General features: G+C 39.3%; 2 protein-coding genes across 7 annotated transcripts; one reads left to right on the top strand and one right to left on the bottom strand.

The window, feature by feature from the left end:
• Window positions 1–38,190: 38,190 nt before the first annotated feature.
• On the bottom strand, window positions 38,191–97,627 carry LOC146441565 (uncharacterized). 3 transcript variants are annotated; one of them, XM_085051992.1, is made up of 5 exons: window positions 96,337–97,627; window positions 94,692–95,874; window positions 87,940–88,062; window positions 73,389–73,460; window positions 38,191–40,158 (listed from the first exon to the last, which is right to left on the bottom strand). In XM_085051992.1, the coding sequence occupies exons 1-2, from the start codon at window positions 97,236–97,238 to the stop codon at window positions 95,763–95,765; spliced, it is 1,014 nt and encodes a 337-aa protein (XP_084908118.1). In that variant the 5' UTR covers window positions 97,239–97,627; the 3' UTR covers window positions 38,191–40,158; window positions 73,389–73,460; window positions 87,940–88,062; window positions 94,692–95,762. The 3 variants fall into 3 exon arrangements, with proteins under 3 accessions (XP_084908118.1, XP_084908119.1, XP_084908120.1); XM_085051993.1 differs by lacking the exons at window positions 38,191–40,158; window positions 73,389–73,460 and adding an exon at window positions 83,848–86,590; XM_085051994.1 differs by lacking the exons at window positions 38,191–40,158; window positions 73,389–73,460; window positions 87,940–88,062 and adding an exon at window positions 91,047–91,399.
• Window positions 96,589–121,917, top strand: PRP4K (pre-mRNA processing factor kinase PRP4K). Of its 4 annotated transcripts, XR_014849966.1 has the most exons (19): window positions 96,589–96,704; window positions 100,498–101,691; window positions 104,589–104,762; window positions 105,023–105,178; window positions 105,912–105,993; window positions 107,552–107,762; window positions 110,185–110,258; window positions 111,665–111,755; window positions 112,153–112,300; window positions 113,537–113,674; window positions 114,868–115,021; window positions 115,901–116,015; window positions 116,500–116,651; window positions 117,116–117,202; window positions 117,890–118,661; window positions 119,175–119,220; window positions 119,741–119,827; window positions 120,646–120,691; window positions 121,734–121,917. XR_014849966.1 is itself a non-coding variant. In XM_085051989.1 (15 exons), exons 1-15 carry the CDS (start codon window positions 96,667–96,669, stop codon window positions 118,091–118,093), a joined length of 3,018 nt encoding a protein of 1,005 aa, XP_084908115.1. In that variant the 5' UTR covers window positions 96,589–96,666; the 3' UTR covers window positions 118,094–121,917. The 4 variants fall into 4 exon arrangements, 1 of the variants encoding a protein (XP_084908115.1); XR_014849965.1 differs by having other exon boundaries at window positions 117,890–119,220; XR_014849964.1 differs by having other exon boundaries at window positions 117,890–119,827.
• Window positions 121,918–127,914: the final 5,997 nt, after the last annotated feature.

Genomic DNA, 127,914 nt, shown 5'->3' with positions numbered 1-127,914 from the left:
GAAAAGTAGAACTGTGCACAGCTTTAAATCCTGCCAATGAGCACTTCTGGCACTCATTGCCTGTGGCCAAGTTGGTAGCCCACCACAATCTAATCTCATTCCCAGCTCAGGTAGCTGGGCATGCATATACACATCTTCTCTCCCCCAGTCATGAGTGCCCCTATTACAGCAGTGTGATGTTGACCAGACATTAAATCTGAGCACAATGGCTGTTTATGAAAGTTGGGTTAGGAGTAAACATCTGTTACTGTGGGACTCCAGGAAAGTTTTCCTGGAAAATGCCCACGCACAGAAAAGAAAAGTTTGCATTAGACTAGCAGTGTGCTGAGGAGGATGGTGGAATTCACAAGTGTATCTGCTTCATGGAATGTAAAATAGATGTGCAGGAAGGCCAGATGGTCCCAAAGGACATAGACACCTTCCAGATGAAAGCATCTCTTATTATTAGCTCTTTTTATTGTCAGACTACAAATTGTATCTCTTGTGCACTTTTAAAAATACTTGGAGGATGAGCCTTTACATCTGACAAGATTTTTATGACCGGCAGCAGCATGGGCAGAGGCACTGTGCCACAGCTGTTCTTCAGCAGAAAATGGGAACATGTATTTTACTTTATTTAAAATAGAAAGATGGGCTTTATTAGAACACATTTTATTCCTTCTTGTGTGACATGTAGTTTTACAATTTTCCATATTTAAGTTTTGAGGCAAAAGTAATTACTGGTAATTGCACTTTAGAGAATAAAGATGCCAACTGACTGTGTTTTATCCACCTGCATTTTTGTGATCTTACTGTCTCACTGGAATCTTAAAATGTCTTAGGAATGCATGTATTTGCGTGGCCATTTATTAGATTGATTTTAACCTATCAATTTTACGGTCTTGCATTTTACTTTCACAAACTTGTAAACTATTTCATTCATTTAAAATACATGCAGGGTACCTACCATATATAGGTACTGTTAATAAGCTTGCTGAAAGGACTCAGGCCCTGTAGAGGTTGCTCTGGATAAAGAAAATCCTCAGGTCTTCAACCGATGCTAAGACAATTGAAATGATGCAGCAAAATTGTCTGAATTTGAAAAGAGGCCAGGGCCAAATCACAGCACTTAAGAAGGTCAAGGGCAGGTAACTCTTGGCTCTTACATTTGCAGTGTGAACCGTGGCTAGAAACACAAATGAAGTCAAATGAGCTTGTAGTTCTAACCTTGTGCTGTGACATGTCAGCCCTACTTTTTCAGGTTTCTTCATCAGTGTAGTGGAAATTATAGGGATACTGACCTTCTGTCATATAAAAGTAGGCTATAAAGACTTTTAAAGGCTATTTCCATACTATCTACATTTTTCTACACATGTCCTACAGCCTACAGTCCACTGCAGCACTTTCTTCTGCCCTCACCAGTTACAGTCCCTAACAATTACTGTCTCCCAAACTGCATCTGAATTTAGGAGGAACTTCATCTAAATATCTAAGAAGACCTCTCCCTGTCATTGTTTGAAAGTCATTTTAGGGCTCCTTTTTACCATTGTGCCTTCAACATCCTTAGCACAGCGGCATGATGATTCAGCCTCTTTCTGTCCACATCCATGAACTATATACTTCGCAGGGGAGGAAGAGGCTTTTCTACTATTTTCACAATTAAAGTCCTCATTTTGGGCAGTAGGCGTTATATTAAGTAATAAGGAGTATCCACCACTGCAAACAAGGGATAAAGAAAGTTTTCACTGTAAGGAAAAAATGAGCCTTTTGTGAGCATGACCAGTGAAGCTGGAAGGTTTCACTGCTTCAGTTTAGATCGTGAACCTCTTTAAAGGAAACAGATTATTGAAACAGCAGCAGCTACTAACCAGCCAACAGTAGCAGCCACTAACCAGCACTAACCAGGTGCATCTGCCCCTGAAACTGAGGTCAGTGTCTATGGGGCAGGGACACCTAAAGGTGTGGATTCTCATAGAAGAGCCATGTTAGAACACAAGGAAGGAGACAGGCTGTGATCTGCAGGCAGCCTGGCTTTGGCAGCCCTGTCAGAGTTATGTTTTCTGTACCACAGTGATTACCCCTGACAGGTGATCAGGCTTAAACCTGAGGTACTGAGGTACAGAGCAGGAATAACCAGACAGGAGCAGACATGGGAGTATTACCCTTAGCTGATACTGCCACCAAAACTCAAGGGTTGGAAAATGCTGATCTGAAAAATTATTCTGAATAGCTTTGGTGCATCAACCTGGAAAGAATCCAGGAGGGGCAGGAGGGTGACAATGCCTGCAGTGGGCTAAGAGGCTCTCTGGTTGTGCAAGGCTTCCTTTTCTCAAGGAAGCAAAAATTGCATCCAAGGTGCCTGGCTCCATTAATAATTGCTCCTTACTATTCAATATCCAAAGTCACTGAAGTCAAAAGGCCACTACAACTCCCAAATCTGGAGTCATCAATCAGCTCTTGTCTGGCGCCTTTTTAAAATCTTCCTGCCATGAGAACATGGATGGCCTGGACACTCCAGTGAAGAATAGGGCAATGTTTCCATCCTCAGATATCAGATTTGTAAACATAGAAGACCAGAATTTTTGCAAAGAAACTCAGCTAGCTCATTTGGCTCTTGTTGCCAGTGCAGTGTTGGAGTAACTAAAATCTTCATCTATTGCTCAACATAGCAATTTGTAAAGCAAGAGGGATTGAAACTTTACACATTTAGTCAAGAAAAGGAAGGAAAAAATGGGCTTTAAAAAGCAGCTGTCTCCTCTGTAACACCTGCAAACAACATGGGGTGGGCATGTTTTTTTTTCTGTTTCCCCCCGATGTGCACTATGCTGCTAAAAGGGCTTTTTCAATGAACAATCCAAAGTCAAAGCAGCCTCTCCTGTTTTAGCCTTTAGTTCACATGACAAGATCCATTCCTTCTGAACACCTCTGGTGAGGGGGAGTCCTTGATTAAATGAGCTACAGACTGAAACATCCTCTCATGCTCCTGTGGGGCGTTTTGACTGCAAAAGGTTTGCATGCATTGCCAGAGCACTGCTGGGACTGTGTATTCTCACTTTGTTCTCTTTCTCTCTCCCTCAGGCTGATTCTGTGAAGTACTGAGCCCTCCTGGAGCCAATGGGAGTTTAAAAAGTGCTCAATATCTTTCCAATTTTGGCTACCTCATAATATAGCCATTAATGTATGCACAGCCTATTTTTAGAATCTGAATCATGCTTTCTGGGTAAAAGATTGCTTGAAAGACCCCTTCTTCTCCCTCAGAGTTGACACTGAATTGGATTTAATAGAAGAGCCTGAAATTCCTTCCATTAAGAAGTGTATTATAAATGCTCAAGGAGCTGTAACTGCAGTTGAAAACTAGGTATATTTCTGCCAAAGGGTAAACTAACTTCATCTAATAGGAGAATATTTCTAGTGGAACAATTTACCTTTTATGAGCCTTTTTACCAGAGACAACATAGAAAGTATATCTTCACTATGTTTCCAGCAGAGCAAAATTAATCAAAAATACCTGCGGGTTTCTAAGAAAACCATTGGCATAAAAACATGCAAGACAAAATTTATCTGTGTTTTCAGACTCTTAGCCTAGTGCAATCAGCTACCTTGGCAATAAAAATGTCCACAATGCTGACCTTCACTATGGTTTGTAGTGATCCTTTGAATGGCCTAATACTACAAATTTGTGTTGCATTTTGTTGTATTGCAAGTGTTAAAACAGATGAGTATTATTATTCTGTGTATGCAGAACGGGAGACTGAGACACAGAGCAGACAAAGCAGCTTGCTTAGGACTGCAGAAACAAGTCACCCTAAAGTTTGAAGCATTTGTAGCACTTGGCACATGAACTTGTATACAACCCTTAGAGAACATACTGTTTTGCAGGGCAAAGAAACCAATCACATTGCATATAACCACTAAAGGTGTAAATGCCCAACAGAGCCATTTGCATACTTTAATAAATATTTTATCTTTCCTTTTTTTTTAAGGATGAAGCTGCTCTTATGTTCTTCCATTTTTTCCCCCTCATTTCTGTGAAGAAAAATCACTCAGTTTAAAAATGGTAGGCAGTGAATAACAACTTCAAGTGGGGTATATTTTTGTTGCTGTTGTTAGTAATTGAAATGAGTTTTTCCTTTGCTCTTGCTATGCTACCCCAGAAGAAATTGTCCTTGTTTTAGCTGTTTAAAACTCTGACTGTATCCTAACCAGTGGTAAGTCTCCCATGAAACATTTGAGCAGTCCTGCTGACCTGCAATAGACTATTCATGCTCTTAAAATTAAGGGCACACAAAGTGCTCAGCTATGTGAATAGGGAGCCCTTCAACATCTGCTTAAGGCAAGGAGAAGTTTTCAGTGAAAGAAATACATAAGGGAGTCACAGCAACTCAGGAATTCTGAGTATGACAGACATGCAGGATTGGACCCTGAGCCTGATGAACAAGCATTACTGAACTGCATTCATTCACATAGCAGCATCCATAAGATACAACTCATCGGTGTTTGCTGCTTCAAATACTTCAAGTCAAAACAAGCGTGAGTGATTTGATGTGTCTACACGGCATAATTAGAGATGTAAACAATGACTGCCACTGCAGAAACTAGAGCAATATGCTAAGTAATTACCTGAGTTATTTTGGCCTGGCTATGTTCTGCATCATTAGTATAATTACGGGAATTGAATTCAAGCCCATCATACCTTTGATAGTTCAGTTTGTGCACAACAACCTCATCCTCAATTTTTATGATGTTTCCTTGATCGTGAAGGGTGGCCCATGCTCTCCCCCATTTTTTGTTATCCGAGCCACAAAGGAAAGACCCATTAATGAAAACAAGGTTAATTATGCTTTCATCAGAATGGCTTCAGAAGAGATTCCTTCTGAGAAAAAGCAGAGTGGGGAGTCCATTCGTTCTATTCCCTTCCTCCTTAAAAAGTAAAGTAAAACCACACAATGAATGTCTCTATTTACATTTCAGAGTTCTTTTCATGCTTAATATGCCTGTGTGAATGTACCAAACACAAGTGAGGCATGAATAATATGTGACTATTTTTCCTTTTTCCCCTATATTGCTTAGCACTCTATTTTTCAAACTCTTCCCAAGAGCAAGAAGGTAACCATTTCCCTGCCCCCCTTCCTCTTTGTTCCTTTTTCTTGTTGTTCAGGATGGGGCTTGTAGTGAATCTGTTAGGACCATTGTGCTATATTCATCAGTTCTACTTGGCGCAGCTCATGTGTGAATTGAGGCTTTTTTCTCTATGAGAAAAGATATTTCCCTTTATAGCATTCTAAGTCAATTACTGTGTTGGCCTAATGTGTTTTTTTTCTTCCCTTCCAACCAGACATATGATAAGTATTTTCCCTAAAGTTCTTTTTATTATTTGTTCAGATTATAGAGGCCAGAGACCTTAAATGTTCATGTGGTTTTGTTCATGTACACTTAACACTCACTGAAAAAGGTCATGAAAGGTAGCATAGCACCTTCTTATGAAGACAAGATCTGATGGACAAACTTGTCACTTTCAATATAATGAGGTTAATAAAAAACCTACAAAATTTTTGTGTTTGCATAGGACAGTGATGGTTTTTCTGCAACATCAACCAAGGACTCGCAACTGAACACACTGTGAAGCCTCAGATAAGCATGAAGAATGAAACAAAAGACATACAGTGGTTGTAGTGCAAATTGCTGGAAAAACAACCTCTATCCATGTAAAAAAGCCTCTGGACTTGATTGCATACATGCTTCAAGTGAAAAATAAAACTTATCAGGTTCAGCATTAATGATATGTTGTTTGTTTTATTTGGAAGAAGATGGGATGCAAAGCCACAGTCTCTTCTTGTTTCCATACCATGCAGGTAAAAGCTCATTGTATTCCAGTGTTAATTCCCTTGGACACCATCTTAATTTTCAAGTGCAGTGAGGTCCAAATTAGACCACCTAAAAAAGTCTACAGAAGCCTCCTGTTTTCAGCACACAATGCTGTCATATCCCATGGGTCAGAGCCACCAAACACTGCAACATGGTGCACCAACCCAACTCATCTTGAGAGAGGAAGGGTCTTTACTGTCAATGTTAAAAGTAAAAATCCTCAATTTCTGCTGCAAGCAGAGGCTATGCAGCAGGAATTGCTGCAATATCCTACTGCAAAATTGCTGCAAAAGCAATGCATGTTTTCTTTAGGCCTTCCCAGCAAAGACTTATACTTAGCTGTCACTATATAATCTAAACACAGTCCTTAGTCCATGACCATCTCTTCTGCTGCTTCAGTGAAACTACTACAGATAGAAATTGATTGTATTAGAAGTTGGCAGCTCTACATACAATCAGTGACCCTAGAAAACAAGCGGACATTAAGAAAGTTCAAGGGCCCCTCCCATAGAAGAACTAGATTTTAATGGGAGTAATTGAAACCAAATTGACTTAAACAAATTAAAGATTCAATACAAGGAGTAAGCAACAAATGATGAAATACAGAGTTCAAATGGAAAATGCATATTGTCAGACTGGAATAAAAAATTACCAAAGAAGAAATCTTAAGAATCTAAACATAAAAGAAAAGGTTTCTGAAGAACTCTAGTAGGGAATTTATCAATGAGGTAAAAATCTTACTTTACTTCAATTCAGGGCCTAATTATCAAAGAGATTTTCACAAACTCTGTAGATGTGAACCTCTGCATGAACAAGGGGTTCATTGTGGTGGGAACACCATCTTGGTGCCAAACTCTTCTTTTATGCCAGACCTAACAGTGCCATCACTAACATCAAATGATTTAGTTATACAAAGCAAAGAGATAGGATGATACAATCTTATCTTAAACACATGGTAAAAAATGCATCTATGGGATAGCTCGTTGATCAAGCTGCACCTCTTCTGCATTTGTTGCCTGCCAAATACTAAGGCTTGTTTTTCCACTCCTACCACTTAGGTTTCTCAGTCGTCTTATTTCCTGTTACCCTAACTCAAGCTAAGGTGACAAAAACTGCCTAGAATGGTTACTTTTAGCTGCTAAACTACAACCTTTTTCCCCTCTCCAATCTTTAGTGAATTTCCCATGTTTTGGGGATCCTGTGTTTCCTATCAAAAAGGTCCAAAGCTAAATCCCAGTTCTATGTTATCTCATGGTAACTACTGCAGCTAGGGCTACTAAAAATAAGTTCAGATTAAATGAGAGTTATGTACAATTAGCTAAATACCACTATTATGTGCAATTTTCTTTGAATTGTATTTACTTTTGGAAATTCATTTGCCAGTGTATATTGCCAGGGCATGTTCTGTTTATTAAAAAATAAAACAGATAATGGTTTTGTGAGGATCTGTTTTGGTTGGGTTTTTTTTTTTCATTTTCTTTTCAGTTGCTTTCTCTTAACATTTGTGATAGAAACCTCATAATGTTGCTTGTGCAATGAACAGAAAGATCTGGAATTAAAAGTCCTATTAAAATTATAAGGATACTGGCTGTTAATGGGGTCCCAAATGCAAAGCAAGATTTGTTAGTTTCTACAAGAAATTTCTAATAATTCAGCTTATGGGACTGATGGGAATAGAGGGGTAACAGTCTACTGTGAGGACTAAAGACAATGAGGGACACTTTCTCACTCATCCCTGAAGATATTCCCCATGAACTTGAAAATATTTCTGAAGATTTTGGGGTGATGTAGTTCCACAAGCACAGATTCATTGGTGCAAATCACTGGGGAGCTCTGATCGCTCCCATGTACAGCTATGTGTCAGCACAATTAAACACAGATGCCAATTAAGCCCATGCTGAATTAAGCACAGAATTGGAGCTTTATAGTAGTGTTTCAATGGGACCAGAATTTTAGCGTTCTATTCCTTCCTAAAAGGAGTCAAAAGTAAGGGTCTAGAGAAGACAGAGGCATCTGCAGAGATTAAAAGAGATGAGAGACCTTGGGAAGTCCTACAGGGAATAAGAAAACTGACAGTCTAAGCTTTCAAAAGCACAGCAGCTTTAATGTCTTTTTAGCTGCTCAGAAAAATCAATACGAGGGCCTTGTATGCTCCAATCCTGAAAGGAAGCAAAGAGCACAAAGGCAAAACAGCATAAGTATCAACCATCTGCTTGTGGGGAGCTGCCAGTCCTGTGGTTTCCAATAGGGGACAGAATGCAAGCCTGTCCTGGCAGGTGGGTCAGCAGCAACCTTTTCTTCCTGCCTTGCCACAGCTCACAAATGTCACCTTCTTTTGAGTGAGAAGTTGAGCAACTTCTCCCTTTAGAGTGGCCTGATACCACCACATGCCAGAAAAGAACTCTGTCTACAAAGTAGTTCAGAACATAACTATGTTATATATAGCTAGCCCCTTGCACAGCAGCTGAGTAAAACAAGGGAAAACCTGTTGACTTCCTTTTCTCCACAGTTTTCAATTTTAAAAAGTTTATGGGGGGGGGGGGGGGAAGAGATTCAATGCCTCTTAATTGTTCCCCAGCTTCCTGTCATAAAGGTCTGGGCCTAAAATCCCAGGAAACTCCTCACTCCCTATCTGAGGCAGGATTCAGGAGAACAATAGCTGGCTACAATCAATGGTGCTGCAGCAGAGATTTGTTAAAATACGTGTTTGCATTGCTGTCTTCTACTGAGAAGTGCCAGTATGTCACAGCCACACATAACGGTTACAGCAGAGAAGTATTAGTAAAGCTAAGTGCTGAAAATCACACACTAATTTATCTTTTAGCTTCTCTGACAATTGCTAGAAAGATTTATCTTTCTTTAAAAAGAAAACCAGATGGATGGAAGGTCTGCAAAGAAATTTACCACAGTACAACCCAAGAACAGTGTGTTTTAAAACAGAAGAGCTCATTTTTCTCCAACACCATATTTTTTTATCCTCATTTTAGTTCCAAGGACTGGTGATGCCATAACACCCAAGAGGGCAAAACTGGCTGACCCTAGAGCCTTTATTCTTAACATCCCTCTCAATGCTACATCACAACCTTCAAAACTGATAAGCAGTTTCCTCTGTAGTACTTCAATAGACACTTCCATAGTGTTTATCCCATAGCAGTTTTCCAAAGCCATATTTGGTACTCAAATGAGTTGGCTTAATTTTCCCAGAAAAAGCAACCACTCTCTGTCTACTGGAGCCATGACAAAGTTGTCCAGCATGAAAGACAGAGCCTGAGTAGCTACCCCTGCACACAGTTGCCACAACCAGACAAGAGACCCCAGCATATGACTGAAGGAAATAAATATTAGAATACATAAAACATATAAAGTTGCCATTGGCTTCAGCTTACTTCCCACCATTGTCAGTATAAAACTATTAAAAATACATAATTCTTTCCAGATTGCTCCAATTCGTGTGATAAGACCTTCCCTATAAAATTCTTCCTCTTCAAATCATGCTTGGATTTCCCCTGATGCCAGAGGACATTAAAAAAATTAGTAGATTTGAGGCTAAAAAGTTAGTAGATTTGAGGCTGACCTCTTTGAGAATATGAAGTGTCATTTTTTATTTTTCTCTCAGATTGGTGAGTCTCCCCCTCAGGACTTGGATAATCCAAGATATCAACTGTGTCCACTGATTCAGAAACTGGAAAAAACCAGTTTGGAAAACAGCAGACAGGATTGGAGGCCCAAATTTCTGTTTGCCTGGATTTAAGGCAGAACCATACATTGAATCAGTCATCCTTTCCTGCAAGAAAGCATGAAGCACAGATGTGGTTGTATAAGCATCAGCTGCTTACTTGGGGACATCCAGTCAGACTGCAGCATATCAGATGAATTGGGAGGCCAAGCAGAGCACATCCTCTATCCTGTTGAGAACTGGAAGGTTTGATGATCAAACTCTCTCCAAATCAGGCTGTGTACTGGAAGCATCCCTGCATATGCATGTATGGTGCCTACCCATAGGCACTCAAGCCTGACCAAGCTGCACAGCCTAAAAATGTCAAGATCACCAAGGAAATTCTGTGAAGAAACAGAAATAAAACCCTTATTGTCCTATCACCACAAGGCTCGCTTTCTTCCTTTGTTACAGTAATTCATTTTGTACAGATTTAACAAGCTAAATCTTAAAGTCCTTCCTAAAACAGATTTGGATCCAAGCTGCCCTGCATACTAGCTGGCATAACTGAGCTCAGAATTCAGACTTTCATTCTTCTTTATTCCTTTTCAGGCAGCCTTCCTGCATCTTCAAAATAAAGTACAGACAGCAGTTACAAAATTAAGAGTTCATCTCTGCATAACTAATTAAATGGAATTTTTTGCTGCACTTTTTGCCTTATTAATAGCACCATGGTATTTCTGAAAAGTAACAGTGGCTTTAACAACTAATGATGATTTTAGAAATAGAAGCAATGCTTTGCTTTGCTTTCCCTAATAGGATTTGAGAAACACAGTGTGGAGTAGAAACCCCTGTTGTGCATATCAATCTCCCACAGAGAACATTACCGGGGTGCACATGTTTAACAGAAGCACCACCACCAACTTTCTGTTACCAAGGAGAGGAAAGGCCACTGGAAGGAATTCATCACCATTATTAGGCACAAGTTTCTTGTGCTCAAAAAAGGTCCCTGAGCTTCTGACTTGTTAAGAGATGGTCTTCAGGGCTTGCTTCTGCACCAGGGAGGAACAGTCTGAGTAAAAATCCCTGGTTTCAGTGCTGGCTGGGGAGCAGTGGTGGTGAGAAGGACCTCAGTGTGGTGGTGAGCAGTGACCTAGGCACCAGCCACAGCCTGCCTGGTAGCCAAGGTGGCCAGCAGCATCATGGGCAACAGATCAGCAATTAATTCCTTTTATTGGAGAGCATTTGTGAGACTGCACCTAGAATATGGCATCCAGCTCTGGCCCCAGGGTGAGAACACATAGGAGGACAAGTCCAGGTGGGTCAAGAGCTGTCACACAGGTCTGTGAGGAGATCCTGGTAGACCACGGTTTGTTCAGGCTCGAGAAGGGGTGACTTTGGGTACCTGAGAGTAGACATCCTGCACCTGTGAGGAGAGAGAAGAAGGGAGGTACACAGCAGAGAGACAATGACCAAAATTGAAACAGGGATAGAAGTGGGAAACCCCACAATGGGACAGTCAGGCAGTGGTTCAGGTTGCCAAGAGGTTGTGCATTCTCAGTCCTTGGAGGATTTCAGGATCTGGCTGCATAAAGCCCTGAACAACTTGGTCTGTTCTCATTGCTAATCCTGCTTTGGGCAGGAGAGTGAACTACAGACCTCCTGAGGTCCCTTCTAACCTAAATGGTTTTGCAACAAATTAATGAGCAATAAAATTTGCATGACATGTACCCAAAAAGTTTAAAAAAACCCAGCTCACTCCTTTTCTCAGAAGATCTGAAAAGTTTTAGGAAGCAGGATTTTTCACATGCAAGGTATAAAAACAAAACCAACCCTCCCCCATCTTCCTCAACAACAAGTAATATTGAGCAATTACACTAAAATCTACTTCAGATATCATCATCTGACACTTCAACTTTGTCCTAACCAGCCACTTCAGAGATTAATGTACTTGGGATTCAGAAGAAAGAAACCCATTCCTTTCTTCTGGCAGGTATTCACAGCAAAGCCAAGAAGGGAGTGTATTATCAAAGCTTAACTGCTGTTGAAGATTTTGAAATAGAACTTCTGCCTGCTTCTTGAAGAAAAACCTCTGCTCTACAAACATAAAATCAGACTAAATCCACTAATGTCATCCAGGGAGATTCTTACCCTGTTTACACTGGCCCAAGTTTGAACAACTCCCCAAGAAAGAAAGAAATTCCTTTGAATCTACACTATAGGGACTGAGAAAGGCATGTCCAGCTGAATCTCAGCATAAACAACTGTACAAGGAAAACAAACAATCAACTTAGGTATTGCTTAAGAAGAATGAAAAGGCATCAAAAGGAAGCAGTGTGTATCACTCTTCATTGGCATAGATAGGAAGCTGCTTAACACTTTCAGCTCCTAAATTTATGTGTCCCATAAGGTGGCCAAAGGGGGCTGTGAAACTGGAGCAGGGAAGGCTGCTTTCCACCATCTGCACAAGGACTTGTGAAGTCCTGTCAGCTGTATGGGGATGTGCATTAGATGTCCAGAGGGCTTTTTTCATGTCCCTTCAAACAGCCAGACATGGTGCTGCCTTCTCACGTAAACAAATGGAGCTGGAAACCACTTGCAGCTCATGCTGTTCCATTAGCTCTTTCAGCATCCAAACCCATGCGCCTGGCTGTATTCTTCAGAATGGCCTGGACTGCCGATGACCAGCTTGAGAAAGATGTGCAGGATCAGCTTCCACATAAAGAAGAGTTTTTAACTAGATCCTGGGTATATTTTGGATCTGGAAAGACCATCTATATGGCAACTTACAGGGTTGATGAGTAAGCTCAGCGCTGAAAAACTTACCTCATTCCATGCTTTGAAATGCTACACTCTGTTTTCAAATTAACTCCCATTCCTGCTTGGGTCATGCAAGTTTAAATACTCCTTCACACACATCTGTATTTTAAAAAGCATTCCAGAATGAACCCCCTCCACCCTGCAAGAAAAATGCTTTAGGGAATTTGTAGGAGGATTAGAGCTTTACCTACAATATTCAGAATAAAATATTAAAGTATTATAATGCCTTTTCAGAAACCAGCCTTTCAAAAAGTGGCATTTTCTTCAGCAGTTCTGTGGTAGAAAGCCCTGCCCATGAGTCTTCTCTGCTTTGAAGTCTTAGCACTTTTGCAAAATAGAAAAAATTGAATGTGGAGCACAGGGACTGTAATTATGCTCCATCATTCAAAATAAGGGGGAATAAAAAGCTCAAGCTCCTCTGAGTTTTAAAGTTGAAATGGTCATGATCATGAAGGAAATGGTGCAGCTTTAGGATAAAATTCCAGCTTTGCTGAATTTATCAAGGGCTCTACCATAAGGTTGCACACTTAGAATTCTACTCCATGGGCTTGAACCTGGCTTTATACTAGTGTAGGTCTCGTTTCAATGTTGGTGTGCAATTATATACAATTCCCACATTTCAAAGGAAAATCTCTGGGTGTAAAAGTCTTCTTTTCTTTTGCTTCACTCATACTTGAAGAAGCATTCAAGCCTTTAGTTAAGTAAATAATTCAGGAATTTTCTATAAAGAGAAAATAATTTTTTGTATGTCCAAGCAGAATAAATTTCAATGCTAGATAGTACTTTGCAGCCTGTAATTACATGAGGTTTACAAAGCTTTTCCTTGTAAAACAGAAAGATAATTAAACTTTTTACTTCAGAGCAAATGTGATATTATTCACTATAACCAAAGTTATAAATGTGGCTAATGAAGAATTTATTACATGTGTGGACTGTATGATTTTCAGGAGAATGCTGTGTGTCTCCAACAAATCCTTCTAGACATGAAAGATGTACTGAAAACAAATCTAGTGTTTATAATGGGAAAGAAGGCAAATGATCACAAACTGTCTAAGACAAAAATTAAAACCAGTATTTTTACATTGTATAAACATCCTCACAAATGTAAGAAGGAACTATTAGCACTTCAAGGATTTAATTTTTCCTTTTCTTGTAATGTTTCAGGTGTGAATTTCTGGTGTTATTACTAACAACCAGCAACAGGAAAAAAAAACCCAAACAAAAAAACCATTTTAAAAGTGAAATCTTTTTTCTCTGAATAAGCCCCAATATTGCATGTAACCGAAGACAAAGGAAATCAAAAAAGAAGGAGATAATTTTCTTGTCGTGGTGGGAAGCAGAAAACCCACAGTGTATTTGCTGGCAACCCCTTGCACACAGTTCAAAGAGTGATGTAATAGCAGCTCACAACTGCATTTAGGAGCAATTTCACTTTCATTACACTTGAAGTGAGCACTTTCCCGAGCAATGCCTCCTGACAACGTATTGTCATGCCTACGCAGCATCATGTGTCAGGCTGTGTGGGCATGCTCTGTCATACACTGGAGATCAGTGATACAGCTCAGATGTGATAAATATTTACCACTTGGTTCAAAAGGAAGCATACTTTAATGCTACTGCTTTAATGCTACTGCTATCAAGTCTTATCACATATATTTTGTTAAGCATTCAAACCTTGCTTGCAAATTGTGTTTTTATCATGCCTGTAACCCTGTAATTCTGGTTGGATCAGATCATCTGCCATGGACTGTTACCAAGACCTGCCCAAAAGTAATACAGTTTTAGAAAAGCTTTTTTGGGAGTCTCTCAGGTTGTTCCTTCTTATCTCTCATCACTTCTGGTACAGGACTCTAGCTACAACTCAAGAACACCAGTATATCAATACAATGCATTCTACTTGCCAAGTAATTTACATACTCATTTGCAATAGGCAATATTATGTTCTTGTTATGTTGACTGTGCCCTAAACAAGACATTGCAAACATTTCCATTTCAGATTTATTCTCAGCTGTTCTCCTTGTGTAGTTCTCATGCCCTGCAAGTTACCTTCATTTTCTACTTTCTACAAACCTACTTTCATGGATTAAACCTAAAATGTTCTTGTAGCAGCCAAAGAGAATTGAACATAGCAAAATGCAAAATACTGCAACATCATCATTGTCTCTTCTGCCATGTTTATGGTCATTTCCTGTCCTGTAATACATGATGTCATTCTCTTGAAAGTCAGCATGAGAGAGTATGAGCAGGAAACAGGATCTGTTAAAACTATTGCCATGCTTTAAGAGATGTGTAATTCCTATGGTCATTCACTGTGAGTAACAAAGCAGTCATTTAAATGTCTGGTTTTGGATTAGGTTAACTCTTCCAGAATCATTTGGCCTCGTAAATGAAGTAAGATCTTTTCTTGACATCTATTTCACTCCTCCTACGTCCCCCCCCACCCCAAAAAAGAAAAAAAGAGATCAAATAATTTCAGACAAGCATAATAGGATATTGTTACAGGATGTTGCACTGCATCACCTAACATTTCCAGATGCATGCTCTCCCTTTGCTGCTCCAGTTCCCTCCAAAGTAAAGGGACCAAAAACCTTAGGTGCAAGATATTCCACCATGTAGAATACAACCACACAGTCTTAAAGCTGATGTCTGAGAATGCATCAGAACTCAAGAACTTCAATAATCTGCTGCTGCTCAAAATTAAATAATTATTACACCATGTAGCAGCAGAGAAAATGTGGTCTGATAGAAATTTGATAACATTATCTATTGCATGCTTCTTGTTGTCATTTTAATTAAGATTGTGAGTATTTATTATTTGTAGTAGTAAACATTCAGATGTTCTAGTAAAAAAACCCAAAAGAACAACAAAACCATCAGAGCCTAGTGAAAGAAAGAAAAGAAAGTTCCTATTTGCTGTGCTTATTTAAATATAAACAATCCCCCTGCTCTTTCCTAATCTTTTATGTTCTCCTGGCAAAAAAACTCCAGTATTTAAGTAACTTTTCTTAGTTTGTGACTCTGGAGTCAATTTCAGTGCCATGGGCGTCTTTAGTGGATTAGCAGAGAGAAAGGCTGAGTGCTTTGATACAGATCAAGAACTCAGGGTACTTTGTAGGGTGAAAATGACCAGTTTGGCTACAGGACTTTGCCTTTGATAATTCTGTTCTGTAATCAAAATTCTCATCCCAATAACAGATTTCCACTTCTAACATTTCAGAAGCACAGATAGTCTGAAATCACTCTTCAGTTCAATTCCTGCAGAAGCAGGTGACATCTTGGTTTCTTTACAACCCATAATACCATCAAGTAAGCATTTAACTTTGCTAAGGCAAAATGCCCCAGAAAATGACATATTCAGGACCCCACAAATACAGCTCCCTTCACCTGCCTGCAGAGCTCAGCCCAGTTTAATCCATTACTTGTCCCCACAAAGTTAATAAACCTCTAGGTCATCCTAATGAAAATTCTTGTGAGACCAATCCAGACTCCAACTGGACCATGTAAAAGAAGAAGGCCTTGGCTTTGTTTGGAAACCCAACCCAATGAAAAAGGTGGTTTCACCTTTCTGGTTGCATAGCATGGCCCCACCAGCAATTGCTCTGGCTCCTGTTTGGAAGAGGAGGGCAGCAGAAACAAATACACTCTAATTTATCTGGCCCTGTCTTCCAGTTTCATTTAGGTCAGCAGCAAATCTCACATTTACTTAATGAGATCTTCAGTTTTTACATGTTTGCTTCTATTTGTCACTTCAAAAGCTCAGTTTGTCATAACTGGTTCCTACTCTGAGTTTCCCCTTGAGCACTTCAATGCTCTCTGTCTAGACATTACTTCTTTGTATCAGGTCAGAATTATTTTCTCAGTTGTGCTCAGCTCTGGGCAATAAATTCCTCCTGTGTGGTAAATGCTACAAAGACCTTCCCCTTCAAAAACTGAAAGGAGGATAAAAGCAGCATTTTCCTCACAGAGAAGCAGCCTTGCCTTTCTTTGTAGGTCCAAAGAAAAATGTTTAAAAAAAAATTTTTGTTTAAACTCTTCTCACTTACATTTGCCTACACTTTAATTTTGAGATGCATTATAAAAAAGAGCAGAAAAACAAGTTTCTCTGTTTGGTTGATTGTTCTGAAACCAGTCAAAAGTTCTTTCTCCTCAATTTCATATACAAAATATTTTCCAGTAAAAAAAGCATAAAAAGTAATAGATATTAAAAAAATAACAAAGAGGAAATAATATACATACATATATATACTGACTTTTTTATCTTCTCCATTAAAAATCTGGAACATTCAAGAGCATTTTACTATCCTATTCACCTCCCTTCATGATTTTATTCATGTTTGCAAAAAAATTTGGTCTGTTTTCAGACAGCACTCTTTAAGAGCAAAAGTATTTTAAGAACTTGCTTGGCAGAACACCTTATCAGAAGTTGCACCTGTTCAAAGGAGTCAGACACGGCATTTGCAGTAATGGTGTAGCCCTCTTTTGTAAGAAGATCCATAAGACAAGAAAGATTCAACTTTGCCCATTATCTCTTTATTCAATAAAATTAACTGAAGGGCTCACATTTCATGGGTTGGTATGTGTTCAGTCAAGATTAGTGGGTGACTTCTGCCTTCATCAACAAGCAGGTAATTTCACTCTTGCCAAGTGTCATGGTTGCCATCAGAAATGAATCTGCAAAATCTTCAAAGTCAGGCTCAGCCTTTACTTCATGAATGCAAAATGCCATGTACCCCTGTAATTGCCTTAACATCCTATGTAGGGTGATGGGATTTGGCCCACGTACATCAGTAAAAACATTCTCAAATTGAATCTTGGTTACTGGGGACAACAGAGGCATTTGGGCACAAGAGGAGCCCAGCACAGAACCAAGCAGGGCTGAAATATAGTGAACACCTCTGCAAGGAGGAAAGGAAAAGAAAATTCTTCAAATGTATACAAACCACATTTTTGTATTTTGAAAAGGGTTCTTTTAAGGACACTCTGCAAGGACAGGTTTGGGAGCTTTTTTGATAGCTGCTATGTCACTTCCTTCTTGTCTAGCAAAAGATGAATTGATGCGTTTTGACAAACTCATACTCACAGCTCAGATAACTCCTAGCCAGCCATCACATAACATACCATTTAAACTGGCATAATAATAGAATAATGCAGAAAGTTTGGAATTTTTAAGAACAACTTTTTAGTATTTCAAGTTGAGCTTGCTGCCACCAAAGACAGTTGGTGCTCTGGGGCTTGCAGCAGTGGCAGACAGCTTTCAGCTCTGGACCCTTCATCCAAAAAGAGCTTATTTACAGGTCAGCTCTTCTGAAAGTCTAAGTCTAATGGTAGGAGACATTACCACTATACCATCACGTAAGGAGACACCATGACTATACCATCATGTAAAGACCATTTGCAGTTATAAGCTTAAGCTGTTTTTTACTAGGAAATACCAGATAATGTGTACTGGGCTTGCTGGTGTGTACATTTGGGAATTAGAAAAAGGAACAAAGATAAGAAAGATATCTTTGTACTGCTGTATATGGGCCTACTGCTTTTGAGGAGTTCTGCAAGCTGCAGAATTGCAAAACTGTCCTTGGTGAATTTAGTAATGCAAGCAAGCATCAGAGCTTACAATGTAGGAAAAAGATGACTCAGAGAAACAAGATATGGAAGGTTAACAAAGGGACCTGAACATTCCACACTTTTGTTGTAAACATAAATAGGACAGTTTAGTTGTAGGATACAAGTTAGAAGACCACAGGAATGCCTTCTCTGAAAACTTTGGTAACAGAAAGCATCTATTCTTATACATCCAGCATGTCCTTTTGAGACCTATCATCCGTATCCATTAAGTACTTACTGCTGCTTTAAAACCAAAAGGGTCTCTGGCAAGGCCCTGGATACCTTAAGTAATGGAGACTGACTGGGAGCTACTGATGCAGAAGGGCTCAGAGAAACAATTTTCCCATGATCAAGCCCATGTTTTTGGGCACTCTGTGATTTCCATCACTGCTGAGAGTGTTGAGTTCAAACAGAGTAAGAAAAGCCAGAGACATCGACTCATTTGAGCTGGAATGGGTTTGAGGCCCCCTCCCAACAAGACAGTGAGATATAGAATGGCTAGTACCTTTCTGGCAGCCTGGGCCACCTCTGCAGTTGTGCAGATCACACAATTGCAGGCATTAATACTCCAGACTGCCACGTCTCTCCTCCCCTACCTACCTGAGCTCTGCTTGTCTCCTGGCATGCCTTAAAAGCACCCTGAAATGCCAGATGGAATAGGGGGGAAGCAGAGAGTTTGGGGCACATCAGACCCCCTGGCAGAACGGAACAGGGAAGAGAGGAAAGGAGCAGTGAGACACAGGCTCCCTTCAAGTGAGAGCAGAGAGAAGACTGCTGCAAGGGCAGAGGGCAGCACCTGCCAGGCAGCTGTGGGACAGGCACTGGGGAAAGGAGGCTGGTAAGACACACAGAAAGCTTGTAGCTGCAACAAGTACTTTATTGCAAAATTCCTCCCAAATCCCAGGAAATACAGCCTATGGCAGCAACAAAGTGTGTAACCTTGTAGGTCAAATGCAAAACCAAATTATGCCAGTTCTTAGTAGATGACCTCTTAAATGTACATATGCATGCATAACAAGATGAGACAGTTGTGTGCAAAGGAAGAGCCAGCACCAGTGATTGGATATAAAATGACAAGCCTTTTCGAAATAATGCATTTGTTTCAGATGAGGTTTAGATTAACACGCTTTTAGGGTGAGCCTTTGCAGTTCATCCCAGCTCACAAAGGCCACAGAGCTGTAGAGCTGGAAACCGAGGAGTAAATCTGAACGTGGTTCTAGATCATCTTTTACAAAAACTGCCAGGAAGCTCTTCCAAAATGGCAACAGCCACTGTACAAAGACTCCCAAAGCTGTCTCAAGGCTTCTTCTGGGTCAGACCCCAACTCCAAGAAGAGGTGGACCGCCTTCTTAGAGTTTCAGATCCTACCTAGAACTACCATGTGCATCTGGTGATTGACATCTGGAAAATACATGCATATTTGTAACAGGGGGAAAGAACAATGTGCAGCTGTAATTTCTCTCTGGAGAAAAGGAATTAACAGGGGGAATTAAGGAAGAATAAGTAAGAAATAGGAAGGAGGTGGTTGCAATAAATATATTGACCCACGAAGAGCACTTTTCAGTTTGGAGGCAATAGATGTGCAGTCATGAGCAAGATTCAAGGTGTGACAGAAGTCAGAGAGGTTAATTGCCAAGAATAAAATAGCAGATGGGAATCACAAGCACAAAATCATGTGAGTTTTGCCGCTAATTTCAGTGCAGCCAAGCCTTTACTGCAAGTTTCTTTAGGGCAAGCTATGGTAATTTCCTTGAGCAGCAAAGGAAAGCGTGGAATTTCCTCTCTTTCCTCTCCCTTGAGATATTTTAAGTCTATTGAATAAGGCACAATGAGGACTTTGCATATGGCAGGGTAAATCACAGCTTTGTGTAACTTCCCCTGCATCTGCTGGAGCAGCATTCATACCAGGGTAAACTTTGGCTTGATAACCTCAGTGGTTGTCTTGCTTGTGTTGGCAGTCCCTCATAGAGCTTGTTTCTGCTGAAATATATTACCTGGAATTCTCAGGTCTCTGTTAAAAATTGATTTCCTAGCATTTCTTATGTATAATTCATTATACTGCAGGAAGGAATCTTGCAGAAAAGGAAGCAGCATCCACTGGTATAGTCCCACTGCCCTTCTGAAACTCTCTTTGCTGCTGTGCCATCTTGCCCACAGCAGGTAACCCATTTCTCTCCTGACCTGCTTGCTTACTCTCTTTTGAGAAAGACAGCCACTATTTCGTCTTCATACCTCCAACCCAAAAGGGCTGTCTTTCAAGACAACCTGCAAAGTCCACAAGAAGCCTTCCCTCTGTCTCTGGAGTCAATTTCACTTTGGTCCTCCATGGTCAAAAATATCTTTATTTTATGGGTCTGTAATCTCACCCCAGGCAATGTAATCTCTTGAATAAACCTCCATCAGAAAAACATTTCTTGCATAGATTCCCTGGAGCTTTCCTGCACTGAGGCAGAAAAGGAAACATAAACTTCCACATTTGTTTGAAATCTTAGCTTGAAGCCTCTGAAACAGCATTTGTTGTCTATGTTGTAGTGGTTTTCCTCTGTTCTTATATACTGAGCATGATGCTATATGGTGTGGAATATCTCTTTGGCCAGTGTGAGTCATCTGAGAAGCTGAAGAGTCTTTGACTTAGTGCAAATTCTGCTTATGGACAACTGGAAAATCAGTGTGTTAATATCATTCTCATCCTAAATCCAAACCATGGCACTGTACCAGCTAGTAGAGAGAAAATTAACTCTATCCCAGCCAAAACCAGGACAAGGTTTTACATCACCACAGGATATTTTCTCTTCCCCTCCTCCTCTGGTTTGCAGCCAGTTCACATGGATAATTTTGCAATTATCAACTCTTGAATCAAGAGCTACAACATGTCTCTTCATCAAGTTCCACAGAGAAAGCCAAAAACATTAATCCGAAAATCTTGCAACCAACAGCCTTTGGCATACACCCTCTGTCATGAGCCTCTGATCAGGCAGTCAAGATTATAACCTTCTCAGATTGTTTGCTCTGGGCCTGCTGAGGTGGCTCCTTTCTTGTGGACTCCTCCATGAGAGCCAGACACCAGCCTGCTGACATCTTCATGATTTATTTATAAACACATTCAAATCAATACAGTTAACATTCAGGTAATACAAACTTGTGTAAAGGAGTTTACATGACATGCAGATTTTTGATGAAGAAGAATCAATAGGTATGTACTTGAGAATTAAACTTTGAAGAAACCTTGATTTTATTGCTTTTTCCTCCCTTGGATTCTTCTTGCCCGATTGGTGTTGTTTCAAAACTCTTACATCATGGAAATACTCTCACCCTGCCCCCCAACCTCATGGTTTTTTCTGTTTTGCAGAGCCAGCGTGGGCTGTGGGAGGCAGGTGCTTCCTCAGGCAGTCCAGAGGCCACTGTAATTTCAGTAGTGACTCAGCCTAAAGCGAAGCCCACAGGGCAGGGCTGGCAGTGACGTCTTACGTAGTCATAGCTCTGTACAGCCACGCTGGTTTTGAACTGTGCTCTCCATAGTGAGTGATCTGCACAGGGGAAAAGTGAGGTGTAACAGCCCCCAATTTTTATTGTTTCTCTACTTTTAATGTCTTTAAGTTCTGAGGACCCTTCTTGTGCAGCCCCAGATTTAAGCAAAAAATCCCAATCTTTCTTCATAGGAAAATTAACAACTTCTCCCTGCTCCTGAATAGTTTGCAAGAGCCTGAACATTGCTTTTCCAACACAGATTGATCAGTATTTCCACAGGGGAGAAAAATAATTATCTCTATTAGTACTTTGACTACTACTCAAGGGTACCAAGAACAAATAGCATCCAAAATTTTTCTCAAATGAAACGAAATCTAAAAGAAGCCTCTCATTCTGCCACCCACAGCTTCCTAAATCAAGCACACCAGCTTAAAAAGAGTTCTCACAGCCACTTTCATTACTTGAATGGTTCATTAATATGAATTGTTATCTCACATACAAAATACATGATTACCCATACCCTGCATCTTCTCAGAAGACCTGTGAATTGCATGTTTGCACTCTAGAAAAGGAGACAAAAGTCTATGTTTGGGACTGTTGCCTTGGTTAAATCTTTAAATAGGCTGATTTTTTCCCTCTTTAGTTAACTTGTTTGTTTGTTCAAAACCACTAACCTCTGAGGAAAGGCGTTTGTTGGCTACCATTATATTATTTAGTGCAATGTCTACGGAGCACCCTACGATGTTGGTAAATACAATGCTGGAGTAGCAACAGCAATCCTGTAATTGAAAGAGGCACCAGGGACAACTATAACAAAAACTGGCAGCACAGATCCCTGGATCAGCTAGTCTGAATTTCTTTACCTTATGAGGACTTCAAAATACACTCCAGGAAGGATTTTGAGGTGTACTTGGGTTTAACTTCTCTACACATTGCTCAGAAATACCTAAAGGGAGCTTGCAAGAGAGATGCAGAGGGACTTCTTACAAGGATGTGTCGTGATAGGACGAGGGGTGATGGTTTTACACTGAAAGAGGGAGGATTTAGATTACGTATTAGTAAGAAATTCTTTACTTTAAAGGTGATGGGGCACTGGCACGGGTTGCCCAGAGAAGTTGTGGATGTCCCATCCCTGGAAGTGTTCAAGGCCAGGTTTGGTGGGGTCCTGAGCAACCTGGTCTAATGAAATGTGTCTCTGCCCATGGCAGAGGGGATGGAACTGGATGATCTTTGAGGTCCCTTCCAACTGAAACCATTCTATGATTCTGTGAAGTCAACTACACTGCTAACAGCTGCTGGAAAACCCATGTGATGCAATTTTTTAACCTGATCACTTAAAATCTTCTCTGAGATTTTTTTGATGCTTGCTGTGTCTCTCATTGGTAGTTCATGTAAGTTTCAAAGAACCCCAAGTCTCACTTGAGGCTTTCAGGTGAGCAGAAAACTTAATGATGCTGCTGCTCTGCTTTGGGAAGCAGCTATCAAGTTAAGAAAAACATCTTCTGTTCTCTAAGGATATTTCTCTGCCCATTGTTTTCAATTGACTTTAGTAACTCAGTGTCAAGTAATTAGTCCAGAAGGTTCATCAGGATGCAGCACTCACACCATAATTCTTAGGAATAAAAAAATAGAAGTTAGAGAATACTGTCTCCAGTGTTACTGCTACACAGTCAAGAGCAGAGAGTCAAAGTGTCTGCTTCTCTCCTGGAGGCTGAGATAATTGTATCGTGCAATCTTTATGGCATCTGCCAGCTGGGTGAAATAATAACCCCGAGCTGCTCCTGTGCCCTTCTGTGATCTCATGGGTTTAGCCAACATGCAAGCTCATGTGGAAGAGGGTTGGTCCCAGTCTCCGTCCTCTGCACTGATCACAAAGCAAAGGGAAAACAACAATGTCTGAACACATCATTCATGGAAGACTGCCAGGGTTTCCTTTCACTTGAGATTGCAGTGCTCGGAGTTAAGAAGTTTTATTGCTATCACGTCAACATGGGAATCCTTTGGTCTGTGAATTCATTCATCATCCCAGCATTTCCCCTCCTGGATTTATGTCCTTCAGCCAAGCCAATTTTCTGGGTATTTCACAATGCTGCAATTATCACTGTCTCTCAGCATCAAAGCAAGCACACAGCGAGAGAGCCTGTACAGGTAACCACAGGAATTGCTCAGGAGAGGCGGGAAAGCCAAGTTTGGTGAGCAGTGCTGAGTGACAGTACCTCCTGGAGGGGTTCAGCTGCCTTCCCAGAGTGTTGTAAACACATCTTCCCCTCTGGCAGAAAAAGTCATCAGTAAATGTTACCTACTCCAGCTGCTATTTGCCAGCCTAATACAAACTCTGAGGTAGCTTCATAACTTACACAGAGAACTTAATTAATGTCTAGTGGATCCATTTACAGGAGGGAGGGCTGAGCACAAAGCAGAGAAAAGCACCACAGTTCAAATTTTTAAAGGTAATTACATGATATTTCCATGACATTGAGAGCAGTAAAAGTAATTTCCAAAAATAACTTGGGTCTGTGAAGCAAAGTCTCAATGATGTGTAAGGGGATTTGAGTCACAGCCTGAGGGGAATTTCAGACCTCCATAACACACAGGATATGCAAATAGTGAGAGAACACACAACAACCTGTAAAATCTGAGCCTAGGCCCCCGTACAATGCCAGCACTATTAAACTAAGCAATCTCCATTTTATTTGTTTTCTAAGGGATTCACCCCTTTACTCTTCCATAGTAGAGGGAGCAACGAGTTGATTAAGTACAGAAGTGTACAGATAGTACTTCAGATAAACTGTTGCTAATTTTAATCATCCAGTGACCCACCAAACCCAGTTTGTTTCAAAATACAAGGGCAGAGAGGTCTTTTCAAATAGTGAGCCAACTGGCAATGATACAAAGTATTTACCTTGCAGCTGCAACTATTTGGAAAGAAAATGTAATTTATTTCTGTATATCCTTTAAATATCTTCAAATATCCCTGTCATCTCCAAAGGCCCCTTGGAAAACATTACTTTACATGTCTGCATCAAAGAAAAAGTGGGGTGCATGAGAAATAACACAATCACTCAGGCAATAAGGTTATTCAATAGAACGTTAATTCCTCAGTAATATTTAGGACAGCTCTGCAACATAAAGCATGACTTTTAAAAAAGTGATTGTAGATTAAAAAAATGGTCATAGAAACATCAACATATGATAAAATGATGAGATTTGTAGTAAAAGAATCTTAAAACTGTTTTGAGGAAGAATTTCGTTGAAAACCTCAGACTGCAGAAAATTTGCTACATAGGTAGCAAGTGGAAGTATTTGGTCCTGACTTTCAGAGGCACTGCTTTCATGAGTGTTGAAGTTTCACAATTTTTCTACTGTGGTTCATGTATAAGGAACAAGAAGATGAAATGAATCCTCAAGATTCCCAACAATGCTATGCAATGCTGCAGAACTGCCCACAGTTTGCCAGTGGAAGGAAGGCCAGACTCCCTGAACCCGTTTGCATGAAGCCCCTGCTAGAACAGAAATCCTTTGCAAAAAGGTCAGTCCCTGAGAGATACAGGCTGTTCCTGAGGAGGAAACACCCCAATCAAGGGCATGCAACAGGGATGGAGCTGTAGCTGGGGACACCCACAGTGCAGGACTGCAGTGAAATACAAGAACCAGGCAACATGACTTGGCTTTGGTTTCAGGTATGAAGGCTTAGGTCCTTTTCAAAGCACCCTGCTTCTTTAAGCACACGCCTGAAGCCCTGAATAGAGGCCAACTGGGACAATGATGCAGACCCTGGTAATGGCAGTGGCATGAGAAAGGTACTGTATGTCTTGGAAAGGAGTAATTTTATCAGGAAATTGATAACAAAAACTGAACAATACCCATAAAATTTGATGCTGCCAGAACATATTTTATTTCCCTGGGAAAGGAACCTTTCATGAGTGCTTAGAAAGTTCCAGGTGTTTTCTCAGCCCCACAGCAGCTATATTCCATATGGCACATGGGCCAGACCAAAAAAAGGAGTCACATAACTTTGCTCCGGTCCTGAACAAATCCTGGCAAAATTAATCTGGGTGTCTACTCTCCCATTTGGCCTACCACATGCAGTTGGCTTCATTTGCAAACCCCATGCTTTTGGGGTCAGATAAAACTGGCTCACAACACAGATCCAACTCCAAACATGTCAGCAACTTGAATCAAATGCCTTTTCTCTTAACAAGAGACTTATGGCTACAGGCTGAAGGACACCAGTGTATGCAAGGGAAAGTCAGATCTGCAGTGGAAATTGTGAGCAACACACTGCTGGCTAAAGAAAGGATGGAGGTAATCAACCTAGGAAGCCTCTGCCCATGTGGAGGTTATTTCTGCAGCTGGCAAAAAGATTCTGGGGGAATCTTCAACATGGCAGAGATGACAGATTTCTTCTTTGCGGAGTATTTATCAAGCACCACCACCTGGTGAAGAAAAACTTCTTAAGCAGCTACCAAGCACTTGCTAAAAGGTCAGTACTGTTATAATAGTCAAGGTTGCATTGGAGACACCAGTTTTACAGGCTCAAAAGGCCTACAGTGGAGTTTTTATAGGATGCACCAAACATTTGGTGCCTGGAAGGCAAGTAAGTTGTATTGAGCCAAGGAAAGTATGTGGGAGCTTCACTGAAATTTGCAGCTCATTGCTTTTCAGATCCCTCTTTTGTAAACTGTGGATGAAATTTCTCTAATTGACTGAAGTGTTTTGAGAATAAGCTAGTGTTTATGAAAAACTTTGAAAGTAGAATGGTTGGAGTATTATTTTATTGCATGCATATTTTAAGTTCTTGAGAATTGCTGTCCTATAACAAAACTTCAAACACCTAACTGTTTCTCTATATTCATGTAGCTGTTCAAAATTAATGCATACAAGCTGGTCGAGAAAGACAAAAATTTGTGGACAGATCTCCATCTAGACCATTAAATGGCCACTGTTTCAGGCAAAGCTCTTGAGGCACCTGTATTACTCTATGATTTTAATTCATGGACCCAGCTGTGTATGCTGACAGCACTACAGCATGGTAATGGGTATGTACACAAGACAGTAAAATTGCACTCTGACTGTTCCTGAGAAGAGATTGCAGAAGCACCATGAACCAATGAAATGACAAAGAAAAATACATTTGAGTGAATACCCATACAATATTTCCCCAGGTTCTCATGTGGGCATTTTCATTAAAGAGAAGAATCTTGTGTCTGGGGTTTCTGAGCTGGTCATCCACCCTCTGGGTTCAACCACACGCTGCACATCATTCATTAGAAGCAAAAATGGGTTTTCTAGGAACATAGAGGATGTCTAAAGGATGGGGATGTGTTGGGATGAAAATGAACCTACCAATAGCTGACACTAACAAAAAATGAATAATGTCTGTACAAAGTAAAAACCCAGACCAGAGGAAATTCATTACAGCCACATACTGCTGTCTGAGGGAAAGGATCAAAACTACTCATCTGGCATAAAGACCATGTAGCTAATGCTTCTTGAATTTTTGCTGCCAGATATTGTACCTAAATAGAAGATTTTTTTATCTATCCCACATACATGGCCAATTAAAAATAGTTGTGGCACTATGAGACATCTCTAACTGGCCTTGTGTGAAAGCTCTGCATTCTACTGGCAATTACAATTATTCTCCCATTGCAACCAACTTCACCTTCACTAAATCAGCTATTTATTTTCTGAGCTATTAGGACCCTAGCTGAAAACACAGGAACTATTCAATTTCCATCCTTCTCTTTCACACTTGGTATTCAAGAAACTTCTACATATTCTTCAGTTTTCATAAGACATTTTATTCTTTTAACTCAGAGTAGATTTCTTCCAATAATGTATGCATTCAAGGCAAAATCCAGTTCCTCTTGGATGGCAGGATTCAAATGCAAAATAACTATTTACTTCCCTTTTTTCCCCAGTAGTTATGGCTCTCCCTACAAAGTGGTGTTAGACAAAACCCTTAAAGCTGGAACATATCACACCACTGAAAATGTCCAGAACTGATATCAACCCATGGTCTTAAATACAGGTTGGAGCTTCAATACATATAAGAACAAGGCATGCATATGAATTTCATAGTAACAATAATTGGCATAATTCTGCTTTTGAGGGGCTTCCTTTGAAAAGAATTTTGCAGACAGATCCAAATTTGGCATCAGGGCCAGCTCAGAGACTTCATTAAAAAAACCCTTATTTGCTATGCCTCACAGAGAAGAAAAAAGGCCTCGGACTGAGGATACTTGTAGGCAAGTAAACTTTTAAAACTAAGAAGTGAAATAGGTGTTCCTGAGAATTTCATTCAGAGTGGATTATTTTGGTAAAGACAAATTATGCATAAAGGCACATATAGCAATCTGAATTCCCTTTTGGGAAAGAGTGACTGAAGAAGGGGAATAACAATGCTTCTTGGTCCCACTGGATCTGGGTATGCTCCAGGGCTAAAATAACCAAAGAATATTTAGGTAAATAAATGTAATATACTATAAAACATCACTGAAAAATGAAATTTTCTGTAAGGGGGAAGTGACCTACAAATTTGGAACAAGATCATAGAACAGTTTAAGGTAAAACCACAGGAGAAAAATTAGGATAGCCAAAACAATTATGTTTACATCCTCAAATGTCCAGTTTTTTTTATATTTTGAAAACTGTCTAAATATAATTTTAAAAGGGAACTAAATGAGTTTTGAAGAAATGTAAATGCCTTAGCAAAACTTGGATGCTGCCAAAATATTTTATCCAGTCAAAACAGTTTTGTTTTGTCGGTTTATTTTACCAAGAAAAAGGGAAATTAATTGCTTCTATTTGTGCTTCCAGCATACGAAAATAAGCAATTTGCAGTGTGTTCCAGAGTCACCAGTCAATGTCACACTTTGTGACTTGACATGACTAACCCACATAAGGTCTAGTGGTTTCTGACTGGCTGCTGCTGCAATGACAGCACTCACTAGTTCCCACTGCTAACTCCCTGAACTCCCAAGGGAAAACACAACTTCCCTCCCATACATAAAGCCTTCCACTGTTGCAGCATTTCCCTCCTCAGCCTTATACTCACACTAACATCACTGTTGTAATTTGAACATGTGCCTACAGCGACAGAAGAAAAGGCTTTAATTAGGCTGGTTTTAAACACTTTAAACTCTCATTCCTGGGAGTTCCTCCCAGTGTTTCATGAGTTTATTTTCATTCCCTTGCCAGCCATGCCTGCTGCAGTGGCACTGGAGCTGCTAGCAGGAAAGGGATTCATGGGGATGGTCACCTCTCCTCCAAAAGAGATGACATTCATGACCCTCTTTGTGCCACCCTTTTTCTGAACTACATCTTGAAAATGAAAAAAGGAAATGCAGTGCCTGCTGCTGCTGGCTGGCATGGAGCAGAGAGGGTCCCTTGGCCATGCTTTGAATACACCACAGGGGCTGCTATCTGGCAAAAATCTCCTCCATGAACCAGTGCTGGCCTGTGAGGGAACTGTGGGAGGCAAAGGGGAAAAACAGTGACTTCCCCATTGGGGTTTCCTCCTGTGAGAGCACCTGCAGAAGGTGCTCAGCACCAAGCAGCTTCCTAAAGCACCTTTTGCAGGCAATGGCCAGAGCCCTGCTGCCCACCACAGCTTCCAGGGAAGCTCACATTAGCAACCCATGGCTATGGATGCCATCCACTGGCTGTCACAGCCTCACCCCAAAATGTGCATCTCCCAGCAGGCTGGGATGCTCTCACTTTCCTGCTGCTGAGCTGTTTTCACCTGTGCTATAATGATCACTGCCTGCTTCCACCCTCTCGCCTTCCTCCTGGCTCGGTCCCAGGGCTCTGCCAGTAACATTGTGCACTGACCTGCCTGGCTGTGCTGCTGCTTGGCTCTCAGCACTGCTTGTGCCTATTGCAAATAGGCACAGCTAGGGAGGAATCACATGCCAGAGGAGCAGTAACTGCCTGAACTTCCTTTTTCTGTAGCTTTTCCTACACCACATTCCCCCAGCACATAATAGAGAGGCTGGAAGAGGGAGAGGTATTGCAGCAGAAGTGGTAGCAGCAGCCCTGGGTGCACACACCTCCTGTGCCCAGCACTGGCACGATGTCTTTGCTTTGGCTTCCCTGTCTCTAGACTGGAGCTGAACACCTGGCTCATGCTGCAGAGGCTACAACTGGGCTTTTTGAGTCCTTTCAGCAAGAAGGCCATAATGCAGCAAACAGCATCAATGTGATTTTGTCCATTATTTTCTATATTTTGAGCCTATTGATATAGAAAACTATTTTTCACCATCTTGCCACAAGGTGTTACTTTTCAGATCAATATACTACATCAGTAAAATGTCATTACTAACACTAAGTATGTACATTCCTTAAAGGAGGATACAATGGACAGGGATAGCAGTACAAATCAAGTTTAAAAAACAATTTCGAGATCAGCACATACTTGATTTTTTCCTCACTGGTATACCTCCATCACTTTTTCATTGGGACATGCTTCTTGCCAGGCACTGCCACTGGTTTCTATTTTATTCTTGTATTGTAGTAGCTGATGAGACAACCATTGTCCTTGGCACTGTCCCCTGAGCTATAGCAATGTGCTGGATTTCAGAGACTCTTATCAGCTCTGTGCTGAGTGGTCCTTAAGCTAAAGCCCCAATTTGAAAGGGAAATATGTCAGTGCAAACATGCTGCTTTAGCATCTCAAGATTTTCCAGCTAATCTCTCACAAGGTACCAGAACCACAGTCTCAAGAACCCATGGATTAAGGATATGGGGTTGCAACGAGTGCCTGGCAGCTTCCTTTTCCTTATCCCAGGAAACAGATAAATTCTTTGCTAGCTTTGTGCTTGCAGAGTTCACAGGAATTATCACATAGGTATAATTCCTATTCTTAAGAAGGGAAAAAAGAAAATCCAGCCAAGCAAACCTGCACTGGTGATCAACTAAGAAACGTAAAGATGATTAGACATTCCTTTCAGTTTCTGTACTTTTTGCAGATGCATAATCACCCTTTTGGATGAAATTTTTCTCCACTACTATAAGCTGTTTTCTTGGCTGCAATTTACACACCCGTGTCTCCCACTTGACTTGTCATTACCCATAAATCTTAAGAGACTATGTCTAGTGTTATTTTGCATGCTGGCCAAGAAACCAAGCCACTCCTGCCTCTGAGCATCACTCCATAATGCTTCTCCCAGAGATGGCTGCCTTTTCCAAGGCCTGGGATGAGATGCCAAAGCACTCATGTCATTTGCCTGAACCTCTAGGCCCTTCTTTTCCTGTTTCTCTTTGCTTAACAAACTCCTGAATCATTCCAGCTCCACCATGTGACTCACAGCTTGTTCCACAAATAATTTGAAGTAGGAAGGATCCAAGAGCAATAAAAACAAAACCTGAAAGTGCTGGAACGAGATTGGTTACCTTGGTGTTGTTTTGTTGGGTTTTTAAAAAAATTTTCCGTAAGGGAATCTGCTCTTTTACAAAGGAAAAATAAAAGTCATCTGTTTTATTTAGAAGGAGTTAGCAATGCATGCTTTGCTTCCTGCAATGGGCCAGGCTTATATCACCAGCTTCATATATTCTTCAAAACCTTATACTGAAGTTGCAATGAGAGGATTCTAAGCTGGTTTGACAGAATGCAAGTCAGAGGAATAAAGTTCCTCTGCTTCATGTTGGGCTATTGTGGGTATTCATTCAAATACCTCACTTGGAACAGAAAAATCCCTATGCATCTTCCCATTAGTACTTAACAAATGTTAATTAATTAACCTTCAAACAATCCCCAATCCTGTGAAGTAGGAACTTTGTCTATTTTATCTCTATTTTAAAAGAAGACGAAAAGACAAGGGCAAGAATAGGTAATAATGCCAACATGGCCAAGAAGCCTGCACTAAAAACATGAGCAGAATGAAAGGGCTGCATTTTCTTATGTGTCATATGATATATATTCAGCTGAAAAGGTAAGTTGGATTGGATGAACCACACATAAACTGTGTTATCTAAGCACCAGGGGCAAGCAGAGGTATCAGGGAGCTTTGACATACTACAAAAAAGTGCGTGAATAATATTGCAAGGAAGGAAACAAGCAAGGAAAAAAGTGGAATTCAGGGCCAAATTTCTCATCAACCACTTAACAAGCTGCACTCCAAACCAAGAGTCATTCAGTCCTGTGAGAGAGATTTAGCATGCTTATTTCCCACTCTGTGTGACTCAATCTATCGACACAGTGGATAGAAGCACAGATGTGAAGTTATTACATATTTGGAGCAAACTGGGAGCTCTGAGTTTTTCCATGCCTCAAACAACCTCCAATTCATTTACAACATGAAGGTTTCATTGATGATGTTACATGCAGAGCCCAAATGAGCCAGTGCTGGTTTCTTGGGACACTGCGGATTCACCTGGTCACCGTATCTTCTGGACAGTTCACCTCTGGATGTCTCACACAACCTCTTCTGAATCTCTGTTCTCTTACCAGTGTCTGTGTTGCCAAATTGGATTAGCTGACCCACAACACATTTATGATATGTGCAACCAAGAAAACAGTTTCATGACTGGCAGGCCTGTATTTGTTCAGCAGAATTGGCACGGTGGGAGCATGCTGTATAAAGCAGTTCTGCTTGTGAAGGGCTATTCCTGAGGTGCAAATTTCCTTTTGAATACCTTCAAATCACCCTGGAGACTGTTAACTTGTCCATGATTGCAGCTCTGTTGCCTATTGCTACAGGGTCTGGAACAAAATGGGAATCGATGTCAGAGTGTCTCTAGTGAATGCCTGCTAGGAAAGAGCTCTCCTTGACGTGCTCACAAGAAAAAAAGGAAAGCATATAAAAATAATAATGGAGTAAGGAAAAAAAAGTAAAAATTCTCTACAGTTTGGATTCATTTGCTGCTGAGGGCGATTTTTCAGTGATTTAGCCACTGAGTGTTTTAAGGCATTTCTTTTCCTTCCAGTCCCCCATGGCTCAGGAGATCTGTCATACAGATCTCTAGTGCCTCAGCTGCTCGTGGCTTGGTCATTACTCGTGAGTTAGACCGGCTCCATTCTCTACAGAAAGGCACTACCCTTTTCATCTTCAAAGTTAGTTTTTGTGCCAAACTGTGGCACTGACACCCCCTGGGTGTGATTGAGCCAATTTTCTCATCCACTTCAATGAACCTTGACTCTGCACTAAGAGCATAATTTCTTCCCACAGCTTCTGGGAACATCAAATGAAATTGAACTGTCACTGACTGGATCCCATTCTTCTGTCTTTTAGGGCAGCCTAAGTCTCCAGTGTACCATATGTCTTATTTTCATTCCTTTCAGCCTCTGTCAACCTACTCTTTTAACTCTGTTTTACTTCCACAACACAAAATAATCTGCCTTGGTCTCATATGTGGTTGGAAATTCACCAGCATGGCTCAACCTGAGGGGAAAAAGCCATCCTAAACTTCCCTTGTGTAGAAGTCCTCAGGTATATAGAAAAGTTGCTTTCATGAGGATGCTACAGCCCTCTAGCAATTTTGCTTGCTGAAAAACTGTCAGGAAAACACCAGCATTAGAGCAGGTAGGAATATCTGTTCAAATATCTGTGAATTCTTCACATGCTGAAGAAAGCTGTTGTGGAATACACTGTTCTCCTTTACAATTGCACCTGCCACCTAGGAAGAACAAGTTCTCTGCTGCTGCAAAGCTATCCCAAGGAACATGAACTGAAAATATTTGTGGGTTTCTCTCTCCCAAAAATCTTTATGGGATGCAGGTCCTGGATCTGACTTCATTGGGATGACTGAGTTGGGCCAGCACCAAAAAAAAGTCCTTCCCAGCTTGTCCTTGCTGCTTTTCCTGCCCTGGAGCAGGTATGTGCTGTCCTCAAAACTTATCAGGTTCATATCTAGAAGTATTAAGACATTTTCCCTAAGGCAAACATTCAAACCAGGAAATGTTGCAACTCATATCAAAAGATAATTCAAAATTAGGAAGAGAAACTCCAGATGAAGAAGGAAGAAATCTGCTGGATATGTATCTCACTGTCATCACAGTATTATCTCCAAGACAACTTTTCAGCACAGTAATAGCAGGAAGACAGAACAAGCAGGCACCTAACCAGGACATTCGGTCTAGGCCACTGCTAATACACACGACCACACCACCCTTTCCCATTCACCATCGCAGCAAGATCCATCCTAAAAGCAGTCATGAATCCCACTTGTGGAGCTACTGTTCCAATGCCTAAAATCCATTTGCTAATTTCAAGCTTAAATTTATTCCTAGTCATTTGTATTCTAAGGCATCCATGGCTCCTTTTCTCCTCTCTGGTATTTACTTGCCTGATACATTTCCAGACAGCAAACATATCCAATTTCTGCTTTTGTTTTGCAAGGTTAAACAAATCCTTCCCTTTAATATCGTACTGTAAAGCAAGATTCCTATTCTGCTGATTTTTCTCACTGCCCTTTACTGCGTCTGACAGCTTCAATTCACCTTTCTGCAAAGACAATGGTCAGAATTATATGTGGTATTGGAATTAAAATTAATTACCTCAAAATAGAGAGAAAAAGGATCACTTTTGAGGACCAGCTTAAAACTTGTAAAGAAAACCCCAACAAGATTTATATAATACATTGTGACTAAACTCATTCTTTATGGAAAAAGACTTCCAGAACACCACTATGTGGCTTTTCTGTCTGAGTTATATCTTGTACAACTGTGTCATAATTAGATCCTAGTGTCAAAAAGAGGTTGATAGAAAATAAATAGTAAGGTTCATTGGATTTCATTGTGTCATTGCTGCTGTCTCTGAACCTGGGATTAAGGGCTTGAGGCAAAGATGGAGATCTCAAGTGAAAGCCTATGCACTGATTTCAGCAGGCAGAAAAACAGCTCCAGAGAAGTTATTTTCATATTTCCAAACCAATGGACCTTTGCAAGTCCACGGAATTTCCCTTCTTTAGGCAGGAGCAGAGTATTTTGCGTGGCCTGCTGAACATCAGGCTGTAAATCCTTGCAGCCACAATGTTTGCCACTGACTGTGATGCATCCTACATTAGCCCTGATGCAACCCCTGCAAGTAGCCAAAACTATTTTCTGTAGCCTTTTGACTGTAGAACGCTTCCCTGGAGAAAGGTTTGTGCAGTCCTTCCCTATGAGCATCCTCAGACAGAAGCTCTCAAAGGCAATTTATGAAAGACCATGAACACCTTTTCTCAGTCCAGATGTAGAAATAACCTCACAATGAAAAGCAAAATGGCTCTACTCAGCAATCATTTCTCTGGCTTTGTTTCCACAACCCCAGGAAGGATTCCTTCTGTTCTGAAGGAAGCACAATGCAACCGCAGCAGATACTATCAATTTGCCACATTAGGGGTCCTTCCAGGAAAAAAGCTTACCATTTCCTGATGACATTTTGTTTTGCAGGAATGCATTCTCCAAGCTGGAAGAGGGGAAAGCCAAGAGATTTCCACTGTCATCTGATTTTTGTCCTTTACACTTTGAAAATTTATTTTATTAACAGAGAAAAGGAATATATGCAGGCACTGAAGCTACAGTGTCAGAAACATCCTCTGAGTATTGGCCAGAACTTCTCTGTAGACTGTTTTTTGAAGTCATCAGAAATAGAGGGAATTCTTCCCTATTTATAACAGAAATAAAGTTCGGAACAGAAAAATGTCTCATGGCTAACTCAAGCAATTGCTTCACTTCAGCACTTCCTGTCCTGCAGTCCTCAAGAGTACTTACTGTCCTTGCTGGATCAGGTTAATTCCCATTGTACATGGTTTGCAGATTAGATTTATGTTACTGCCCTACTCATTGACTGCAAAGAGGAACAACATCCATGGGTTTTAACTTTTGTACTTTTCAGCCTTTTTAAAGTCTGTGGTTTATGCTTAGCTGGGTTCATACAACAATGGGAACAAGAAATGTTTATTCCTAAGTCTTTTCCTTCGGAGCTATCCGAAATACACAAATTGTTTGCAGCATAAAAGCTCATCTGCCTCTGAGTATAAAGTAAGTTCCAGCATGTCCACAATGTGTGTATGTGCTCCAACACTGTTACCTATGCTAATAAACTGTGAGAGAGTTCCTTGGCATGAATGTAGCCTGCTCCAACTTTCCCAAGCAACTTCTGGACTTGTTTTGGTAGCGGGAGTCTGCCAAGAACCACACCCAAGCTGCAATTTGCTTGCAGCCATCTAGCACAGGCCTACCCAGTCCACCAATGTAGATGCAGGCTGCTCCATGCCAGTTGGCCTCACTGGCTGGGACCATTCCCAGGCACGTTTAATAATGTGGTGCAAACCCAGCCTACGTCCTTTTAACAAAATTACAAAGTCAAATCAAATTGTCACTGAAAAGCTGTTATACATATGGTTTTAATAGTGTGCTATTTTGCAAGTGTCTGGCATTTTCTGGGCTCACTACACTTATCCTGTGCTCCAGTTAAAGACACTGATACAATTTCACAGTTAACAGGGGAGTTGCTGAACTCCAGCAAGGCTGTGATGAACTGGCTCCTTTGGAATAAAAAGGGTAGAAGAGCCTAAAAGAAGACTTTCTAAGGTCAAGTTTGGCCATGACCTAAGTTGCAATCACTGAATGTTTTCTACATGTGACAGTCTCATTATAATTTTCTGCTGTGTCACTGCAATTACCTCTCACAGCCAGGCACCATCTAAAACAATACCAAGAAAGCAACTCTTCTCCTGTTGTGCAAGCAAAGTTGGAAACACAGATGTGATCGATTGGAGCTTGGGCAAACTCCAAACTCTATTTTTAACTTCAATCACAAGATCTAGGGTGTCCCATTAAATTGCTTAAATAAACATACCTTCTTTCCTTCAAAATCAGCATGCAGTGATTCCAGTTGGAAAAGGATTTCTAGAGATCTCCAGTCCAACCTCCTGCTCAAAGCAGATGTAGTTAAAGCAAGTTGCCATGGGGCTTATGCAGCTGTGTTTTGAAGATCCCCAAGGGTAGAGAGTGTACAGCTTCTCTAAGAATGCATTCCTGTGTTTGACCACTTTCACAGCAGAAAAATTTCCTTATGTAAAGTCAGAATTTTCTATGTTGCAGCATGATAACAACACTGAACTCTGCTGGGGGCAAATGAAAACTCCTAAGAGCAACCAAGAACCCTTTTGGGGGTAACTGCAGGTAACTGGGAACTCCAGGAGAACTCTAGGAGTGCCTAGGGGCAACTGGAAGTAACTGTGAACCTGTGAGGGCAACCCAGAACCCCAAACATGTGTCTGGTCAGTCATGTGCACTGAAATCATAGTAGTCAACAAAGATTTTATTCTACTCTATATGACCTAATGAGCCAAATTTAGATTGAGCTGTGACCTTAATTCACAGCATTCTCAGATCCTGAGGGCAAAACTTTAGCAATTTTTTTTAATGCAAGATTTAATAAGTATTTGTAAAATATTGTAGAATGCAGCATTGACAGTGCAAAGCTTGACAGCTAAAAGCCTGCCCCTTACTCTGTTTCCCAATTTCAAGACAGATAAGCAAGACAAACAGGCATTCCCCTCCTTGTGTTTCTATGTATTTACATGATGCCAGCTATGTAGAGGAGCACCAATAAACACCAGTCAAAACGTGCACCATTCTTCACCAGAGGAGTTTTATGAGGCATCATTTGGCCTTTAAAGTAATTGGTCCGATCCCCTCAAAAGGCCAGTGGAGCTCAGTTGGGCTCATTATGATTGATGATAATTCTGATTGCTTCCATTAGGAGACTTGCTGCACTATGAACAGCCAGGGAAAAACCCACTGTGTTCATTAGCAGAGCTCCTACACCATTTAATAAAAGACAAACCCATCAGACCTATGTGTCACAAGAGCTATCCACCATGCTAAAGTGCCTTGCTGGGTCAGGGCAGGAGATGATGACACCATTCAGTGAGCATTTAGGGCAGTGTAGGCACATCCCATCGCATGATTAGGCCCTAAGAGAGGCACTGAGGATTAATTACACGATCTCTTTTTTTTGTGTTAACAAAGGTTCAAAACCTTGTGACAGAAGATAGACTGAGCCTTACTACTACTGAATTCAGTCTTGTACAGGCTGCCAACCAATGTTATTGTCCTGTCTCCATCTTTTGCTATGACTCATGTTGTGACACATTTGTCAGGGGAATGGTCACATATACAGAAATACATGCACAGGGCAAACAGGCACAGTCTTAAAAAGGGAGGTCAAATTATTGTTCCATTAACCTTGACAGCATCTCTTTAAAAGGAGATGAAAACTGAAACAACAAACAACCAAACCTAACCTCCAGCTAAAAATAGGAGCTCTTCAGCTGAGCGCTTTTGTACCAGAGCAAATATTTATAGATGGCTCAGAAATCCTGAATAATAGGGGGGTTTAATGGACACTGACAAGTTCTCAACTAATATAGTGCTAATGTGTACTATAATGAGGCTTCTCCACTGTTTACCACAGGGGCCACTGTGCCACTAGATGGTTTGCAGTCTCTACAACCATGGATAATTAATGTTACACAATGAACAACTTCTCAGAGGAAAGCAAATGATCATTCCTAGAGATTAATGGCAAAGTAGGAAGGTAAATAAATAAATAAAACCTACGGCTTTCAAATTTTATCACATCCATCAGGGAAATTTACAAAGAATAAAATACAGAGAGAAAGATCTATTAAAGACAAAATGTGAAAACAGCAATAGTGTGTTTTTGACTGTCATCCATCTGCAACTGTAAGCGATGAAGGATTTAGGGCAGGGGGACAGTGCACTCAAATTTTTAAAAGTCTGTTTTTATTTAAGAATTTCCAGTGTTCATTTTAGACTTTCCACCAGAAAATAAATGGCTCAATGTGTTATCAAAAACTGTAAAGAAATGAGCAAGAGAACTGCAAATTTCCTCATCCAATGCTTAGGAGAGCTCTCTGGTGACAGCAGACAACCCAGAGGGTGTTTAAATAACTCAGATGCTAAATCCTGTGGAGAAAGAGTGGGTTCTGTTTGCTATTTGTAGCATTAATGAGCAATCACTTTTCCATAGAGCTTCATCCTGATACTGTTTTAAGGCACAGGATTTTACAGGAGCCAGCAGGGTCTTTCAAGTCTCAGGGTCAATTCAGGGAACTGACATATTTGTATCTAGAGCTTGGAGAGACAGAGGAGAGCAACAAGGACCAGAGCCAAGGCTAAGCATGGACATCTCTGGACTCAGCATGCCTATGGTTCACATCTGGAGCATCTGTTCACCTCTAGAGCAGGACTGGAGAAGTCCTAACAGATACAAACATGCAAGATCTGGTACTAATCCCTGTGACTTTTATCCCTCTGTTACAGAATGTCTTTGTTTATGACTTAATCGCCAAGATATTTTTGGAAGCTTTTATTCTGGCGATCCCAAAGCATTCTTTTCCTCTTATGAAAACTTTAGTATTTCTTTGGGGTGTGGTATATAACTTGGATACAAATTTTGGCTTAGGGCTAAGGCTAACTAAGAAGAGTGGGAATGACATTTTGCAAGAGATGAACCTTGTTAATTTTTCTCAGACATTATTGTGAATACATAAGGCACGTATTTTTGAAACAATCTAAAATACACATTGTGAAGTACTGATCCTTACAGTACAGGATTTAGGAAAGTTCAGTGCAAGAAACTGGCTTTAAACCAGTAAATAAACAATGCTCCTTATTTTGTTTCAAATAGCTGGAGAGGGTAGCCAAAACACAGCTCAAAACCAGAAAAAATCCAGTCCAGTTTTTCTTATTTTGCTAACAAAATAAACATACGTTCATTCTTTTGAGTGAACACTTGAAAATTATGATTCCTTGAAGAATTTGTTACCTATAAATACAGTATCTCTTCAACTTTGTGTATTATTACAGTTTCTGTGAGTGCCAGTCATAGTAGCAGTACGTGCCAAATACCGTCCTTTTTCTCATAAATGGCAGCCTTCCAAAACCTTTGGCTATATATAACTACTGGAGTGTTTGAGGAATCTGGGGAATGAAAAATCTCCAGCAGATTAATTTGCTCAGGTCTGCAGTAGAAGCTTGAGACCTATCACCACATTTCCTAATTAATGGTAATTCAAGGATATCTTTCTTTGCTTGCCTCTGCATCGTATATTACATCTGCAATTCACCAGACCATGGCTCCTGCACGTCTCCTTTAGTGGCAGTGCTCATGTGAACCTCCATCAGCTCCTGTACCCTTCACAGCTACTCAATTCCACTACTTCACCCCTCCTTCAGTGGTGCCAGGAGACTCACTGATTAGAAACTCGTGTTTGAACAAACTTCAGGTGTATTACTTTGCTCCAGGTTTTAATATAGATTATTTTTAACACAAACAAGTTCCCTGATCTGATTTATCATTATAACTACTGAAGAACATAACAAAAGTGAGATTGATAGTGATGAAGGTGGCACTAATATCAAGAGTATCCATAGATATCTTAAACTTTCTTCCCAAGCCCCCAAACTTCTAACAAGCTGCTTGTTTTTTGTCCTAACAAAATTGATGGCTTTATGCCAAAATCGATTCTTTATCTCACCTGCTGATGGAGCATATTGACATCTGTGGAGGCCTTGAATTAATTCAAGAGCAGCTTCCCAAGCAGGAGCCAGTAAAAGCATTCAAGGAGTTTATCCTTTCCCAGTGATAGTGGGTTCAGATGAAAACTGATGATCCAGAGGAGGGGGTCTGCCTTCTCCTATGCTCGGCATGTGCTAGCTGGGGCCATGCCTCTAGCCAGAGGTGGCCAGGAACTGGGCAAACTTCTGTGTTTTCAAAAGTCATCAAAGCAGTATGTAACAAATTGTCCTGCAGAAAAAAAATAAATCTTCAGTTAGCTGTTGAAAATTAGATCTTTTTTAAACCATTCTGTCATTGCAATTTCTCATACAATCACTAGACATTTGAAATTCCATCTGGATACTCTTGTAGAAGTGTGTCCAGATAGACACAAGAATGATTTCTACCTTCTTTATTTTACCTCTGTATTTTGTGATATACAGACTTCTTCTCAATCCCAGTGTGAATTTTAGGCCTCACACTTCTCAGTCAAAACTGCAGACATAGCAGATGTTGCAGCAGGTGTTAAATTTCAAACCACCTAGCAGAATATTACTGTTCTGAAATTCTGCCTTTTTTCTCAGTCATATTGCCCACTCAATGAGCAGAGTAAGGATACAAATCTCTGGTCTTCACTCCCTGCAATATACTCTATTTTCTTTTTTCTTCAAAGATGCAGCAGGAAAATCAGTTTCTTGACAGCCAGGCAAAGCCAACAGTTTCAACAGCTATCACTATGAAATGCAAAGTCAGAGGCTTTTACCTGCAGGACAGTGAGTTCATCATCCCCACCAGAGCTTTATAAACTAGGTTAAAATTTTTCAGTGTTGTTTTGCCTTAACACTACCCAGCTAGGACAAGCACAGTGGAGCCAGCATGTAATTAAGAAGTACCATGTAAAAAGTTTCCATAGATTTGGGGTTTTCTTAAATGTCTAAATTTTTACAGAGTTCTCATGCATTTGTGTACTTGTGCAGCAGCCCAGCTATAAGGATTTTGCTGGCTGTTCCCCACACCCTCTCAGACAGTCATGCAGTAGCTTGGGCTGAACATAAAAAGGAATGTATAGCAAAAAGTTACAAGTTCATAAAATCTTAATGGTCACTTGCTTCTGTTTTTCAGTATATAATAACTAAATAGACTCATCTTGTTAATGCAATCTGAGGTTGTTCTGGTTTTGTGATATTATTCTACTAAATCTCCACTGCATTATACCGGTGTGCACATGTATACACACACAGACCTACAAAATTTTCTGCTGTGATTCTCCCGAGCTAAAAAGCATTATAGCCACTACTGGCACCAGCAGAGAAGGGAAGGAGGTACAGCATATTGTTTAACAATGATGCTAAGCAAGTTCATAATTAGAATTTGCTATGGTCATCTTCTTTTCCAAGCACTTTATTGAAGTTTGTCCTTTCTAAAAGATTCTCTCATTAAAGACTCCCATTCATGCAGAAAGCAGACGCACATCTGTGGTTTGCAGCCTTTCAATAAATAAGATGTTATTATAAGGAAAATTCAACAACCTGGAGAAAGGAATGGATGAACCCAGATTCTAAAGAAGCAAAAGAACTCTTCCTGCTATGAGTATGTCACACACATAACTACTTGAATAGAACATCTGTTGTCTATAATCTGACAGTAGTCGAGGTTTTAAACAGCGCAAAGAGATCCTAACACATGGGCAGATGTATGGTTAAAGGCACTGCACAGGATGATCCCCCTCCTTTGCTACCCATTTCCTTAGATGGAAGAATAAAACCTCACTCCTGCCAGAGTGTCGTCTCACTGTCAGCACACATTTGGACAGCCTAAGACCTCACTGCTTGTTTTATTGAGTACCAGCCTTGTATCAGTCAACCTGAGCCTTTGTCCTTGTGAACTCATGCCAGAAAGCTGCTCGGGCCAGGGACAGATGTCCTTTGTTCCAGAACAGATGCGGCCTTGCTTTGTGCCCTTTCTTCACGGCCTCCTGGCTGGGGCTGCAGTGGCACCCCATCCCCTAAATTGCCGTGTCTGACATCTGCCGTGGCAGCACAGGGGACATCCCTCCTTGGATGCAGAGCAGCTGCCTGAGCCATAAGGGCACTGTTGCTGTGAAACTGCCAGCATCCACTTGCTGCTGTGGCTGCCATGGCCCCATGTGTGTGCAGCACAGGGTACATGTGTGTGTCTGTGTGTCTGTCTGCGTGTTCATGTGTCTGTGCTCACCTCCCGTCTGCCTTTTGTGACTGCAGGAGGTGACACGCCCGTGATTGAAAGCTGTGACACCAGCGCTGAGGATGCAAAGCAGCAGGATGTGAGGAAGCACTGGAGCTGCTACAGCTGAGTCAGCAAGCCCCAGCTGCTCTCCTGCCTATTTGTCTTACAGCAAGCTGCTGTCTGTGCTGCGAGTTCCCCAGTATGCCCCGTTTGCTCAGGAAGTTAGAAAAGTGAGCAGAATGGTCTCAGCTCTCCCAGAGTAGACCAAAATATCAGAACATATTCTGGCTATTTCTGCTCTGAACTTTGCAAACAGAACATCACTCACAAAGACAGGACAGTGGAGACAGGCTGAGAGAGTTGGGGTTTTTCTGCCTGGAGAAGAAAAGGCTCTGAAAACAACACAGCAGCCTTTCAGTACCAAGGAGGTCCTGCAAGAGAGCTGGAGAGGGACTTTTTTGCCAGGGCATGGAGTGATAGGACAAGGGGTGATGGCTTTACATTGACAGAGGGTGGGTTCAGGCTAGATGTTAGGAAGAAAATCCTTAAAGAGTGGTGATACACTGGAACAGGTTTCTCAGAGAAGCTGTGGGTGACCCCATCCCTACAAGTGCTCATGGCCAGGTTGGATGGGGCTTTGAGCAACCTGGTCAAGTGGAAGGTGTCCCTTCTCTCCCACAGATGATCTTTAAGGTCTCTTTCAATAAACCATTCTATCATTTTATGATTCTATGCTTTCATCCTTCAGACCTCCTACAGATCTCATTTATGGAGGCAAGGATAAAGATATTTAATTCTGCTTCCCCATAGAGTTCTGCTTCTCTACCATCATTCAGAAAGAAACTCTCTGTCCACAATTCTTGAAAAATCCCTATCCAACAGCAAGCATGGAAGCACTCTGGCTATGTCTAACCTGACCTTAAGCATATTGCAGGCTGCTGAATCACCCAGGTTTTCTGTCTTTGTAGACGGTCTCCCCAGCTTTTAATTTGTGCCAGCAATAAGTAGTGTAGCAACTGAAAAATAAGCCACTTCAAGGAGATTAAAATTAATTTTTCACTTTTTGCTATATTAATTTTTACTCAGATCAATTCCTCGAACAACTCCACTGCCTGACAACAGAAGTAGCTGGGGTGGGAACAGGCATGGACTGACAGCCAGCTGGATTTGGATTGGCTTCAGCCATGATGAAACAGCATCCTCCTTCAAGAAGAGTGGCCTCAACCCAGGCATGACTCATGCAATGACCTGTAAGGTTTAAAAAAGATGTAATGAGTGATAACAGCAAGGCCTGAGGTAGAAAAAAAGTGATGCATGAAATAAATAGGGTGGTGTACTTCCTGCATGACTGGCATGTTGGTGGAGTTTGTAATGCCTCTTCTTTTCATACAAACTACTGTCTGTGGCTGAGGATTAAGCTATTTAATTTCTAATTGCTGCCTAGTGGGGCAAGCACTTGCTAGACACACCTTCTGGATGATGAAGCTATAAAGTTCATATCTATGAAGCTCAAATAGAGAAATATCTTAAGACACTCGGAGGAAGAAAACTCCCTATGAAACCTAAGACAGCTATAAGTGCTCATGGAACTGGAGGGGAGAAGATCTGAGTCTACTTTGAAAGGGTGGAGAGAAAATATCACTATCTTCATAGAGGAAGTATCTTAATGTATTTTCAGTCATTGCATGAATACTCCTGCGATTGTAAACTGTGGAGTGATTTAAAACTGTTGGGAAAAAAATAATCAAAGAGATGTCCCCTGATGTCTCATGTTCTCTTCCTGAGGCTGGAAGTCATATGGTAGTCATGGCTTTTGATGTTTGCTCTAACATCTTTAATTTGTAGGGAGGTTTTCTGTAAGCTCTGGCATGCAAGGACAAGGGAAGACCATGCTCTCTGGCCCCCAGGGCATCTGAAATAACTTTGTCTTGGAAAAAAAGAATCATCAGGCTGAAGTGCACAGGCTTACTCAGAGAGCTCACTTTACAGGGCAAATTCTTACCTGAAACAGTGAAAGCAGGAGTTTGAAAAACAGTATCCCACCAATTTAACAATTTTTCTCACTAAATTCAGAATTGGTTACAACCCCATCACAGTCATTTTGCAAAACTGTTTTTTTCTTCCAGCAGTTGAAGAGGAACGCATATTGTACCATCAGCCTGGAGACCAGGGCCAGCAGATGAATGTGAGGGTTAGTCTCCAGTGAAACACTAAGCATCTCTCTCTTCCTCATGCACTGACAGAGGCTTCATGTCCCTCCCTCAAGACCAGCCATCGCTCAAAGATTATCTTTAATATACAATGTCTTTCAAGCAGACTAATCTTCCCTATTGTCTAGACTGCACAATACAGCCTTCAAACAAGAAGTGCAAATGGGGACACTTCTGTGTTCTTTCCTCATCCCTCTTATGTGAACAGCTGAGAGACCAACGGGGAACAGTCTTAGATCTTGGATTTAGTTAGTATACTGCAATCAAATTGCAATCCAAACTGTAATAATAGGACAGTTTGAGAAAAGATTCCATGGGTGTATTCACAGACTCCACAGGCATTTCCTCAGAGATACTCTTTGACACTCAGGGCAAAGAGCTTCCTCTTCAGACAAAGGGTTTTCTGTCTTTTCCAGATGACTTGTTGTAGAGGCCTTTCCTTGGCTTGCCACTTGGACTCCAGTTTTCAGATACTATTTCTTTCTTTGAAAAACCCTCAGATGCTGCTGGTGTTTCCCACCGTGGGAAAACCTGTCAGTGCCAGGGAAGAGGAGGCAATGTTTATAATGTGCAACAATTGGGTGGCTCTCAGCCAACATGAAGTGAGGTCCAAGGGTCATGTATGCCCTGCTCTGCTGACTATCCTGACTGAATACTAAAGAACCCCAAAAGACTGACATTGCTACAGATTTGTGTGGTAGGTTCTTTGCTGGTGTTTCAAGGATTTTACTTTTAAAAATATTTTTCTGACCGCAGTTTCCATCTGTTTTTCCTAGAGTTGGTGGACGGTCAATTAACTAGAGTTTGGGGAAATCAGCAGTTTTTTGTTTGCAATCATTCATGCAGATCTTTCTCTGCCTTCAGTCTGAGCTGATTTGCAAAGACAAACAACTAAAACAAACATAGCTGTAATGTTGCCTGGTTCAGAGTCGACTGAATATTCTGTTCTGGAAGTACTGCATGATTTTTAGGTAAATGCATAAATCCATCCAAATTTATTTCATGTTTGAAAGAGATCCATCACCAGATGGGCCTGCCTTGGAGCAGGGGGCTGATGGAGTTAGACTGTGCTCACACTTCCTTCCCAGGAGCAGCAGCAGCAAATTCAGTGGAAATACTCACAGAGTAAATGCTGAACCCTAAGCCTCATAATTTAGTCTTTTGGCTTAACTCCATTTGCTTGGCTTCTGCATTGACTGGTTGGGAGAAAACACACTGCAAATAGTTCCCCTGTCTGCCCTGCTCCTCACCCCATGCTGTTTGTCTTCAGCTCTGCCAATATCTCCCTTTGCATGGACAAACTGCAAAACCAGTAAGGGGAAGAGTTCAGCTTAAAAAAACGTGCATGGAATTTTGGGGAGGAGGAGGGAAATATGGAGTTATAACCCATATTGGCTCCCCAAGCCCATTCAGGATGGGACTCCACCACTCACTGTGTTAGCCCAACTGACTGGGGAGCATGGCAAGGAGAAGGGGGAAGTGGGCAGATGTGGAACAAATCTGGCTTCTGAGCACAACAACTCATGAAACCCTGACCTGACCCAACAGGGACAGAATCTCCATAAGCCAGCTCTGATGCTACTGGAGCACCTGCCTGATCCTGCCATGTCACAGGACAGCCTGAGAAGCATTTAAATCCCTGTGGGCCTTGAGAAGAAGACAAAACTCTGTAGCTTTGCAGGGGTAAAAGCAGAGGGTATGACTCAGTGCTCTTTGGCTTTTATGATTAGATACTGATCTGAAGTCCACTGAGTTCATTTGAAGGACTGAGCGCACTGGTTTTGATCAAGACTACCGATCAAATATTTTAAAGACTTCATCAGTTCTTCTGCTGACTTCAAAGCACTAAGAAAGATGACTGGGAAAAGATAGAAACAGGGGAAAGAAACACAGAAACAGCTGTACATCATTGAAACAGAATGTTACTGCGAGATGTAGTTTATAATAATTAGTTGATCAACATGCTAGGCAAGGGATTTTTTTCTGTTTTGAACCAGTAGATGCACAGATGGGGTCTATAATAGAGCTGGCATGTGTGTGGATATTTTTTTTTAAGACTGCATAATTTTACAACCACTACTAACATTCGCGTGTGTTGATATAATGGGAAGAGTACTCAAACTTCTGAGAATTAACATTGTCAAACTGGCTTCTTGCCCATGAGGTGACATTGAAATTACAGTAGTCTTTGTCTGGAGCAGCAGTAGTGGCTACAGCCAGATTGTGCAGACCCACGAGCTGCTGTAATCATAGTAATAGCAGTAACATCAATATGATCAGAAGCCATTTAAGAAATGTAATTATCCCCATGTTTTCAGCCAGAGGTAAAATGACAGCTACTTTGATTAGGATCAAGAAATAGATCTGCTTTTGAGGCAGAGTTAGAAAGGAGCTTTTCCGACTTCTCTTGCCATATATGATGTGGTTGCCATGTGAAAGAGAGCATCAGCATACGCTAGCCAATTAGACCTCATTGACCAACCAGGTCCAAAAGTATTTCCCCATTCTCCAATATGCTTCTCTTCACCAGTGACCTACCTGAACATCCTTTTTGTCACAAATTTCACCTGCACTCTCCCTAAACCATCACCTGACAGCATCTTGCAGTTAGAACGGTCCAATGGACCCTTCCCAAGAGGGGAAGAGGGCTTGCCTGTGACAAGCCTGTTCTGGAGGTCAGCTGTCCTGCATAGGTGGCCAACTGCTTGGGTTGTATGTGCCCACAGCCACAGAGACCACTCCACAAATGCACCTTCTGATTGTCAGTTCATGGGTTTATTAAATGCTCAGATTTTCTAAGGCAACTTTGAGGAGGGGCCACTACTCCTTCCTCATTTACCTGTATCAGTGAGAAGTGAAGAAAATGAACAGAACTACACCATCAGTAATAAAGAAAAAGAAAGGTACATCAAGAAATGCATATTCTGCTTTTTTCTCCAGGGACAATGTAGGGAGTACATTTTGTTCTGAGATTTTCACAAGGATGCAATTAACTCTTGGGAAAAAATAATATGAGTCAAGATTTTAAAATCTGTATGCGTTAGAAAAGATCAACACTAGGGAAACTCAGACAAACATGATTTCAGAATTCCTATAATGCTGTCAGTTCAGCTGAATGCCACCAGTTCACATGAAGTGCAGGAGGTCCCCTAAGCTACTCAGCACCTTCAAAATGTTTATTTAGAATAACAGCTAGAGCAGGAAAAGCCTAGCTTTAAGCTATGTATCTGTCAGGGACTCATACATAAACCATTACATTAAAAGAAGCTGTTCCAGCATTTGGTCACTCCAAAGAACTGTCCAAACTATGCTGCATAAATACTGTAAGATGTGTCATGATCTCTGGGATACAATCAATTGTGATATATGCCACTGCAGTCATACCTGTCAGTGTTTTAAAAGAAAGGCCCATATAATGCTAATCTGATCAAACCCCTAACTCAGTGCTTAAGCAGTAAAACTGCAGTTTTATTGGTCCTTATTACTTCTCAAGTCTTAAAATCTCTGACATGTAATATGACATCTAAAAGACTCATCATATCTCCTTCTAAAAGCATAGCTATCATAGACAGGAAACTAATAGAGTAAAAACACAGTAATAATTGAAGCAACCATAATCCAACTAGCTACTAATCAAAAGCCTCTCTGAAGAGCTTCCTATTTTGGATGAGTTCTGCTGATCCCTTTTATTTGTTTGATTTTATCAGCAACACCAGTGAACCAACATCCCTAAAAGCTGAGGCCACCACAGGCAGGCACTGACTGGCACTGCACCAACGTGAACCTTACTACTCCAAAATTAATTGCAAATTCTGGCACATCAGGTGAACAAAGCCCACTGCCACCGAAAAATAAGACAACAATTCAATCTCTCAAGCATCCAGCACAAAGAAAGCAATGCTGTGCTAGTAGAGACACAGATTTTTTGAAGTATATTTGTCATTCAGATTATTGCCTCCTCAACTGCTGGTAGCTGAATTCCCATCTCATAAAAGCTTTTTGGAGGAAAATCCCTCAGAGGGAGCTGACTTTCCCATTTTTTTATTCATTTCTTCAGCTCTGTGGAAGGCCCACCCACAGTTTTGGCTCCCTATTGCAGCTCTCTATTCTGTTTAAGTTCTTTTCCTGCTCAGTTATTTGTGGCTGCCAATTAGAGCAAAATGTCTACAGGGCTTTTATCAATTAAAAAAAAAAAAGAAATGAAAGAAAAATCTTCATTTCAGTGCTAACCCCAAATTTGGAAAGCTACAAACATTTAAAAATACACCCTGTATTTTTTGTTTGGTTGTTTTTTTGTTCTTGGTCCCAACTACCTCCCTCCAAAACCATTACCTAGGATGGATAAACACAAGAAATACCCCTTCACCTTTGGCAACAATTGTCTCTTTTAGGTTTGTGAACAACCATATATCATGATGCTTTTCCTCAAGAGATGCCTGAGTGTTCTCAGAGGGAAAGGTTGCAGGCATGCTGAAGCTAATACAGCATAAGCCATAAGGGCTGCAAGACCACCTTTTTGGCATTATAAAATACTTTTGTACAGAGTGGGAGTTTTCACCTGAGTAACAAAGCACTGCTATAATGCATGAAACAGCCTCCACATCTCCATGAAAGGATATAAACAGGAATATCACCTGCCATCTAGGCCGTCTTCTTCAGGTTCTGCTTGAAAATTAAGACTGTAAGCCTTTAGCTGGCTTTTGTAAAACATGTTTTCTGCCTCCAATCCCCCCTCTGGTAGTGGCACATGCATTAATTGATGTCTCATTATAATACTGTTACTTTGGATCCTCTTACAGCACAGTTCTCTTTTAGCCCTGAAAAACACTGTTTTCAGTGCACTGCCATTTTGTCTCACTTTATGAAATTATAAAAGAGCATATACATCTGTTAAATATTATTATTAGTGAAGTAATAAATTCCCTGTAGCACAAGCTATAAAATTTTTATAGAGAACATATTTATCTTTTGACACATTATTATATTGACTCATGAAAAATAGAAGTAATGTTCTCATTATTTATCCAATCCAACTTGAAGGACACTCTTGTCAGTTCCTTCCAGGAAGAAAGGATGTTGAATATTTGATATATGTGATTTGTGAAGTCTGTAGTTACCTCTTCCAGTATTCTGTATTGTTAACAATCATTGAACCTTGCAGAGGAAGAAGAACAGGGGCTTTAAGAGTTGTCATGCATTTGATAGTTTCACAAATCCATTACGTTTCTTGCAAAGCAACAGGTAACTTAAACTAAAAAGGAAGTTTAACCAAAACATGGTTAAAAGTCAGCATCCAAAAGAAGAGGTCATGAGAAACCCCTTGTGGGGGTTGAATTCTGTGCCTGAGTGGGATTTCCTGGATACTATTTAATACTTGTTAGAAAGAGACAACAGGAACATCTCTGGATTTACCTCACATTCTCAGCACTAAAATTTCAAATTACTTCAATAATCTAGGTTCTTCTATAGCTCAGCTGTTCAGCAATTCTGCTGGTTGCTAAAACCAATGTAGAAATGGAGCCCAACCATAATGAGCTCTGGAGGTGTCACTTCCACAATGCCCATGACATAAGCTCTCTCTATCCAGACCCTAGCAGACTAAGCGTGGACTGTGCTTGTAAATGGGATTTTAGCTTGGATTCTCCTTCAGTCCAAAAGGGTCAGTCAAATAGAAATCAATGCTCACATGAACACAAGTGAAAAAGCTGGGATTCCAACTCAGCTCCTGCTGTGGCAGATGTTGAAATTCACCCTCAGAGGGCAATCTTGGGGATGCTACTGCACCCAGGACTTCCTTTGGCAGCAACTGTGTCAGCCTTAAAGAGCTTTGCCTTTTGGCTGTGAGGCACAGAGAGGGAAGCAGCAGTGTGCAGAAGGGAAAATTCCAGCTGTGGCTCTTTCCCCTTCCCTCCCTTCCTGCCCCACAATAGCTTCACTGTCAGAAACAACAAACTGCAGGATTGCATTCATGCTGATCCCCAAGTGCAATTCCTGCCAATTTCAATCCCTTGATGGAGGGATCATTTTCTTAGGCACATTTAACTAGCTCCAAGCCCTTTTGCCTGTCTAAAAAAGCAGTATCAATTATTAATAAGTGATAATACATAATTAATAGCAGTACTCAGAAGCAGTCCTGCCTTGCAGGGGTCTGGCTACTAGCTAATCAAGCTTCACACTGGAGCACACTAGAAAAAATTTAGCATCCTACCATTTAAAGGATATTTCACCATGTATTTCTCGAATAGCCATCCAGTCAGTCTCCCTTTCTCTTCAGAGCACTTTCCAAAGGCATGCCATGATGGCTGGCAGCACCATCCCCATTCTTCAGAGGAGGACAAGGCATGGACAGGTATAGCAGCTGGCCAGCAGCTCACTGGTGGAGCCAAGAACAGCAGTCAGGTGCATCAGGGTCTGTGTTTTACCAAGTCAGCCACAAGGTAGGGAGCACCTCACTAAAACAAGAGGAATATTGCTCTGGTGGACTTTCCTACACAAGTATGGCAGGAAGAGATTTTGAGTCCCAGTCCTGTTTGCTCACGACTTTTCTCAAGCACTAAGCTCTTTCCCTAAGAATTCACTGAAAAGATTTGTAACTAATTATCAGCCTTCACAGCTTTCAGCATTAACTACTGCAGTTCTCAAAACCACCAAATAAATTGAATGCAGATGAGCAAGACCAGAACCACAGATAATGAGAGAGCTCAGAAGAAGAAAAAAAAGAGAATTAAATAGAAAAACACATTCTAAGACATTCAAATCATGTCAGTGCCCAGTAAAGAATGTCAGCAGTGGCCTTTGTGGAATAGGAACTGTGCTTGGTGTGGCATTTCAAGAAAGAAAAGGTTTATTTATGAACTTGATTTTGTTTGGAGAGTTTTAGCTTGACTTTTAGGGTAGGGAAATCTGGAGAACAGGGCAGAACATCATATCATTTTCTGGAAGAAGGTCCCCTTTCAAAGGTTATAGGTATCAAAGCAGCACATTATCACTACAATTTGCTTCATACATCTATTCCCCAACACCTAAGAGTATGTAAGGGTCTGTTTCTATGCATGGCAGAAAAAGACAGTAAAGGCAGAGCAGAAATGGTGGTGAGAGCACTATGCTGTATGGAGCAGCAGTAGTCCAGGACTGGCTGATAGTTTGGCATGGATTTTAACTCTCTTTTGCCCTTTTGCTCCTCTCCCAGGGTGGAAGAAGGAACTATTTGGGCAGCACTCTACAGCCTGTCTGCATTGTTCCACTTTTGTTTACTACTAGATTTTTCTTGGAAAGAAAGGAATTTCTAGAGCATCTCAGCAAATTCATCTGGGGGTTTTTACAGAGCATGTGGTAGACAAATTCGGACTCCTGCATAGCAATAGATGTACAAGTCATTTTGAAGTCAACTCTTGTATTTTTCAAAGCAGAAAAAGCATTTCCCCTTCCTGCTGGGAGCAAGGCTACATATTGCTGATCACCATGACTTCTCACAGTGATCAATTCCAGAAGCAATAAAATAAGTTGCATTTCAGCATTTGTTGACTGTAAGGCATTAACAATCTCAGTTATAAGCAAGCAACAGCTTCTCTGTCACAGGTGTGTGAATTTAAGTTGTAATATCTTAATAAAAACTTAATCATGTACTTTTTTCTGCTATGTTTCTCAAAAGCTTTGAGCAGAAGACTTATTTCTGTCCTTCTACAGGTGATCCAACTGGCTTTAAAGCTCAAAACACACTTGTCACTTTGGAAGCTTCATTTAACCATCCAGGCTCTTCCTACATGTCAAACAGATTTGAACCCTGAGACAGACACTATAAATTTTTGTAGATAATTTCCACTACAGCCAGACATGGTAAAACCCACTGTGTACTAGGACTAATCTTAAGAAGCTTCTTTCCCATCAGCCTGAGTAGCTTGCAATAGCTCAGAGACATCTAAACATGCTGGGTTTTAAATTTCAGGCTACAATGCAAAAGATGCTTCAGAAGTCCCAGATGAACTGCCCAATCTCTGGAGAATTTCTGGGGCTGCAGAATATCTGGGGTTACGGTGGGTGGAATGTCACATTTTTTTCCTTTTCCGTGTTGTAGAGCCTTTGTCTACCCTGAAATGTATGGTACTTGCAAACTGCTTTTCCCAGAGGTTAAATACTTTTTATTCACAATACCACAAAGGCTTCTCTGTGCAACAGTGCCAGAAATGTCTAGGAATTCTGCTTGGCTTCATTTATATCTCTCTAAATGTTGTGCATGCTATATTTTCATATGTTAAGGATTTCTACAGAGTTTATCAATAGCCATAATGTTTTTCAGAAGAATCCCTGGCTTGCCTTTAAGAGTGAACAGCTCCATCCTTAGCTTAGCACTTCTGTCAGGCTAGGATCAAATCCCAACACTCTTTCAATTTTTCTTTTAGTGGATCATCTACACTTAATCTTTGCCTCTGACAAACAGGATTAAGAAAACTCTCTATTTTTGTTCAAGGTCCCAAACCCACATATAAACACTGTAATTTACTACATAATGGCAGCTCTTTCAAGGCATAAATTTAAGTAGCAATAACAATCATGCCTTTTTTTAAGAAGTTCTTCTTTCCAGAGGTAAAAAACACAGCTGAGGTGGGGTGTGTGTGACCTTCACATGCCTGAATTCCACAATGTACTGAAAATTCTGCTGCAGAGCAGGAGATAAACAGTCCCATCTCAACTGGAAAACTGAATGAGATTAAGCAGAACAGCAACAATTTCTCATCTGATCCCTTCTGCAAATAAGATTTGCTAAATTGCCTTGGAGATTTCAGAGGGCAAATTCACCCGCTGAGCTGCAGGAGTTACAGCAGGGTTCAATCTGGTTTCGGTACAGGGAATGGCTTTTGAGCACTGCTGAGGTTACTGTGTGCAGAGGTAATGAGACGAAATCACAGATCAGGGAAGGCTTCATTTAGTAAGATATTTTAACAACAATAGAATATTCCTAAGAGTCTACTGCATTTTTCAGTTTAGCTGTTGAAAATAAACCCAACCAAAAAAACTTCCAAATTATTTCCATGGAGACTTTGAACAAGTCAAGAATGGGGTTTCTGAAGTAAAATAGCTTGTTTTTAATTTAATAAACAAAAAGGTTTTCTGCTGTAAGGACTTTGAATAAAACACTTTCCTTTTTATTGAAAACAAGTCCTTTTTGGTGAAAACCAAAAAGCTCCAACTGAGAAAGGGAGGAAAAAAGGTTTTGAAAAACTTTTTCAGATATTCTGGGGAAGCTTTGCCTTCTGGCACAGCCATGGCAAACTTTAAGATGGTATACATTGAATGTTTTAAAAAACATATATTTAAATTTCCCAGTTCTGACTCCCTTTACTGCTGAGCTTGCAGAAACAACAGACTGAGGGGAGGAAAAGCTCCTGCAAAGGACGTCTGTGCCCCTCATGGGCTGGCTTGGTCCTCATCTCAGTGCCTGAAGCAGATTGAGCAGCCCCAGAAAGATTCTCAGGCACAGCACTGTGGTGTTTTTTCCCCCACGCTGAAGTAATGACAACTTGAATAAATCATTTTTTCTCTATTCCCCTGCTGTTCCAGCAAAGAGCTGCAAACAGAACCTATTTATTTGAGCACTGTGTTGGAAGGGTGAACGTGGACCTAAAGAAAAAGGGACATGGAAAAGGGCAATATTATTTCATTAGTTTGAAAGTCTGGGTGAACTGTGACATATAGAAAGTGCTTGTTATAATGATTTCTTTAGCAGATGAGGTTTTAACCTTAGAAACTTTAAACAGATGAAGAGCCTTATACAGAATAAGCTGCCTCTGAATAATATTCCAGCAGGGAATATTTCAGTGAGCTCCACAGAAATGAGTATAATAAGAGTTAAATTGCTCCTGCTCCAACAGCAGATTTTTCTTAAAATAAATGCAATGAAAACACCATCCCCTGAGTACAATTTCGTACTCTGGAGCCAAAATCCTCTCATATTTACACATAAATCTAGGGCCTTATTCACAGAGTACCAGTTGCCTGGATTCATTTCCCAAGGCATGCTCTCTCCATCACCCCAGGTACAACCCCACATCTGCAGTCAGGCTGTGGCTCTCAGTGGACATATTCCAGAGATATATCAGGATAACCACATTCAGAACTAAATTCTCATGCTTATGGCTAATGAAAGCCCGATGTTTATGTACCAGCAGAGGCCAGCAATATCTGAACAGGGGTAGCTTAAATTACCACGTTCTACAGCATTCAGACTTCTTTTAGAGCAATAAGGGGGGGAAAGCACCATTTGAATCTGACTCAAGAAAGGCAGGGTTATAACTCATGTTGCAAGGAGATATGGTGTGTGTGATGAACTGAAAACGTTATTAGAGAAAAACAGATTCCTGTTATGATAGACCAAGTAAGTGCTGGTTTCACTGGTACACTGTTAATTATACATTCACTCTTTCACATAATAAAAAAAGTCTCGTGTAGTGTCTGCAAAAGGGGTTTGCACATTTGCATATAATGAAACCTGCAACGACAAATGTCAGCAGCACCATACACTGATGCCATGAATAATGCATAACACAGAACAGTCGAGCTGAAAGCAGAGAAATAATCAAACCCATTGATCTCCCCTATAGCTGCTCCCGGCTCTCTACAGGCAGATAAAACCTTATTTTCTGAGCACTTCAAACCCAAATAGTCTCAAGACTTCCGTTTCAGATAGAGGAAACTGCTGTATGGTCAGAGCAACTTTGACTTTTAGAGCATCAGTTTAGGTCTGACTAGTCAAGCACTATCAGTCAGCTCATTTATCTGTCCATGCACTACCTGGGACTCTGTTTGGCAGAAGCCAGGATTTACCTAGTCATTTCCCTCCAAGACCAGTGTCTTCATAACAATGGAGCCTGTGAGAGGAAGTGTGGAGAGTCACCACTTCCTGGTGTATTTACTTTGGGCTCTAAGATTTTTCCATGTCAGCTGCTTTAGAACAATAACTGAGGATGGAGAAGCAACCATTTTGTTCTGCTTGTATTTATCCATGCTATATTCTCAAACAATTACAGCTGGGTTACTGAGCTGTGCTTTTTGACAGCCTGGCAGGGCAGATGGTACCCAAAACCTGCCAGATCAGAAGTTAATGTTTCCCCACTGGCTATAGGAAGCACTGCAATTGCCTGAGATGAGGGTTTGTTTTGATAATTATTTGATTAAATAAGCAGATGCCCACTGACTTCAGAAGGCATCAGCACATGCTCCTGCAAAGGAGTCAGCATGAGCAGAGTCCCCAGGGGAGAAACAGAAATACCCCACAGGGAACTGGGATACTGAGGAAAGTTGGGGGAGAGTGGCATTGCTGGTCAGCAAGGACGTCTAGAAGAGACTTCAGGTTAAACAGTTCAACAAAATGTTTTTCTCTCTTGTGGCAGGTATTTAAACTGGAATTGAAAAAAAATCTGACTTGAAGGAGACAGTACTGATCTAATTTTCCACTGATAACACCTTACTCTATCACACAAACAAGGAAGGTCACCACCACTCCACAGCTGTCTCTAAACTAGAACAGAAGGGATGTATCATTTAGCTCACAGCCAAAGCACATTCAGATCATGGAAAGATGCACACTTTTTATTCAGCATCATTTTACTCTGCTGGTTATCTCCATCACTTATGTTCTCCACCACACAGGTTTTTAATATATGTGCAAGCATGTATATATTATGTAGCTTTTAATTACTGGTTCACACTCTTAAATATCACCTGTGTCTTTTCCTACACAAAAATCCACATTAGGAGTCCCAACAGGGTTTTTAATCATGTTTCCTCCACACTCCAACAGACTTCTTCATTATTTGATCATGTGCTGATTAATCCACAAGAACCTGGCCTTCTTCCCTCTACAGAAAAGATGTCTGTAATGCAGTAATATTTTAAAATAATTTAATTCCTTTGTTTGGGTGTCACACTGATACCTATTTCCAAACACCATTTGCCGCACCAATCTGCATCATTTTGTCCCACTTGAACACTTCTTTCTATAGAATTAAAATGGTAAGTCTAAGTGAAAAAGACTGAACCATAACACACATCACAAAGGGTAGAAAAATTATTTAATTTAGAACAATCTTGGCAGATAACTTTTAAGATAGAAATCCCATAATGAGAAACAGGAGTATTGGATCTGGGAAGCCAAACCCCTTCACCCAATGCAGACAAACGGTGAGACAGGGCTGCTGGCAGCAGGAGACAGGATGAGCCAGGAAGCCTTGCTTGCTTACACAAACATCATCACAGACCACATAACAGCAGCTTTGCTATATTAAAAAGCAACATTCTTATGCATGCATGTGCAAACACAATGGAGCTCTGAGAGACTGTCTGCTCAATGGGCATTGCCATACTCTTTATATCCGCATGCATGGGCAAAGCTAATGAAATGCAGAGGGAACTTGGCTTATTGTATGACCAGTAACAGTATATGAAAAAGAAACAGATTTTTAAGAGACTCTTAATTCAGTCCTCTGAGAACTTGTTCTCCCTGGCACCAAAGCACATACCAGCTACCTAGAGGTTGCAGTTCCAGAAAAAATTCAAGCTTATGCTTAATTTTGGATTTATGCTAATGTCCTGCCAGTCCAGTTACAATCAGAACCCAAAATTTCAGATGATACTTAATGTTTTTCTTAATGAGGATCTTTTTTTCTCTCAAATATGTTTCTGTTGTCTCTTGCTGAGGTCAAATATCAGTATAAAATGCCACAAAAGATTGCTGGGTTTTGTTTTGGTTCTCTTTGCCTAGAGAAGAAAGTAAAATATTTTTTATTCTTGAAAAATTGCTGAACTTCCAAAGAGAAAAAGGAAAAAATGTTGATGATCCAAGAACAAGTGTGAGAAGCGTGATTCAAAGAAGGAAATGCTGGATTAGACTATCTGAAGACCATGAAATAATGATTAGCAACCAGCTGAGAAGTTGCATCCTTCCAGATGCCAAAACAAACTGACCCAGAACAGAACATTCATTTACCCCATTTCAGCAAATAACACTTTTACCATTCCTGATTTATCAACGCTACATTCCCTTCCCACTGCAAGTTTTCAAAAAAGAATTAGCAGCAAAGGGTAAAAACATTATAAAAAAAAATTGCTTTAAACCAAGAAAAATATAATGTAATATACACTACATAACACTGAGGATCTTGAGTAATTTGTTCCTTTAACATAGTTCTAGCATTCTGCTCAGCAGCAATTAACATTGGCGGTATGTCTGCAAGACAGAAAGAGCTCTGGAGAGGACTGGTATATTTTGAGGACATCCTCATTGCTTCAGGGCTTGGGATTTAATACTGTGTGCCTCAGTTCTGACCACCGCAAGTTGCAAACCAACTTTTTTCATAGAAAATGTTTTACTTTGTATGAGGCACTCAAAATGTGTTATGTGTACTACTAAAGGGAGAGAGGCCCCTTCAAAGTCACAAACAGTCTGACAGTGGAGGCATCACCATCATTCTGCTGCCACTGATGGTGTATCTACACGTGTAGCTCACTTGAAAGCTGCTCACCCTTTACTCTGGAATTGTTTCTTATCCAGATGTTGTCACAAGTTCAGCACAAACAAGCAAAAAGGGACTGAAGGTGGAACCCAAAGCACTCAAAACTACCAACCACCTTATGTTGCACCTCCTTGCAACAGTACTTTCAAATCAACAGGAGCAGGAAACTAATTTGAGAACATGAGTGAAGCTGCATCAACTTTTAATCCCTTTGGGTTTTGCTTTCTGTAAAGGCAGATGTATATCACTCCAAGAGCTTTGGATCAGAAAGCCTGAGCTTGAGTGTCAATTACTTTAAATCCCACTATTCCAGGGTGATAAGTCATAACACATTTCAGGTCAGGAAGTAAATCGGTTGCTGCACAGTACTTAAATTTTAAGATCAGAAGAAGATGCAGTGAAGGGCTATTCATACAACTGTCTATTCTGCCTAACCAAATGTGAGAGCTGGGAAAACCAAGGGCATTTAAGACCAGGGTGCTGTTGCCTTATGCTGCAGAATCTTCTCCTGCCCTGTTTTGCCTTGGCAGAACATTACCTGCTTACACGAGGACAGACATAGACCAGCAACATCTCAGAGATGCCTCTGCCCTGGCTTCCTGTCCATCCCCAGGCTCACCCAGTGCAGCAGCACCAAAGCAAATGCCTCACAAATATGTGGTGTGAAAATTGGTCCACTCTGATGCAGCCCATCCCACTGCCATGACCTGGTTAACAACTGGATAGTTTTGTTAACACAAACTTACAAAAGCCAACAAGAATCTCTAAGATAGGTCCTCCATTCGGCCTGTACAGCCACAGTGGATGCTCTCAAACTACTGCAGCTAGTTAAGTGAGTTAGGATGCACCAGGAATAGCCCCCAAAGGAGAAACCCAGAAGAGCATTTATAACAGGGTTACTGAACATTATGAATGAACTTTCAGGGCCTTTCACAGAGGTGGATGTATCTAATGTCTGCCTACGGCTTGCATTACGCATTTTTCGAGCTAATGAGAATGCTCGAAAGAGTTCCTCCAGGCAGAGTAATTCAGGACAACACTGTACCTTTTAAGAAAATACACATTTCCAAATGCTGCAAAAATAGCTCGAACATTTGGACAGATCTTGTACCTTCAAAGACAGTAAACTGGGGTGGCCTCCTGTACTTTAGTTAAGGGTGCTTTCCACTTGCAGGTGAGCTGGTCAGGCTTTTTCATTATATTAGATCAGCACAAGCTTTGGCAGCTCTTTTTAAGAAGCTTTCCCTGCTACTAGTTTGAAATCCTGTATCTTCTTTTGCTTGATGCAGTAAAATGTCTCACCTTCTCATCCTCACATAAAACTCCTCTGCCTGTGCCAGGTAGCTAGTTATTCACGCTCTTTATTTCACATTTTCAGGAGGAAGAAGGTATGGTGCCAAGGGTACTAGGCTGACAGCAAATCAGATTTTAAAGACTTCAGCAGTAAACAAAGAAATCTGCAATTTGTACAGTTATTTGAATGAATAAAACTCACCTGGATATCAAAACATCCCTTTCCATTGGTGGGTTAAATTCCCAAGCTCGCTGCCACAAATCATAGAATGGTTTGGTTTGGAAGAGACCTTACCTAGTTCCAGCTCTCCTGCCACAGATAGGGATGCCACCCACTAGAACAGGTTGTTCAGGGTCCCTTCAACCTGGCCTTGAAACTTCCAGAGATGGGGCACCCACAGCTCCTGTGGGCAACCTGTTCCAGTGCCTCACCACTCTCAGAGTAAAGAGCATCTTCCTAATTGGAGGTATCTGGGAGCAAGGGGCTGGTTGGTTGGTTTTTCATGCCAGAAAAGAAGCAAATTCAACTATGTACATTTAGGCATTTTCAGCTGTTTATGAGTAAACTCAGAATGAAATGCATATTTGTGATGCAGGCAAAATCATGTAATAGCTGTTCAAATGACATTCTTTTCTGCAGGGTTTACTAAATGTAGAATGACAACCACAGTGACCAACTGGTAAGATTCAGGTGAAAGTCTCGAGTTTCCAAATAAACCCTCTTCTTAATAATTGTGTGGAGTTGTAACATTTTCTACAAAGCTCATTCTGACACAATCAGAGCTTGCCTTTTTAAAGTTTAAAGATCTCCCTTGCTCTTTGGAATTCTGCTTTTTTGTCTCCTATGATAGGCATGCAAAACCCTTGAGCAGTGCTAATCTGATCAGAAACACAAGAGATGCCAAACCACAATGGATGCTCCATACTAAATGATATCAAAATCACTTTCAATTGACTCTCACAAGAGACACTGTAACAATGAAGAAATAAATTGAAGGCTAAAATCAGAATTCATCTCCACAAAAGGCTACTTCCTTTAGGGATGCATGGTAGAAATTCTAGGGAAGACTCTTTTTAAAAACATAGCAGATATGAGAGTTTTGGATCAGTGAAAGGAACTTCTTATCTTGCTACTGCTTACCCTACATGCCATTAGCTGTGTGCTTGCCTGTGACATATTTGGACATACAGTGGATGATCTGTGGGAGTCCACCCAGAAAAAGGTTACTATCCTTGTCTGCTTTACTAGATGATTTTGGAGATGGCTCATCACTCTGCTGGTTCAGGCCCTTGGATCATTTACTGTGTTACACTAAAACAAACTGCTGAGCCTCATTTTCCATCATTTTGCATTCATGTCATTAAAAATGTGTTTAAGTGTTACAAATGTGTTGCAGAGCAACAGATCTTCAAGGTTCCTGCATTTGCCTACCAGAACCAGATGTTCCACCACAGCTCTTCTTAGCAGTGTTGACGGCAGCAGTTTTCCTGGTGGTATTTCTCTAGCTCTCAGCTTCATTTCACATCACACATACAGAAACTCCTTTCGCTTGCTCTTTGGCTCTAGAGGATTTTTTCCTTCTCTTCTGATATTTCTCTCTGCAGTATCTTAATTTGGCAACATATTAAGGGAGATGTCTTAAGTCAGTGTGAAAGGGCAGAACTAATTAACATATGCAATAAGAGGTATTAAAAATTCAAAGGTTGCTTTATACATGTTTCAGTAGAAGTGAGCTCCAAATTCGACTAACGAATGGCTAAAGTTATCAAATACATGCCCAGCTGAGTAGTAAGGATCATAATGACCTACCTAATAAGGATTTATGCTGCACTGACTGGAATGTAACAAATCCCAAACACATGGAGGCCATATACTTGGAGGGGAGGGATGTGAATCCTTCCAGGCACACATGAGCCAGAGATGAATGCAAGTGCTAGTGTACACATATGAACAAATTTGTCCCACTTTCCCCATTTTGCCATTGGCAACAATGCCTAGATTATCCAAAACCACAACAAATTACAAAGCAGAAGAATTACGACTCTCTAAGAATCTCTGTGATGGAAGCATTACTGCAAATCATGTTGCTAAAATAAAGAAAATAGCTATAAAATTTTACATTTTCCTTCTACTTTTTTCTGTAAGACAGCAGCTTGCTTATTTAATATTATTATTAGCCCTGCTTGCTATTCATTTGTTGAACACCACTTATTTTTAACAAGGCAAAATATCACCTCAGCAGGAGAAAGGCTGCCTAAATAAGAAGGATGGGAGAGAAAAGAGTCCTTTTAGATGTGAAGCATCTGCTGTTCCCAGGGAGGTATGTGGATTTGGGATCGGGTTCATGGATGGGCTCCAAAACCACTGGGAGTTGGGTTGCAGGATAAACATATATATCCAAATCAGATGCAGTATTACTTACACTTCATCACTCAAACTGAAACTTAGTGTTTTGATTTAAAATCCCTTCAAAACACTTCTACTTCCTTTGGTATTTTAACAAGGGAATATTATGTCTTCTGATATCTCTTCACAACAATCATCACAAAAAACCAAACAAAACAACAACAATAAAACCCAAACCATCAAATCTAAGAGCTTATGAGTAAACCACCAATTTTTCTTAAATGTTGTGCTTGCAATGGGGAACTGTAATTTCTGCTTCACAGGTGTCATGATACAGAGGCTGGCTTTGGCAGCTTTAACCCATCTTCCCCAGTTTACCTAAAAACTCAGATCCCCCATTTGCCTAAAGCCTACTAATTACTAACTACTACAGAAGGCAGGTTTTAAAAGATGTGTTTCTGATCTATCCTAACAAGACCTTTGCTGGAGTAACCATTCCAGCCAAAGCATCCAGCAGAACAACCCTTGTGTGGATGTAATTGAGGAGTAGCAGAACCACTGCATTTGGCAACCTTTCTGAAAGTCACCCTGTAACTATACAATGGTTACACTGGGATAATGGCATTAGTATTTTCCTGGCCTGGCTCCACTAGCCAGAGATGACACCTTTTCATATCCCTGGCTGATAATGCTGTGTCAACAGAAGTCTGCAAAACAGATCCCTTCCTAGAGAGGGAACTGTGATTCTGTAGGAAAGGCCCAGACACTCCAGTGCAGAGCATCATTCTCTTCCCTAACACCAGAGCAGAAACAGTGCAAACCCACTAATGTCTTTGGATAATGATCCAAATTTACACCTGTGCAAAAGCAGAAGACACTTAGCTCTAAATCCAGTGCTGCTTCAGTGTTTGGTACTCGTGATATAGAATTCTGAACTACTTTCCAGTAAGGTTGTGTGGTTTGCAGCTGGATCTAAGTTACATCTTCATCTGAAGATGTGGTGGGTTTTTTTGCTTAAATTATCCCACTGTTTAGGATTTTTGTCTCATGCTAATGAAGACAAATTGTTTTGCAGTTGCCTTATTATTTACAAAAAATGAATTAAAGATTACAAGGGAAACTTGCATCAACATTTGTTTTCACTGTCATGATTTACACCAGCTGCAGACCTGACCTCAAAAACCCACACTGTGCAAGTCAAACTGCACAACACAATGCCATTTCTCACAGTCCCAAACCACCTTCTAGCAGCGCTCTGTTTCTCTTACTCTCTTGGGAGATTCATCAGTGACAAAGTTTGGGGTAGATACTAGTTTCTTCTGGTTCTGTGGGCTTCCTACTACTTCTGCCTCATACACATAGTGTTAGCAGGAAAACTGGGCCCTTATATTTGTTGGCAGCACTGACACAACCATTAAGCCACATGCCCCTCACACTTTCCAGACTTGTTTAGTAGTTCCCAATTTTTTCAGTTGTCACTGTAGGGAGAGGTGTTTAAATTGTTCCCTCCTCTCCTGGATGGCAGCCAGCATAAACATACAATTTCACGCAGGGTCAATGCAGAAACAATGCTCTGCTTAAGAGTGTGAAAGCATTTCATGAAAGGAAAACAAAAACCAGAAGGAATTGCCTCATTGCTAATGGCTCAATCCCTTCTGCTTTTTAGCAAATGACATCAATAGCTAAACCCAGCAGTCAGAAGTCAGAAAGCAAAGCCAAAGCAAACCTGTGAGATTTGCCTTCTGACATGCACACGCTTCATTCTGCTACCCAGTATGCAGAGCACAGCACCAGAACTAATAGCACCATGACCTGAAAAGAGCAGAGAGAGATCCAGAGGATGAAAGAGGGGGTGTAAGGATAAGGGGTGAGAGTGGGTGAGTAAGGGTGTAGAGCTACACTTCTCACTGTCTGAGCAATTTGCTTTAGCATGTGACTGCCTTGCCATTGTCTTACCCATGCCTGAGTCACAGAAAGGCTTATTTGTTTTTATCTCTGAACTGATTTAGTAAGATCACCACATAAAAGACAATGGGATTTGTGAAAATCTCCAATGGAAATCTACCAATTCAGGTGTGTACAGTCACTCATTAGGGCCATGCACATTGTAAAGTTGGGAAAAAGCCTTTAGAAGTAGATTTCTTGGAAGGCTGTGGTTTTACTTCCTCTACCTGAGGATGATTTGGCTCACTCACCACTTGCATGCTGGAAAAACTAGGGTTTCTTCTATGCAGCTCTAAGTGGCCAACAGCTAGGTCTTTGACAGCACTTTTTACTCAAAATGGAAGAGGAGTTTGTCATCTCAAACTCCTCTCCCAGATGCAAAACAATTGGGTATTTCTCTCAAAAATCTCAAATGTTGGTAGTGGCATCACCAAGCAAGTCTAGAATTTGTGGTGAGAATTAGAAAATTAGGGTATGAGAAAATCAGAGCTCTGGAACAATAGGGCAGGAAAATGGCAACTCTCAAAACTGAATCTGATAAATTAATCAGCATTCATTAAATTATTGGGAGAAGAGGGATAAGACACAATCATCTAAAAGATCCTTTGCATTCCTGTATTTCAGAAGTGATAGTTTTGTGGTGATTTTAGCTGATTATTTCAGAACTCAGTTGCATATATAGTTGAAATATATTAATGATGTCCACTTCTTTATAAGAGGCATATTTTCCTAGTACATCTTGCTCTAGCATGAGACAGGCAGGGACACTGGCTTCACTCCTAACTGACTTTTAAGGCATAGAGGAAGAGAACATTTCTTCTATGTAGGACTCTTGCCAGCAGTTCTGAAAGCTGGAGCTGTTGTCCTTATGCCTAGCAATACACATATGCAACACCACTTCATTTCACTGTAAGGACCATATGGTCTGTCTAGCATGAGCTTGAACCACTGCCACTTCATTCTAGCCTGGCTGTTCTGTAACAACAGAAGAATCTGATTTTCAACCCATCCATTTTGTCAGTAGTGTTGTCTTAAACCTGTACAACTCATCACCCAGCTAGAGGCACAGCTGCAGCCAGCAAAGTTTAACTTTGCTCTGCAGCAGCACAGGAAAAAAGAAATGACCTGCCAGCACTAATCACTGAGTGCTGTAGGTTAAAGTGTTTCCAAAAAAAGGATACCAGTACAACCTGCGTAATTAATGTTTAGCCATAAGGTGAAATGGTTAACTTGACTCTTCTGATCACCCTCACAGACTGAGGATTAAGCATTTTACTGTGTCTACATAAAATTTGCTGTGAGCAAGAGGTTTTCAGCAATCAGTGAGATGGTGCTCCCATGCATCAGATAGGGGCAAGCAAACGAAACTGGTGCAAGTATTTACCCAAGAAAATCACAAGAGGGTGACCACACTAGATAAAACTGAGACAAACTGTGAACTTAATCACATTTGTTTATTATTGTGATTAATAAATAAATACATTACTCCTTCAGAAGGGATTTATAAAAGAGCAAAATCTGTTCAAAAACATGGTCTTTCTGCTTGCAGTTTTAAATCTTTTGTGATGCTAGCTTGCCAGGCAAGTTAACATAACAGAGCAGCCTTAATGCTATCCCTGTGCAGGGCAAGGAGTTGAATTAATCAGGATCACTAATCACATTAGAAAAAAACATAGCACAACACCACAGAAAGAAACAGCTGGCAATAATAAATTTAAATTGTTGTTCACTGAGAGAAAAATGGAAACATGTAGTGATAGACCAACATCTTCCTGAATGCACACAGTGCTTGGCATTGAGCAGGGCATTTGAGGATCTCAAAGGAACAGCATGGTTCAACAAATGCTAGCTAATGAATGCAAGAGTTGTAAAAGGAAAACTAAATATAAATATAAAAATGCAACTTCAAATTAGCTGGTTCTACAGCTTGTACTGAAGTAGCATCTTCCCAGCCACATTGGAAAAGAGAAGGAAAAAAACCCCAACAAATTAGTAGATGCTGCCGTCCTTCCTTTATCCTGCATTTTTATCATGCAAAGCAGATAGGAAACAGGATATTGCTCTCTTTCTGCAGGGTCTGTGCCAGCTAGAAAGCATACTATAGTCAGAATCTGAAAATTATTTAGAAAATATTGACCACACTGATTGCAATTACAGAGGGAGGAGCCAGAATATGATGTCTAGAGAAAATGACCTATCCTAGGGGCCCAAAGAATTCAATGTGCTTCATTTATCAAAACACAAAATCACCAATGATCCAATTACAGCACACACACTCCTCATTGTAAAAAACAGCTAGTCTCAGAGGGTTGTCTAACTTAGCAGAGAAATGCATTGAAGAACCAATAGCAAAAAGTTAAAGCTAAAAATAACACCAATTTAGAAATAAAATGAGTAACATTTTAACTGTGACACATTGCTGAGACTGATTATGAACTGAAGCAGTAAACTTCTTTTTTTTAGGTTTAAATGATACAGTGTTTTCCTAAAAAACAAGCCATCTCTTGTCTAGCAGGAGTTCTGTGAAATGGACTACAGAGAACAGGCAGGGTGGGAGATTGGACACAGACACCTTTCTGTGCTTTTTGGGACTAACCACACTATGAAATCAGTCATTTCTCAATATTCTCACCACAGCACCACACCCCTCACTCTAAATTTATTGCCAAGTTTCCTATGAAAATAAAACCTGTCTTTGTGGTCTACATAGACATGGGTTTGTCCACTGCCTCTTAGAAATTCTGGAACCCAGTTCCAGAAGTTTAATGAAATTAAACAAAAAGGTAGGGGGTGGCTAAATATGAAATGCTTAAATACTTTGTGAAAAGAGACAAAAGAGAGAGGATCACAGAATCACACAGAGAATCAATTAGGTTGGAAAAGGACTCTGAGATCATTGAGTTCAACCTATGAGCAAACGCCACCATGTCAAATAGACCATGGCACAAAGTGCTTAAATACCTCCAAGGATGGTGACGCCACCACCTTCCTGTGCATGGGAATGGCAGTCCATTCCAATGTCTATTCACTCTTTCTGTGAAGAAATTCTTCCTAATATCCAACTAAATCTCCCCTGGCATGGCTTAAGACTATGAAAAGGTCACCTGGGAGTCTCCTTTTCTCCAGGCCAAACAACCCCAGCTCTCTCAGCTGCTCCTCATCAGATTTGTGATCCAGGCCCTTCACCAGCTTTGTTGTCCTTCTCTGGACTTGCTCCAGCACCTCAATGTCTTTCTTGTAGTGAGGAATTCTAAACTGGACAGAGTACTCAAAGTGTGGCCTCACCAGTGCCAGATGTAGCTCCACATGGGATTGTTGTGGCCAAAGTGTAGGACCTAGCACCTGGCCTTGTCGAATCTTATACTGTTGGTTTCAGCTCACTGATCCAGCCTGTCCTGATCCCTCTGCAGGGCCTTCCTGCACTCCAGCAGAACAACATTCCAGCCCAACTTGGTGTTGTCTGCAAATTTACTAAAGGTAGACTCAGTTCCATCATCCAGATCATCAATAAAGATATTAAACAGCCCAGCCAGCCCTTAATCCTGCAGATCTCTTCTTAACCCAGGGATCTCTTATTCCTTACAGAGGAACAGACCACAGAATTAGACATCAGAAAATCCCCATGGGAGGACATGAAACATGCATATATACACTTTGAGAACAAGGCTTCAGTAGCTTTGCCATTCATGAAATTGCTTAAGTGAGAATATTACAAAAGCAAATTATGTGCTACAGACAGCATCCAGGCCATGTTTAGTTCAGAAGATAAGTTATCTGGGAGATGTTGGTCTTATGATCTCTTTTGGCCTTAAAATCTGTACCATTGTGTTACTTTTTCTTCAAATCTGCCATATAGTAGGACTCCTACACCAATCTTAGCGTGAGTAGCTCTCTAAAACATAGTTCAGAAAAACATGATGGACAATACTGCTTTTACGTACCCAAATTCCACTGAGCATGAGACTGCAGGGACTGGTCTTTTTTAAATACCATGACAGTTCTCAGATGGTTGTTGAAACTCCTTTTTACAACCAAATTGACTATTGATATCATTTAATTTTACTGAAAATATATGTGAAAAGGATCCCATGGTGGATCCTCTTGCCAGGCTGGGTTTGCAGAGAGCAGAGATGCTGGCTCTGGCAGCTAGAACACTTCTTGCTGTGGCTACAACTAGGAAGTAAACACCTTGCTACCCCCACCACCCCAATTAGAATGGGATGGTAACTCCCAGGAAACAAATACTGTCTCCATTGCCTCTAGAAAGTATCTAAGTGCCTAATTTTAGATGGAATGCATTACTTCTTAGGCTACTAAAGTTTCCAAACTCAGTCACACATCTGGCTCCAGGAAAGTTTGAAATTAGTACAAGACCAGGTTGGGAAGAATCAGTTGCAGCCAGCAGGACCTGTTGTAGTAGGGTGTGGAGTGAAGCCATTGCTTGCAGAAATGGTACCAGCATTTAACCATATCTGTCATCTACAGGAAAGAAAGTACAATACAAGGAAGGCCATGCTAAGTCCATCCTTAGGAAGCAGGGTTTTTGGCCTGAAGAGATTTCCTCAAACCTTTAACAGGACAAGTTTGCCTCAGTTTAATTAGAATCAGTTTCTATCAAATTATCTGTTTCTGCCTGTTCCACCAGCAATGACTAAAGCAGGTTTAATTGCATGCTAGGAAAGGTGTGCTGCATTGCTCATTTTCTGTTAAGAAAACAGAAATTAAAGCTGCCACATGAAAATGGAACTGAGGCACCTCCACGCAGCAGCTGGCAAGTGAAGAAAGGGCATTCCAATCACCAAGACATCATTTCCGAAATTCAGACAACAATCAAACGCCCTGAGCCAGTTGCACCAACTATCGCTGAGGAAGTGAAGCTTTCTCAGTGTTAGGTTATAACATTACATGAGGTTGTTGCTTCCTTGTATTTGTGTATGAACAAAGAACAAGGACAGTGAAACAGTAACATAGCTATTTACCAGTGCATAGCCTTTTCTACTGCTGGACACACCCACTCCTAAAAACCAGGAGCCAGAGAGAGACATTGTTTCACAGCAAATGCGTCAGTAGAAAAAATGTGGGAACAACTCCCTCAGCAATGTCATTCTGGACAGGAGCTGCTAGTACACATCACCTCAGTGGTAGGGCCACTCAAGAGACAGACTGCACAAGGAGCCATGATCTCCTGCCAACCCATACTGGCAAGAATACTAAAATTCTGGTCAAAGTATTCTTCATGACACGACAGAGGAGTGCTACAGATCCCTTTCCTCAGGGATAAGGATTACCAATAAGCACAGCAGCACACTCTGTTCTTCAGCAAGACTTGAATTGACACCTATAAAGAGGAAAATTCCTGTGCTCCTGCTAACTGCTATTACTCAGTACAACTCAGACCAGAATAAATTAACACCGATTAGATGTGATCAGCACATTCAGCAGCAGCTTATGGGCATAACGTTGCACAGGTCTGGCTGGGAACACAAAAAATGCTTCCTTCTCTCAGGGCTATGGTGGCCTGTCACTGCTGTGTGACCATATTACTCAGAGGGTGTGGAGTTATCAAGGCAATGACCCAAAAGAATGCTGAATACTGGTTTACAGCCTGGGACTTTCACCTACCCTACCTCTGTTGGTTCACCCTCACATGCCATCTCCTGGCACATTTTTTCTGTGTCTAAGAGTCAACAGGAAGCTGCTTATTATGAAAAAAACACTGTAAATGAGGAAACACAATCCATAAATGTTTTCAATATATTTTCTACAACACTGCTGCTGCATTTGTAGCTGATTTATTTCTGTTATCTTTTAGATTTCACATTATATGTTGAATTACCTCGAAACAGGAATGTGAAATAAAAAATACTGATTTAGGTGCAATGCAATCCAATAGTGGACATCACGTATAACACTAAGTCCTGTATATTTATGACCCAGAATAAAATAATGAACTTAGACAGTGCACTGCCTTGCAGAATTTAGAGCTAGCTACATATAATAGCATTAACTATTGGTTCTTCAACAAAAATCAGATTTGAGCAGTTCTATCTGGTTCAGACTTCTCCTTCCTACCTTTTTAGTTTTAGTAGCTATCCTGAATTTGGTTTTAAGAAGAATCTTCTAGAGAAAGAAGGGAAAGAAGTCATCTTTCTTCTCTATTTCTACTGCTGTCCTAAAGAGGACAAGTATATTTGAAAAGACACATGCATCAGACAGAACTGTTTTTCCTTGCCTGACTTCTAGACTTGCTTTGAAGCTTCAGTGAAGAAATTAAAAAGATCTCTTCTGCATTATGTTATCTCCACCACTCCTAAAAAAGGGCTCTGACCATAAAGATGGATGAACATCCGAAACCACTGCTAAGCAAACACACTAACTCAGTCACTGTTAGCCATTAGAAAAATAAGAGAAAGTCTATACAAGATAACATTTAACATGTGCTGCTTGGAATGATGTGACCTAAATCCTGTTCCATTTAATACAGAACATTTGAATATTCTCTAAAATCAAAATTAGAAGCCTGGTCTGCTTATGCATAAATAATACTTTCATAGGAGCACTTGATAAACCCCATTTCCAAAAGGTTTTAACCCTTCTGCACTCTCTTGAGAAATACAGAATACAAAACACTGTCTTACCATGCAATGCAGTCTTCTGAACCACTATGCAGTATCTTCACAGAGAAAAATCAATTAAGGTAGGGGCACCAAGACTTTCCCAGGTTGTGTCTTGTCCAAGCCAGCTCCAACCACCAAACAAGAGGTAAGAGTTTATGAGTTAATCATGACCAGCTGCAGGTACTTCAGTCTGAATACTGGGGGTAAAAAGCTAGTCCTCTGTTCCACCTTGCCTCTTAACTTGAAGGCTCCCTACTCAATGTCAGCATCTTCTGAATGGGACTCTGAGGCATCTGGCTCACCTGTAATTCAGTACATACCCATGCTGAAACACTGGGCTCCTATAGGCACTCCAAGCTTGGGTCTGGGATTCCTACAGCTTTTTCTGAAATCAGCCTTCAGGCACATCTGAAAGGATTCCACATCACTCAGGGCTTCTACATTTAAATCCTACTGTTTCCTAAATTCTACATCTTAGATGCATTCTAGGCATAAATTGCTCAGGCTTGCCCACAAACAACATGAGATTAGGGTGCCCAAACTGGACAGCAATAAAATTACATTGGCCACCCTAATCTGTTTCCCTTTTTTTCTACAGTTCTGCAAGCTGTGTGGGAGGGGCTCATCTACTATTTTAATATCTATGAACCCTAATATAATTTGCAAAATTCATCTTGACACTGTTAAATGAGTTTAAAACCAGTCTGATGAATGTATGAAAACAGAAAGGATCCAAATTAATGCAAAAATCAACCTAGCCCAAAGCAAACTACTAGCCCTCACACAGATTTGTACTCACTTAGACACCACCTTGAGAACTGTTCAGCATCCTCAGTGAAGTCAGTAGGATGTTATGTTTAGAAGAGGCCTGAAGGTGTAGTTTTAAATCAATTTAATTAAAATTATACTAAAAGCTGTGCCCATCCTGTTGGATGGGATTAGAGTTCCAGATTTATGAATTAGCCAGGTATCAGCCTAGCCACTACAGTTGTACATGGAGGCCTGAGCCTGTGGCTAACATTAGGCACAGTGTGATTAAACCCAAGAAAATCTGGCAAGAAATGAATGTTTATTATCTGTTTTTAAACTTATTCCCTATTAATAATTAAATTTAATAGGTACAGTGCACCCTCCAATTAATACTGACCAAGGGAAATGGAAACTAGAATTCTTAACATCAGTGGGTACCCAGTCTTGTAATGGTGTTTTGTGCAGCTTTTACAATATACAGTGATAGAAATTCCCAGATGATTAGGTAGATAAGGCATTTGTCTTAATTTATAGGAAGGAGCTCACTTGTGCAGGTAATACTGAAGAAGAAAATCAATCACAAATTTTGGGAATGTGTTGCACGTTCAGCACGTAAGGAGGATCTGCCCCTAGAGATTATACTGAAATCAACAAGCCTTTAGAGATGGATATTTCCATTTGAAGTTTCCAATTAAAACATGCATTATTTATAGCAGTAGAACCTTTGCCTGAGTATAACACAAGAGTCTTTTGTCAACTCTGCTACAGCCCTTAACCTATGCTGAGCCTGCACTTTTTGGAGCTACTGCTCTATGAAAAGTCTTTCATGAGAGCAAAGTAGGAGAGACAGGGAATGCAAGGATCACTTTGTTCAAGAGGAAGCATAGTTAACACCTTAAGACCTAGCTTGGATTCCCCTCAGACTCACAGAAATTGACATTCAAAAAACCACACATTCCTGTTTACTGAATTACACAGAAAGAAAATAAAGCATACCAATTTGGACATTCCTTGAAAAATTGTGGTGTCAGAAGCAGACTTGGAAGATTTCTGCTATACCTGGCAGTTGGACTAGAAAATAATTGTTTACTGGTTTAAGCACATTTGAAATATTTTATATTATTCAATGAACCTATACATGAAAGCCTTCCACTACTAGCTGCTCCCAAATTACTAAAGCGTGTGAACTTCTGATAAAAGGCTGGTGTTCCAAGATGTCTCACAAAGCAAACCAGAAACATGTCAAGATTATTGGTTTCTGCATCTAAATTTTCTTCCTTTCCTAGAGTGCAAAGAAATGCTTCTGCTAGAACCTGTCATATTCATATTGAAAGATCACTTAAAAGGACATACCAAAATCCTTCGCTTTACTGCAGAATAACTATACTGCCAGGGGCTGGGATAAAGAGCAGATTAGAATTTGGCTCTATAAATCATACCTTGTACATACAAAACCTGCTATCAGCAGTCTTTTCAGTAAACTAATTAATGCTGAATACTTCTGCCCACTTACAATAGGGCAATAAACATACAGAAAAAAAAAAAGCAAGCACTTATTTTGTATTCAAGGTCCCATTTCTAATTAACTTATCAAGCCTACTATACGGCCTGCTCAAAGAACAGTGGGGAAAAAAATGGAAAAAAACCCCAGCACATTAAAAATTCTAGTGGGCATGCAACTGCACCATGCTACACCTGCAGCACTGCTACTCCAAGCTACCCTTGCCTGCTCTCAAATGCTAAGATTGAGCTTGGTGCTTATGTGAAAGATGTAAAAACAGGGCAGAACACTGCCAGAAGTAATCTCTAGTAATTACTAGTAATTTAGTAAGTGGTGCAGACCATCCTTCACAACACTACTGAATAAATTCCCTAGAAAAGCAGATTGCTTACAACACAATTGTCAAGGTGACACCAAAATGAAAGCTCAGTTCACTTACCAACTCTTACAAGCCTCTTTGTGCTTTTTGCAAGATTGGGACTGTTGATCTGAGTTTTGGCTGAATTCCAGCTTGTTTAATTAAATTCCACATACCTACATCTCCTTCACATCCCTTTGCTACTGCTAAACGCTATTAAACAACCAACATGTTACATCAGTGTCCTCTGAGCCCAACATCAACAAGGATCAAAACATTTTCCCAGTGCAAAGTCAGGGAAAAGCTGCTGGAATCCTTTAGAATAAAGTACTGTAGTTGTCATAAATGAGTACTTACCACTCAAGCAATTTCAAGTTAAAGAACCATCAGACTGTTGTGCAAACAAGTTTTTACAATTCACATTGCAGCATTTTAAGGACGGAAAATATTTCCCATTAGTAATACTGTATGTACTCAGTTACAAATGTACAACTATTATTCCTCCAGATGAAGAGAGACCAGGTACTTACATTTAGTGTGCATCTCCAACCTTTTCTGTGCCAAATGTACAACAGGAAGATACATGGGATGCTCATCAGCTTCTTACACTGTGAGAATTTTATTATCTTAAAAAAAACCCCTGTCTTTAATTCTTTAATAGAGATTCTACTTATAAATTGCCACTAGCTTTTCTCCACATTACTTTAAATAACATTTTCCTGTAAATGAAGAAATCTACAATTTACCTGAAGGGAAACTTGTATCCTGTTGCAGTAGTATATTCTTCACAATTATGTTTCAGAGAACAGTGCTTCTGTCTGGAAGAAAGTTGTGATACTATGTTTTTTATCCCCATAGGGTTTTCAAACCATAGTTAAATAATAAATGCAGAGTATTAGAGTAAAACCATTTTAAAGAGCAATTTCTATTTTAAATAAGGTTCAGATATATTTAAGCACCAAGTTTTCAAGTCAAATTTATTTGATATCATATATCAATAGTTTATATTTTTATTTCAACATTGGGTAAGCTTATGATAATATACTCATTTTGTAGTAAAAGGTAACCATGAAGAAATTTAGTGAATTTTGTTTATTCCATTGAATACTACAACAACTGTAGATTTTCTTGAATCATTTACTGTTTTATATAGAGACTGTATTAAAAATGAAAGATGCAATGAAGAAACTGCTTGTAGTGTTCACAGTCAGCTTTGGCACATTTCAACTGATTCTGCCCTGAAATGTCAAACTCTTCATTTGTAAGTAAGCAGAATGTATCAGCAAGAGGTAACCAGAACAAAAACCAACACCCTTTGGACACAACAAATCCCCATGATCCTCTCAGCACACTGGAGTCACCACCTGTACCATCCCCTCACAAAGCACTTTGGAAAGACCACTCTAAGTGCTTTTAATTGCCACATAAGAACCATTTCTTCTCTTCTTACATATAACTCCTGGCTTTCCACAAGGAAGCCTGATAATGCCAACAACTTCTTTATTTGCTGGAATGCCCAGGTGGAAATTTAAGAACCTAATGTTCCAGAGGGAGTGGTTTGAGGGTAAAGATGGCCTGGGAACTGGATAATGAGGTTCCTGAACTCAGGTGATATTTCTTAATGTATTTTCAAAGAAGTTGTTTATCAGGAGATCAGCAAAAACTACAGCCAAAGACCTCCTCACCAGTGTGATGTCAGTGTATGTGAAGGTCCAAGATCTTCTGAATGCTGCAATAAGACAGAAACATATCAGTGACTACTACCATCAGCAGCAGAGAGTAAGCACTACACAAACACAGGCTGTCAGTCTCTAGCTGTAGAGCTCCTACATCCAAAATAGCCCAACAGAAGGTCAGGGGATGAGTAATTCCTTGCAAGATCTCCTGGTTCTGCCCAGTAGCAGATCTCACACAGAACACAGCACTCTTGAGCCATTTCACTTACAGCTTAGCTGCATTCCCAAGTGAGGGATTCTAGACCTAAAGTGCCTCTCCTTTCACACAAGCAAGATGATATCTTTCACCTTTTCCTCCCTACCACTGGAGTAAGTTAGTAGAGTTTGCACCATGTTTTCAGCAGTATTTCTCTTTCAGTTGTGCAGCTGTGGATATATCTATTCTTTTAAAATAAAACCTCCATAGAGACAATAAAAAAAAATCTAAACTCCTATGTTTAAACGTGTCCCAATTTACTTTTTAATCTTAATAGGACCTATATGCATTTAGATCCTTTGGATACAATTGCTGCAGCATGCAACCACCTACACCAGAGATGAACACATTTGTGTGTGCAAATAATTCCACCTCAATGTAGTGAAAGCTGCAAACTGCTCTGAACTTGCATTTGTCATTTATTTTACCTATTCTGCATTGTGACAGAGGGACATACCTCAAAATGAAGAACTTAACCATAACACAAATACTGTCAAGTATTCATTCTATATTAAAATGTGAGGTTTGCCACACATTTACTATGGACCAAAATCCTGCCCAGAGACAGTGGAATTATCATCTGATACTAATCAAAACCTCAGTTCTTTTTGATTCAGGAAATACCAAATCTAGAATCTAAGTCTTTGGTTTCTGGCACTTTCCTCATGCAAGAGCAGCCAAGAATACAGCTGTACACAGGCTACAAGAGAACACAGATTGTGACCTGAGGGTTAGTCTCAGCACTTATGACCTAACATCAAACAATAAGACTCCAAAACTTACCAAGTTGTAACATAAGCTTCTCTGAATTTAAGGTTTCCATTAAACAAATACTGAGGATCCATCTATTTTGGCAGCACTTTTTGCAGACCTACAAGGTCATATTGAAACAATCACCTACAGGAGGATTCATCCCACATAGTATTAGCCAACAGATGTATTATCTTCTAGATTTCCACTGTAAAGTTAACTGTAGGCAGGTAGCAAGAAATCCTAACAGGTGAATTAGCCCACACATTTAAGTGATGTCTCATATGAAATTAAGATGTCTTGTAGGAATGCCCACCATTCTACAATGGGCACAGAAGGAGATCCACAGAGAGGTCAGATTAAACAATTAAATTGGCTAAGCCTAATTTTTAGTAATTTAAGACTAATTTGAGTAATGTATACACCATACTAGTTTAAAAACCTCATGGCTGGTGATGCCAATATTTATGGGTTTTCTATGTTTGGGGTAGTGGTATTTGGGTGGTGGTGTTATTACATGAATACAACAAGCAAAAAACCCTAGACTTCCTGACAAGTATGCTTAATACCTTAATCCTACTTTTCCTTCACACCTAACAAAATATTTAATTGGTTGATCTAGCAGAGAGAAAAAAAGTCCATATTCAAGCTAAGATTTATACAAAAGATGAAACATTTTCCCATACATTATCATTAAAGCATCACTGAACCCTCTCCGTCTCCACTATCATCAGCAGCACAAAATTTTCAAGAAACCTTCTTGCAGCCTTTGACAGCAAAGCTACAAAAAATGTGAACCTGTCAGATTCTGTGCCATCAGAAGCAGTCATCTGCCTCTTCCAAGCCACTAAGTATGGCAAATATCTCAAGAAAATTTATGTCCCATCTTCTACACAGCTCTAAGCTCTTGATAAGACAAAAGCCCTAAAGTAAAAGGCTGTTGTGAACAGCCCCGTTACACACTCACACAGACGTATAAATGTATCAGTACACACCAAAACACACTCTTTTCTATCTGAGTATCAGTTAACAATTTATATTTATTCATGAACTACATCAGAATACTGTCTAGGTTTAGAGACCACACTTTTCTGTATATTTCCTCACTGCAGTTATGCTATCCTTAGTCTTGCTTACACTCCGATCTGCATGTGATTTCTACCCTTTACACCTCACTTTTGAACACCACCCACTGAGTCAGTCAATGGGTTCTGTGTGGGTGCAAAGTGTATGCACTGGGTTGGGTTTGTCTAGATTTTTCTCTCCCTTTTATTTTTTTCTTTAGTATGCTTAATTTTTTTTATTTTTATTTTTGATGCCATTTCAGAAGTAGAGGGTGTTACATTCTATTGTGCTTAAAAATCTTAAGACTAACACAGATCCAAAATAAACTACATAAAAAAACCCAACAAAACACAAACAAAACCCCAGCCTTAACTTTATTTACCCAATTCAGGCAAACTCTTTCACAACTGGCAATTTCAAACATCCTAACTATTTAGGTCAGGAACACTATGCAGATAGGAACTAAATATTTTTCAAGTACAGATATCACAGAGAACAAAAGAGTACTTTCAGACAGTGTCATTGTTTACTCTAATGAACACTGGTTAAATTATTCACTTCCTGATCTTATAGACTCTCATTATAAGTTTTTGACTTTTTAAAGAAAAATTCTATTACTTTCAAATGGAACCAGTTTTACAGCAAAAGTTGAGCATGCAAGGGTTTATAGTATCATGATGTCTAACACGCATCTAACAAAGTAGATGCTGTAGGGCAAAGTAGGCTGGTGGGACGAGGCACTCTTGTAATTTGCAAGCAAAAAAACAGTTTGTCCCTGTATGAAGGGCTGATTTATGACAAGTAAATTAAAAAGTATATGCTTCTAAAGTAATACTGCAAAAAGAAACAAAATATCATGACATATTAAAGAATTATTTATTTTTAAAGGATTTTTAGTAGCATAGGACTCAGAGAGTACAGCTCCCTGTCATTAAGTTGTATTCAATAACTAAGAAAATCATCATAACAAGATCAGTAAGTGATCATTCCATTTGATGAATTTCCTTCATTTTTTTGTTACATTTGGATAATGTTTACAAATCTGCATTTTTGCACACCTGCCACAAAAGCTAGGAAAAGGCCTTTTAGCCTGTTATTCCATTACCAGATACCAAAAAGCTCTTGGTGAAGAAGGAACTTAATTTTAAGCTGAATGTATTTTATCACTTTTGATAAATGCATTTCCAGATTTTAGTTCTGGCATCAAAAGGCTCTCCAAACAGAGCACTAGTTTTGTAATCAGAATTACTATCATTATAACAGCTAAAGAACCAGACTAGATTAAGCTTTCTATTTTTTTGTTACATAAGTAACAAACCCAAACTAATCAAACCATCTTTACACCAACCACTGCATACCTCAAGAAATGACTCGTGGACATTAGCTCAACTTAGTTTAAATCTTTCAGCTTTAGGAAAAAAAAATTAAGCAAAGAGTACATTATTTAATGCAAAGAGTTTAAACACACATTAATTTAACATTTAAACATCCTCTAAGGCTGCTAAGTACATACTTTGAACATGTACTTTGGCTTTACTAAGACCAGCTAAAGCTCCCACTCATCCCATGACACGCCCTGCCACCACTGCAAAATGAGATGTGTTTAGCACTATGGAGAATGTGACCATTTCCTCAGTCTGTGGGGCAGGGGGAGGGGGGTGGAATCACTACAAGCAAACCTGCAGATAAATCAGTGAAAAAGCTGTGTGGTGAACCCAAACTACCAAATTAAGACAAACAGTTAGTGAATGACCACATTTTTGGCTTTTTTACCTAAGTTACTACCACTTGTCCCAGTACCCCTTCACACACATGCACTGATACTGTCACCTACTGGATATTTTTGTATTTATCCCATTACTGTTCCATTTATCTTCCAGCAGAGTCTATGTGGTAGTTATATGTAGAGAGAGATGTAAAGAAGAGCCAGAAAGCGATTCCCTTAAGCAAAAAAGCCTTCACAGAGCCAAGGTCCCAACAGGAATATATATAAATGCTTGACTTGGGTAGGATTGCATACCTTAAAGCGTGGGGTTTTGTTATTTCTTAAAAGTCACCAGATTTACAGAATGTGTCTAACAGAGGGATTATTTACACCTACCAACTCTATGAGCAGAGCTCACATTTGAAAGGCTTCTTGCCTACCAGGAAATGAAAAGCAAATAGATGGATGTTGTATTTTCTGGGCAAACACCAAGAGTGTGTGGGAAACTCAGAAGAGTGCCAGTGGATCAGCACTTAAAGCACATCCTGCAAGCCACAGCTCATCTTTCACATGAACCTGTTGCTAATGAAGCATGAGCTTTCTTGGACACTGCGCTGGGCAGTTAAAGGTTGCAGTCTGTTTTACCAGCAGCAGACTTACTGCATCTAAATTTGGCTTCAACCAAAAGTCTAACCAAGACAGACTGGCCAGAACCATTTCCAAATTTAATTTTGATCTTTTTTTCTGAATCAAAGTTCAGAGAGACAGCTTTAAGTGTATTCTATGTCACCAATTAAAACCAAACAAATTCTCCAGAAAGGGGAAATGTAGCAGAACAGGAAATTTTCAAAAAGCAATAGGAAATTACATTAAGGTAAAATCATTTTAACTTAATGAAGAAAACACACAAAGGATTTTCTGTAAAGACATCAAGGACAACATTTAGGTCACAAAGGAAAAGAATGACTTTCAATAACAAAAACATTGAGAGGTATGTTCTTAAAGGATAGGCCAGCCCTTTCATCTATATTCCCACTGACAAATTCTAATTTAGAGTGTTTAATTTCATACTTGTATGAAATTTCTGAAATACTAGTCTTACAGTGAAGAACCTGAAATGAACCTAATTATGAAGAAAGCACAGACTAAAAAAATGAAACAGAATCACAGAATAGTCAGGGTTGAATAGAGAACAAGCCCCACATAGGCAAACCTATTTTCATTTTTATATCCAAAAATAAAACATACCAGTGAAAATACCTGAGTTAAAAACAAACAAACAAAAAAACAAACAAACAAACAAAAAGTGAATATATTTTAAGAATTAAGTCCTAACACCAACCCTGGTACAGCAACAATTCTTCTCAAGACAACACTTCATTCCAGCATTATTACAAGTAACTCTCCTGTACCAGTTCTACTACTGTTATCTTTCAATAATTAATGCATTGCATGACCATTGCATAGCCAGGATTCTTTAGGTTTACCTCCAATTGTCAATGTGGAAATGAACAGGAAGAGACTGACATCACCTTCACGAGCAGCCGTCAAGGTAGTAAATTATATTTTCATAGGTAATAAGCAGCTTCCTAAAACTGATTAGATGTCCTTGTTGTGGGTCACACAGCAGATCAGCAGTACAACAAGGAATAGGAGACAGTTCAAGATTTGCAATTGTTCTTCTAGCCAGTGACTGTCTTTTTTTTTTTTTTTTTTTTTTTTTTTTTTGCAAGAGTTGAATTTATTTTGCGTGGGTTTGGACACTTGTTTACTTATGCACCTAAACACCATTAACAGTGCCCCTGGCCACACTGCCTAGCCAGCCTCCTAGCACAAGTCTTTCTCTGCCCATCACTCTCCTTTTCCCGTCCCTTTTGAAGCCCTGTCAGTTACCTTCTACATAAGCTAAGAATATTTAATAGAGCAAACGTCTGTCTCAGAAGACTTGACACACTTGCTACCACAGAGATTGAGAGCCATCTGTGCCAGTAGCAGAGACGTCTATCAGCCCCCTTCACAGCCGTGTTTCCTGCCAGACATCTGCCTACTCTCCTGTGCCACCGCGTGTGATGCCACAGCTCCAACGCTGCGGGATGCAGCACCACCCACCGCACTCCAGTGCCGGAGCACCACGCTCCTGCCAAGTGATTGCAAGAGTATTTCTTTTCCTCAGTTCAGGGGAAAGTTAATTTTGCCACTGTGGACAAAGGTGGGAAATCCCTACCCATTATGCTGCCAGGCCCATAGATCAATAGGGATAGGATCAATCCTCCACAAGCTGTTTTATTTCAATATTATCACAAGCATTGAATTGGCTCTCACTGTCCTGTCCACCTTCTCACTGCACACACCAAGTAGGAAGTTTCAGGAAGACATTAACACAACATAGCCTGTTTCTATCCTATGTTCATTCAACCTTATTTTCTCACCCTGTAAAATGCTCAATTCAGAAGAAAGGAGGAACGCTTCACTTTTTCAATACCAACAAGATGGAACGGATCTAACAGTTCCAAGCAGGCAGCGCTACAAGGTACTTTCTTCTGTGTAATTTCAGAATTTCTAAGGTAAGCACCTTTTTGCAAAGTCTATTTGAACAAATCACTTGACTGAGCCAGAAAGAACACCAGAGTATCAGGCACAAAGACTGGGCCTTTGACAGAAGTTCAACAAAGTTCAAAACAAAAAACAGAAGCAGGGAGCTTTCCAGCAAATTAAAGGGAATGTAGTCAAGGTGGAAACCCAACTTTATTATATTGAAAATATTGAAATATGCCTGTGAAATATGTGCAAGCTGATTTTAAAAGTTTTGAGAAGACATTCTTATGTTTAACCTGGCCATGGAGAACCAGAAGAGAAGAAAAAGGTGCGGTTAAAGTCTACATCCCTCTGAACTAGCAAAGACACCCTTTTCAGTTAACAAGCCAGGAACATAAGCTGTCCTTGTCTTTGCGGTGTTTATATCTTTACATAGGTGTCTTCTGAACACAACTTGTAAACCTGGATCAAACATATACTAAAAAATCAATTTCACTAATTGCCATAAAGCCCCCATTTCAGTTAAAAATTTGCCTGTTTTGTTAAATCAGGATCACAGTGTTTGGTTTTTGCATATTCAACATAAGAGGGAAAACTACCAGTAGGGAAAAAATACCTTTCTTTTCTCTAGAAATCCTTTTCATGTCACAAGAGGATCACTCCTACACAGCATTCAATATTCAATGGTACAGTACTTTTTTCCCTCCCTAAGCAATTTGTGTAAGTGCTAACATAAAGAAGACATACATGCAATCCACCTGCAAGTGTTTGCATCTGCAGTGCCAGAGAGACCTTGTTTCCTGCTCCCAGTGCTGGCAGTGAAAGGCTTTGATGCCAGCGTTGCATTCCCATGTGTTTCTGCAGAGCTAACTATAAGAATTTTTCCTGTCAGAAAGGAAATGAACCTTGTCGCAGCTGGAAAATCATCATCTGTTCTTCCTGTGTAAATGGTCTGAAGGGATTACTTTTCTCAGTTACTGTGTTAATTTAGGCTTTTAATGCCTTTTATCATGAGTATTTAAGGCTATTAGTTAGGAAAGATTGATACTACTGTGGGAAAGATAAGAGCACAAAGATTCCTATCAGACCTGTATACAATGAAAAACTTCAGTAACTAGTTTATTATCTTTCAATTATTTATTTATATTCCCAAAATGACATCGTTTGCTGTGTTGAATTAATTTCCTAGCAGCCAATAATGCATAATGCAACATGATCATATTGGACTGCTCTATTTTGATGTTTGAATGGTCCACCAAAGCCTTCTAGAAATTTTTTGTCTCTGTTATATGACCTGTTACTCTTTCATGCCTGCACAGGGAATTAATTTAAAAGCAAAAAAAAGGCACCATATGAAAATTATATGAGTGCTAATACACAAAGAGAGCATTCCTAGGAAAGGAAACGGTAAAACATTTGAAAAGACTTATGCAGATTACAGATCTCGTATCCCAAATTCACTGATTTTCTAGACTTTCCCCCTCACCATGCTTAGCATACTCCAGCAAAAACAGAGGAAGCACTGGCTGTTCACAGATTCAAACACAAGTCTTTAATGCTGTAAAGTCAGATCTTTAACACACAATAATTTCAAAGAGAGAAATATAAATACAGAAGTTTAAAATCCTTGCCCTGTGGAAACCAACTATAGCAGATTTAAAAAGTGCTTACACATCCATATGGATTAGTGATCAGCACTCAGTAAAAGGAAGCAATGTCCTTTCAAAACACACTGTAAATAATTAATAACTGAGTAAATACTATTTCCAAATACATGTAGTACATTCGCATATTAGATGTAATAAACAGGATTACTCATTCTTTAAACACTCTATAAGAAAAACATGTTATTTTCATGACACATTTGTGAAGGCAATTCAAGCCTAGCTGTTTTGAAAACAAAGTATTTTAGAATACTATGGAATTAGTTTATACCATACCCAAGACTTTTACTGATAAAAGTATTCCTGCTAATTACTGCACAAAGTAAGAGTGAATCAGTTCTTATTTTACGCACCAGTATTCAAAAGAAGAAAGAGGCAAAAGGGAATTTAATCCTCAGTTATTTGTGTGGATCTTTCTTGCACCAGAAAAATAAAGCTTACATTGCTTTTAGAATAAAAACCCTTGGCTTGCATGAGGGAACCTAAATACTATGGGGAGTTGTTGAAGTGTTTGATGCATAGAAGGTGCTAAATCAGTGACCTCAGTAGAACCAAGTGCCTATATGGAAAAATCTGTTATTTAAACAGTGGACTTCAAGATGAAAGCCAACTCTGAATGGCAAGTTGTGCCTTTCTGAATGACTCATTAACTATTTCCTCTTCTCTAAACATTTATGATCTCTAAAGAGGAAAAATCATCACAAAAGGGAAAAAAAAAAAAGTCAAGTCACTTTATCAAGTTCTAGGCTCCATAACGGTCCCACAAGCATTATAACACAATTTTAATGAAAATCATTAAGGCAAGTCTAACAGTAAATTAGAACTGTTAGGAATCAGTCTCATTCTTTTCAGTTAGCTTCTGAACACTGACTATAAGAGCTGATACTCACAGATGCCACTATGGTTTTCCTTTCTTCATATAAACTACTGGATAAAACTAAGCAGCTGAAAAGGCTTGACTGCCCTCTCTCTGCGGCTTCTTGCTAACTACTTAATCTGTAACTTAAACAGAATTACAGCCACACACTTTGAAGAAATTAACAATGGTAGGTAATAATCACCATTTTCCCTCCAGTCTTAAAAAAGACCTCACCGTATTCCAAATTGGTAATATCGTACACTGCCATAAAGTTTGGAGATGATAAAACTGCACTTTATGGCTGAAACAATGCAATAAAATTTGGTTATGTTGTTTAGCTTCACTAGCATTGCCTGTGAATTGAGGCCTTTAACTCCCACGCCGTCAGCAGAATGCAAAAGCCATCCTTGTACATGAACACATTCATTACACATGAATGAAAAGCATCACTAGATTTAGTGTATTCTCAGTTTTATTTTCTGATGGGAGAAAAATGGCTCTGAGAACATTGTTTTGAATTGTAATATGTAACCTGAAATATAGAAAACAAATATTTGAAAGATGTTTAGCAAGACTTGGGCAACACTAACTAATAATTCCATGAGGTTGTGTTGCTCGGTAGTTTTATCCTTTATAATATACACACACCTAATGCCATAGTCATAAACATCGTAAATCTCAATATAGAACAGTCCTTTTTATAAACTTGAGATAGATTTTACTAAATAAATCCTACTGCTTAACACTGAAATGAATGAAGACTTTCAATTCATACATTCCGGCTATCCTTGTAGCAAACAGGCAGGAATCATAACTTTAAAGTCTCCTATCGGTACGGAGTCCCCGCTGTGTCACAGGCAGAGAGGGACAGTGGAAAAGCGTTTGAAAAGTCAAAAATAGCCCGTGTTGTTCATCTGCTGCCCCCTCCTGGTGCAGAACAAACAAAGGGCCACAGGACTGCCAGGGAAACAGCTGCATTTCCAGGTCCCCACTACCTGGTAACCCGCTGGTAACCTCCTGACAGCAGAGCTCTTTCTCTTTTAAAGGCATTCCGTGAAGTTTTACAGTATCAACAGACTAAAATATACTTCCCATGTGCATCTGTTAATGTGGGCATGACGACAATTGTGGGACAAAGAGCAAACGAGGCAGCTTGCTCTGGCACTCTGGAGCTCTGTGCAGGGCACAGCCCCTGCTCTCAGGGTCACAGGCAGCACAGCAGGGTTATCCTCCCGCCGTTGTGCCATCAGCTATTCCATCTGTGCCGTGGGGAACACCACCCAGCTGGCTGTGACCTGCAACAGATCCCGTTCTGCCCTGGGGACAAAGCCTCTCGTGGAAAGAACTCAGAGATAGCTGCAGGCTGGGACTATGGCTAATGCCAGCTTTATGAGTTTGCACCTCAGGGAGGTTCTAAGAAAGCAACAGTATTGACATGAAGCTTGTTTTGCTGTACAAAACTCAAGCAAAGCTCGAGTCAGAGCTAGTTATGAAAAGTTCAAGGAAGTTCTTAATCTTCACAGTTCTAGGGAGAGCTCCAGAGACCCAGTCCAAAAATGCTCCTTTTCTTTCAAAACAGAGATGTAGCACACACATCAGATGACACATTTCATATATAACCTCACATAAAATTTGGATTGTCAAACTCCACTGGTTCACAAGCAACTGTTGTAATGATACAACAATGTAAAGTGCTTAACCTTACACTTCTGCAACTTAAAACAGAGACAACTTTTGTTAACTGACTACTTCATTTAAAAAAAGCCCAAATGCAAAAGATAGAGGCCTATAGGTAAGGTATATCATGAGCACACTGGTCTGCTCCCTACTTACTAACAAAATTGGTCTAGCTCACTTCAAGGAATCAAGCTTTTGACTAACCAAACCCAGATTCCATTTTTGCTTTCTTATTATACCAATTTCAGCAAGCTACTATTTATCTCTTTCCATGTGAGCAATAACAACTTCAAATGAGAAAATCCAGATTCAGTACAGACAATTACTTCAGTCCTAGAATGTGGGATAAAGAAGCCACTTGGGGAAAAAAAGCTTGACAATTTGAATAAATTGATGAAACACAACTGTGAAAGTCAGGAAGTGATTTCTCTTGTTAAACTATTGTGAAAATATTTTCTAACAATGTAACAGACATATGTATGGCCATAAAGAAGAACAAAAAGAACACACCCCAAACCAAATTCACATACTTAGAAGAAACCTAGAGAAAGAGATGTACACAAGCTTCTTTACCTAAATATTAGAAAAGTTAGCAGAATATTTTGTCAATTCATGGACAGATGGCTACCAGAGACAATCTTCTTTATCAAAGAAAATGAGATCTTTTCTGAATAACAGGAAAGCATCAAATGCCTTCTCAAATTGTGTTTGGAAGAAAGGATGCATTTGAGGTCAGACAAATTCTTGGTGTTAACTCTTAAAACTGCAGATATTATCAGAATTTTACACTAACTGATAAATTTGGTGCTTCAGTTTATATTCCTCTTAAAAATGCAGATGATGACATTTCCATGATGACGAAGGAAGCTGTTTTTTCACCTAGTTAACTTGCAGAATTCCAGGAAGTCTCACAGCATCTCTTGGCTCCTGAAAGAGCCTATTTCAGTGTCTCTACTTTGTTATTGCTTGTAACAAACTGTAACAGAAAGCCTTTAGCTGCGCCTTTTGATCAGCATCTTTAATTTATTCCAAAGACTGGTACTATCAAAAACCAAGTAGAAGACAGCTGTTTGAATAGAGTACCTCACTTTTGTTCGGCCTGTCTAAGGGCAACTTTCTTCTAAAAATATGTAAGTAAATCAGCAAATAAATAAATATGCCAGATTACCAAATATTCTGCAATGAAGAAAAAAAATAGCAAGTTTTGCTACAATACAGATCATACCTACTGTAGGTACTGCATTTAAACTAACTTGAATCCTTCTTTCAAGTTGCTTTATTGTTGAAACACACAGGATTATCTTCAGGCTTCTTTCTTCTCTTTCTCTCTTTCATTTGTGGGTTTGTGGTTTCTTTATGATGGATTTGTTTGTGATGTCCCCTCATTTGATGTCTGGTTTTGAGCACTTGATCCCAAAATGAAGACAAAAGGGCTGTAGAAGTTTTGTAATTTTCCATATGCTCCTTCAACTCTTCTCTGGATTGCCAATTAAGAAATAAGTTAAGTAAACTAATTCAAAAGGAAACCCAAAATACACTATATCAGTATTTTATAATACCATCAGTGATAGAAAGACTTAAAAATCTGAGATAGGAAATTTTCAGATGATGAAAGACAAAGCTGTAGAGAAAATAAACCTTGCTCCTCATTCTGTTTGTGAAACACACATAAAATAGAGCTTCTCAGAAATAGAAATTTGTTTGAGTTGGTTTTTGTTTGTTCATTTGTTGTGTTGTTTGGTTGTTTGAGGTTTTTTTAACCTGTAGGACGAAATTAGATGCAAGTTAAAGATAAGTAATTTTGAGGAAAGAACTGCTGTATTTTATTTTTGCATATATTGCAAGTACAGTGATTAGGACAGGTGATTTACAGAAATGTTTAACTGCCATTCACACACATCTTGGATGTACAGAACATCATTACTGGATGCACACTTGCATCATGACATTACTAAAGTGCTGCTCAGCACAATGAAAGATAAAAACAAAATTAGATAAGCACAAATTACAATCATATTATAATCATAAAAATTACAGCATTTGAAAAGCTACTACTACATTTGACACAACTGCCAATAAATATCCCTTTCCTTTTAAAAGTGACAATGTAGGAAGGAGAAACATGATATTCAGGTTTCTCATTTGACCTGAATCCATTTGTTTAACCATATTACAATGTATTTATCATACAAAAGCTTTATCCTTCAATGCACATTTTAAGTAGTTGTCTTTTCTAAGTTCCTTCAGTTAAACTTCCAATGATTATAATACATGTAGATAAAGAACAACCAAACTTTTTACATAATATAGCTACTATGCTGCAAGGAATTGACTTACTTTCATTATGTTATGAATATCCAAAAATTGTTACAATAAGATGTAACTCTAATTATGTTGTTAAGACTAATACAAAGATCAGTGTAATGTCAAACCTAGATAAACCTTAAGAAATACAGTGCCACGTACACTTTTAAATATACACCATACTTTGCAAAATTAGTTAAAAAAAGACGCAATTACATGACTGAGATACCCAGTGTTTATTTCAGAGTAAATGAAATAGTTTCATCCATGCAAGTATCATTCGGCACAAAATAACTGAATTTGACTCAGTTATTTTGAGTCTGAATAACTGAATTTGACATAGTTTGTACATAACTTCCTTTGTACTAGCTAAAATACCAAAGATGCTCCTTTCACCACCTTCCCAAAAACATGCAAACAAGATATAAAAGCTGATGTTAATTGGTATGTGAATAAATCAATCTCAAAACAGTTGTAGCAGCTCTGAGGATTATTTGTAAAAAACACAACTTGGTAATGTGAGACATTTCAGCAGACTGCTGTTCACAGAAAGAAAAAATTAAAGACCTTTTTCCTCACCCAGTGTCACCAAGTCTTATTTATTAAACCGCCCATTCCTTTTAATGTGATGACACAGCAAGCATCAGATTACAAATATTGCTGGATTCTGGAGTCTCTAAGACTCCAGTGACTAAGAGAAAAGGGAGGATAAATTGCCAGTTTGGGGACCATTTACACATTACAAAATATTTAAGAATCTTATTGATTTTTTCATATGCTGTACTCAAGCATAAATGAACACTTACCTGATCCTCCACACAAATCAGTATACACCAGGGTGGTTCAGTAGTCAAGACATCACCAACACATGTAAACATATTGTGATGGAGCTGAAGCCAGGATTCTAAAGGGTCTACATGTCACAGGACCTAAGGAAGAAAAAAGTGAACTTTTATATAGCCATGGACTGTATGGCACATACATGGTGTATAGCAATGTACAGCCCAGTAACTCAGGATATACAGCAGTACATACTGCTAAAGAAGACAGCATTTCTGGTAATTTATTTTAGTATATTATGGTAGATGGCAAACATATTTCCCACAACATAAAATAAAAGCTATATTAAAGAACTCAAACAAAGCCTCAACTCATTAAGGTTGCTAAGCCATGAAATAAAAATTAGGTATTGACAAAATTAAAGTTGAATTGCTGAAATCAAAGTCGCCTTGGTAACCTTAATCTCATTGTTTTTTGTGTATCTGCTCTCTTAAGAATAAAACGAGGCTAATGAAGCACTACCCATTCTACATCCTGAATTTCAAAGGATCACTGAGAGCAGAAATTTGCATACAAGCAAATCAGGCAACTGAAGATTTTGCAAGTGTATCCACCAACACAGATGACTGCTTGGCTTTTTGACCACTGAGACCATTTGACCATTGAGAGTTCTCTTAATCCTTTTTTGGTTTGCGGTTTTGTTTTCTTTTTAACATTCAACAAGCTTTAGGTTTCATTTTTGGAATCAAAATAGCTAAGTTAAAACATTAATGTAGATTTCACAATTGGGAATCATATATGTATACATAAACACACCAAAATCTCTGATGCTTGAACTAATTGCCATTTGAGTAATGGCAGCAATAGTAAATGGAAGGGATTCTGTACCCTCTTATTTGAATGCTGTTTCACATGTCTGAGGCCATATCCTTTCTGTCCACTTCAGACCAAACTCTTGCCCAAGTTATTCCCATTTTCTGAGACTCTTCATTATTTTACTATTTGCCCACTTTGCCTTGACCCAGTATAACTTTTCCTAACATGCCAAATTCTGCTTAAGTTCATCTCCTCCCCTCATCTTTATCTCTAGCAACATCTCGTAGGTTTTCCAGCCCCACTGGTCTTCAGTATCAAAATTCTTTTACATGCTGTCTATAAAAGAATTAAAAACCTTTGCAAGCCAGGTGCCAAAGAAAACTGGCAGGTTTTCTTAGTTCCTGTCCCTGCTTCCCTAAAACAGTTAGCTTCCTTCAGTAGGGTATTGTCATTGTTCACTGCATTTTTCAGAGACACTGAAAAGGCCAAATCTCAAGAGATTTTTACATCAGGAGTGTGGCCTTTCAGCTGTTCTAACAGAAGACACCATCTGAAAAATGTTTATCTATTTCCCTCAAGCCATAGACTATTAGGGCTTTTTAAATAAAAGATATCCACAGTCTTGCAGGTTCCACTTGAAAACATTATGAACAGAAAGTTTTCCCCACATGAATTCTAGAAGAGTTTCTGGATCATTTAGGTTGATTTTCACTTTTGACATCATTAGATGTCCAAAAAGGAATCACAAAGAGACTAAACCCTTGGGTCAAAATAGATTTAAACTGAATACTGAACCTGGATGGTGATCATGAAGAGTATTACAATTCTGGTGTTACTCCAGTCACATTGACACAAAGTTAAACCCAGAAAAGCTTCAGACATGAAGCATCCTTCAGCTTTGACATCCTAAGCAGTACAGTATCCCCATCCCCAGTTTAACAACACAACAAACAACAAAATGGTGAGGTAATAAAGTCTTCCTTGTGTGAAGCAAGGATCTCTGCCTCTTGCAGGTGGAATAAAGCTTCACGGAGTAAGATGAAGCAAGATGTGACAGAGGAAGACAGATTTCCTGCTACTAACTTAACAAGGAAGAATTTCCTTTTAAAATAACAACTAGTTATCCAACCAAGCAATTATCAGTGGCCAAAACAAGCCCATCAGAAATTCAAATCAACATAAAAAGTATTCAAAACCCAAGCACCTCATCACGTCCTTCCATCCAGATTCCCTGCACTGAATGTTGGTGCCTTCTTTTCTCCTCTACCTACTTAAGAGTTGCTCAGCTGCAAGCTCAATGCAGTTGCCACATCCCACCCCACCTGCCTTTGAAAGATGGGGATCCTTGTTTAGTGCCTTCAAGCTAACTCTAAGTCCCTATTCCTTTCCCTCTGCTCTTCAAACCACAGTTCTAATTTATCTTAAGGAGTTTCAAAATCTTCCACCAATTAAAACAAATTTACTTGTACATACACTTGTATTAAGCAAATATTTAGCACTGCAAGAAAAGAAAGGAAAATATCTGCAAAAAATGTCTTGCCTCTTGCATTCAGTAGTTTGAAACAGTATCTGTGGTTGCACAGATGCTTGCAGATCTTGATCCATTCCTTAATTGTATTAAAAGCCACAGTTTGTTACAATAGCTTAAAACCAGAGCAAATAATTTAAAATAGAAGAAAGACATTTCTCCAGGTTAAACAGTTATTAACATAAATGTTCAAACCTAACTCCTATGTAGCTCAGAAGTATTTTGTGGTTATTTAAGCAATATGAGGCCAAATTTGGCAGAAATGCACAGCATTTCAGAAGAAAGAGCAACTATTGATTATGAAGACATAATTTGACCATGGAGACTCTGGCAGCAAATCCAAGGTCAGCTCAGCTGTAAGAATGCTTAATGCACTCCCAGTGTCAAAACAGAACAAAAAACAGACCAAATGAAAACATGGTAACAAGGAGCTCTCAAAGATTTCAAACCACAATTAAAAATGAGCTAGCAAAATATGTACTTGCAGTGGAGTTATTTTGTTGTAAATTATGCAGCATATGAAAAATATTGAAGTAACAGATACTTTAGAATACCCAAACTTCAAAGGATTGTTTTTAGTGGCAGACACAATATATTTTACAAGTCCATTTTCTCCTAAGTACATCTGCTGACAGTCTAAATTTGGTCTGGAGAAAGTAGTGGTTGGAGGTTGCGGATTTTGCACAGAGGATTTCTGTTTAAAGGGAAATACAACTGAGACCAGTAACCCTTTCTTTGTAAAGGTTTTGATATAAAATCTGAGCAACTTCTGAACTCTTTTTTATGAGGTTCAAGATTCAATTTGTACATTGTTTTCCAATAACCAGTTAGGCTTCCACATAGGTTAAAAGCTACAACAAGCATGTTGTACCAAACAACATTAGCAATTACAGTGAGAACTTGACATTAAGTTAAACACAAGCTTAGTGCTAAGAAGATGTGTTTAAAACTATTTCAAAAACTATCCCCACAGCCAGCAGGAAGGCTCTCATACTCATTGTATCAGCTCCACAAGCACAATAAATCAGCAGACAACAGTTCCTTATAATGTTACAGTAAAGCTTCCTTTAATGGAATGAAACATCTGAAAAACATTAGCAAATTGAAGATTTCTTGCAGTTTCTTTATTGTTTCTTCTGCACCTAAAAAATATATGGAAAATAGCATGGTGTTAAATAAATATTTAGAAAGGTTTCCTTGACTCGCATTTATCACAAAAATGTAAGCAATATTCAGAAAAAATATAAAATATTTACAATTTCACAATACTACCAAGAGCTTAAAATTATTAAGTATTTAACCTATTAATTTTTTCACCAGGAAGCTAAAATTAAGTAAACTTTCTGCATGCTAACATAACAATGAATGGTAAGTTATAATCTTCAAAATTCATTGCCCCCAGACATGATGGAAATTGTCTAAAGAGCATCTCAAAAAACCCAGTCCCAGGTTTTCTGACTACAGCTGTAAGGGAGATGGATTTTTATCCCCACACCTCCCACCCAAAAGGAATGAAATTACTTATTTAAGAGACAATTTATAATTTGCTAATAAAACACAGTTCTCCTCTGACTCAAAAAAACCCAATTGTTTGTATAAATTTGTATAAATTCATAATTTTTTCACTGTTGTAGTCATCCCTATTTTGAAATACTGTGAATTTCAACTGTCTTTCCATGTGCTTTCCTTCCTAACCCTTTAGAGAAAAAGTTATAGTGGACTGCAGCCTTGTTCTTGGCTTGCAGTCACACACAATTAAGGGGACACTGTAAGTCATTGTGAAGCAAATAAAAAACTTGTTTTGCTTTTAGTTCTAAAAATTACCATTTTCTCAATTATGTTTCCTCCAGTAATTCTGCTATAACCTTTTAAAAAATTCTATCTCCTGCCCTTGTCAAGCTGTAAAAGCCTCAGAACAAGCCCAAGAATCCCCAAAACAACAAAGGCATCAAATCTAGACAGCATAACATTTACTCTAATCTAAATCTTTCAATCAAAACCCTTCATAATCTAATCTAAACACTACATCCTGACACAGATGCCTGGCTACAGCCACATGATGCTCTATCATTCCACATTCCTTCATGTTCCTAACCTTGTCTGTTTTCTTACTGACTGTTGCCACAAACTCCAAGCACCCCTGGTGAGCCATCACCTCATTTCACTGTTACCTGTTCTTTCACTTGGCTACACTGAGCAATCAGAACGAAATCAGTAGTTCAACCCATAAAGCAAGAATTTGGTTTATATCCCAGTAGCAGCCACACAAACGTTGCTAAAATCAATTAAACACTGCAACCACCCGCAATCACTGCAATCACCGCAATACTGAATGGTTAAACAGAAAAATGCCCAGACTACCTTTTGTACACAAGCTTTCAAGATTTTTACCTCCAGACCTGAAGGTGAGCACTAAATGCATAGCTTTATTGAGGGCAAAGCACTTGAAATTACTAACAGAAACATTATTTAAGCAATGAGGGAGAAGTATAATTGGTAAAAAAGCAATATTTGTAGCTAATGAAAAGAGGAACAGAACCAGAATACTGGAATAATGTCCTTTGTGATTTAGGACACAGATTATGTTAGTCAAGGTCTTCCATTTTTAAATGGAGATAACATTTAGCTATTAGAAGTGTCACAAAAAGTAGAGATAAAAGGTATTCACCTTGAGACATGTACTTTGACAGTAATGTTAAGTCATTAAAAAGCTACTAATATTGAAATTCTTGGAATATGATGGTCAGCTACTCAGAGAAATATTCAGAATCCAAAATACAAAATGAGACAGGTGTGGTGGTTTTGATTGGCCCAAAACATCAGCAAGGTATTTTTAACATCTAAGAGAAATTTGAACCCCTCAGAAGCTGTTGTGGTAGGCCTGGGGAAGTGTCTGAGGGGTGGGGAGTGGCACAAAGATGGCTCCTGTGTGTCTTGAGTGAAAGTTTTGGAAGTTTTTCATCAAGTCCAGCAGAGCCAATCTCTGATGGCTCTGAAGGTGATGGACATGCTGCTGGCCAAGTTTGGGCCAATTAGAGGTGCTTGTTACACCTCTGTGAAAACATATTTAAGAAAAATTCAAAACAAGGTATGCACGCACTTCTTTTTAGTTAGAGGAGGAGGAGGTGGAAGTAAAAATATGTGAAGGGAGAGCAGCATGGAGACACCAAGGTCAGTGCAGAAGCTGGGGGAGGAGGTGCTCCAGGCGCTGGAGCTGAAAACTCTCTGCTAGCTGTGGTGAAGGCCATGGGGGGACAGGAGGTCCCCCTGCAGCCCATGGAGTCCACAAGGGTGCAGAAATCCACCCACAGCCCATGCCAGAGGAGCAGGTGGATGCCTGGAGAAAGCTGTGATCCAGCTGGAGTCTCACCTAAAGAGTTAAAGCTGCAAAGGCCTTGCAAGGCAGAGAAAGGCCTTGCTCCTGGCATGGAAGCAGCCTGGCCTCAGCTCAGGAGAGTCTGCACAGCACCTTATAGACAAAAGACTCATGTTGCAGCAGAACTCGGGTGGGATGTTGCTTGTGAGATTGGACTCACACCAAAGAAGTTCCCAGAGGACTGTCTCTCATGGGAGGGACCCCATGGCTAAGTAGAGAACCTCTTTCCCTGATGGACTGACCAGAGGACAAACCCCTTCCCCTGCCCCCTGTCTGTGTTGTTGGTTTGGAAAGAGGGAAGGGAAGTGAGTGGAGAGACTGTTTCTTAGGAGAGAGGGGGTGAGAGCAGAGAAACTGTCTGGAGAGAGAGAGAGATAAGCAGAGATAAAGAGTATTTGTAGTAGAAGACTTGTAGTGATGAATAAATTTATAGACCTGCTCTGTGGACTGAGAAAATACCCCACGCCCTGCCCCTCTACCCGAGCTGTTCATTAGAAGGAAGAAAGGGGGTGAATAGAAAATGGGTTCGTAAGAGGGAGGGGGGTGAGTGAACAGAATAGTGTATGAAAAGTTTATTTTTGCCTCTCATTTATCCTTCGACTCAGTTAGGTAATTAAATCACTTTGGAACTTCAAGTTTGGAGCCTGTCTGCCCTTTTCTTCCGTGCGTTCTCCTACCAGTGTCCTATCTCACTTAACTCACGAGATTGGTGTGTGTTTTTACAGTTTTTTTTCTTTCCCCTCTCCTGCACATCTGCAGCAGGAGAGAGCCGGAGTGTCAGCATTTAGTCAGGGTCAAACCCCGACAACAGGATTTTGCAGAATGAACATTATCAAAATGTGAACATTTACAAGACATTTGTAGAATTTTTACAGTTCTTACATTTTCTTTGCTCAAACCAGCACAAATATGTTTTACAGGAGCTTGTGATGATAGCATTTACAGTTCATACTGAAAGGCTAAAATAAATTTTGAATTGGCCAAATAAAGTTATTCGCAGTGATAAGTTTAAGATTAGGAGGCAACTAAATTAGAGTGAAAAACAAAATCTGACTCACTGGTAAAATCTCTGTGTGGGCACATAACCATATCCTGATAATGCCAAGCAAGCTACATGACGATTTCTTATCTGCTCAGTTTCAGATGATGTGCACTGAGATGAGGGCTCCTCTGATGGCTGTTTCTGTGCACTTTCTGGGTTCTTTATAATGTGATATAAAAGCACTTTCACAGACAAGGCACTAGTAGGTTTCTTTTACCCACATTTGTGATTTTCAATGACTTTCCATTAAGATCTACTCAGTCATGTGATAATAAACACTTTGAAAGCCACGATCCATATCATAACCCTTTAAATGGATTTTCTCAGCATCTTTTGACTCCAGTGCTACACTGCACACATTGCAGAAATGCTGCCTTCTCTCAGAAGCCAGCTTTAAGGCACAAGCACTTTCCACAGGGGAAGCTCAGCCTTTAGATCCAGCTTTCAACTGATCTTCTAGTGATGTTTACACCTTGACTGAGCTTTAGGGGTTTTTATCTCCCCAGTGAATGTCTGGGTTCTAACACTGGAAACGTGACAGATGCTAAGATGCACAGACTGGGCTTATCAGTCCTTTCTCTTGGAATATGGAAGAGAAGTCAGCACTGCAGGGTTTCTCAAGTCACAAATAAGCCGCTGCTTTTCCACATGAGTGAGAGGCATGAGGATTGCACTTGGGCTCATGTCATAACAGCAAGGACTCTTATTTTGAGACATCTGACACACAGGCAATAAGACACTCATTTTTTGCAAGATTTTCTTCCTTTTCATTATTTTTATCTCCCATGCTATATAGTTCATATTTATCTTGGTCCATTTTAGGACAGCCTGAAATTATACATTTTATACATCTGTTTCATGCATTTGAGCCAGATGTATCCTTTCCTTACTTTTGATTCTGCTTGTGAAATGGCAGAGCTTGCACCAACATATCCCCACCAGACCAGGCAATCAGGGTTTCAAAACCCTCAAGCAGAGCAGCATACAACTGGGATGTTGTGATATCCTCACGGTGAGGTGTGGGTTCATTGGCAGAACACACTGGTATTTGTAGTTAAACATGGTAATTTTCTGTAGTTGCAGTTGGTTAGAACATGGTGCTGGTAATAGCAAGGTGGTGGGTGCAATCCCTATATGGGCCATTTACTGAAAAGTTGCACTCGAGGATCTTGTAGATCCCTTCCAACTCAGAATATTCTGTGAATCGATGAAAAGACTAGAAACAAAAGAGTTAAAATCCACTTCATGATTTCAAGTGTCTCATCCAAAGTCTGGGGAGCAACACAGATTCAGATTCCAGTTCTAGGGGTGCCTGTAGATTTTACGACTATCTGAAAGAAGTGAGAAAAATGCTGCCATAAACGACTGCTCAAATCACCTGATGAAATTTAAAATGAACTACAGGTTAGCAATGTTACGGCATTTCTGTGTTAAGTTTATAACAGCTCCTATTAGAAAGGCAGCAGTGATCTTTTACACCGACTTTAGAAGAGAAGGCTGGTGAGAAACCTGCACTGTGCAGTCCAGGGGCACCACAGCACCCCCAGACACAGCCCCGCTCCCCAAACCCCATCGAGCATCACAGAATCACAGAATCACAGAACGGCTTGGGTTGGAGGAGACTTCAAAGATCACCCAGTTCCAATCCCTGCCATAGGCAGGCACACCTCTTCTCTGGACCAGGCTGCTCAGAGCTCCAGCCAAGCCAGATTTGAACACTCCCAAGGATGGGGAGTCCACAGCTTCTCTGGGCAGCCTGTTCCAATGTCTCACGGCCCTCAGGGCGAGAGCTCCCTCCCAGCACCTGCAGCACTCCCGCTCCCTCCCGGCCCGCTCCCGTCCCGCCGCGCGGCCCCGGCCAGCCCCCGAGCCCAGGGGGCGGAGCCTGCGGCGCGCTCCCGGCCCCGCGCGCGGGGTTCACTTCCGGCCCCGCGTCCCCCCCGCCCCCTCCCAGCGGCGGCGGCGGCAGCGAAGGAGTTCGGAAGTTCAAAATGGCCGCCGCGGCCGAGCCCGAGCAGCGACCGCCCGAGTAAGGAGCGGCCGGAGGGGGGGAGGCTCCTCGCCCCGGAGCCTCGCGGCGGGAGGAGGAGGGAGGCGGCTGGAGAAGCGCGGGCCAGGGGATTGGGGAGGGGGGGGCCACACACACGGGACAGGGACGACGTAAAGCGGCCCGGGTGGAAGTGGCGAGGGAGGAGGAAGAGGGGTAAGGAGAGGAGGATGAGGGAAGGCGGCCGCTCCGGGGGAGAGGGCTCGCGGTAGGCGCCGCTGGCCCCCGGCGAGGCGGCCCGGCGTGGCTCGGGGCGCTGGATCGGCCCGTGGGTTCGGGAGGGCCGCGGGGGGAGGGGGAAGGGAAGGGAAGCGGCGGCGAGCGCGTGTCCCCGGGAGCCCTGCGGGCGCCTTCCCGCCCTGGTGCCGCTCCGGCCTCAGGGAGCCGGAATCGCCGCTGGAGAGCCGGGTTTGCTGCCGGCGCGGGGTGCGTGGGACGGAGGGACGCGGGGCAGGGATGCGCATCCTCCGCGTGGCTGCGAGGCCGCTGTCCGCCCGGGCGGCAGGGCTCGGGCATCCCTGAGGCGCATCCGGGCCGGCGCTCCCCGGACCCGCCGCCACTCAAACGTGCACACACACACACCCGCACAGCCTGTCCCAGCGGGGCCGAGGGGCTCCGGGCCCGCGGGTGCCTTGGGGCTGCCCCGGGGCCGCCGAGCCGCTGCCCGCCCTGCGGCGAGCCCTCCTCCCTCCCTCCCTCTTCCCCCGGGCCCCGGCCGCTCTCGCGGTACGGAAAGTGCCCGTGCTGGTGGAAGCAGAAAGTGATTTGTTGCCGCCAGCCCCTCCTTCCAGCCCTCGAAATGACTGGCAACTCCCGGCACCCGTTGGGAAGCGAAGATCGAGCTGCCGCCTCCCCTCCGGAGCGGGGCTCCCGGTGTGCGTTGTGCTGGCGCCCCGCTTAGTGCCGCGGTGTTCGGGTTTGCCCGCACTCGGCAGCTCGGGAACGCAGTCTTCCGAAAATTCTGCTGGGAGTTGACAACGTAATGGTTATGCTGTCGCTCCTCCTTCCTGCATAAATATTTTAGCCGTATAAACTGCTTTTTGTATTTTTCTTTTCTTCCTTAAAAAGTTTTGATTTAAGGCTTTATTTTATTGTTAACCCTGGGGGTGGAAAATAGGTGAGGAAAAGCAGTGGGAGTACATGTGAGCCATGTAAAACGTGGACATGAAGAAGAATGTTCTATGTTGTAGGGAGAAAGTTAAGTAATAAAATAGAAGTTGATGATAGGAACACCATATGTAGGAAAAGACAGGTGAAATCACTTTGCACCTCCTTGAGAACTTCCTATGATTCTTGTCCTCAAATTCAAAAATAGGAAAAAGCAGGGCTGTTATTAGATCATGTCACAGTTCCTCTCTAAAGCCATTAGCACTTAAACATGTAGACTGCCTCATCACCTTCTAAAATCTTAAATGGTTTTTGGTCCACTGAAGCATTTAACTGAAGTAAAAATTTATCCACAATTTAATGAAATTACCTGAAATAAACATATCCCTGTACGTGGAGAAAATGCAAACTATTTCTTGCATATTAATGAACTTAATTTTAACTGTTCCGTTACAAAAACAGCTGTCAGTTGTATTGGCAGCCTGTAGTGGTGTGAGACACTGCTGCGGTGATGTGTCTCATCTGGCACTTCTGCTGCCAGCTGGCTTCTCCAGAATTTATGATGATGTTATTACATAACTTTAAAATACATCCGATAACAAAACAACTTCCTTAAATACTTTGGTATCACTTTCTGCTATTAAGACAAGGAAGACTTACCTGGAACAATTTGAACAAATGTGATTTTTATTGGTTTTTAATACTTTTATAATGACTTGAAGTATCCTTAATGTGTTAACTGGGGGCTTACACAGCATCCTTGGTCCAACTTAAAGAAATTTTGAAAGGCACACAGTTTCCTTAAAATTCTCCTTGTGGCATTTCTCCACCAGCCTATGTCACAGATAGACTTGCTGAGGCCTGCAAATTCAAGATGAAGAAGTTTTGCATTTAATGCTTTTTCGGGTTTTGGGGTTTTTTTCTTATTTCAAGCACAACAAAGAAAAATTTCTTTTTAAGCCAGTTTTTCCTCTTTTGTTCTGATATTTTCTTACCATGATTGTGTGTCAGGAGAAAGATTAAGAGAAACACCTTTCTATATGTCTAGAGTAAGCAGGAGTAGTCATAAAAATGTAAAAGAAAAGACTAGGAGCATTCTGATTTAAGTCTCTGCATATATTATAATTTTAACTCAAACAGTTTGTTACTTTTGGAAGGAAGTTCCTCATTTCAGAGCACTGAAGTGTTAATGATTTCAGCAAATAATTTTAGCGTACTTTACAGAAAGGTCAGCATTATTTACTAGTACAAGAATTGTCATTAGCTTAAGCAGGAGAGAGTAAGAATTGTCATTAGCTTCAAGCAGTGTGTGCTGCTTGAAGATCCTGCCTGTAATTAGGAAGAGGCTAATCAAATTTGTAGTGAGGTGCTGTCCTTTTTGTCTGGTTTAGCATATTTCTGGTACATTTATTCTGTCAGATTATTGATCAGACTCTTCAGAAACAGCTACTGTATGAAACCAGTAGAGTTCAGAAGATAATTTCTGCATTTCTGTGTACGTTTACCCCCTGCTCCCAGCTGTCATGTTTAGGGGATTTCTTCTCACCCGATGGGATAGCAAAGAGCTGTGTTTAAGTTGTTAAAGTGCTAGCTAGTAAATTCCAAAACTGTAGTTTAGATGGAGTGAATTAGAAAGGTGAGCTCTGGCACCTGCAGTATTTGGCAGCAAATTTTAAAAGGCAAATGTCTGTATTTCCACAGGCAGTAACTTAATTGATGTTCTGAAGGAGATAAGGAGGTATTTGCTAATCACTATAAAAACCCCTATTGTTTAAGCCAGTTTTTGTGTCTGTGGAAGATAATACAAGGGAATATGTAACATCAGGACTGAATTGTATATTTTTTGAAGTTACTGTTTGAAGAAGTTATAGTTAATAGAAACTATTCTTTTTAGAAGAAACATTGTATGTTATTATTTTAATAACCTGCAGTATGCTTATTTTCAGCTGTTTTGGTTAATGCCATTTTATGGGTGTAAAGATGAGCAGCTTCAAAAAAATGCAGTAGTCTGCTGTACACTTTCAGAAAACTGCTCTGAAATTAGACTTCCTTAATTAATCCTGTTCATCAATAGTGTTCCCTGTATTGCATAAGTAATATAAATGTGTAAGAACAATTCTCGATTTTCCTACAGGTGTGTGCACTTATAGAAAAAAATTGCAGCTAAGAGTCAGCTCTGAGATTTTGCAAGAAGGTTTCATCAGGTGGTCAGCATCATACCTTGAAGTAAATTTTGGTCTTTGGAGCACAACTGTTTTTTGCCACTTGAAAGTACTTTTAAAAGGCTTAGCTTGTGTTAGGCATTGGAGTGGAGCAGAAAGTGAGATTGATAATGATAGACTGGCAGATAAATGTTCAGCACTATTAGATGCTATTAACAGATAGAATTGAATGTAAAGGCATAAGCATTGATTCCATCCACACATTTGGTTTTGTCAGTGCGTTTGCTGTCTGTTCCTTTCAAAGTATTTCTTTCTGCAGCCATAGTTGCCTGTTCCTGAGGAAGTGTATCTGCTGTTACAACTTAGTTAAATTAGTGGTACATTTTTAATTCTCCTAAAGGTAGGTGAATAAATGCCAGATAGTTTCTGTCTTAAAAGGCTGTCTACTTAATATGAGGTAAAGGACTACTGTCAGTTTATAGTACTGATCTCTTTATTTTTTGCAGGGTTGAGGATGCTGAGGCATCCGAGAAAAGTGTGAACGAAGAAAATGGGGAAGTGTCAGAGGCAGACCAACCTCAGAACAAGCACAGCCGACACAAAAAAAAGAAACACAAACACCGAAGTAAGCACAAGAAACATAAACATTCTTCAGAAGACGATAAGGACAAAAAACATAAACACAGACACAAACATAAAAAACATAAATGGAAAGAGGTGGCTGATGCCTCTGACAAAGAAGATGGACCAGCTAAAAGAACTAAAATTGATTTTTTGGCTCCTCTGGAAGACTTAGAGAAACAGCGAGCGTTGCTGAAAGCTGAACTTGAAAATGAATTAATGGAAGGTAAAGTCCAGTCTGGGATGGGATTAATATTACAAGGTTATGAGTCAGGATCTGAAGAAGAGGGGGAGATTAATGAAAAAGCACGAAATGGAACAAGACCTACAACGAAGTCAAATACTAAGGGGAAATTAGAACCTGTGGACAATAAAACTAGTTCCAAGAAAGCAAGTAAGAGTGAATCAAAGGAAAGGACTAGGCACAGATCTGACAAAAAGAAAGCCAAGGCAGGAGTTGATGGAGTCAAGGAGAAGACTACTAGAAGCAAGTCAAAAGAAAGGAGGAAATCCAAAAGCCCTTATAAGAGAAGTAAGTCTCAAGATCAGACAAGGAAATCTAGGTCTCCAATACTTAAGAGGAGATCTCAGGAGAAAAACAGAAAGTCTAAATCTCCTCCAGAGGATAGAAATAAGGCTGATGATAAAAGCAAATCAAGAGACCGCAGAAAGTCTCCAGTTGTAAGTGAAAACAAAAGCAGAGATCATGGCAGAAAATCTAAATCTCCAGCAGAACTAAGAAGCAAATCCAAAGATAGAAGATCACGATCCAAAGATAGAAAACCTAGGAGATCAGAGACTGACAAAGAAAAAAAGCCAATTAAATCTCCTTCTAAAGATGCTTCTTCAGGGAAAGAAAACAGGTCCCCTAGACGACCTGGCCGTAGCCCAAAAGGAAGAAGCTTATCTCCCAAACAGCGTGAAAAGTCAAGAAGAAGCAGATCCCCTCTCTTTAACGATCGTAGGTCTAAACAGAGTAGATCCCCCTCTCGAACCCGGTCTCCAGTTAGAAGAGTGAGGAGTAGATCTGCAGAAAGGAAAAGAAGAGAATCAGAAAGGAGGCGTCTTTCCTCTCCCAGGTAACTTAAAGATGTTGTGAGCTATCACAAAAATCCATTATGGGATGAACTATCGTCTAGTTTGGTGTTTATCTTCTCGTTTTATTATGAAAATAGGTATTAGAAAAGGTAATCAGATTGTCCATTATATCATGAGCTTACTTTTTATGTATTCAGTTTTTTAAAAAACTTTTCCTCCCAGCTGTCAGATATGCAAATTCATCATGTGGTTGTTAAAGTGCTAAGTTATTTGCTGCTCGCACCACTACTGGGAACAAGTTTTGTAACTGTGTTCTCTTTTCTATTGCTCATTGGATTTGGAATTTGGCTTCTGTTTTGTTTCTTTGTCAATAGTTCTGTTGCTCTCAGAAATTTCTGTGGAATGAGAATCTTCTCCAGTGTTGGCTAAAAGTGGGTAATTAACCCCTCTTACCCCTCAAAAAAAAAAACCCTGATGGTAGTCAGTATGTGTGAATGTAAGCAAATTTTTATATCGATATATCCTCAGAGTCTTTCTTTTCGTTCAAATATTGTGGACTTTTCATTTGCTAGAGGGATTGTAGTGTTGCTTTTTTTACTGGAGTGCTGTATATAATTCATATATTTTGCATACACTTTAAGGAGAAGGATGGAAATCTATTTAATGTATTGGTGTAGTCTTGGCACTTTTTAAAAAAGACAGATTTAGTCTATGAAAGCAGTTACCTTGAAATTTGAAAGCTTATAGTGCCTGGATGGTGAGTTTCCAAGAAAAGAACAATAGAAGTGTATGCATTTTTGGAAGTTAATTCTTTAGCTGTAAGAAGTTTAAGAGGCAGAAGAGTTCAGCACTGGATTATAAATAATGTAAAACTTTGTATCAGGGTTTTAGCTTTACCCATCTTGAGAACTAAGAACAAATATTAATTTAAAACTGGAACTGGAACACAAAGATTGAGCTTAGGATATAGGCACCAAAAATGTGAACGTTTCAGCCTGAATCACTGAAGGTTGCTCTGGTTTTAGGTATGGGGTATCTTTGGGTACTTTGAAGAGTGGCCCCAGTGGTGTTAAACCAATCAAGCAAGAATTGTGAATGGTACCAGTTTATCTGGCTGCTTTCTGGTGAATCAGGAATGTGTTGGCTCAACCACAGTTTTTCTGGCATAGTAGTTGACTTTTCCTCTGTAGCATTTTGCATCTTCTAGTTTTCATTTTTCTTGACAGCTTGCATTGCAGCCAGTTTGAATTGCTTGTCTAGACACTTATTTCAACTGATGCATGTGTCTAGAATTTTGCTGTCAAATTCATACTTCTGTAACTGTGTGGTGAGCAGCATGTGAGTGGGGGACTCCTAAAATATTTTCTGCTGCTGGAGGTGTTTGCAGATCAGCAGGAATAATCTTTCCTTGTAAGACATCTGAACTACCTCCACCTGCGTTCAGGTTTTAACTCCTTGTAATTACTCAAACTGCAGAGAATTTCAGGAGCTTTAATGAATAGTTTTAACCAAAAAAAAAAAAAATCCCAGTTATTTAATTTTTCAAGTTTGTTTCCAGTGTTCTAAACTTGTAAGACACTTCTCAGGTCTTTGACTGGAGTTACTCATTATGTGATGTTACTATGAATTCTTAATCAGCTTCTACTTTTTATCTCATCCCTGTGATCTCTGAACTAATTTATTTTTTTAACAGATATTTTGATTTGCTTTTGGCAATACAACCACTTTGTTAGTAAGGAAGCCTGGAATTCTCTTCATCCTGTGACTTTTTATGTAATATTGTTCCCAAGAACATGATATAAATTAATTGGGCTAAAGCATTTGAGTACAGTAATTTCTTGTATAACTGCCAATACTCTGCACATACATAAATTTTCCTTTTGGTCCACTGCTTACTATTTTGCATCAGTTCTGTGTGTCTGATCATTGTCTGTAGTTAAGGTAATTGAGACTGATGTAGCAGTCTCAAAAGAAATGAAAAAAAATCACAGAATGGGTGAAATTAGTCTTTCAGACCCAAGATATTTTGTTCATTCAGGAGATACAACACCTGTAATAAGTAGATCCCACTTGATTAAAAAAAAAAAAATCAGAAATAAGGAGCAGGAAAAAGATAGAGTAGAAACATTTCCTTTGAAATAGTGTGAAACTATTTTCCAATTTCTAATGCAGCCTCATTAGAGTAGTTGTTAAATTTTTAATTTATATTCTTTCCATTTTTTGGTTGAACTCTTGCTGTCATGCAGTTAAGCTTTTTAATATAGTAGTCCCACCAAGGATTTTTTTTCTTGAATAATTGTGAATCTGTGTAGGCAAGAATAAACAAATTTTGAGTAGTGCATATAGTATCAGACTTGAATTGTTTTTTCAATTTGAGAAGGGTTAGTTTACATGTTAATTAAGAATTCTAGTTTTCATCTTCTGTGTCAGAATGTGTGAAATGTTGAAGTCGTGCAGTTGTAGTGCCCAAATTGAAACAGACATTATTGTCACTACTGTGAAGTGGCCTGATCCTAAGCCTAAATTTCAGTACCATGGTGGGTAGTTGGTGAACTAATTCTCAGGAATAAAGTTGTGGGTTTTATATATTCTTTAAAATTGTTTCTGGTAAAAATGAAAACAGGCCACTATTTATGTTAGACCTAAACATAGGCTTTGTTTTAAAACCTCTCTTAGCTTTGTGGTAGTAATAATGAGCTGTTTCCAGACTTGTCCTGAACTAGATCTTTGTATGGGCACACACTTCCCAGGGTGGGGAGAGACATGCAGGAAGGGCAGCCAGCTCTGCAGCCTACATATCCATCCCTCCCTCCCTCAGCAGCCCATCTGATGGTCCCTCACCTGCAGTAAGATTTTTCGAGTTTTTAGAGAGGGAATGGACTTCTTTAATTTCAGCACGCTCCTGATTTTTACTACCACTCTCTTCCTCTGTTTTAAGAACACGGACCAGGGATGACATTCTGTCTAGACGTGAGAGGTCAAAGGATATCAGCCCACCCAGCAGATGGTCCCCATCCAGAAGAAGGTCTCGGTCCCCCATTAGGAGGAGATCTCGAACGCCCCTCCGACGTAGCCGATCTCCCAGAAGGCGGAGTCGATCTCCTCGAAGGAGGTAAAGACACCCTGTACTTTGTAAGATATTATGGGAAGAATAAGGATTGCTATCTTATGTGTTAAAAGACTATGCTATTTTTTTTGTCTATGTTAATATGTGCTAGCATAGTTAAATTCATTTTGTCCTCCTTGAATGAAATAGTTTTATTACTTCGAATCATTGCGTATCTTTATGTTTTCTGAAAAGAATTTCCTTCTTTTCTTAAAAAAAAGAAAACAAATCCCCCCAAATCCAAATCTCTTGTTATTATCAAACAGGGATAGAGGCCGGAGAAGTAGATCTCGCCTTCGAAGGAGGTCCAGGTCACGTGGTGGCCACAGACGTAGGAGCAGAAGCAAAGTTAAAGAAGACAAATTTAAAGGTAGTCTTTCTGAGGGCATGAAAGCTGAACAGGAATCTTCATCAGATGAAAAGTAAGAAAAAATTTCTAACTTGCACTGGTTATTTAAAACCTACAGTTCCACTGATGCCAAGAATGAACTAGCATTTATCTTCATGGTGTAGTTTTTGAGTTGTCACCCGAAATTGTAATCATGTCTTAGTACTTGCAATCTTGTCAAATTACTGTTGGGTGGTCCTGAAAAACTTTGGAATATGCAAAAAGTACTAAGACCTGTTGGCTAGCAGGCAGACCTGAGGGGAGGATATGTTGTTACATGTTTAAATTCAATTTGATCAGTATCTTGTGAAAACTTTTGGTTTCATTACTGAAGCTTATTGCTTGAGTAAAAACTTCAATAGCTGAAAGGATTAATTGCTGTCTGCAAGTTGTGTTTATGTTTCGTAAACATCTACTTATTCAGTTGTGCAAGGTTATGCATTCTTAATCAAGTCATTGAGGAAGAATGATGCTGCAGTGAAAAGGAACAAGTTTTTTTTGTTTGTTTGTTGTCTTTTAAAAGATGGCTGTTAGTTGTTTGCAATTAAAAATGGAATACAGAAAGTCCCAGTTAGATACCAAGAGATAAATTTTCTTTGTAAGGAAATGTAAATATATGCAGTGGGATTTAATACACCATTGCTTTCTGAGTCACTTGAACAGCTATTGTTTAATATATTCTGTGCTTTATATGCCAAGGAACTAGGTAAAATTCAGTAGATAATTATATGTTTATGAAGTTATATAAAAAGTTCATATTTTTCTAGTCTTGAAGACTTTGATTTGGAAGAAGAGGATGAAGAAGCAGAGATAAGACAAAGGAGATTACAGCGGCAAGCAATTGTTCAGGTACCTGGTTGTAGAAATTAATTCTGTGTTCTTAGTGTAAAATGTTGGGGTAAAGGAAGGCTCTTTGCCTTTTGCTGCATTACAATAGGCATTCCTATAGCTATGTTTTTCCAGTTAGTGAATTGTAAATGTTAGTCTCTCTTAAATTTTACACTTCTATTGTCACAGCATTGCTGTTAAAACTGAAGTGACTCTTTCGTGAGTCACATTTTGCTACAGTTGAATGTTCTCTGACAGTCTTTACACATGTTAAAAATGTTTTTCTTCAGTTACCTTCATTTGTTCTCTCTACACCTTTCTCTGTAGCTGTATCATTGCTATAATAATGTTAGTATAATAGTAAGTTGTATGGTAATTAACCTAACTGGTCAGCTTGTTTCAAGTAAAAGTTGTCCTTGTCACTTTCCAAAATTTTGTAAAGTCACTGTCATGGGTTTCTCCATAAAGTAGATGGTGTATTCATGCACATGTGAGTTCCCATGAACTTATTCCAGGTAAAAAAGTAACAGTAATCAGGGGTGTAATGTGTGAGGGAGACTTCTGAAAGGAGCTGTGGCCAAAGGGAATGTAACTGTACAGTACAAATCAGGTATTTCTTCTCAGAGGTGGGATTTGGCACACAGCTAGAACATAGCAAGCAAAATGTTGTAGCATATTTATTTACTATCAGGTACAAAATCACTGGCTTTAATGTACTGCGTATTTTAAATAGCACTAAAAATACTATTCATGATTTGAGTTTTATGCAAAGCCCGTTGCAAAATCCTTTAGAAGTATGACTGAGCCAAACCATATAAATTCTTTTTAAAAGTTGGTTACACCTGATGTTGGTGCAGGCAGGAAGCAAATTGCAGAGCTTAATTCCCTACATGGAAAACCTCTGCTTGTATTACTGAATAGTTTGACCTTGATAGCTGGGTGGTGTCACCATTTCTTCATCTTGATTTTTAACTTTTGGGATAGGAAGTGAGGTCTGTATGATTTCATAGTACTTAAGGGTAAAAAAAATTGTGAAGATGTTGTTTGAACTTTTCTAATGCTTCTGAAATTTTTTAACATGATTGAATGAATAAATAGGATTTCCAGTTCACATAAAAAAACCTGAATCTAAAAGCTGCTTTTCTGTACCGTAACACTAATAAAATGGGCAAGATTCTAGAATGTAGGCTATAAAATAATTAATTTTTCCTCAAAGACTGTATTTCAATGTTTGTGTGCTAGAATGATTTAGCAATAAATCTGTTGCCGCTGATTTGTTGTGCATAACCAAATAGTTAATATTAGGTAATAATTGCTTTTTACAGAAGTGTAAAGACGTAAAGGACACACGTGAATGTTTCAGTCTTGTGGTCTGGGCTGTGGTGCATTGTGACAAAATGAGTTTTCAGAAGATGTATCCTATTCTGCAAATAATCTATTGTCTTTAGAGACGTAGGTGATTATGAAAGCAAAGATTAAGATTTCAGCTTAAAGCACAAACCATTGAAAGGGTGCACATGAAAATGTTTAAATTGTGATAAGCTGTGATGGTGTGACCAAAAATTACATTTCTTTTTAGAAATACAAAGGCCAGACAGAAGACAGTAATATATCTGTACCATCTGAACCAAGCAGTCCTCAAAGTAGTACACGTAGTCGCTCAAATTCTCCTGACGACATCCTAGAAAGAGTCGCTGCTGATGTTAAGGAGTATGAACGGGAAAATGTGGACACGTTTGAGGCATCAGTAAAAGCCAAGCACAACCTCATGACAGTTGAACAGAACAACGGTAAGATTCTGAAATCTCTCTAATGCAATTTATGAAAGCTCAGACACTTGGCTTAGTTTACTTATATACTTCCATACTTGGAAGTAGATTGACTTTTTGGGTGGAATTTGTGAATGTTTCCACAAATGTTATGGTACTTAAAATCTAACATTAAAATAAAGCTTCCTCATTAAGAAAGCTGATATGAGTGGAACACGTTCTCTATATTTCTTATAAATATTAACACAATTTGTGCTTAACATTTGGAAGAGCAAACAACGTCTGTCTTTATGGTCAAGAATTACTCTTTGAAATTTTTCTTTTCACTTAGACACATTGTTTTTTTTGACACTTAGTATAGTCCTAGACTTTATTTTCTGTGGGTTGGAAATTGTGCTCCTTTTCTACCTTTCTTTTAGTCAGAGCCACTGTGACAGAAGAGTAGGTGGATCTGTAGTAATTTAGAATTATTAAAGCTTTTGAGGGTCATTGCTAGTAGGTCCATTTCAGCAGCATAGCTAATTGCTGAAATGAGTATTTTCTTTCTCTGCCCCCCTGCGTGTACTCTATTGTATAGAAATATTGAAATGAAATAAATTCTGGTATAAAACCTGCTTTGTGCCAGCTGCAGCAAAAGGAACACGGAACATCTTGCAGTGCACCCTGTAGTATTGAAAGTCTGCTGCTTTTTTTGTGTTTTGAAACTGGATTACTATACATCTTCCAAGTAGTCAGGGGTGTGTGTAGTTGCTGCGTGGTCATACTTGAGCTAGTTTAAGCTGCTTGGGTTTCTCTCTAAAGTTTAATTGCAGCAGCACTGTTTAACAAGGGCTGTGGAGCCTGCCTTACCCCTCTGAGGGAAAGAGTTGCAGTTGGCTTGTATTTCATATCCTGTGCCACACATATCCCTGGGGGCTAAATATGCTGTCTCCCGTAGATGCTTCTCTTCTAAGTAATAAAGCTGCATCTCTTTGGGACTGCTGTACTGCTCCCTGGTTTATCCTGGTGTTCCCTTGAGTCATGTGTTTTCAGATTGTTCTCCTCCTGAGACATCAGTGAAAAGAACTGTTCTAGTGCTTTGTTTGCATACCACAAGTTTAGACTTAGTCTTATTATGTCTAACAGACAATGCCCTTTTCCTTTTTTGTCACAGCATGTAGTGCTCTCTGATTTTGTCTATTAAAGCATATGCAGATATAAGTCTTGACTACATAGGCATTCACCACACAGACATGTGAAAAAGTTTTTAAAACCAGATTAGTTACACTTGCATCTGGGTAGTAGGATCCTGGGTTGGAGGTGGCTGTAACAACAGCTGAAACCAGTGGGTTATCTTTCTCTACAAGACTAATTTTTCATTTCTATTGTGACCTCTTGTAGGGACAGAGTAGTAAGTTGCTAAGAAACTAGTTAATAACTCATTGTAGCCCAGTGCAGGTAACTGGAACTAAAAGGAAAATTTGAGGAACTTTCTGGAGGGGTCTGTAGCTCAAAACAGTGGTATAAACTGTCTCTCCACAAGTGTCAGGTGGCAGGTATTTACCTTGAAACAGTGGTATCAGCATGGTTGGATGATTTTTTATGCAGTCAGATTTCACTCTAATTATTTGGTATGGAAGTGGTTGCCTGTGTGCATCATGAGACCTGAAGCCTCAGAGCTTAATTAGCCCTTTATGTTTCTCCATTTCTTGGTGAAGAGAAGATCTCTGATTTACCATGTTCATGAAGGGCTGCTGCCATAATATGTGGTATGAAATAGTTTGAAGTTTGCTGGCTTTTGCTAATGTGTACCTAATTTATATTTCTTTGCTTTTATCTTATAAACCAAGTAAATTGTCTTTGGGATTTAAAGATGATTGAAAGGTGAGAAAGGGATAATCTTGCGCACAATAAAAATGTTTGTTTAGCACAATAGGAAATATGTTTGACAAAGAGCTACACACCAGGTCCTTTTTGGCAGGTCTCCTTTTGGAGAAAACATTTTCCAAAGAAAGAATTTCTGGCCTTTACAACTTTGGTTTTTAATGAAATATCTTGTGATTAGCAGAAACGCCTGAACTTGTATATTGAAAACATGACTGTGTTTTTTAATATATACACATAGTCATTTTATACTTGTTATACATATATACAAAGTCATTATTTGTAAGGAGCATGTACGTATGTAGTTCTTTCTGCTGTGCTTACTTGAAAGCTATTATACATAGTTTTTCAAGGAGTTACAAATTTTTGAGTGCTTTGAAGAATTTAACTAGTCTGAGTTTTATATTCTAGAATGTGAAATAGGTGAAATGATATTTGCTAGAACATTAGTAGAGCTACCTGTTTGCCAATATACTGATCTTCGACTATGTGGTAAAGATACCAAGTGCCAAATTACATTGGCAACAGAGTTATCATTTGACATCTCTTTCATGTTGAGTAATCTAAATTTCATTTTAAGGTTCATCTCAGAAGAAGCTGCTAGCTCCCGATATGTTCACAGAATCAGATGATATGTTCGCTGCATACTTTGATGTAGGTAATTCTTGGAGATGAAATGTATGAATTTTTTCTGTTTGATTTTTGTTAGTCACTGTCACTTGAGGGTTCTGAGAATTTTGATTTGTAAAAGTATGGGCAGCTAAGTGACGTATATGTTCCTAATCTTTTGATCAACCAAGGCGGGCAAAGTAGTTCTTAATTAGTATTTCAGTGAAATAAAACTTGCTGAAATTGGTGGCACCTTTAACAGAGTAAGCAACTGGGGAATTTGCCTGCTGTTTGAATACAATGGCACATGGTAAAGACATGAATCTGTATATAAGTTCAGCTTTTTATTAATGTTACCATGCTGCAATGTTCTAAATACGAGCTTTTTCCAGAGATTCATGTATGGTTGGTTAAAAAAGTGTGTAAGATACTGTAACTGGCTAATGATGCTATGTTGGAGTAATCTGGTGGTTTGTTTTGAAATTTTTTGAGATGAAGAGATACATTTCCTGGTTTTACTTTTAACACTATTTTATTAGCTTTTCTCTAAATGTGCTGCAGTTACCTGCAGATATTGGCAATCCAGTGACTAGTTTTAAGACTTCACGTGTCACTCTCTATAAATCCTCTGCATTGTTGCTGATGCACAACACTAAGAAATAAGTAAAGACAAGAATTTTCTTCTTAACTTGAAAATTCTCCAGTTAAATTCGGTTTATGGCAGATATAACATATTAATTATGATGGCTGTATTGGTGACAAAAGGCTGCCATGGTGTTACTCTAGTAACACTGGCATCCCTTTGACCTGGAAAAAGATGAATACTTGAAGGATAGTATGTGTGAGGATGCATTTTTAAAAGTTCAGAGGTTACAAATGGGGATTTATATTGTAAGTGAGCAGCTCCCCCTTCCAGAAACTGTTGTTCAATTGAAGATACTCTTTACTACTCCTTTTTTTGAATTTGTGATAAAATATTGCCCAGTCTGTCAAGAGATGTCAGCAGCAATTGTAGAAGTGTTATGGTTGTATGTATAACAGTATGAAACAAGTGGTGTGTAATGAACAGAAATTCAAGGCTTAAAGAGTTGTATTTTCCTTCCAAATCACTAAACTTTTTTACTATAAACTTACTGTAAATAAGAAGTCTTACTTAGATGGTCCAAAATGTACATTCTAACGTGACTTGTATAAATTCCTTGTGGGTATTAATTGAAACTTTGCCCATTGATGTTTAATAATACTTCTGTTGGTTGTTTTCATCCTCTTTCCTTGCATCAGTCTTTAGATACTGGTATGTAAATAACAGTAAGTTATTTCACTCCCCTGCAAGATAAGTGTGCTTGTATTGTGGAGAGAAACAGTGTTTCACTAGGGAAAAAGGGCTTTGGTAAGTGAATGTCAAGGAAGAATACAGAGCACACAAGCAAAACTGTTACTTGTTATTTCAGAGTGCTCGTCTAAGGGCTGCTGGGTTTGGAAAAGACTTCAAAGAAAACCCCAATCTCAGGGATAACTGGACAGATGCAGAAGGCTATTACCGTAAGTCGTTTGTTTATCAGCAAGGACAGATTGAGTGAGGGTGCTGAGTGGAGAAGATTCTCATGTACAAAAGTATTGAAATACTCCATTAAAAGTATTGAAATGTTGTTCTAATGTGGATGTATCCTAGAGCCCTCTCTCACTGTGTAATGTAATGGATGAAATGACCATGCAGGTTTTAACCTCAGTCTTGAAATTACTCCAGACTTAGAGAATCACCCTTTGTTCCCAATAATTTCCACAAAGCTATTTGATTCCAAACGTTGTGCACCATTAAATTAATGGACTTTGCTATTTACCCTCATATTTTGTAACAATAGAGAATGGTTTATTTTTCATGAAAAGTTCCATTATGTTTATCCCTCATAACTTGAACTTGCTTGGTTTTATCCCTCAGGTGTTAATATAGGTGAAGTTCTAGATAAACGTTACAATGTCTATGGTTACACGGGTCAGGGAGTCTTCAGTAACGTGGTGCGAGCCAGGGACATGGCCAGAGCAAACCAAGAAGTAGCTGTGAAAATCATCAGGAACAACGAACTTATGTAAGTAATGTTTGTGTTTGATGGTAATGAAGCATGTGGAACAGTTGAAAGTTTTTCATGATGTGATTTGCATCTTCCTTTGTTTCAAATGAAGTAACAGATTACAGCTGTGATTCCTGCCTTTTCTGCTAATATGAACCAGATAATGGGAAGCGCTTGAGGACTGTATATCCACACTTCTTTACAGCTATCACAGGAAGAAGGGTACTTGCATTTTCATCAGGCACTTTCTCATTTGCAAAACGGCAGGGAACAGTGATAGCAAGAAACAAGGTTACAGCTAATTATGAGACCTACATTTTTTTGAGATGGGAGTTGTGGACTGTAAAAATTTCATTTCAATGGACCAAATTGATTTGGCAGGCTATGGGTTGGATCCCAGTCAATCATCTGCAACTTACAAAAAGACCTCCATACATTTAATTATTTTTGTATGTTCTCTAAACATTTGAATGTATATAAGACATAAAAAGAGGTGGGACTCTCTCTCCTGAAATATAAAAAAGGTCTTTCAGAATGAGTGCACATTAACAAAAATGATCTCTTAAAATATGTTATTTGAGGACTTGTCTACAATGCTTGTTTTCACTATCTGCTGCAATATTTATACAGTCATTTGTTATGTCCTCTTCTGTTATAGACAGCTTAAGTGAAAATATTTTCCATGCATTTTACCTTGAAAGTTTTAAAAGTTGTCTTACTGTGTGTATAACTGGATTTGTGTGTATAACTGGTTTTAGCTATGTGAATAAGTATCTAGAAAAATTTTAAAGGCAAAAGGAAGGGTGGTAAGGTAGTTTAGTTTGATGTATAGGTAATAGGCTTGAATGTGTAATTGAATCTATAGTCAGTTCAGTTTAAATCTTCTTGTAATAATGAGGTGTGTGGTGAACTACTTTTTTTAAAAAAGTAAACTTCTCAAGTGAGCGCTCTTTGAAATTTGTCATACTACAGGATAAAATCCAGTTTTAGCTTTACATGCAACTGAGAGTGAGGAGGAAAGGATAAGTTACATAGGTACAGTGAAGAGCCAGGAATTAAACTTAGCCAGTGTGTAGTCACTGCCAGAAAACTGCTGTTGTGATTTTTGGGTTTTTTTTAGCTGTGGTACATTAAGTAATGACAAGACACTTCTCCTTCCTGGATAATTATAGTCACACAAGTGAATGTCTAGATTTAAAAAAAATACTAGAATTTAACTGATTTTGTTTTATAATCACTTTTCTCTGTTTTCAGGCAAAAAACTGGCCTAAAAGAACTGGAATTTTTAAAGAAGCTCAATGATGCTGATCCTGATGACAAGTTTCATTGTCTACGGTTGTTCAGGCATTTCTACCACAAACAACATCTCTGTCTGGTATTTGAGCCACTCAGGTAAGATGACAAATGTTTGGGGTTCTCTGTAAAAGGTAAAGTACTACTGAGTGTTCTTTACCTTTCTGGATTTGGCTTTTGTTTTGATAACCTTGTTCTAGTCCAAGATTCAAGAATGCAAGGAACTTGGAAACAAAAAGAATTGTCTGCAAATTCACAGACAACTGAACTATTTCTGATTTACTTTTAGCATTGTTGTGAATTTTCTGCCTGGAAAATATTTGTAACAAGATAATGTATGGTTCATAGGATGGTTATATAGTACAATTATGGTTCATATCACTAGTACTGCTCTTAATGATTTTTTGTGTATGTCAGTATTTTTATTAGTTTTCATAATTCTTCATTTTAAGGGTTTGTATTAAAAATGCATTCTCAGGGAGATTCAGAAAATGCTGTATATTCTGTGAAGAATATTTACATATAATAACAGTTTAAGGAAGAAAATCATTGCAGTGGTTCTTTGCATGCTCACTTTTTGTTCAAGTAATTAATCTCTTGTGACAGGTTGATTCTAGATACTGTTTTATGGTAGATCCAGATGTATTAATTGCCTTTGTCCCCATTCCTACTTAGAGACTTCAGTTGTTCATATCCTAAGTTTTCTGTCATACTTTAATTTTTGCCATATTTGGGGTGAAGGCAAGTTACATACTGAAACAATGCAATTTTTGTGTAATTACTGTCATGTATCATTAATAAGCCATAGAAAAAATTATTGTCTTGTGGTGCACTGTGTCTTGGCTACACACTTGTACCTTATTTATGTCCAATTACGTTTTTGTGCTAGAGTGATGGTCTTTTTATCTGCTGCTTAAGACACAAAAAAAATCTCCTCAACTTTCATCTTTTGCAGGCTTCTTTTTTCATTTGTTTCTGAAGAAAATGAGCACAAAGGGGGTTTGTGGTTGTTAAGAAAATGCTGTTCATGTGCAAATAAATCCTGTCAAATCAATATTGATTAAAAATATGCTCTGAACTAAGTAAGTCCAGTGTAATAAGTAATTACACAGCATAGGACAGATCTGGTTGACCAGCCTTTTTATTTAAATTCCGTAGCTAACAGAGTGGTATGTTAAGTTGAATGCGACTTTTTTCACAAAGTTCTTTAAGCTAACTGGTTTGCTCAAGATTGTCTTAGAATTTAGGAGGCCACTCTTACCAATTCTTTCTTTCCCCCATTTCCTTAACAGTATGAATTTACGAGAGGTGTTGAAGAAGTATGGGAAAGATGTTGGACTCCATATTAAAGCGGTGCGTTCCTACAGCCAGCAGTTGTTCCTGGCTTTAAAACTTCTTAAAAGATGCAATATCCTACATGCAGATATTAAACCAGATAATATTTTGGTAAGTAACAAATAATTAAAACTTTTTTTGCATGATATGTAGGTGTAAAATATAGTATTTGAATATCATTCTGTTAATTTAGGTGAAGTCAAATTTACTGAGTGTGTTAAGGCTTCACACTTCAATAGGAAATGATATTGTGGTATAAATGGTAAGAAATAAAATACAGCATCTAAATAAAATATTTTTCAAACAGACATGCATCCACTTCTGAATTTATGGGAAGCAGATTTTCCAAAGTAAGACAGTGTCTTACAGGAGAAATATTTGGCATTTTCCCATCAATAGTTGAAAGATGTTCTTGCCTTCTGGAAAATGGAAGTAGATTGTTTGAGTCTGGATGGAGATTTTCATTATGTGAGTGAGATAATGGGGAAAGGTCTTTAATGCCTCTTTTCTTGTAGGGCATGAGAGCTACATCAGAGAAATCCAGTGGTTTCCTTTGGTTTTTTTTTGACATCATCCCTGTGACAAACTCAGATTTTTAATTTATCTAAAATGTTCTCTTATTACTATCTCAGCAGTAAAATTTACTATGTAAGCATGAGATGTGAGTAATATGCTGGTTTTTAAGTGGTACTCTGGACACTGGAGTTGCAATGCTAACTTTGTAAAATTTTAGTATCTGGAGTAAAATCTTTTGTTATGGGAAAAGTACATGAAACTGACTTTTGTGTTATGTAGGATCTGAAGACATTAACTGTCACTTTCAGTTTGAGGAAGTTTTACAATTGTCTTAGAATATAGAGAGGAAGGAACTGCCAGTTTAAAGGCTGAATGTTTTTCCTATCTCTGACTTAAATGTGTTGTCACTTTTACAGTGCTATTATCAGTTCTGTCCACAAATAGTGCTGATAGATATTTATGTTTAACTTTCAGGTGAATGAGTCAAAAACAATACTAAAGCTTTGTGATTTTGGATCAGCTTCACATGTTGCAGATAACGACATCACACCCTATCTAGTTAGTAGATTTTATCGAGCTCCAGAAATCAGTAAGTACATTTTGGGTTAACTACATCTATCACATACCAGGAAATGCCAGTATTAGCAGATGAAAAGTTGTCTTAAATTTATTCTCTAGTCTTAGCAAAACATGACTCTGGAAATATGATGGTCGTCAAAAATTCAGACTTTTGAAAGCATGTTCATGTGACTCTTCATGTATGTTAGTGATCAACTCAGTGAGAAGTTATTTTGATGGGTTGTAGTTGTTTTAATTTAGAAGTATTGTTCTGACATCTTGTTTTTATCTTATTTAATGCTGATCAGTTTAGTGTTAGGGTAAAAACCTCCCTTTCTAAAATAGGGGTACCTTAAAAGCTAAAAGTTTTGCATCCTTGTTGTATGGTAATTTTCTATTCCTAAGAGGAGCAGCATCAATATAGTTTACAAATTAGAATTTTTTCATCTGTCTGCTTTTGTGATACTGTATCAAGGTCTGCCTTTATGGAATTAACTGGAATTGCTCTGTTTCAGTTATAGGAAAAATCTATGACTATGGTATAGATATGTGGTCTGTAGGCTGCACATTATATGAGCTTTATACAGGAAAAATACTGTTTCCTGGCAAAACCAATAATCATATGTTGAAACTTGCCATGGATCTCAAAGGAAAGATGCCAAACAAGGTAAGAAAAATAAGTACTTAATATCTGAAACTGCTGTAATGAACAGTAGAACATACATTGTTTTTTCTCCTGGAATTCTGTTTCTTATCATATACATCTTTTTTAACAGTAGGTAAGTGCTAGACTTTGCTCTGACTGTGTCATTTATACTGATTTAATATCTTATGAAGTGAAAGTATACAGCTTCTTTTTCATAGACTAAGTATAAAGTGAAAGCAGAAACCTTCTAAGCACTGACCTGAAAAAAATGCGTAAGTCAATGAAAGATACTGTGTCCTTTTTCAAAGGGTTTGAACTGTATCTTTGTATTCAATCTCAACATTTCTTCCTGTCCTTTTGATATGCTTTTTCATTAATATTAAATTATTCATATTGCAATAAATTAGTGGACAATGATGTTAAATGTGAAATTTGTAAGACAGAGAGAACTTGCCTGAAACTCTTGCCTCTTCCTCATTTTCCAGATGATTCGAAAAGGTGTGTTCAAAGATCAGCACTTTGATCAAAATCTCAACTTTATGTATATAGAAGTAGATAAAGTGACAGAAAGGGTAAGTCCTCGATGGGTTGACTAACCCATGACTTTTCTCCAAGCTTTCCTACTATATGGTCTTTCAAAGGTACCGTGACATCCTAATCAAAAGCAAGATTTAATAAGCTATTAGAATGTCCTTTTGCAGCAGTATGGACAGATTGCATAGTTATAAAATGGCAAGTGAGTTTGTTGTTTTTTTTCCTGGGATGTAGGAACACAATTAAGAGAAATCGAATTTTAATCTGGTAAATATACAGGATATCTTCATATCATCTATTCTTAAATTACTAATAAAAGAGAGTCTACCTTCTTTTTGTAGAAGGATGTTCAGCTTCAGTACAATGTGGTTATATTGTATGAGGTCACTATTAATTTTGGTATAGTTTTGACATACAATTTTTAAGAAGAACCACAAAATAGCGCTCAGATATGGGAACTTTCCACATGGACTTCTGTGTTTTCAGTTAGCAGGGATGTTAGGTTCATGTGTGAACCTGTGTCAGTGGCCTCCCCCTGACAGTGTTTTTTCCACTCTATCTTCTTCCACGTGATGATTTTATGTGCCTGTATGGGGCAAGGGTGTTGCTGCTCAGATATAAGACAACCCTGCAGAAAATCTGCTGCTGAAATTCTGCAAAAGGGATGGATGGGGGGGTCCGTGCATTACTTCTGTTCTACAAGGCTGCCATTTTTGTGTTTGTAGGAGAAAGTTACTGTTATGAGCACCATTAATCCAACCAAGGACCTATTAGCAGACTTGATTGGGTGCCAACGACTCCCTGAAGACCAGCGTAAAAAAGTGCACCAGCTAAAGGACTTGTTGGACCAGATTCTTATGCTAGACCCAGCTAAACGGATTAGCATCAACCAGGCTCTGCAGCACGCCTTCATCCAGGAGAAAATTTAAACCAGATGAAGAAATTCAAAGGGTTTGATTAATTAAGATACAAAGACTGAAGAAATTTCACAGCAGTTATTAATGTATATAAACATAAATATTTCCCCTGCAAAGTTGAGGAAGAAATGATACATTTGAATTAACATCAAGGCTGATATTTCTTTTAGAAATGTTAGAGTAATTCTGTTTTGTGTCTTATGTGAAAATTTTCACTGTAGAACTGTTTTAATTGCCAAGACTGCACAAAAGTACAATGCTAATGTATATGGTTGCAGTTCGTATATATTATAAAAAGAAAAAAGCATCTGTTATAAAAAAAAAGAAAGAAAAAAAAAAGAGAGCAGTAATACTGGGTGGTTGATTTGTTTTTAGCAGACTTGGCTTCATTTTTGTCTTTACAAAATGGCCAGCATAAATGCTGTTTATATTCACGTTTTCCTAGGTGTGTGTGTGCAGGCCACAGCAGCATGCCCTTGGTGTAGTCAGTGCCGAAGGGGGTCTGTTCCTTCTTGAGCCTGCCCGCAGGGATGGTCTCCTCTTTTAAAGCAGGTTGTGTACAACTTTCAGTACACTGAAGGTAAGCTAACCCATCAACATCACCGGTGTTTAAGCTGTTATTTTACTGGAACGACTGACAAATGAGAGACAATAGCATTGTGGCAGAATTCCCTGCATGTTTGAGAAATGATCTTGTTTTATTTTCTGGCATTGCAACCGTGGCATAGTTACAACTTCTGTTCTGTTCATCACATTTAAAACTGGGAGAGAGCGCACTTGATGGATAGAGCGCCTTCAGTGTACTGTTTCTTATTACTTTAATTTTTTTAATCAACTTGCTATAGACTTTGTATACATTTTGTTAAATACAGTTCACTATGACATAGAACCAATACTTACAAAAGAGTTTTCATTTAGTAATTACATATGTTGGGATCTCATTTGAAAGACCTTATATCTAAAGGATAGATAGACAACATAACGAAATTTTTAACTATTTGTATGTCATTTTGAAAGTGTACTGCTTTATGCTAAAAGTGTTTCATTTGTTCATTGTTTTCATTATTTGTGATCATGTTGTCTTTCAATACAGGCATAAACCTTCCACTCTTGAACAAAGCAGCTGCTTTTTAAAAGCGGTAATTGCTTCTTTACCTTTTATTTCTTTTGTAAATGAAGCTTTTCTTTAAGAAATGTGACTTTAAAGTGTTGTCTCTTGCATAAAACAGTTGACACTTACTTATTGTAAAGTGAAGATTGTTCTGCTGCATGTAAAGTGGACCATGCAGATTTCTGTATGTTTTCAGTATGCATCATTAGATAATAAAGTCTTTTGTGAACAAGGCATTTGTAGCCATTTTTAAAAGAATCTGTCTTCAGTGATGGTAAATCAGGTAATTTGTAAGACCCACCCCTGCATTTCCTATTAATCATTTAATTAAACGGATTATTAAATGTTACGATCTTGGGGAGAGCTATAGGCTATGTTAATTGGATATATAATTACTACTGCTTAAAAACAAAGCAAAAAAACCCTACAGATACTGTCTGTCTGCTTTCATTGTAATGAAATTATTCCTGTAGGACATGGGATTAAATTCAGGCTTTAACTAATGTTTGTGCTGTTTTTCTCACTTTTCCTTTTGATGGTGCTGAAAGAGAAAAAAGGAAAGCGAGTCACAGGCCACTCAACGCCTACTCCATGGGTCTGATTTGCTGAGACACCAACTTCACCTTCCTAACAAGGTTATTTCTGACAGCATGTGTAGATAAACATTTAGCAACAAGTTAAAAGAGCTTGAGACAATTGAGTTGGTTATACAGGGTGAGGAAAACAGAAACAAATTTTTCAGGTCTCTACTGCTGTTTTAATGTTCTCTTTGACGATGTTAAGTTCATCTTTTCATTTTTTATTAATATAGTCTGGCAGGCTGTGAAAACCCCACTGGTTTCACGTACTTTATGATACTTGGAACTAAGAAGGATTTTTGTATCCATCTAGGTACATAATGGCAACAATCATGCACTCTTAGTGCACTCAAGAATGAGGAAAAATGCCACAAAGCAGGTCATTCTGCTGGTGGGGAATACCCCACCAAGGAGATGTAATGAACTAACTACGAAAACGAGGAGATGGGTGGCTTTGTATGCCTATTTGGAACCTTCAACCTGTCTCTTCTCAATTTATATTGTAAAATTCCTAATAAAACCAATCTCTCCCTATTTCTACATATTTAAGGTATCTTTTTTATACAGGAAATGGAAAAAGTTAGCTTTCATGTTTGGTGAAACGCTAGTTGCTTGCTAGTTAAGTACAGAAAGTGTAACTTGCACTTTTACAACATAGGCAGCACTTCTGAGGGCACTTTTACACAGATGTAGTAATATCTTATTCTTTCTGTTGCTTTGTACTTTATTCTTAAAATAGGAATATGAAACAATGAAATGAGTTGGTGATGCAGAAACAAAGCAGTAGAAAAGATGCCCCTAAATGCCTACAGAACTGTTTTAAACTATTCTGGAGAAGCATAAAGTTGCTCGTTTACTTGTTCTTTGTGTTGTAGGTGCAGCTCAAAAGAAGATGAAGGCTACCAGAAGACATGAACAAAGGTTTCTGTCCTATAAAAGATATGAAAAATACTCTTCATCTAGTTCTGTCTTAATCTTTTCGTTTCCAGCATTTCAGTTTAGAATTTAATAACACCACTGCATTACTGATAATTCCTGAAACATACTTGCTGTATTAAAATCTGTTACATAGATTGTTTCATTTCTGGTTGAAGAGATTTTTTTAAATTGTAATTAAATGTAGGTAAATAAGCATTACTCTTTAAATGTAGTTTTCGTAAAATGATAGAATGAGCAGTACAAAATCTGTGACATTTAGGAGAAGAACCTGGCCACACTACTTGGTGAAAATAAATGTGTTAACTAGTAAATATTTAAGCAGATGATGCACTTTTCCCTTTAACTTCAGTAGGTTCATTACTTATTTTAATTCTGTCAGACCTAGTTGTTGATACAGAAAATAGCTGGCAGGGATTATTTTAAACAAGTGGATTTCAGTCCCCCATCCAGCTGATACTTCTTACTGGCAACAGTAGAAAAATTTTTAGTTCAGGCTTCAAAAACCTCTGGAATTGACTTTTTGACACTGTTAAGGACTGTTTCCAGTTTTGGGCAATACCTGGCCCTGTAGCCTGAGGTGTCTGAGGAGAGGAGAGTAGCTGTGGCTGCCACTACAGTCAGTTGTATTCTCGTGGTTGTGGTTGGGTGCAAACAGAACAGCTGTGCAACAGAGTGAACAATTTCTCAGCTGCTCTAAGAAGGAGGATAACTTATCTTTTCCTCCTGAACAAAAAGATTTTATTTATATCTTTGCTAGAGGTCCTACATACAGAAAGTTTGGCTAAATCTACTGTGCTGATTTCTGTTTCCTTCTCCCTCCTGGTGACAAGGAGCTTCACATTTAACATACTCAGTTTTCCAAGCCTTCAGAAAAAACAAGACTCCAGCCCTGTGGAGTTAGCACGTGTTTTTATTACCTTGGTGTACACTACTTAGTTTAAAATTAATTACCATTCAAGAGTTTTTAATAGAAGGTAACAATTCCTTTAAAATCTTTTTAATAATACTTTATCTCCATACATAGGGTAAGTGGCATTAAACCTCTGAAGAACCTTTGTGTGTATATTGACCCCCACACTGAAGGCAGACCAGACTGTGATACTGCTGGAGATAGAGGGACCTTCTACAGCATGTGTAAAATTGTAATGTGAGTGGAGGATGTTGAGAAGTAGCAATTGCTTGAAATTAATAAACTATGCTTAAAACTTGCTTGCATCCTGTCTTCTGTTGTGCTTACACATCCTACTGCAAAGCTGTGAAATGTTTGAACAATTTTTAAATGTGCTAAAAATACGGTTCTTTTGAATGGAGTTATCTGCTTAGGTGTCAGAGGCATTAGAGAATCTCTGGGAAAAGTCTTCCAGGATATGTAAAATGGAGTTTTGTTGAGTTGCCTCTTCCCTCCTCTTGGAAGCCCCCTTAACAGCAGAGATTTCATGTGAATTCACTGTGTCTTCTTTTATCTTTTATAGGGAGGTACTAACCTATATTGAGTCAGGGGCTGAAAGAATTGCATTGTATTACAGTGAAGGGAAGTTGTATATACTTACAGATTAATTTTTGTAAGAGAAAAAAAATAGATAGGGAGTAGCAACATGGTGAAGTGGGAAGGAATATGTGTTTTCATGTATTCTAAATTATGTATCACATTTTTTAAGTATATTTGTGTGTGGGTACAGAAGTAAGACCACCAAATACGTTTTCTAGACTTCCATGTCTTAATTTTGTTCATCTAAGTACTTAAATAACTAAAACTTAATTAAAACTTGTGACAATACTTTAATTGGAAACCTTTGCACTTCCTTCCACCCCTTCCACGTATTGAATTCTTCATTGCATTGATTACTTCCTCATAAACACTGATTTTCATGATTGTGGCCCAGATGGTTCTATAAAATAGGTATGAGCGAATTATGTATAAAATAATGAAAACACATGAGTATTTACAAAGATGGAGCGTTTGGTTTAGGTTAATGTGAAATAATTTAAAGTTTCTTAGGGACAGGTATAAACAAATAGTCCACAACTGATGGAGTAACTGTTGATGGTTCAGTCTCAAAAGTGATTTTTTAAGTGAGAGTGCAAAAAAGGTGGCTTTGTGTTCTTGTATAAAGATATTTGGATGGGGTCATTAGGATAACAACTGCACTGTTTAAAGAATGGGACTGATGGTAGCTACCATAAGTAATTAAGTAAGGTCTGTACAGCTTTAAAAAGAAAGGAGGTGATAATGAAGGTTACTGGGCACAAGAAGGCAGAGATGAAAGTACTCTTGATTTCCCATAACATGTCAAAACCCTAATTCTGTACTGTTACAGGAAATGGATCTTTTCACAGACTTGGTGAAACTCTTTGACGTGTTCTTCACGACTGAAAGCCAATTTAAACCTGCAACTGCAATAGACCTTTCCCTTTGGGAAGGCAGATCTGTCACATAATCTGACACAGTGTCAGGCAGAAGTATAATTTTTTTAGAGGATGCAGGTGAATTTCTTCATTGGTGAAAAGACAGGTAACCACATTATGTCAGGTAACCAGCTTCTGTCTAAGCAGGATAAAAGGGTATTTAATAGTCTGGATTTGACATTCTGCATATTCACTTTTCAAACAGTTCTTTACTATCAGTTGCAAAACTCCTTGTGTAAAGGGGACAATTCAGACATTCTACAAATCTTTCTCCTATGTTTAAACAAAACTCATCCTAAAAATGTTATCCAGATGAGGTATTCCAGGTAGAGCAGACATTTGGGCTGCTGCTTTTCCAAGGGAAAGAACAAGGTTTTGCTGAACTAAAGCCAAGCTGACCTCCATACCATGATTACTTGTGTATCTACTAGACAACTAGAAAGGCAACATCCAGAATTCTGTAAATAATTATATAAAATTTAGTCTGGATTTAATACTCAGATTAAGCCAGCTGGGTTAATCTGGTACAGTTGCCATTCCTGAATGAAGATGCTGCATCCTGGCTGAACATGAAGACTTGCCTGGTGACTCCTTCACACAGGATAATAATTTGGTCACTCTTTCTGTGAGTTCTTAAGTTGAATTTGAAACGCACAGAATGCCTATCCATTGTTTTTCCCATAGGAGGCTAAAATAAATCCACCAGAGCAAATTTAGGCATAGAGCTCCCTTCTTTTACAGGAAACATCCAGCACTCTGACAGTGTAGGAAATAGGTTGTTTCCCAACTTGACCCAAATTGCTCTGTAGCTCATTAAAGCTAATACACCAAGTACATTCCTATTTGCAAGTAATTTGCAATCTATTTATGTTTATAAGGGCTTGATAAAAAAATCAGCTATGCTTAAATGAAAATCCCAAATAATGCCTAGATCAAAATCCTTTTTTTCTTGAGGTTTTTCTTCTTTAAAAATAACCCAGAACTCCTCATTCCCTGTAGTAAATTACAGAGTAGTTGAATATATGCAATTGAGAGCAATTTAGGACATCTCACAGAAGATCTGCTCCAAAGACTGAAACTAATCCCATGTAACTGACTTCCAAATTTGTTCTGGATTCTCCCAGCAGAGACAATCAAACATATTTTCATTGCTTTCCTGATTTACTGTAGAAGCAGATGGCACACTGTTACAAGAATGCCCTGTAACAGGAGATGTAATATCACAGAGATTCTTCCTACATCTTTTGAAATGGAGAGTTTCCAAAAAAACTTGCAAACATATTAAAAAGAAAAAACCTTCCAGAACTTAGCCATGTGCTCTCTGCCAGCTACAGCACATAGTAACAAAACTTGGCACGATGCCCCTCTCCACCCCATTAGTATCACCTTTCTCTATGTTTTCCAACAAGTGCAAGGGGAGAGCACATTCTCTGAGATGAAGAACTACAAAGGAAGTGGAGGGTTTGGGAAAGCCAAGTGTTTAATAAAGGGGGTTTTTGGGTTCTTACTTCATCTTGCAGAATTTTTTTGTCCTTGATGGGTAGATTTGCAAGAACTAAAGTTGAAACAAATCCATTTAAGGTTTGCTAAAAAGTTAATCATTATTGAAATAGTTCTGAGGTAACAATTCTAGAGCAATGCCAGTTCTTGGGGTACCCAATTTCAGCATTGCTAGACAATAATTCGTTAGTAGAATCATCAAAAGAAAATACAGCAGTAGTAGTGTGAGTGGAAAGGTGCTTCTCTTCATTGAAATTTATCCCTTTGATACAAACAATCCAGCTCATGATTGTTAAAACTTAGTGTTTTATAAAATAATGTTTTCCTCTGACATCCAACTCATTTACAAACAAAATCAGCAAAAGCTGCAGCAGAAGATTCTTTCTGTGTGCTTTTCCAGTAAAAAGTACATATGAAGATACATGCCATTATCACACTTGGATTTTTTAGCAGGGCCTCTTGTGATATGCAGGGAGTAATGGTTTTAAACTGACGGAGAGAACAGGTACAGATTGGATATAAGAATGAAACTTTTTACAAGGAGGATGGTGAAACACTGGAACAGGTTGCCCAGAGATGTGGGGGATGCCCTATACCTGAAAAATTCAAGGTGATGTTAGGTGGGGCTCTGAGCAACCTGATCTAATCAAAGGTGTCCCTGCTCATTGCAGGGAGGTTGGAACTAGATAATCTTTAAAGGTCCCTTCCAGCCCAAGTTCTTCTGTAATTCCTGTGGATCCCAGTCTATGCCCTCTCATTTTGATAACCTGATGACTGCTGCTTAGTTGAGTGTTTCAGCCAATTCTACAACCCTACAACTGATTTAACCTAGATCCCGTTTCCTAGAATTGTTTATTGCTGCTGCATAGCAGAACAGTACAGAAACCTTACTAAACTTAAATGACATTCACTGCTGTCCACTTACGCACCAAGCAGGTCACACTAATGAAGGAAATTAGATTGGTTGGATACTGTTTGTCCCTGACAAAATGTTTTGTCCTAATGCTGCAGAATAGGGAGGAGATTTCCAAGAAATTCTCTCCACTAATTTTGTGTACTTACCTGTGCCTTCTTTTACTTCTTTTACAATGATAGACCTTGATAAAAAACCAGCAGTCTGTACTTGTATCTCAAAAGAACTGTAAAGTCACAGATTTTAAAAGATCAGGACTAATGAAACAATATGGTCAGAAGTTGGCTTTTGTTGCTCACATGCTTTGGGAAAAAAAAAAGTTTTAAAATATTCCAGTAATCTCATCACTTAAAATGTCAAAAAGAAATAGAACAACCTTCTGCTCTGCTGTGAGACAGCAGAAATACCCTGTCAATGTAAATGGTAGCAGCTTAAGAGTTGTTTTGATATATTTTAGGTATATTGTTACAAACTCCATGGAGTTTCTGTATTTTAATTCCTTTTTTAAAAAATCTATAAAAATCTTTTACAGATTTTTAAATTAACATTCATTTCAATAGGTAAAGAATTCCTTATTTCATATCTGTAAATTAGTTATACTACTTTTATCTAAAATACCAGATAAAAAAATACATTTGCAATAGATACTTTAGTGTTTGAAAAAATGAAACTCTGCACATCACTAAATGTTAATTAAAGTGAAAACATTTCATGTCCCTCATTCTCATGAGATATACAAACTGGAGGTATTATTTGTGTATACATTTAGGGAAAACAAGGTGATTATTCAAAGTTCAGGTTGAAGTTCTCAATCTGCATAAACATTTCCTATGGATTAGAATACATGGTGCACAAGAAATGTTTGAAAGTACTGATGTGGTTCATGCAGTTGTAGGGTCTTAACTATATTGGAAGAGAAAACCCAGTGCCAATGAAAGACAACCAACCAGGCAAAAACCTCCCTTCCTGCTGTATCCTACTCCATTAATAACTAAAACCAACATCAGACGGAGAATAGAATATTAACTGAAGAAATTACACTAATAATGGGGTTAATGAATTGTATACTTAGATGTCTACAAGCATCTTCAGGGTGCAACAGACTAACATGAGAGGGACTCAAGGCTTTTACTGGAACTTATTGCTTTTTACCTCCTAAACACCCTCCCTTAACTTTAATGACAAAAAATTTACATTAATTCATAAAAACCTGTTGAGTGCTCCAATTAGACAGTACATAAACACATAATTACCTGTTGATATTTAATTCCAGAGTGCTAATGTGTCTTTGCATGCATTGCTCTCCTCTGTTTGCCCTGGATGGGTGGCTATGATAGAAACTCCTCAATTTAACTTGATATAATTATTAAAACATTATTTTTACCTGCTCAGAGCAATTTTACCTTCATTTGCCTTCTTCCAGGCATAAAACATTCATTCTTTGTTGATATTTTGAGTTAACTAAGGTAAAGAAAATTTTGTTCAAATATCAGAAACGTGTTTCAGAATAAGCACAAGGAATATGAAATAAACCAGGATACCTAATTTATTTGGCCAACAAAGTTCACCTCTGTTATGCTACACTGATGTTCAGACAACCTCAAATTTAGCAAAAGGTCCACAAGAGTCCTGTAAAAACAGAAAACCAGTTTGTGCATATGAGAACACTTCTCAGAAATTATCAACTTGGCTTTTACCTTTGATCTTTTATTAGACAGTTTTCACCTGCTACAAGCAGGTAACAGTTTCAGAGAGCTGAACTTGGCTTTTAACAGACCTCAGGAGTTGGGTCTGCATGAACAAGATCGGGATTTTAAGTAGGGACAAAGATTTTGGGTTTGCTTTTTTCCCCCCCGTGTTTTACATCTTGCATTCTAGACCTACCCACCTATTTACAGCTAAAGTGTATTGATATTGATATTACATATATGCTATAGGCAATAGAGTGCACTTTAATGCTAGCTCACTTGCAAATCAAAGAAAAACAATCTTCAAAGCAAATCTTCCAAATGGAAACATTTTTCCTGATTTCTATAAGATTATATAACATGCATAATTGAAAGTATCCAGGAAACCCTGTAGATACAGGAAACCTTCTAAGAATAACCACAAGTTTAGTTTTTCATCATAAACTCTAACCCATTTGAAAAAACTTTAAGTCCCTGTTCAGATCAGAGATCTGTTACATTACCTTCATGGAAGTGTTCACATCCAGCTGGAACAAGGAAGAGGCATTTCAACACAACAGAGACATTATGGGATATTGACTGTAAATTCAATGTTAGAAACACAAAAGCTGGGTTCATGATGCACCCTGAAAATACTGAGTATATCACTTAAATGCAGAAGTTTTGTGGGTTCTGACAGACTTTGGATTTCTAATTGT

The sequence above is a fragment of the Lichenostomus cassidix genome, chromosome 2, assembly GCF_008360975.1.
Source record: "Lichenostomus cassidix isolate B80296 chromosome 2, HeHo_3.0, whole genome shotgun sequence".
Taxonomy (NCBI): Eukaryota; Metazoa; Chordata; class Aves; order Passeriformes; family Meliphagidae; genus Lichenostomus; species Lichenostomus cassidix.
This window is presented reverse-complemented; position numbering and strand designations above follow the sequence as displayed.

Coding starts and splice junctions, on each gene's coding strand:
- LOC146441565 (XM_085051992.1), bottom strand. CDS start 97,238: ATGCCCGAGCCCTGCCGCCCGGGCGGACAGCGGCCTCGCAGCCACGCG. Junction 95,875..96,336: donor GGTCCAGAGAAGAGGTGTGC/CTGCCTATGGCA, acceptor TCATCGATTCAC/AGAATATTCTGAGTTGGAAG.
- PRP4K (XM_085051989.1), top strand. CDS start 96,667: ATGGCCGCCGCGGCCGAGCCCGAGCAGCGACCGCCCGA. Junction 112,301..113,536: donor ATCAGGAACAACGAACTTAT/GTAAGTAATGTT, acceptor CTCTGTTTTCAG/GCAAAAAACTGGCCTAAAAG. Junction 115,022..115,900: donor TTAAACCAGATAATATTTTG/GTAAGTAACAAA, acceptor TTTAACTTTCAG/GTGAATGAGTCAAAAACAAT.